Source organism: Polypterus senegalus, chromosome 1, assembly GCF_016835505.1.
Source record: "Polypterus senegalus isolate Bchr_013 chromosome 1, ASM1683550v1, whole genome shotgun sequence".
NCBI lineage: Eukaryota > Metazoa > Chordata > Cladistia > Polypteriformes > Polypteridae > Polypterus > Polypterus senegalus.
In genome coordinates this window covers 81,264,988-81,382,295 of record NC_053154.1, presented here as the reverse complement: position 1 = coordinate 81,382,295, position 117,308 = coordinate 81,264,988, and the positions used below count along the sequence as shown (strand labels likewise).

General features: G+C 38.2%; 2 protein-coding genes across 6 annotated transcripts; both read left to right on the top strand.

Moving 5' to 3' along the window:
* Positions 1-16,777: 16,777 nt before the first annotated feature.
* Positions 16,778-36,596, top strand: pygo2 (pygopus homolog 2 (Drosophila)). 2 transcript variants are annotated; one of them, XM_039752061.1, is made up of 3 exons: positions 16,778-17,233; positions 25,888-25,937; positions 33,899-36,596. In XM_039752061.1, the coding sequence occupies exons 1-3, from the start codon at positions 17,173-17,175 to the stop codon at positions 35,243-35,245; spliced, it is 1,458 nt and encodes a 485-aa protein (XP_039607995.1). In that variant the 5' UTR covers positions 16,778-17,172; the 3' UTR covers positions 35,246-36,596. The 2 variants fall into 2 exon arrangements, with proteins under 2 accessions (XP_039607995.1, XP_039608002.1); XM_039752068.1 differs by having other exon boundaries at positions 17,140-17,286.
* Positions 36,597-42,910: 6,314 nt separating this feature from the next.
* On the top strand, positions 42,911-106,803 carry LOC120528046 (pre-B-cell leukemia transcription factor-interacting protein 1-like). Of its 4 annotated transcripts, none has more exons than XM_039752026.1 (12): positions 42,911-43,000; positions 59,569-59,668; positions 59,747-59,816; positions 65,569-65,651; positions 71,323-71,503; positions 73,356-73,442; positions 76,552-76,773; positions 77,606-77,629; positions 79,052-79,104; positions 80,939-81,064; positions 97,043-98,382; positions 105,030-106,803. In XM_039752026.1, the coding sequence occupies exons 2-12, from the start codon at positions 59,609-59,611 to the stop codon at positions 105,220-105,222; spliced, it is 2,439 nt and encodes an 812-aa protein (XP_039607960.1). In that variant the 5' UTR covers positions 42,911-43,000; positions 59,569-59,608; the 3' UTR covers positions 105,223-106,803. The 4 variants fall into 4 exon arrangements, with proteins under 4 accessions (XP_039607960.1, XP_039607985.1, XP_039607978.1 ...); XM_039752051.1 differs by having other exon boundaries at positions 105,008-105,089; XM_039752044.1 differs by lacking the exon at positions 73,356-73,442.
* The last annotated feature ends 10,505 nt before the right edge of the window (positions 106,804-117,308 follow it).

The window sequence follows — 117,308 nt, the reverse complement described above, 5'->3', positions numbered from 1 at the left end:
TGTAAGATTATCACCCCATTACTTTTTTTGGTATTTTATGCAGTGGAAGTCCTGGTGCAAAAAATAAATAGGATAGCTTCTTCTTGACATTACACTTCAAAAAAAGCTGCACTGAGGTCAACTCCCTTTTTCTTGTTTTCTCTGGAATACAGACCATTCTCCTTTAGTAGGTGAAAGGACACTTCAGGGACTGTGTATTTAACCTGATTAATAGTAACATTATCATGTTTGCATGCTTTGTCCACTCTGGTATTCAACTCACTCATGACTCTCATGCTTTTGTCTTATTTCTTATTATCACAGAGTGTGGCGCAAAGTTAGAAGACACTTGGGCATCTGTTTCATTTGGCACTTATAAGCACCAGTTTCATGAGAATGCTCTTTACTTTGGCTATCAGAGCCTCAGCACTCTTGGAGAAGTTTTTGAAGGCTAAGGCCTCGATACTTTCTAAATGCTATGAACCATGTAGTGCCAATCCACCACTCCCCTTCTGTTTTCAGCTTTGGTGAACTTGTAACACATAAATATATAGAATTCCACTATAATATACTGTCCCACTCCACTATCGATTTCACTTGTTCCATATCTCCCTATTCAACTCATGCTTGTCATCTGTAAAGCAGTCTATAGGCCTTTACTATTCTGTTTGGAAGTGTGATTCCCATATCCTCCCCTTTATCCAAAAACTAGCATGATTTAAATGTGTACATTGCCTGTACTTTACACCTTAAAAGCATTATCCCATGAGTCTAGCTACTAACGCCTTTGTCTGCTTCTGTTCGTTGAATGTCCTTGACCCACTCTTCTACACATTTCATCTGTCCTCCTGTTTCATCATTCTCTGGCTTTCTTCCAGTGATCATCTCTATTAATACTCCTCTCTCACCTCATATCTTTGTCCTGCTAGACCTCTGTACTCTCCTTCTCAGCTCCATACAGTGGACGCTTTTCAGTTTGGGCACTGTTGCTGCCAAGTTGGCATTGGCCTCTTAATTGAAATCCCCGGCTCACTCTGTTCTAGTTCCTGGAATCCTTTTCTACTACCTGGGCTTTCTCAAACTCTCAGTGTCATGGATTAGTAGATCCTCCAGTTACAATTTCAGTATGTGACTTTCTGCTTCTTGTCTGGTTGAGAACTGGATGGTCTGGGATTGATGGCATAGGATCTTTTTAGTCTGTGTATATCCTCCTTTCAGATTTTTTATTTTTTTTTTTAATTATCTGCTGCATCATGGTTGTTGCTGCCCCATCTCATTGCTGTCCTTACATCTCGCTTATTTTTCCTTTTTTGTTCACCTGTCCTCAAAAGGTTCAGCCTGGGCCGGGAGCTGCTGCTGGGGTAGGGATTCTGTTTTATCCTTTTGTAATTGTAATCATTTCATCTCTTATAAATAACCAAAAAACAAATACAGACCTTAATGAGATGGTGCACCATGTCCTTTTGGTTCTGCAAAAAATGTACAGTTCTATAGTACTAAACTTCCTACTGAACAAATTTGTCAAGAACACTAATAAATGCTCTTGGTTCTAATTTGGTGTATTCAACAAATGCATTCTGTCCAAATGTAATAACGTTTCAGAAGACATTTTGTTCAATGTGGTTCCATACAGAAATTATTTTATTTTTTTCTGCAGCCGCACAACAGAACAGTGGGTAGTGCTCTCATTTTACAGATGCAGCGTCTTCATTTCAGATATCATGGCTGGTCACTTTCTGTGCAGGCTTTATTCCAGATTCCTTTGTTTTCCTCCCCAGTAACCAAAGACGCACAGACCATTCCTAAATCAGCTCTATGTGGTGTCTGCATGAGTGACCACCACAATGACCTGTTAAGAACTTTTTCCTGCCTTGTGACCAGTGCTACTGGCAATTTTCAGGCACTCTGGAACCCTGAATTGCATAAGTGAGTTTAATAATGTTAAGTTATCTATACAAGTTACTACAAACCGGATTCCAAAAAAGTTGGGACACTATACAAATCGTGAATAAAAACTGAATGCAATGATGTGGAGGTGCCAACTTCTAATATTTTATTCAGAATAGAACATAAATCACAGAACAAAAGTTTAAACTGATAAAATGTATCATTTTAAGGGAAAAATATGTTGATTCAGAATTTCATGGTGTCAACACATCCCAAAAAAGTTGGGACAAGGCCATTTTCACCACTGTGTGGCATCTCCCCTTCTTCTTACAACACTCAACAGATGTCTGGGGACTGAGGAGACCAGTTTCTCAAGTTTAGAAATAGGAATGCTCTCCCATTCTTGTCTAATACAGGCCTCTAACTGTTCAATCGTCTTGGGCCTTCTTTGTCGCACCTTCCTCTTTATGATGCGCCAAATGTTCTCTATAGGTGAAAGATCTGGACTGCAGACTGGCCATTTCAGTACCCGGATCCTTCTCCTACGCAGCTATGATGTTGTGATTGATGCAGAATGTGGTCTGGCATTATCTTGTTGAAAAATGCAGGCTCTTCCCTGAAAGAGATGACGTCTGGATGGGAGCATATGTTGTTCTAGAACCTGAATATATTGTTCTGCATTGATGGTGCCTTTCCAGACATGCAAGCTGCCCATGCCACACGCACTCATGCAACCCCATACCATCAGAGATGCAGGCTTCTGAACTGAGCGTTGATAACAACTTGGGTTGTCCTTGTCCTCTTTGGTCCAGATGACATGGCGTCCCAGATTTCCAAAAAGAACTTCGAATCGTGACTCATCTGACCACAGAACAGTCTTCCATTTTGCCACACTCCATTTTAAATGATCCCTGGCCCAGTAAAAACGCCTGAGCTTGTGGATCTTGTTTAGAAATGGCTTCTTCTTTGCACTGTAGAGTTTCAGCTGGCAACAGCGGATGGCACAGTGGATTGTGTTCACTGACAATGGTTTCTGGAAGTATTCCTGAGCCCATTCTGTGATTTCCTTTACAGTAGCATTCCTGTTTGTGGTGCAGTGTCGTTTAAGGGCCCGGAGATCACGGGCATCCAGTATGGTTTTACAAATAAAATATTGACATTTGCCATCTCCACATCATTGCATTCAGTTTTTATTCACAATTTGTTTAGTGTCCCAACTTTTTTGGAATCCGGTTTGTAATTCAGATAATAAGATTAGCTATCCCAGAATTGTCCTCAAAAATAAGTAATTTCTTTTGTAGACTTTTTGCCCCTACTCTCATATTTCAGTAGTTTTCTGTATAATTTGATTCAGTTGCCGACTTGATTTAAGGGGGAAATAAAGCATAAACTGTTAAGTAAAATTGAAGATAGGAGATAAAAACATAGCATCAAATTAAATAAAGAAGTGAAGTACCTTAAATAGAGGTTATACTTGATCTCTGATTAATAAAGTGTTTTGTCATGGTGGGGTCATAGGGTGACCCTGTATCCCTTAAATGAATGCCCCAAATCCCATACCACACTTGTCAGGGTAACTGCTGTTGGATTAGATTAGATGAACTTTATTAATCCAAAATGGAAATCTAGATCAGTACGGCAGCAGAAACATAAAAACAAGTATTCAGAATTACAGAACAAATAACATAATTAATGGATAGATAAATGAATGAATACATTTATTATATAAAATAGTCTTGGGATGAGATGAGACTATTTAGCCTGGGATGAGATGTGACTGCTGCCAAGAGATTTAACCATGCCCAGGGCCGGAAATAAAAGACAAAGAGTAGATGACAAAGTAGAATGTTGTAAAGAATTCAAAAGCATTGGCGCGGTAGAAATGCAGGTTAGAGGTAAAGGAAGTACGAAAATTTGGAAGGCTCCAAAAAATTATAGTAAAGATTGCATTAGCGCAAACAAACGGAAATTATTACTCAGTGAAATAACAGAACAGCGAAATGAGATTGAATATATTGTTCGGATTTAAACTTTAAGTCAGAGACTTGTAGATCGTCTAATTTGTGTTGCCATCAGGGAAAAATAGTGTTTCTTCCCAATGAAGAGGTGTATCCACGAGAATTAAAAGATTTGTTGTTTGGTGAAAGTGAAATCCACATACGCTGTCACGCTTGGGTCACAGAGTTGCACAGATACACAGGAGATTTTAGAGACAGAAACGTTACTCAACACTTCAAACAAGCATAAGTCTCTTTCAGGAGTGAGTCAAGCTCTGTGTGTAGTCGGAGGGGACAGTTCCATCTCTCAATTAAAAGAACAGAAAATCTTCCTCTTCATAAGGGCACACTTTGGGAGCGGGACCCCCCAACATGAGCAGAGGATGTCTGGGGGAGAAGAGAGACAAGGTAGTGAGACAAAAGAAGAGTTGCTGTAAAGGCTTTTAAATGTTCAAAGCGCCGCAGCAGCAGCGGCAAATCGAGCAAAGAGGGGGTAAAAAAACCTATTTGTTTCCCATTGTATCCCCATTTAAGAGGGGATTTCGAAGGAGTGACTGCATCCTTGAGGTGTATTCAGCCCCCTTCTTCACAACGTGAGCGGCAGAGACGTGAAGTGGCTGGTGTGTAGTGCAAGCTGGGGGTGGGGTTGGTGAGTGAAGCCCCCTTGTATTAAATAAATTGATTGTGCAGAAGTAGCAAAATTAATTTAAAGAGTGTAAGTATTTGGTCTTGGACTTCGGGAGGAGGCATTGAATTGCCTGATAGCAGTGTGCAGGAAAGATCCCTAGAGGTTCTTTGTAGCACACTGTGGCAGAATAAGCCTGTGGCTAAAAGTGGCCACTGAGAGCACCTTCTGGAGCTGATTGAGGGGATATTTCATAATGGCATCTAGTTTTGCCACCATTCTCTTTTCCATGGTGCAAGCTTTCCTGATAAGTTTGTTCAGGCATTGTGTGACTTTTGAACTCAAGTTGCTTCCCTGGGAGATCTAAGCCTCGATCAATACACTGGTGACTACAGACTGGTAAAATATCTCCAGCAGTTTTCTGCACACATCAAAAGACCCGAGTCTCCTCAGGAAGTACAGTCTTCTCTGGCCCTTCTTGTACAGCACCACTGTGTTGTCAGACCAGTCTAGTTTGCCCCCAGGTACTTGTAGCTCTGTGCCACTTCCACATCCTACCATTGAATGGTGATTGGTCACAGAGGATCATCAGCTTGCTGGAAGACCACCACCATCTCTTTTGTCTTGCTGATGTTGAGCTGCAGATGGTTCCGCCTACACCAGAAGATGAAGTCCTCCACAAGCCTTCTGTCCTCTGATTCATCTCCATTATTAATGGAGCCGATGATTGAGGAGTCATCTGAGAATTTCAGTAAATGGTAAATGCTGGTATTATACTGGAGGTCTGTTGTGTAGAGGGTAAGCAGGAAGGGAGACGGGACAATTCCCTAAGGTGATGCAGAATTACACTCTACCATTTCAAACACACTGTTCTGGAGCCCCTCAAACTGCTGTGTGTTGGTCAGGTAGTCCATGACCTAGGAGATTGTACAGGCATCAAGATATATAGTCTTAGACTTTTTCCCCACTCAATAAGACAAAATGGTGTGAAGGGTACTAGAAAAAAATCCAAGTATGTTATGCTATAGGAGTAGATTTTGTGGAGCATATAGTTCAGAGCATCCTCCACACCTACAGTCATGGCCGAAATTATTGGCACCCCTGGAATTTTCCCAGAAAATTGTTGCAATTACAAATGTTTTGGTATACACTTGTTTATTTCCTTTATGTGCATTGAAACAACACAAAAAAACAGAAAAAAAGCCAAATCTGACATCATTTCACACAAAACTCAAACACCGGGCTGTACAAAATTATTGGCACCATCAACTTAATATTTGGTTGCACGCCCTTTGGAAAAAATAACTGAAATCAAGCGCTTCCTATAACCATCAACAAGCTTTTTACACCTCTCGACTGGAATTTCCGACCAATCTTGTTTTGCAAACTGCTCAAGGTCTCTCAGATTTGAAGGGCGCCTTTTCCCAACAGCAATTTTGAGATCTCTCCATAAGTGTTCAATCTGATTTAGATCCGGAATCATTGCTGGCCACTTCATAATTCTCCAGTGCTTTGTCTTCAACCATTTCTGGATGCTTTTAGAGGTATGTTTGGGGTCATTGTCCTGCTGGAACACCCATGACCTCTGACGCAGACCTAGCTTTCTGACACTAGACCCTACATTGCGCCCCAATATCTTTTGGTAGTCTTCAGATTTCATGATGCCTTGCACACAGTCAAGGCATCCAGTGCCAGAGGCAGCAAAACATCTTAGAACCTCCACCATGTTTGACTGTAGGTACTGTGTTCTTTTCTTCATAGGCCTCATTCCGTTTTCTGTAAACAGTAGAATGATGAGCTTTACCAAAACACTCTACCTTGGTCTCATCTTTCCACAACATGTTCGCCCAGAAGGATTTTGTCTTCCTCAAGTACATTTTGGCAAACTCCAGTCTGGCTTTTTTGTGTTTCTGTGTCAGCAGTGGGGTCCTCCTGGCTCTCCTGCCATAGCGTTTCATTTCGTTCAGATGTTGACGAATAGTTCAAGCTGCCACTGTTGCACCCAGACTCTGCAGAACAGTTTGTATATGTTTTGAAGTTGATTGAGGCTGTTTATCCACCATTCGAACTATCCTTTGTTGCAGTCTTTTATCAATTTTTCTCTTCAGTCCACGTCCAGGGAGATTAGCTACAGTGCCATGTGTTGTGGACTTCTTGATTATGTTACGCACAGTGGACAAAGGAACATGAAGATCTCTGGAGATGGATTTGTAGCCTTGAGATTGTTGATATTTTTCCACAATTTTTGTTCTCAAGTCCTCAGACAATTCTCTGCTCTACTTCCTGTTCTCCATGCTTAGTGTGGCACACACAGACACACAACAGAAAGGTTGAATCAACTTTTCTCCATTTTAACTGGCTTCAGGTATTATTCAGGTATATTGCCAGCAACTGTTTCTTGCCTCAGGTGAATTCAAACGAGCATCATATGCTTGAAATAAACCGATTTACCCACAATTTTGAAAAGGTGCCAACAATTTTGTCCGACCCATTTTTGGAGTTCTGTGTGACATGATGTCAGATTTGGCTTTTTTTTTTGTTTTTTTGTTGTTCCAACGCACATAAAGCAAATAAACGTGTATACCAAAACATTTGTAATTGCAACAATTTTCTGGGAGAAATGGTGCATTTTCTGGGAAAATTCCAGGGGTGCCAATAATTTCGCCCATGACTGTATGCCTAATGGGCAATCTTCAGAGGATCAAAATGTTGTAAAACCAGGGGGTGAAGCTGTTTCCGGATCATTCTCTCAAAAGTCTTAATGATGTATGAAGTAAGAGCAAATGATCTGAAGTGTTTGGGTTGTCGATCCATACTTCATTACTTTCCCCTTTCTATAACCCCAAACAATTAAGAGTACCAGAAAAGGCAGGAGGAGAAGTTATAAATTTATGCATGTTGTGACCACCAGGGGCCACACAGCTCCCCAAACTACTTACTCGACAGGCACCAGTGCAGCACAACATATTCTTCATTTAAAGGGGAAATGCTTTTCCTTTGTCCCTCCCCCCAAAGCACAGTACACAAGCACAAAGCACACAATACAGTACTTTCTTTTGAATTCTTTCTCTCAGTCCTTCCACCTTCTCTCCTCCTGGCAAGCTTTGTCCTCTTCCTCCTGACTAGAGTAGTGGTAACTGGCTTCTTTTATAGGGCACCCAAAAGTGTTCTAGGTGTCTGGTAGTCTTCTAGGAGCATTTCCGGGTGTGGCTGTCATCTAGCTAAGGAGGGCTCAGCCATTCCCCTTGCACCCTCTGGCAGTGGCCATGGGCCCTGGCAATGTTGAGCTTCCATACTCCAACCCATGGCATCATAGCAAGCAAGGAAGCTGCCCTCTTTCATCCCTGGGAAGACATTGCTCCGTGTAAGCTCCTTCTCCTGTCCTTCCCTTAAGGACACTCATCTGTCCATCTCAGTGTATTTTAGATAATATGCCCAACATATGTGAAAGCAGATTACAAATATTAGTGAAATAATAATATGAACTAGTTCTTTCTAGGAAACCAACATGCTTAGATTACCAGGTAGCTCTCAGTCTTAATCTTTGTCTGGCACGGGCCTTCATCTTTCATGCCATCAGCAGAGGTTAGCAATAACGGCCCTTCCTCAGGATGGAAAATAGCAAAGAGAGAGAAAATGCTTTTGCAGGCCTCATTCATCCAATTCTAATGGTCCTTTACACACCTCTTGCAAGAATGGACTGCGTATTTCCCAGTGATTTAGATCAGGCAAATTCAACCCTCATTCCAGCCCATGCCTTCCTCCTGGAGTAAGAAGAGGTATAATGTTTTTACCCTAACCCTTCCATTAAAGTTTGTGCTGCCCTGTTAATGGCCTTTAATCTCAGCCCACCAGTCTAGCTGACCAGTCGGAGATTTTATCTATACTAGTTTTAGCCAGTACTAATTGCAACACTTGGTAAATACTAAAAGTATTTTTTCCTAAGTACAATTAAGACAGGATTCTTGACCAATGAATGTTGGTGAGATGCAGATCTTCAATTCAAAGGCACAGTATTATGGGAATGTTTTTCCTGGATATATTATATGCTTATTTTTCCAGATGTAACTATTAATAATGTTTTAGCAAAACAAATGTATGTGTTTTGCACAATTTGGACATACAACTGGATAACAGATACAGTATGTGGACTATGCAACAAAATAACATGGCTTTTTTTTCATTTTTCCATGAATATTTTTCACATCATTTGCCATTGTACAGCACTGGGCACCTGCTATATAATAACCTTTTTTCTTTGGCTCTGCATGAAAACAAGATTTTTAAATATTCTTGGCCATCACTACAAACTACATAGGGTAAGGACCGTAACATTTTTGGTGGAAGTATCTGACCCCAGGATTGTTAGTTCAGATTCCAGTGTAATTTACTGTGTGGCCCTGAGCAACTCATTTAACCTGCCAGTGCTCCAGTTGTTTAAAAAATAAAAAACCTGCAAACAGTTGCAATATTTAAACCTTTAAGCTGCATTGGATAATGATGGCAGACAAATTTAAAGTAATAACTTAATATCATATTCTAGTAGAGAAGTTAGCTGTGGAGTCCATCAAGATGTATGCTTTGCTACATTATTTTAGGCCATTAGCTAACCCTGGATGGTTTGCAAGCCCATTGCAGGGCACATACAGTATACTCACTTCAGGCCAGTTTAAAGCCATCATGTAGATAAAAATGTTATGCAATCAAGAAGCAATGGCACAGTGATGAAAATACTGCTGCATATCTTCAGGGTCCTGGGTTCCAATACCGACAGTATTCTGTGCAGTGTTTCGTCCTTCACCCCTTGGTCTTTCTTGTGTGCTTCCATTTTCCTCCCACTTCACACATAGTTGAGTACTAGGTGAACATGTGGCTGAAAAATGCCATTCAACTACAAGGAAATTGTAGGTGTGTGGGTCCTGCAGTGGACTGACATCTTATTCTATACTTCCTTAGAAGGCTGGCATCCTTCAACATCTGCAATAAGATGCTGCAGATGTTCTATCAGACGGTTATGGCGAGTGCCCTCTTCTACACGGTGGTGTGCTGGGGAGGCAGTATAAAGAAGAAGGACGCCTCACGCCTGGACAAACTGGTGAGGAAGGCAGGCTCTATTGTAGACACGGAGCTGGACAGTTTGACATCCGTGGTGGAGCAACGGGCACTGAGCAGTCTCCTGTCAATCATAGAGAATCCACTGCATCCACAGAACAGGATCATCTCCAGACAGAGGAGCAGCTTCAGCGACAGACTGCTGTCACTGTCCTACTCCACTGACAGACTGAGGAGATCGTTCCTCCCCCACACTGCGACTCTTCAATTCCACCTGGGGGGTAAACGTTAACACTACACAAGATTATAGACTGTTATTATGTAATATCATCTACTGTTCAATTCTGCTCCGTACTTCTAACATTTTTATTTTTATGCTGTATTGAGGAATTATTCTGTTCTGTGTATTGTATTGTATTGTATTGTATTGACCCCCTTCTTTTGACACCCACTGCACACCCAGCCTACCTGGAAAGGGGTCTCTCTTTGAACTGCCTTTCCCAAGGTTTCTTCCATTTTTCCCTACAAGGTTTTTTTGTGAGTTTTTTTCTTGTCTTCTCAGAGAGTCAAGGCTGGGGGGCTGTCAAGAGGCAGGGCCTGTTAAAGCCCATTGCAGCACTTCTTGTGTGATTTTGGGCTATACAAAAATAAACTGTATTGTATTCTATTATACCTGCCTCGCACTTTCCATCTTGCATTTTTTTAACTTGCACTGCATTTTTATTTCATTAATATTGTTTTTATCAGTATACTCCTGCTGGAGTATGTGAATTTCCCCTTGGGGATTAATAAAGTATCTATCTATCCATCTATCCATCCATCCAAGGCTGATTCATGCCTTGTACTGACTGTATACCTAAAGGTTCAATTGCTACTCTAAACAAAACTACAATAGGTAGAGAGAATGGCGCAGGCACTTTATAAACATGAAGACACAGGCTACCTTTACTGTTCAGAAGTGTATATTCTGCCATTTCCTTTTATTATGATTGAGCGACACAATTCACACTTAAAATGTAGTGAGTTAGTTACATACTGTACTATAAGAAGATGTTGAGGTCTGTGATGCAGTTTGCATATTTAGATCTAGAAATCCACAAAGAAGAAAATTAATCACATGTCTTAAAATAGTGTTTTATTCCTGAACATTCGACACCTATCAGGTGTCATCAACAGAGGAAAATGATTAAATATGCCGGAATCAAAGGCAACATATAGCAAATGAGAAAGGGGGGATAGGTGGGTGTAAGAGGGTTAGATTAATAAGGTGGAGTTCAGAGGGTGTTTGTCTTGAAGTCTTTTTTTATTGTTTGGATGTTCTAATATTTATGCGGTGGGCTGGCGCCCTGCCCAGGGATTTGTTCTTGTCTTGCGCCCTGTGTTGGCTGGGATTGGCTCCAGCAGACCCCCATGACCCTGTGTTAGGATATAGCGGGTTGGAGAATGACTGACCAACTGTTCTTCTATTTAAGCCTGTACATGCTTGGGTTCATGCCCAAGTGTCAGTTAATGGTGTTTTCATTTGATAGCCACAATTCAGCCAGCTCTCTGGCGCTTTTAGTATTTGTCCTGAATCTTACTTGCTCCTTGTCCCAGTTAAATGTGTGTCTGGTTAAACTGGTATGTGGACTATAAGTAAAACATAAGAAATCATAATGACTTAATTTTAGGCTAGTCCATAAAAAAATACCAATGGTATTGTAATCAGTCCAGAGCTGAGTCTCTACTGCAGTGGTTCTCAACCTGTGGGGCAGGCCCCCCTAGGGGGGCGAAGATGTGAAAAAAAGAAAACAAGAATCAAAAATATGAAAAAAAATCTGTTGAAACCAAAACAAATTAACTTAAACTACATTCTGATACTAGAACAATAAATATAGAGTTAGATAAATGTCGATAAAAGTTAAGTAGGTATAATAAAATATGCACCTACATTTCAAAAAAATTTTAGGAGGGGCGCGATTAAAACTGTTATGAAAACTTGGGTCGCAAATACTTAAAGGTTGAGAAACGCTGTTCTACTGTAATTCGCACTGATTGCAATGCATGATGGTACTGGAGAAATAATTACTTCTGTGTCAGCATAATTTAAATTTTTGAGTTCTGTTATTCCATTCAGACTATAAGATACAGTATGACGTCAGTTTTTGAAGCCAAGTGTGCACATTTATCTACAACCTTGGTTGCTTTTTTTTTTGCCCATAAATCAGATGACCTTCGAGAAGCTCTTCTGTCCTTCAACATTTAACTGACGGATATGTTACTTGTACCATTTCTGCCTTATAATGATTCAAACCACAAAGGAAACTTCTGGTATGGCCAAACCAACATTTTCATGCTAAAAACATTGTCCTAGCAGTGCAAAAGAAAGACTGAACATTATTTGTCGCCAAAGAGAAGTTTAGCATTTTACAGAAGCTGTTTATAAATAGATAAATGCAAATATATCTGTTGTCACACACGTGCACATGGGGGACAGTTTACAGGTTCAAATACTGATATTTGTCAGCCAGACCAGTCTGGTACTCTCACTTAATCCTCAATCTTATTTTTTTCCTCTACAGTTCACCCAAAGACCCGGCTTCCTGATGACATCATATCCGGTCCACCCACTGTTGAAGTCACTTCCGGCCAACACTGATAACGTCATTTTCTATGCCGAGAATCCATCATACCACCACATCAGTTCCTATTCCAGCCTCCCTGACTCCACCTCTTCCTTCTTTTCACCATATTTAAGCTCAGCTGATAATTTGTTAGCCAGTTCCATTTTGAACTCCACCTGCAAAGACGTGTTTTCTTTATTTTTGCATATTTTTGCAGTATGGCAATCCCCAAACATTTTTTGGTCTGTTGACTGCTTTTTACCACTATACAGTGCATCTGGAAAGTATTCACAGCGCATCACTTTTTCCACATTTTGTTATGTTACAGCCTTATTCCAAAATGGATTAAATTCATTTTTTCCTCAAAATTCTACACACAATACCCCATAATGACAACGTGAAAAAAAGTTTACTTGAGATTTTTGCAAATTTATTAAAAATAAAAAAATTGAGAAATGTACATAAGTATTCACAGTCTTTGCCATGAAGCTCAAAATTGAGCTCAGGAGCATCATGTTTCCCCTGATCATCCTTGAGATGTTTCTGCTGCTTAATTGGAGTCCACCTGTGGTAAATCCAGTTGATTAGACATGATTTGGAAAGGCACACACCTGTCTATATAAGGTCCCACAGTTGACAGTTCATGTCAGAGCACAAACCAAGCATGAAGTCAAAGGAATTGTCTCGAGGCACAAATCTGGGGAAGGTTACAGAAAAACTTCTGCTGTTTTGAAGGTCCCAAAGAGCACAGTGGCCTCCATCATCCATAAGTGGAAGAAGTTCAGAACCACCAGGACTCTTCCTAGAGCTGGCCGGCCATCTAAACTGAGCGATCGGGGGAGAAGGGCCTTAGTCAGGGAGGTGACCAAGAACCCAATGGTCACTGTGTCAGAGCTCCAGAGGTCCTCTGTGGATACAGGAGAACCTTCCAGAAGGACAACCATCTCTGCAGCAATCCACCAATCAGGCCTGTGTGGTAGAGTGGCCAGACGGAAGCCACTCCTTAGTAAAAGGCACATGGCAGCCCACCTGGAGTTTGCCAAAAGGCACCTGAAGGACTCTCAGACCATGAGAAACAAAATTCTCTGGTCTGATGAGACAAACATTGAACTCTTTGGTGTGAATGCCAGGCTTTATGTTTGGAGGAAACCAGGCACCGCTCATCACCAGGCCAATACCATCCCTACAGTGAAGCATGGTGGTGGCAGCATCATGCTGTGGGGATGTTTTTCAGCGGCAGGAACTGGGAGACTAGTCAGGATAAAGGGAAAGATGACTGCAGCAATGTACAGAGACATCCTGGATGAAAACCTGCTCCAGAGCGCTCTTGACCTCAGACTGGGGCGACCGTTCATCTTTCAGCAGGAGAACGACACTAAGCACACAGCCAAGATATCAAAGGAGTGGCTTCAGGACAACTCTGTGAATGTCTTTGAGTGGCCCAGCCAGCTCCCAGACTTGAATCTGATTGAACATCTCTGGAGAGATCTTAAAATGGCTGAGCATCGACGCTTCCCATCCAACCTGATGGAGCTTGAGAGGTGCTGCAAAGAGGAATGGGCGAAATTGGACAAGGATAGGTGTGCCAAGCTTGTGGCATCATATTTAAAAAGACTTGAGGCTGTAATTGCTGCCAAAGGTGCATCGACAAAGTATTGAGCAAAGGCTGTGAATACTTATATACATGTGATTTCTCAGTTCTTTTATTTTTAATAAATTTGCAAAAACCTCAAGTGAACTTTTTTCACGTCGTCATTATGGGGTGTTGTGTGTAGAATTCTGAGGGAAAAAATGAATTTAAGCAATTTTGGAATAAGGCTGTAACAATAAAATGTGGACAAAGTGATGCGCTGTGAATACTTTCCGGATGCACTGTATGAATGTGTGTGTATATATAAATACGGTCCTCTAGCATCGAGAAACGAGGAAGTCAAACGAATTATCGCCAAAAATGATGATCAATTGCACAGCAAATTGGTAAAATGTGAATCAATAGACTATGCTCAAACAGTTGTTGGTGATCGTATGGAAGATGAAAGCAACAACTTACAATATCACAAAGAATATCTATAGCCGTTAACAACGTCCGGTCTTCCACCACAAATTACTGGAAAGAGAAGGATGTATCCAAAGAAAGGTAATGTAGTAAATCGCAGATAACATTACACAACACAGGAGATCTTGATATGCCATTCGTATTAAAACATTAACGGTTTCCTGTTAGAATAGCTTTTGCAAAGACAATTAACAAATCTCAGAGCCAAACATTCGAAAAAGTCATTTTATTTAAAAGAGAGGAAGAAACGAAATTCAATTACGGGCAGTTATATGTTGCGTTGATGCATATGTAAAAATTCCCATGAAAATAAAAATCTGTTTAAATTATACATCCGCATCCCCATACGCGAGCGGCAGAACCACAAAGCAGCTAGCGCGTAGCACAGGTCCAGGGGGTTGGAAAGGGAAGCGAGCAGGGGGCAATATATACAGTATACAATATGGTCTTAACACACACTAAAATAACTAAAGATGAAGAAACTTTAAAAAGCAAGAAAATGTCTGACTTGGCTGTCACAGTCGCAGTGAGCATTAGGCAGGCATTTTTCTATTGGTATAAAGGAGCCCCAGTAGTGTGTTTTTGGCTGAAAGTCCTTGGTGTTTAATGTGTCAGAGAGAGGATATGCAGCTTTGTTTATAATGGCACTCAGCCATTGGGGTGATACGTGGTGACACTGGTCTGTAGTCATTAAGTGAAGAGTCGTCTGCCTTCTTTGGAACAGGAACAATGCAGGATGTGTTCCACAGCAGTGGCACTTTCTGATGCCTTAGGGACAGACTGAACAGGTGACAGAGGACACCACAAAGTTGGCCAGCACAGACCTTAAGAATTCAAGGACTGACTCCATCTTGTCCCACAGCTATTCCTTTGTGTAGCTTCCTCATGTGTCTCCTTTCTTGGGGTGAAAAAATCGTCAAAGCATTGAATCCAAGTTCACTAGTTTTTGGCAGGAATTCTGTGGAAGTTCATATTTGGTGAGGGCTGAAATGGTCCAATTTTCTTTTTAGTTAATTCACAAGAAAACTTGTTGAGCAATCTTTATTTCAGGCTCTTTTAACAAAATACATTAAACCTCATCATATTCCTCGGTGGCTAGTCTGTGCAGTCATTACATTAAAAATGTAAAATAGAAAAAGAAGACGTCAATGTATTGTTTTTATTGTGGGTTCAAATGACTCAGCAACATTTGTTTGGAAAAGAGTAACTCTTTCCTTGAACCATTTTAGACCTGCCATGTACAACATCTCCTGCAAAAACTCTACTACCACTTCCAGTATGTAAATTAATTCAGACATCACAATTAGCTCTCAAGTTCACACATCAGCATCATCTGTCATCCCAGGCGACACAGTGGTACAGTGGCACTTTTATTGTCTCCTCTTGCAGTCTCGGTTGTGATTCCTCCCACTCAGAGGGTCACCAAAACGACAATCTTTTAAGTTCGCTGCAGTCTCTTCACCAGATCCCACTGGCTGTCCCTGTGCTTTCCCATCCTCTGCCTGTTTTGCTGCCCGCTGATTGGACTCCCTTCTCCTCCAAATGTCAACAACCTTCTCAGTGTTTGGTAGGCTTGTTCCACTTGCATTCTTGTATATCTCTTCAGGGTCACAAAGGGGAATACTCCGAATGGAATTCAGGCAAAGATGGAACATACAGTCAGGCAATGTACTGTACAAATTACATGATTATGTTTTTAAGGCTACAGGTAATTTTCCATATAAAATATTGCATAAACTAATCAGTTAGTGGCAGATGATACGCAAAAACAAACTTTCTGTAGAAAAATGCATACTTTCACGACATTTGCATTGAAGGCATAGGTGGATGTGTTACTACACTTTGGTTGTGCATTAAGAAAGAAGTAGGGTTCAGTCTCCTTGTTGCTGGTTGGATGGATGGGTAGATACTGGACGTGTGCATGGTTGTTAAGATATTTTGCCAGAGGCTTTCCTGATTGGCTAGTATAGTTTTTTTTAATAAAAACAACGACGTTTATGATCTCGAAAGCCTTATTTTAAAGATGTTTTTGTCTTGCGTGACTTGCGAATGTTCTTTTAAGGCCCACGAACTCTCCGCCAACGGACAATGCTTCTTGTGCTCATAGATTACGCAAAAAACTACACATCCCATCATGCTTAGCACATGAGTGTGCGCTACAAATGTATAGAGAGACGAAGGATAGAATGTTATAAGTACGTATTGCAGATGATTTTAATTTACTTAAACTGTCATTCTGCAATTATAGCATTGGGAACGGAAATAGTATTACAAGATGCACCTAAACGGGTTATAAACTTTAATATAAGCTTTATGTTTCTGTCTGCTGCTTAAATGAGACATTCCAGGAAGTACCATTACGTGTAGATAATAAGGGGGATTGTGTGGAAATTTTAATCAATTGCTTTACTAAAGCGAGATATATATATAAATATACATAAATGTACCTAAAATATGTAATATTTTATACATTTTATAAATATCTTCTTCGTGGTTAGTTTTAATTTGAGCAATCGACGCTTAAAGGAAATATGTACTCCCCTTATTTTCATCAAAATGCTAGCACCCTAAGTGCGGCGGTGTTGCTGCCTCTCATTGTTCCGGCGCGGAGCTTTGCATTAGACTTAGTATTGGCGTTTAATTTAAAATAAATAGTGCCTATATACCAAGAGGAGCAGAGGACACCTTTGTCGTCGATTGTGCACGCTCTCTTCGCCTCGCTTTGCTATCTGGTTATCAACGATTGTCCAGGAGCGGGAGCCTGGTGTCCTGTACACTGCTGCCCAGCGCTGAAGCCGGTGGTTCCCGCAGTGATTTCACCCAGATCCCGGGCCCGAGAAGAGGACGCGTAGCAGTGTTCGACAAGATATTCTGTGGGGCTGCAGCGGGGCGACCCTATCCGCTCTGGTCAACTGGAACATTTTCCCTCATTTTCCTAAGTGAGAAGATGCCCGCTCCGAGCCAGGCCCATTGATGGCTGCCTATCTAGGGAAGTTGCAAGCGCCACTGGGTCACAGCAAGAGAGCCAAAGCAGGTACAGGCATTCGGTGTTGAGCCCCGTCCCCACTTTGTGGAACGATTGCAGAGGTAGGCAAGCGATAGCTAACTATTAGGAGTACTGTAAGGCAGTGGGCAGGATCTGACTTGCTGTCATACCACCTCCGATCCCTGTCACTTGGGAGGCCCATAGAAGGGACGAATAGTCCAGTTCACGGCCAGTCTTGGTTCGCTTTCTGTCACTTCAGTTCTATAACAATGTTAGCACAATCTGAGCCTTTATTAATCTCACTTCTACTAAGATAAACTGGTTTTAACTAAATAAGCAGCTGTAGAGTTACTAAACCAGATATACTAAATGAAAACCTTGTATTCTTGGGGTCTTAATTCGGTATTTCCAGTGTTTTACAGATTCAGTGACTTTCTTACTGTTTTAGTTTAAGATGAGGTTTTGATCGAAACACATTAAATCAGTTCGTATTTTACGTTGTGCCTGTCATGGTGAGCATTATTACACAAACGTAAATTCATCGAAATAGGTTTAAACAACGCAACCCGTTCTTGTTCATGGAATTGTATTGAGATGACGGTGTACGCATACATAGTCTCTCTCTTTCACGCATGCAAAGCTGATCCCATGTTTGTGTTATACTCTGACACATAATCTTGCTAAATTTATGAGTTTGATTGGTGTCAAGTAAACTCGCCTTATGTATTTGTAATATTAAGTGAATTACTCAAAGCTTTGAAAATGCAAGCTGTATTTTCAGTTTTAGTGGATGACCTCTGCGTGATTTGTTAGTTTATGCTTATGCATTGCGATGTACTGGCGCCCCGTCCAGGGTCTGTTCCTGTTTTGCCTCAACTACAACTATTTCCAGGAAAGACACCAACTCGGAACATTGATACTCTAACTAATGATTCTGTTTTTGGAGCAGATTTCATTGTATGGCAAACTGAGAGAGAAGTCGAATCTCAGCCCTTTATAATTCAGACTCCGTTGTAGAAAATTGGTGAGATTGAATTGTGAAAAAAATACAAGTTAATTTAGTAACGCAACAGTTGTAACATATTCCTTTGGAAAGATCACTTTTAAAAATTTAGGCAGAGTTAATTTTTTTTTTCTGTTGTAGAAATGGAAGACCACAACTTTAAGCAAATAAATGCAGTTCAGCATTTTTGACTTTTTTAAATTATTTTTTGTATTTGTTACATATTGTTCACTTTAATGTGTGTGCGTTGACACGCAAGGGCTGTGCATAAAAAGCTGAAGAGAATCTGTTATCATTACTCTATTTGGCTGAAGCCTTTATTCAAGGCGAATTACAGCATTTGAGAGATACAGCTGGTTAAATTTCTTTTATTTTTCCAACTGGAGCACAGTCCAGAGAAGTAACGTGCTTATGGGCACACAATGTCTGAAGCAGGGTTTGAACCCACAACCTTGGAGTTTGAAGTCCAAAGTCATAATCCACATTTTCTGCCATGTTTTGTGCTCTTTTAGTTTAAAAGGCATTATTGCAGATGTGTTGTGGTAGCTGGACTACTGAGGCTTGATGATCCAGTAAAAATGTAAATGACATCATTTAGTCAGGGGCTTGATGTAAGTTCTCACTGTGACTTACTACACATATAACTTGCCAATGTTAACTTTTTGTGTATGGCAGAATGGTGAAACGCAGATTATTGCTTTGGAAATCTCGGGTCAATTTCCGGTCTGGTTACTGTCTGTGAGAAGTTTGCACAGGGGACTCCGATTTACTCTTGGAGTCTAAAGGCCTGCAATTAGCCTGACAGGCAAGTTTTAATAGATCTAGAGTGAGTGGGTGTGTGACACGTGACTGAGCAGAATTCTGTCAAAAAGGAGCTTTTGTCACTGAGCCAGCGCTGCAGGGAGCGGCTCCTGCCCCTCACAGCATGCTCTGAAAATGAATGGATATTTCTATGGGACTGAAAAGTGTTTTAGAAATCGATACATTTTTTTTTTAAATTATATGCTTTCTGGTAATGAAAATACCTGTTTAAATTGAGCAGAATAATAATATTAGTAGTTTAATTTATGTGTTAAATGATTTGGTTGAGGAGACCCTGGAGAGGTGGAGATAGGCTCTAGAGAGGAGAGGAATGAAGGTCATGAGGAACTAGACAGAATACATGTGTGTAAATGAGAGGGAGGTCAGTGGAATGGTGAGGATGCAGGGAGTAGAGTTGGCGAAGGTGGATGAGTTTAAATACTTGGGATCAACAGTAACGGGGATTGTGAAAGAGAGGTGAAGAAGAGAGTGCAGGCAGGGTAGAATGGGTGGAGAAGAGTGTCAGGAGTAATTTGTGAAAGATGGGTATCAGCAGGAGTGAAAGGGAAGGTCTTCAGGATGGTAGTGAGACCAGCTATGGTATATGGGTTGGAGACGGTGGCACTGACCAGAAAGCAGGAGACAGAGCTGGAGGTGGCAGAGATAAAGATGCTAAGATTTGCATTGGGTGTGACGAGGATGGATAGGATTAGAAATGAGTACATTAGAGGGTCAGCTCAAGTTGAACAGTTGGGAGACAAAGTCAGAGAGGCGAGATTGTGTTGGTTTGGACATGTGCAGAGGAGAGATGCTGATTATATTGGGAAAAGGATGCTAAGGACAGAGCTGCGAGGGAAGATGAAAAGAGGAAGGCCTAAGAGAAGGTTTATGGATGTGGTGAGAGAGAACATGCAGGTGATGGGTGTAACAGAATAAGATTCAGAGGACAGAAAGATATGGAAGAAGATGATCCGCTGTGGCGACCCCTAGCGGGAGCTGCTAAAAGAAGAAAAAGAACAAGAAGACTTTGAAAGAGAGATTCATTCTTTCATTTAATTTATAATTAGCCATGGTACCTGTTACAGACAGGTAATAGAATAATTAAAAATTATTTGCTGCCTCTCCCTATGTGTACTTTAGGCGCCTTTCCTTCATATTTGCGTCTGTGAATGCCTCCTCACCGGTGTTTCCTCGCTCAAGTGTGTTCCTGTAAAGCCTGTGTCTCATACTCCTTCATTATTTGTTAGGCACCTTTCTTACACCCTGTCTTGTTTTATACTTGCTACCTTTGAAGGCAACTCCCTCAGTGTGCTTCATATGTCTTTACTCCTCCTTGTGCGCCCGACACCTCCCTTTTGATAGCATCACCAAAGTCAAAATGACCAGTCGTACCAAAATGAAACTAATCAAGAGACTGGACACACAGACCTTAGTGTTTTATTGTATAGTAGACTAGGGGGCTCTGCACTCTGCTTGCTTTGATTGTCAACCCCTGGGTGGGCGCTACACAGTAGCCACTTCGTGGCTCAGCTGCTTGTGTATGGGAACAGATTGTTATTTTCATGGGAATTGTTACATATGCATAATAGACCTAATTAACATTATGGTGAGTAATTAACCATGGTAAAAAATAGTAAAGCATAATAAAGTGAAATAAAATTATGTTTCATGTTGCGTTCTACGTTTTTGTTTTGTTTGGCTTTGAAATTACGCAAATACTTTTTAAATTTATACTTTTACTGCAAAACTTCAGTAAAAACAATATTTGGAATTAACTTTTCTTCAGTATTGCATTGGATTTTGATTCGGTGTTTGGCCTTCCATCGTGACAATGCAACATATATATGCGGCCGTGAGTGAATATCATTTCTTTCTCTCTAATAAATTAACCGAATTTTTCAAATGTTTGTCTCTGTAATTTGTTAATTGTCATAGCAAGAGCTATTCTAATGGGAAACTGTAAATGTTTTAATACGAATGGCATATCACAATCTCCTTTTGGTGTCTAATGTTATCCGCGGAATATGTACTACATTACCTTTCTTGTGGCCTGTTAAAATTTTACATGTCAGAATTGTTTGACCAATTTTCAATGCAACTAATCTTGTCCAATTGCATAGGCCATCACTCAGACATAAATTCCGCAATAACATTAAGAGACATCCTTCTTTTAACAGTAATTCAGCTGGTGGAAGACCAGACGGTGTTAACGGTTGTAGATGTTCTGTGGGATATTGTAAGTTGGTGTTTTCGTCTTCCACACTATCACCACCAACTTTTTCAGCATAGTCTATTGATACACCTTTAACCAATTTGCCGTGTAACTGATCGACAATTTTCGCATTAATTCGTTTGTCTTCATCGTTTCTCTGTGGTAGGATTGCCCGTGTACTCATTTCTTCTGTTGATAACCCTTGGCGATAAAATTCTTCAATAAGATTTGGACGTAATAAGTTGGGAATTTTAAAGTGAGGAAAACATAAAAATTTATAAGAGCTGAAAGCACAAGAACTGTGTGTAACAAAACCATTCACATGAATGAGACGTGAGAGGACTATGGCCGTGGACCATTAACTGGAAATGGTTGAGAGGAGATTGGGACCCCCTCTACCAACTTGAAAAATATCTCTTGGCAATAGTCTTGTCTCGTCTCAAGATTTTCTTTTATAATAGAGAGATAATGTGCACAGCTACAGTAGGAGGTCATTTTGTCATGCAGTATCTCACCAGTATATGATAGGTCACATCTACCTGTACATACTTTCACTCACAAAGGTCAGATTTAGATTACAGTGATCAATGCAAATTGTACAACTTTGAGATATTGAAAGCAGACCTGAATATTTAGAGGAGTCCAAGCAGACTCGGAGCAGGTGCTAAATTTGCACAGTGTCACTGGGCTGGGATTCAGTGTGTGTTTCTGGAGCTGTGAGGCAGTATTGGTAGTTATTATCAATACCATGTGCTTCTCAGTCAATCCATGCATTTATCAGAGCCCATGTGCTCTGTCTGTTTTCAGGAAACCACATTTATCTCAGCAGCAATGGGTGAAAATGCCAAATAGGCTTTCCACCACACCTCATTTTGGCCAGGCAGGGTATTCCTTGTAAATTTCTTCTTTCATTAATGTAGTATTCAGTTAGAAATATCCAGTGTTCGCTTCTACAAATTGCATGTGTTGCAGTGAGCTGAAGCAGTCACACATTGTTTACAGTACATAGCAATAAAGAATCCACATTTTTGTTTTAACAGAGAAAAAAACAAGAAGTGTGCAAGTGCTGTCCAGTTGTAGCCCATATAGAGGTACATCTCCCACCTATTAGGTCCTTTTCAAGTATTGTGACTATTAGTTAGGCCTGGTGACTGTAATTAAACAATGAATTTACATTGTGTTGAATGAGTGAATGCTGCTGAAAGTAAACTGTCTACATGACAGAGTCCACTACCAGTACACAGTCTCACAACTGGATCACTTTTACCACACTTTTCCAGTGCTGGATAAAAACAAAAGAGCTGATGTTCACTTGTTGTTTGCACGTTGGCAGGCTGCCCTTATCACTGCAGTCAGTTCAGCCCCTGCTGAGCTTGGCACAAGCTGTAAACAATCAGTTATCATCATTTAATATTTTAATTAAGGATCTTAATTAGTAGGGTAATTAAGAGTGGAGATGCAGAAAAGGTCAAAAGATGTTCTATCACACCACAGGAAAAGGCTGTCTGTTCTCTGATCAGAAAATTATGGACCAGAGTAAGGGAATATTTGTCCATCCATTTTCTGAATCTTCCTCTAATCCCTCTAGTACTGGGCACAAAGCATGAACAAACCCTTAATAATGCTTATTTAACTTAACCAGCACATCTTGGGATTTGAGAGGAACAAATCCAGCTACACTCAGAAGATGTAGAAGTTTGTTGCAGAGCATGAATATGAATCCAGGTCTCTGTAAGCTTGTGGTGGGAGCACTAATTGTTTCTCCACTTTACAGCCCCGAACATCTCCTTATGTAAAGTATAATAAAACCAAAAAAAGCTGTAAACCTCATTTTGGAACATAATCCATCATCCCCTTTATTTCTTACCCTCCTTTTTTTATTTATTTATTTTTGTTAATAGATACTTCAGGATAACTTAGGTGAAGCAAAGTGAGCTTGGGTTTAGGTATTTTTATTTTGGAAGAGAGCAAGTACTCCATCTTTACCTTGTTTAGGTGGCTTGAAGTTTCTCTGTTATAGCTGATCACTCTCGGAGAAGGACTCTTATCTGGTGTCATTGTAAAGTCTTGTTTTTAATACACCACCTAATGGTAGTACCATAAAGGATATGATGAAGGCTTTAAATTAATTGAACACAACATTTCATTATGTAGCATTTCATCTCCATTTTTATTTTGGGTTGCACATAGAGGAAAATGTTTTTACACTTGTACCAAAGTGACAATTTATGAAAAAATCAGTATGGCATACCGTTGGCTACATGGTTGAGGAGAAGTCTTAATATATCTGTCTGTCCAGCACCATCACAGTGTTGTGAAGTTCCTTCCTGACAGCAATGGCTACAAGACTTCATTTCATTCACATGCACAGCCTCACAGACCTTGGATTTGATTCCCTGGTTCACCTAACAAGTTTGGGGGGTGGCCTTTCCGTTAATTTTGTATTCTAAACAAGGCATTGGAGTCAGTTTTTTTTTATTATTTAGAGTTAATTAGTGTTACATTTTATTCACTTTAATTCATAAGTAAGGATGGTATGCAGGTGTCTTATACTCCAATATCAATTTATTTATATAGCATATTTAAAACAACATAGGAATGCTGTGGCCAAAGTGCTTTACAATAAAAGAAGAAAAAAAAAAACTGACAACATAAATAACAAAAATAGAAATAAAAGAATACAAATAAAATACTGTAAATAATAAATAGAAGTAAGATTACATAATCACAATGAGGAAACCATCAGAATTACTGTAGGTCACAGAAAGCAAGTGAATAGAAATGAGTCTTTAATCTTGTTTTGAACAGTTCAATTGTAGACGACTCCTTTATGTAATGAGGTAAAGAGTTCCACAGGCGAGGTGCAGCAGCTGCAAAAGCCCTGTCCCCCTTAGTTTTACACTTGGTACGAGGGACAACAAGAGCCAACTGACCAGAAGATCTAAGCACTCTAGATGGCTGGTGTAAAGGACACAATTTACATAAATCGGCAGGAGCAAGCCCATATAAAGATTTAAAAACTAGCAACAAGATTTTAAAATCATTTCGAAAACTGACAGGCAGCCAGTGTAAAGAACCTCATACTGGAGAAACAGAATCAGACTTTCTTGCCCCAGCCAGAAAGCGAGCGGCAGCATTCTGGACCAACTGTAACCTGTGTATCAGGGATTTGTTAATCCCAGAATACAGCGAGTTGCAGTAATCAAGGTGAGAAAAGATAAAAGCATGAGTAGCTTTCTCAAGATCCTTAGAAGATAAAAAAAGGCTTGATCTTACCTAATAGACAAAGCTGGAAAAAGCAACTCTTAACTACAGAATTACACTGCGCTCGTATGACTAAAAATGCGTGAGCTTAGTCAGTGGCCATCTATCCTAACATAAAGAGAGCAAAGAGCAAAAGTAAAATCTGGTGTGAAGCAAGCTCAGAATATTTACTGTTATTTGTCTTTGAACACTCCCTGCTTCCCGCTTTCTTGTGATAGTCCTGTCCATGTTTATCTTTCCCGATGACTCACTAATACAGCATTCATGATGGAGAAACCTACAGGCCAGACTGTCACTTTCTCCTAAGTATTTTAGGTTTCCATTCTAAAGACAAGGTAATTGCCCAGGTATGGTTTTGCTCTGCTGATCTAATACTAAAATTAGTATTTGATTGGGTTTCCAGTATAATTGTTTATAATTTTTACTACATTTTCTGACCAAGAAATAACTTGTTGCAAATGAATGGAGGTTTTAACTCTGTGCCAGTGTTTTTGAACATATTACTTACCGGCTAGGAAAGTGCTGAAGGTAGCTAGTTTTTAACATTTTTAAATTTAATCTTAGCAATAATACATTTATTTTCAGAGCGCCCTTCCTCTGCTTAAAGGGCTTCACAAATATAAAAGCAACAGACATGCTCAATAAGTAATACTTGAATGAAAATAGTATCAAAGCATTAAATCTCATATAAAAGGTAAGAATTTGAAACATGAAGTTCTGGGATAGAATAAGAAACAGTTCCACTTATGAGCTAAGAGCTAAATAACATTTTATCATTTTGTTAATTTACTGTAAGATTTGTTTGCAGGCTAGTATGATAGTATGTAGAGAAAATGATTAGCAATATTTTGCAATTGCGTTTTAAAGTGGACAGATCTGTGGTACCATAACATATTTCATTGTTTGTCTTTGACATCCCACATTATTGTTCTACTTTGAAATTAGCTATAAAAATGCAAAACTGATTCACAATGCAATAATTGTGGCCTCAGTCCTGTGCCTGCATTTTATGGCACATTAGCCCATAGCTCTATTGGTTTTGACACAGACATTTCTATGGGTGTTTGCTTTAATGTTACTTAGTAAATATTTTAAAAAATAGACATAGAAAGATGGAACCATTTATCGGTTCTGTTTTGTCATGTAATTGAATGTTTGGCTGTTATGCAGTTAGTGTATTTATGAAATAGGGTGGGTGGGTGTCTGTTTATTTGTTCCTTTTTTTTCTTCACTTTTTGACTGTAAAAATGAAAGTTCAGCTATGTATATTAACCCTTTAAGTGGTCCTTTAGTAGAGCGCCTGCTGGCCCACAAGTCAGAATATCTCTACTCCGTTTGTGTGCATCACTGACAATATTCATATAACAACTCTATAGCTGATTAATTCTGGCTCATTAAGTGACATATTCATTATTTCCACAGGAGTAAATATGAAGAGCCCAGAAAAGAAGAAAAGAAAGTCAAGTGCTCAGGTAAATAACATGCATTGTAATGTCTTTTGGTAATAGGGAAGTGATTGTTAATTCAATTTCTTTTCTTTTTTTTCTTGTTTTCGCTTTTTTTGGACAAGTCATTTATAATTAGAGCTACATTTTTGCTGGAATGCTGGTTGGAAACATTACACAACTAAATCACAGTGACATTTGAAAGACCAACTTACACCATTATAAATTACAAATGTTCCTTTTATACTCTATTTGAAACATAATTAGAGTTAAACTGTTTAAAGAACTGCTGTGTAGACCTTAATCTGCCCTTTCTGTTCTCTCTTGACCCGCTTCTGTTAAATGTCAAAGAGAGAGAGACAGTATCCCATCTAAAACACATTGTAAAGTTGAAATACTGTTGAAAAGAAATGCTTGTATACTCAAGGCATTAATACACTTTTATAGAAGGCTTGAAAACATAACTTGTTTGTATTTATTTTTTAAATGTTAATTTATTATCTCTGAAGCTGATGCTCAATTGTGGACTGTATTACTGCTATAAAACGTAACAGAAAAGGCCAACATTATGACTCCTTTATAGGTAAAACAAAATCAATTTTTATTTACCTTGCATTTAAAACTAACCTCCCTGTTTGACTGTTTTATACTACATGTTAAAAATTTGTAGTGATTAATTTTTCAAAATATGATTCTAAAACTGCCAAATGTGAGCTCCTTACTACTATCTCCTCCACTCGCTGATATCACAGCAGTATTTGTAGGAAGTGCTCTTCAGTGACAGTTTCTGCTGCTTTGTTTGGATAAGGAAAACCAATCAGTTAGCAGACTGGCACTATTATAGTTGTGTCATGAGCCTTGCTTGGAGTGTTCCTGGCTATGTAATTAGTTCAAGATCAAATTTATGGTCATGTCCACATAATATGACAAACTTTTTACTTGTATGCTTCCCACAGACTAATAACAGTAGTATAATACCAACAGACAGACAATTAATTCAGCACCACCATTTCATTTATACAGCATGTTTTCATACAATATGTTCTCGGAGCACATTACAAGAAGTTATTAAAAATGCAAAGAAAAAATATAATAAATAACTGAAGTAAATACAAATCTACAAAATACATGTAAATAAGTAACAGAAATGGAAGAGTCCTTGCGCATGGCTTATATTACTGTTAAGCAAACATTGTCTTTTTAAATCTGTAATAGTAACAGTGGACAATCTGATACCAGGATTAGTGAGCCAGAGAGGAGATGAAAATAAAAACTTAAGCTGGCGAGATGGTGGAGAAAATAAACATCTGGTGGTTTCAAGGCCAAAGGACTGTCCATCACCCACAGAGAGTTCCACCAAATTTAAATATGCCAAAGTAGTTCATTATTGATCTGATACACCATAGCAGGAGATTAGATGCAGTGGGTACTGTCAAAGTTGTAGCATCCACATTACTCCAAAAGGGTTGTGATCAGATGACCGTGGCGCAAGATGGCACTACAGAACACTGGAAAAGCATAAGAGGTTGACAACATTTGAAAATCTTTAAAGTATATGTTATTATAATGGATTTTATAATTTATTAGAACTTGCACACAAAAAAAGTATGAAAAGGCAGAATAACAAAGTTATTATTTATTCATAATATATTTATTATTAATATAATAATAATATTAATAATATATTTATTATTATCAATAAAGCATTCTAGATTTTGGTGCATAACAATAAAAGGTTGCCTTTACCATTCTTTGCTATTAGAATAATTAGCAACTAATATTGAGGATCTAAGATTGTGACTGAGAATATAATGGGATTATAAGACGGAGCAAGATTATTGAGATCTTAATACACGATAGAGTATATTAAAATTAGTTCTAAAAGGACACTGGTAACCAATGTAGTAATCATTTTAGTACATTTTATTTAAATAGCATCTTTCACATGCTCCCAACAAGTGGAAAAAGTAGAAGAAAAAAATTCAAATACATAACATTTGATACAAGTTAATATAAGCATAACACACTAAATGTAAGATAAATAGAAGACTAAGTTCTAATAAGAGACAATAAACCAAAATAAAAATACTAAATATTACAAGAAAACCCTGAAAAAATAAAATAATTTGTGATACAAGCACATTTCTTGAGCAGCTGGAGAGTGAAGGTAGACTGAGAGAAAGGGCAGAATCTCGGTGTAAGTTAAATGCCTTCATGTGTTATAAGTTGTGTTTTTTTTTTTTTTGAAGAATGAATCAAGCCAGCTGATCTTATTCATTTAGGGAGGTTGTGCTTCCAGACTTTGGGTGCGAAGGCTCTGTCATCTATTGTGCACAGGTTCGTTGGAGCACAACGTCATTACAATAATCAGTGGACGTTAGTGCGAGAACTGGAACATAGTGATGGAGGAGATTACTGAATTAGTCCAGTTCAAGGGCATTTAACGTTGTATTGATTAGTAATAGAATTTTATATTCAATCATGCAAGAGAATAAAGGTGGAGCAGGATGGGTGTTACATGCTCACTGTTGTAGGCCTGTGTTAGGACTCTTACTGCAGAGTCTTGAACCAACTGGAGCTGTGGTAACAGTTTAAAAGGGACCCCTGCCACCATTGAGTTACATTAGTCATTCTGGGATATAACATGGACAACTTTCACAGTATCAGAAAAGGAGAAAAATGAGTGAACTTGGGATATATTGTGAAAGTAAGAAAGTTTCTTTATGGGATTTTTTTTTGTGGATACAGTAAGAAAGGGAGGAATTTAAAAAATACACAATTTCTTCCAAAAGAAAAGTCTACAATGATATCGTCACTAAAAAGAATTGAAAAGGATCAAATTTTGTTTAGTATCAATTCGCGTAACATTTGAAATGTTGCAGTTTATTTTATAAGAGTTACGCTCCATCCAGGTTTTAATTTCACTGAGTTAAGTTGTAAGCGGAGAAAAATCTGAGGAAGGTTTTTTTTTTTGTTTTTTAACAGTGCGATAGATCAGAGTATTACCTGCATAAAAACTGATTACCCAGTCCAGAGATATAAATAATATAGTCAAGGCGAAGCATGTAGATGCAGAACAGCAGAGGGTCGAGGACAGAGCCTTGAGGAACTCCTTGTTTTACTGGTGCTAAGCTGGACCTGCTGTTGCCAAGACTAACAAGCTCTTGCCTGTAGTCATTTAGAACTAAAACCACTGGAGGGCAGTGCCAGAGATACTTGAATGTTCTCCATTCTTCCATTCTGGACTGTAGAGTGCCATGCTTGGCAGAATCAAGTGCTGCACTAAGATTTAAAAGAATTAATATGCTGATTTGTCCTGAGTCTGCTACCATAAGCAAATTGTTAGTTTCTCGAAGCAGAGCAGCTTCATAGCTGAGCTGTGTTCTGAAAATAGGCTGACAGGCTTTCATCAGCTTATTACAAATTAAGAAACTAGTGATGTAGTAGGCCACAACATGATCAAGAACTTTAAATAGAAAGGGGGAAGTGAGGGAGAGGTCAAAATTGTTCAAATTGTTAGCATTAAGACTAGACTTTTTCTAACACTGGGGTTACAGAAGTGATTTTCAGAGTAATGGTACAGAGTCAGTGTCAAGGGATGTACAGTGCATCCGGAAAGTATTCACAGCGCATCACTTTTTCCACATTTTGTTATGTTACAGCCTTATTCCAAAATGGATTAAATTCATTTTTTCCTCAGAATTCTACACACAACACCGCATAATGACAATGTGAAAAAAGTTGACTTGAGGTTTTTGCAAATTTATTAAAAATAAAAAAATCACATGTACTTAAGTATTCATAGCCTTTGCTCGATACTTTGTCGATGCACCTTTGGCAGCAATTACAGCTTCAAGCGACTCTATAAAAAAACTGGGCTCGTGGTTCACAAAGATATGTATTTCCACCATCTTGCACATTACAGGGATTGTATTAATCAAACTAAATCTGCCTACTATTCTAATATAATCAGCATGAATGAAGGTAATACTAAATCATTGTTTTCACTCCTCAAACGTGTCACACAACCCCCTGATTTGTGGCCATCACATTTTTACTCTTATGCCTTTTGTAATTCCCTGATGTCATTTTTTATGAACAAAATTGAGAGTATCCACCACTACCTTGCTTTGCAATCCACTGACACTATTCATTCTGAATTCTTCCCATCTACTCACCCATTTTCTTTCTTTCAATTTCCCTCCACCTTAGAAATATCAGATATAATTCTTCATTCTAAATCATCCACCTGTCTGCTTGACCCCTTACCTACATCATTTGTTAAAGCCTGTCTTCCATCTTTACTCCATATTATATCTGTTATTATCCATTCTTCTCTTTCAACTGGAATTGTTCCTACTTCACTCAAAACTGCTATAATAACCCCAATCTTAAAAAAAATCGGTGCCGATCCTGCTAATTTTAACAACTTGCGTCCGATCTCTAACCTACCTTTCTTATCCAAAATTCTAGAAAAAGTGGTAGCCAAACAGCTCCACTCTCACTTATCTCTGAACAACCTGTATGAACAATTCCAGTCTGGTTTCCGCCCCCTCCATAGTACTGAAACTGCATTAATCAAAATAACTAATGATCTTCTAATGGCAGCAGACTGCGGCTTACTCTCTATTCTCATTTTACTTGATTTGAGTGCGGCTTTTGACTCCATTTCTCATTCCATTCTTCTCAATGGACTATCTTCCATTGGTGTCACCCATAATGTCTATAATTGGTTTGTATCCTACCTTTCTGGCCGCTCTCAATTCATACAGCTCAAATCATTTTCATCTCACTCTGTATCTGTTACTACAGGCGTGCCTCAAGGCTCTGTCCTGGGCCCCCTTCTGTTCACTATCTATCTCCTTCCTCTGGGCAATATCTTCAGGAAATATAATATTCATTTTCACTGTTATGCAGATGACACCCAGCTTTACTTTTCAACTTCACCTACAATTACCCTCCCACCTACCGCCCTTACTGACTTGTTTGGCCGAAATCAAAAACTGGTTTACATTTAATTTTCTTAAACTCAACACTGATAAAACAGAGATCCTTCTCATTGGTACAAAATCCACATTATCCAAATTCCACAACTTCCCCTTTATAATTGATAACTGTACGCTATCTCCATCCTCTCAGGCCAAAAGTCTTGGTGTCATCTTGGATAATAATCTCCTTTCTTTCACACATCAATACTATTACACGATCTGCTTACTTCCACCTACGCAATATCAACCGTCTCCGTTCCTCTCTCACCCCACACTCTGCTGCAGTTCTTGTTCATAGCCTTGTCACCTCTCGCTTGGACTATTGTAACTCTCTTCTTTTTGGTCTCCCTCAAAAAACTCTTCACAAACTTCAACTAGTCCAGAACTCAGCTGCCCGTATTATTACACGATCTCCTTCCACTCACCACATCACTCCTGTTCTGCATCAACTTCACTGGCTTCCTGTCAAGTTCCGCATTGAGTTTAAAATCCTTCTGCTAACCTTTAAAGCTATTCATGATTTAGCCCCTCCATATCTGTCTGACCTTCTCCACATTGTCACCCCTTCCCGTACTCTTAGATCATCATCCTCAATTAAATTGACTGTTCCTTCTGCTCGTCTTTCTACAATGGGGAACAGAGCTTTCAGTCGTTCTGCCCCCCGACTTTGGAATGCACTGCCTCCTGAGATTAGAAACATTAATTCACTTTCTCTGTTTAAGTCTTCAGTTAAAACTCATCTTTTAATCATGCCTTCTCTATGTAAACATTGTACTGTATTGTTTGTCGGTTGCTGTGTATAATGTACGGTGTCCTTGAGTGTTTGAAAGGCGCCTATAAATAAAATGTATTATTATTATTATTAAGTCTTTTTGAATATGATGCCATAAGCTTGGCACACCTATCCTTGGCCAGTTTCGCCCATTCCTCTTTGCAGCACCTCTCAGGCTCCATCAGGTTGGATGGGAAGCGTCGGTGCACAGCCATTTTAAGATCTCTCCAGAGATGTTCAATCGGATTCAAGTACAACAGATTCTTCCGTGGTTTAATAATGTGGTGGTCAGATATTTACATAATGCTTTGCCAGAAACTGAAAAAAAACCTTAATATAAATTATTATGTGTGTGTTTGGAGTGATTCTGAATACATTAGCCAAATTCTGAGTTTACTTAATTTATTGGAAACTGTTGTGATTTTAAGTATATATTGTGTACGCATGTTTATTGCACTTCCAGAGCCAGAAGTGGTACTGTTTTGTTTCTATATTTTCAATGTCTTCTTATGTTAATGTAGTATAAAAAAATATATTTTGCTTAAAATATCTACAAGTGTTCAAATCAGTTTATTTGGTGAAAAGTTCCACTTCATGCACCTTGTGTTTTAATTTGAAATGATTTTTTAAAAATCCAAATAATCGATTAATCAACAAAATAATTGCCAGATTAATCAACAATGGTTTTCAGTGTAAATAACATGGTGGTATTTATCCACAATAATGAGATCTGAGACTCCTGCAGTTTTTTACAGTGTAAAATATTTCCAATGACATTAAGTGCTGTAGTAAGCAGGGGGTTTTAGCAAAATGGACAGCAGTTTTTTCTGCTGCTATGTTTGGATATACAGTAATATCAGTTAACATGTGTTGTACATTAGTTAGTTTATGCATTTTCTAAACCTGCTTATTCCAGTTTGGGACACAGGCATCCTGAACATCAGTATAGTGTATAATGCAATCCAAGACCAGGTGCCACTCCATCATAGATTAGACTTGCTCACATGCCCACACATGTGCCACATTGCTTATCAATTAAACCTGCACGTTAATGTATAGAGAACCTCTGATTCAAAAGAAAAAAAATACCATTTATATTTGTACTGTAGTAAGCCTAATCTGAAAGTATTTAGCATTGTGAAGAAAAATATATGGATTTGTTTGTTTGATGAATTAGACACCATTGTAAAATTGCTTGAAAAACCATATAATACAGTTATCCTGCCACAGTTCTTTAACATTATGTCTGGTGCCCCTTACAGGGTTAGTTTCTACTTTTGTTTTTGAGATATAATCCAGTTCTCTGTGACGTTTAAGTAGATGTAGAAAATGGATAGCTTTTATTGTTTACTGCTTTGTTGTGTTTTCTTTCAAATCTGTTTACTGAAATTTCAGCCTGTGGCTCTGGATGTCTTTAGGTACTAGCTAAAATCATATTTTTAACTACATTTAAAATGTACAGTATATTGTTTTGCTATGAACACCTTTAGTATAAACAGATAAATAAATAAAAATATAGCCTTAAAAGAATATTCCACGTAGAAACTGTTTTTTTAGATGTTCCTTACCCTGTGTACTCTGTAGTGGTGAGCAAGAAAAATTTGTAACCTCCTGTTTTCATGCATAATGTATAGAATAAATTTATGATATAACCGAAGGCATTATTGAGCAGTGCTATACTATGGCAAACAGTGCGATAAACATCCATGCAAAAACAATAGATGTATCCATGTAATCCATATAATCCATGTCTGCTATCGTTCGCTTTTTGACTTGAAAACTTGCCTTTCCCTGTCATTCGTTGGTTAGGAGTCCTGTCTTCAATTGAAAATGTGCTTCCTGTGAGTGTTTAGGTACCAGACATGTGGATTATGCATCATGAGTGTGATTTATTTATTTATTTTTATTTTTTTATTTTTCAATGGGCATATTTTTAACATTGTTTGCCATTGTATAGAACTGGTCATTATTGGCTTCTGTTATGTCAAACTTCTTTTCCTTTCTACATGAAAATATAACATTAAACATTTTCTTGGCCACCACTACAAAGTAAGTAGATTAAGTAACATTAAGAAAATATTTGGAGCATGCTCCTTAAAAGCTAAACAGGCAATTGATGATTTTCAAGTTTGTAAATATAATTATTTCTAAAAGAAGTGACAAGATGTTAACTGTTCATGGTTTTTGTCTGCTTACTCACTGCCTTTTTCTTCTATCCTCTTATACAGGGCGCTGCTTTCTCTCACTTATCAGAATTTGCTCCACCTCCCACACCAATGGTGGACCACCTTGTAGCTTCTAACCCTTTTGAAGATGACTTTGGACCACCCTCTCGAGGTGCTGGTCCTCCACCTGGGCCACCTCCCACTGGGGGGCCTTTCTTACACAGTCCTGGTTCTGCAGGTCCAGGAGGATATGGAGGCGGTGGTGGTCTCAGGATGCCTGGTCCAGGGGTGCCTTATGGGGGAGCTGGTCAGTCTCTTCGTAGGCCTCCTTTCCCCTCCCCTGGACATCACCAGATGGGACCAGGAGGATTTGGTTTGCCTGGTTTTGGACAGCATGGTGGTGGAAACCTTGGTGGAGGATTTCCTCCTGGTCCACAGTTCAACATTCCTCAAAATTTTAGCCCACCAGGACCAATGCACCCTGGGGCAGGGTTTAATCCCATGCTTTCTCCTGGAGCACTGAGTGGAGGTGGAGGTGGTCCACCATCTCACCCACGGTTTGGACAGCAACAGCAGCAACAGCAGCAGCAAGGTGGTCATCCATTCAGCAGCCTTTCTGGCCCTAGACCTTTTCCAAATGCGATAAACAATATGTCTAACATGAATAATAGCCTTAATAATATGAACAACCTCAACAGCCTCCAGTCAGGACCTTACCCTAGCCCAGACGGCCACTTCACTAGCCCTAGCACTCCAGGAATTGGTGGTGATGATTCTAAAGCTTTCCACCCCCATCAGCAGCCATCTGCCCCTCCACCTCCTCCTTCTAACCCACCACAGTCTGGCCCTGGTGCCTTTCCAAATCATCCCTCTCACCCAAATCATCCAGAACCCCCGGCCCCTAATACCTCTCCTCCAGGTCCTGGCTCAGGGCCTATCGCAGGGCCTGTGAATGGGGGGCAGCCACAGCAAGCTGCACCCAATAACCAACCAAAACAACAGCTGCCACCGGGTTCTTTTCACCCGAATAACTGTGCTGGTAATGGGAGTGGTGGTGGTAATGGAGGACCATTACCAGGTGGACCTGGTCAGGTTTCAGCTCCTACTCCCCCACCACAGATCAACAGTTCCAAAGCACCTGGTACAGCAGGTACTGGCAGTGGCCTGGTTTTTCCCTGTGGATTTTGCCTGTCTGAAGTACATGATGACCAGGATGCCATTCTGTGTGAGGCTTCATGTCAGAAGTGGTTTCATCGTGAATGCACCGGGATGACTGAAACAGCATACAGCCTTCTGACAAGGGAAAGCTCAGCTGTGTGGGCCTGCGACTTCTGTCTCAAGAGCAAAGAGATTCAGTCGGTGTATGTTCGTGAAGGTTTGGGGCAGCTTGTAGCTGCAAACGAGGGTTGATCTGGTCAGATTATCGTGTTTGGAAGCTTGCCTGACTAGCGCCTCCTTTTGGATGCTACAGTGAGTTCACAGCTGCTTAGAATTCTTTACATAATATAAGCACAAAAGAAAAGATTAACTACTTTTATAAGTCTCTTTGAAAAGTTAGTTGAAATTGGACTTAACTGTCCCATTTATAAACTCTGGTGATCCAAGTCAAACAAAGAGCTAGCTTACAAAGAAAACCTCACTTTGGGTTTCATTCTGAGCTTGCTGCTTAACTGAAGAAGCACTTGGCAGTGAGTGAATTCCACTGTTTACCAAAGGAAGCAAACGCAGCCTCTGTTCCAGATACGAGCAAATCATTTGGATTCTTGGTTTCTGCCAGGAAGGATAAAGAGTTAGTAGCATGACGACATGATGCTGTATTGTTGAGTGTTCAGAGTTTGTAGGTGCACAGATTTACAGCATTGGGGGAGGGAATGGGTGGGCCTCAGGATAGCAATGCTACCATTGCATGTTATTCTGAATAAACCTTTGGCTTTTAGATAAAATTATTTGATTCACAGAAAGAGATGCTTGAACGTCCGCGGTATGTATTGTATATAAGAGCAGGATGGTGTAACCATAATAACATATATTCTCCTTCCAAATCGGTTGTCTTCCCTGCACTTGGAATCTGCAAAACAAAGAAGGATATTGATTTAAACTAAACATTTACTTCTTGTAACTACTTAGGATCCCTAAGCAATTCTCTTGATTTTTCATTCGTTTGCTTTCTGGCTCTACTGCATTTTTATCCTGTTACTCATTTTTTTTTCATGTGGGTTCGGTTGCTTCTTAACTCACTAGACATTGTTCTGGTCTTGTGTTGGACTCTAGAGCTGGGTTGATCCAAAAGTTTCAAAATCTACACTGACGCCACCTTACCACAATCCAGTTCACACTGTATCAGGAGTTCTGGTTTCTCCTGTCGCCTTGATTGTGAGGGCTGAAATATGAAATGTTGGACACAATTGGCATTTAAAATCGGGATAGAATTTTAATAGTTTAAATTTAATTTTTATAAAAATATATAGAGTTTAACTTGGATGTATCAAATGAATTACTATTGTATGCATCATAAAGTCATAACTGGTGAGGCAAGTCTTTTCTGTGCCTGTCAGACTGAGGATTGTGCTACAACGGCAGTGTTTTTTGTTAATGTTCTTCACCCCAAGGATGCAAAAGCATTAAAACAGAATATGACTGTGTTCACTAGACATGGGAGGTGTGATCCACAGTCCTTCCTGGGTGTTGTATAACTTTTTATTTTAGATGCCATATATATGTTAAGGCCAGTACTTGTCTAGTCGCACCGTGTTTTTTTTTAATTATTTCTAGGAGCTTAACTGCGGTAGCTGATTCAGTAGCCAGTAGTTCTCTAAAGTAGCTTTGATATGCTTGATTAACTGCCTGCCCGCTGTGTATTAAACAGTGTTATCCTAGTCTAATGTGTCAGGTTGGACATTTCTTTCTGGTGGTCCTGTTGGCTTTCAGCACTATGTTTCATGGTAGGTAGGGCCAGGAAAAGGTGAATCTGATTTTTGACCTTTATTACGAAAAAAAACAGTATTCAGATAATAGTATTTAAAAATTGTTGATTTGCTCGAGTAATTCCTTCTGAACATATCCAAAATCTCAAATTTGAAAAACTACTAGGCTGTCTTTGAACTGTAAAGTATTCCAACCTGCCTGACTGGTTGTGGTTAGCAAGCAGGCGTGTCTTAACAGTGTTTCCTCATTTGACAAATTGGTTCAGCCGAGGTACAGATATGAGTAGATTATCCTTCTGCAGCTCTTAGTGTGGGAACAGTGTAGTGGAAATGGACAGGGATCAGGAAAAAGTGGCAATGCAGGTGCAGCAATCTACCACTAGATAAAGCATTCTCTACGCATGTTTATTTCTCATTTAGTGCGATTTCATATTCTTATTTGTTGGCAACAAGGCAAAACCAGTTGCGGTTAGAGATATTTGTATAGTGTGCACATGTCTTATGAAAAATAGATTCAATATTGTGAAGGCTTCTGCAGTGCACAGTGGTTCGTGATGCTCGAGGAAGAAACAAAAAAACATCTGGTCAATTAAAAGGTATTAATTGTGTTCATAACAGATGGTTTGCTTTAAAAATTTCCTTCACAAAGGAAAAACACATCTCCATACAGATCCTGTGTGTTCCAGATGCTGGTGCCACTGTGTAAACTTGTTTACACCCTTCATTTTGGGCAGTAATACTCATTCATGCACTGTGTTTCCTGACGGTTTTGTTTTTTGTACTGATGTATTAAAATGTTTCTTACAAACTCCTCCAACTATTGAGGGGTATGCTGGTGTATACATTTACTGTTTCAAGTAAAAGAGGATTTTTGTACTCTAAGATCTGCTGTTTCCTTTTCATTGTTGCACAGTACATGACTGAACTCTTTTATAACAATTATTCAGGCTGCAGGGTTAGGCTCCAGCCATTTGTCCCTGACTTGGATTAAGTGGGTATATTAATGGAAGTAAATATAATCAGGAGTGCAGACTGTCTGGCCTTCCAGAAAGGACTAACTCAATAGGAGGATTTGTGCCAAGCAATTTGATTACATATAACCTAGCAACATGTTCACCCAACCCAGAAGAATTGCCTTAAGCAGTTTTTATCCAGCCCTGACCACTTTTTTTTTTTTTTATTATTTAAAGTTGGTCTACTATTTTTTTAGTGGCCTGTCTGCTTTATGCCATTATTGCCTGACATTGTTCTATCAGAGTCCTGTCATCCATCTGATCTGTAAACCTCCAGAACCATCCTTTTGTGGTGAATCAAACTGCTTGGCTATCAACATCCACTTGCCTAAAATGGGTTGGTATTTTTATAAGACCCTCCGCTCTTTTTTTTTTAAATTTTTTTTTTTTATTTTTAACCTCATTTTTTCAGTTGTTCATACTCTAGAAAAAATGTTGCCTTTCTTCAGTGAGGTTTCTGTACAGTGCTGTTTGCTATATTCCATTGCTTATTTGGGTATCCTTGTTTTGATGGGGATGACCAATATACTGTACAGTATATAATTTGTTTTCAGCAAATGGGATGGCATTACAGCATTGATCTAGTGCAGTTATAAAGCAGAACACAGAAAAGAAAGTCACAGGTTTTGATGGTCTTCACTGACTGATCATTCCTTCTCTTTGGTCCAGTATTATATTTAATTAAGAGTGCTCACTCCAGGGACATATCACAAGAGGAAATTCTAAATGTATTCAACACATTTTGTGCTGAAGTTCTGCCATACTTTCAGTATCTGTGTACTTTGTGTATAGTTTTTAAGTCTGAGATTTGACACTTGGGGTGACAAAGTGATTTGCACTGCTGTCTCTGGATGCCAGGGAGAACTGGGTTTGAATCCTGACTCCATCACTGCACCTTATGCTATTTGCATGGTCTCCCCATGTCTTGCATGCTAAAATTGTGCTTGTTAGTTTAACTGGTGGTCCTGTGTGAAAGGTTGTGGGTGTGCCCTGAGATGGAATGGTGCCTCTCCATTGCGGTCAGTGCTGTTGGGATGGCTTCCTACCACCCTAGCTTGGATAAGGAGCTACAACAAATATATGGTTGCATGGCTTGACATGTAAGGAGACTTGGAACAAAACATGGTACACTAAATCAGAGAGAAAATAAAGTCTTCAACTCTAAATGATCTTATCAAAAGTGACTATCAAGTATTTTAAGGCAGGAGTTTTCACATATGTCTCGCCCAAGAAGCATTAGGCTAATGTTTCAACCAATTTCATCTTTAATTTCACTCCTTAATTAATTACAAATGCTGTTATTTCCAAGCTTGTATGTTTTTTTTTGTATCAGTCAAGAAGTTACTTACTTGGTGAAGTATGCATTTATGTGAGCTAGACTGGGATGCATTCATTTTTTATCTTATACATTGTTCTTTTTCAGTGTTCAGGTTATTTAAGTCATTATTTGCTATTAAGCACACAAGCCACTCTCAAATTCAGTGTCATTTGCATCTGTGTCCGTTCCACTCATTGTCAAATGAACTGAACAGAAAATAAAGCAGAGTTAGGCTGTTATAGCTATGACAAAAAAAATTTACAAATGTAAATCTCACTCTCTCATTTCTAAATGCAAAATAATCAAAGGAAAAAAAGATCATGTTAAAGGTAAAAATGACTATGAAGCTGGTTAGGATGAAAACTTGCAGCTACAGCTTTTGGCATTGATCATGTTCATTGATAAACTTATATTTTAAATCTGTTCCCAGTCCTCCTGCTTTGTGACCAGTACTGCTTTCTAAACTGTGGCTATAAGTAAACCTGAATTGGATTAAGTGGGTTTGCTATCTAATGGTCAGACTGTTCATCCATCTTCCTAACCTGCTTATCCAGAAGAGTCGCAGGGCAGCTGGAGCCAATTCTAGCAATCATTGATCGCCCTGTGATGGACTGGTGCACTAACACACACATTAGTGACAGTAGGACTGCTAACTAGATTGCAGTTTGTAGGGCAATACTTGAGTCTATAACACTGCATTGAATAAGCATGTGATCTACAACAGGAATAGCCTTGGCATCTACTGATGTCATTCACACTTCACATCACACCAGCGCTGCCTGCATGATTATGAGTCCCTCAAATCAAAAAGTACTCAGTTTAATTTCTCAGGCAGTGTGTGTTTCACATGAACAACTGCATTAATGACACTAGATTTGTATTTTCTGTTTAGCAAATTCTTTATTATGTTGTATTCCGTGTACATGTTACTCTAATGTATTGTTGCTTAACTATTGTTGTTGTCATGGTGATTGTTGTTATCTTTTTGCTGCTTTATTTTAAGAATCTAAGTATGAGCAAAAACTGCACTAGTGGCAAATAACAACAAAGCTGAACTTCATTGTCCTTCACAAGATTCCTAAAAAAACAAGAATAGAGCCTAAAGTAAAAAAAAAAAACACCTAAAATACATGACAGTTTAAAAGGAAACAAACTGTGAAGTTTCTATTAGAATGAAAAAAACAATAGTATAAGCTGACAACAGAATATAATAAGGGTCAGTACAACCAACAGATTCAATTTACAGAATATTCTTAATACGTACTGCCAAATACAATGCAAGGAAAAAATGTATTTTTGAATGTAATTTGAGTGTTATGAAGCTATATGGACTGCCCTAAGGGCAGATTTATTATAGAATAGCCACCACAAACCTAAATGAATATACAAATCTTAGTGAACAAAGGACAGATTATCGCAGGTGTGAGGCATGTTGGTTCAAGGAAGCCAGGGTGGTTGAGGCAGCTAAATAGTGAATTACAGTACTGTAATTATGGGGTGATGAAGATGATATGGATTATTTTTACATCAGTTATAGAAAAGAAAGGATTTGCAGGCAAGATCTTTTTGAAAGTGTTGTTTGGTACAGTGCTGGCAAGTAGAAGAAGTATGTAGGAATAATTATCTTGTGCTGAGGAGACAGGCTTTTTCTTTAGGATAAAGGCCCTACAAGAACGAATACAGTTAGTTTAAAGTAGTATGACATACCGGTACCTGTTTACTTTTCCCCAAGCATCAAATGAAGAAATCAAGGTGGATGCCACAGGTTGTCTGATTCACACAATGTGACAGCTTACTGTGTGACCTGGGGAAAGTGTCCTCTTATACTGGCACTCCTTGAGCTTCTTTTTATAAGCTTGCTGTTCCCTCTACATACTCACATGATGTGTACACCTTCCTTGGCATAATTCATACATGATTCCATCTCAGGACAAGATTAAACTCACTCCTCCTGTGCTAATTAGAAATATTTGTAAAGCAAATATACATTTTTCATGGAAACAAAGAATCTGGACTGTATCTGGGCGCAAGCATGAACCTGAATTTAAAAAAGTACTAACCATTGTGCCACCAAGTCACCTAACATAAAATATGCTATATAAATCAGGGTTTTTGTTTTGACCGTTCTGATACTATATCACAAGGACAAGAAGAACCTGGAAAGCAAAAAAAAAAAAAAATCTTTTGAAATTGCTTAGATTTAAAGCACTTTTCTGGCAGGTATATTTGGTAAATATTATATCTACGCTCTGAGCGCCGCTTCGTATGCACAGATCACCACTGCCTGCGGGGCCCTTTCTCCCCTGATAAGAGGACCGAAGTTGGGAGCCCGTTTGGGGATCGCGAACTTCCTCAATTCAGGAGCTCCACTGGAGCCTTTTGTTTTTGCACGTTTGTGCTGCTTTGTTTACTTGAGTTAGATAACTGCAGCCATAGCTCTAATCTTAACTAGTGTAACCTGGCGTATCGCGTAACGTCATTGAAGTATAATATAAAGCGAGAACTTTCCCAGCGGAGTTGAGCTCTGCAGCTAGACTCTATTGGAGGGTATTGTTGTTTCAAGAATCGTCGAATTAACGTCTTCGACGGTCGCCTGTTGTGCTAATTTTCTTAAAGAGAGAAACACCACGCAAGCAACTTTGACATACAAAATGAGCAACTAGGTCAGAGTAACTTCAATTGTTGGTTCATATTATTGGCAGCTAACATTGCTGATTCAGTTAATTCCGTATGCTTATCTGCTGTCATTGGAAGGACAAAATGAAATTTAGATGAATTCATAAGTGTACGTGATATATTCACATGATCATTTTTAAGAAATATTGTTTCATTTTGACCATGTTTACTGCATTAAATAAGTTTATGTACATTCAGTAATAGTAGGCTTTGCTTTATTATTGTTAGAAGTAGTATTTGATGCATTATTATTATTAATTGTTGTTTATATTATTATTATTATTAGTAGTAGTATTAAAATTGTTTTTGTTGTATCACATCGTAAGTGATACTGTTGGATATATCGGGTAACAGCACACTAATATCCTTGACCATTATTATTATTATTATTAGTAGTAGTAGTAGTAATAGTATTAATAATAGTACTGTTATGTGAAAATGTCCAGTAAGTACGAATATATTTTCATGTTCGTACGAAATAAGGGGTATCCCATATTTTTTTTTATTGTGCGGTTCAGAGCTTCCGTAATATGTTCTCAACCAAAGGGAAAAAAGCACGATCATGTCGATAACTGCACAAATTCCCGCAGAATTCCCCACTTAACATTCGCTACGCTGGGCATGATTCCATCTAGGCTAGCGTCCAGTCCAGGTCTGGTTTCTGTCTAAATGTTATTGAAATAGACTCATTTGACAGGGCCAACAACCAGTTTCCCGTAACGCTGACTGGATAGCATAGCAATTACTACTTTAACACAGACGGATTAAAATCTGTTTAGAGTTACTTTAAAATGCCTTTACATACATACATACATAAGCTTTGACGTTATTATGAAAATAGACAGGGTATATATACTGTGCGTACGTATAATACAAACATGTTATTTAGAAATCTTTTGTTGTTAAAGACGAAATTAAAAGAAAAACACTTAAAACAAATTGCATGCCTTGTGACCATGCTATATAATGATTTTGCATAAAACTAACATCACCCTTTTCTTCTCATCTTTCACTGTGTCATTTCACAGCAGCTGAGCCACCATCTGTCTCTGTCACTCAGCCCGCCCGCCTGAGCGTGACTCTGCAGTCGATTCGTTTTCCCGTATCGCTGATTGGCCAATGCTTAGTCTCTTGGTAAGTAATTGGTAGGCCTGCCTGTCCGTCAAACTCAATCCGGAATTCTCAGTTTAAAGAGAAACTTCGTGAAAGAGACGTGAGGAGATTCGAAAACGCAGTGAGTAACTACTATAACTCATATTTAAGTACATTTCGAGGAACTTTCGTTAAAATAAAGTAACTGTTCTAAACATCTTCATGTTTGCTCAATATAGTGTTATATATTATGCCGCTGTTTTTCGAGCGACGCAACAATGTTAAACTGTATAAGAACGCGAATTGTTTCTGTTCGAGTTTCTTTACAATCCAGTAAAGCAAAAAATATACAATAATATTAAAGAGATTGCGTTGCAAACTCGTCTATTCTTATGTGCCGTTTTTTCCGGTGTGTTCTTCTGGAAATGCACCTTTTGTCCCGAAATCAACTATACATCTTCGACGTTCACAAGTGGCTTTGGGGCGTTCTTGTGTTCTGGTTCAGCTCTGAAGTTACCTTCTTTTAGTGTAGTTAATCTGAAGGGCTACACTGTTGGCTCTGTAGACTGATAGACCCTTCCAACCTGAGCACTTGCTATCATTAGACGAATCCGTCATCTCTTATAGAAAAGGTGTCAGTTAAGAGAATCCTTCCTTGCTGTTATCGAGCCGTTACCTTCCTATCATCACGCTTGTTTGGTGGTGCTCTAGAACAGAGTTGTCTTAAACCTTACGCGGCTGACTTTAGTTTTCATCATTTTTGTAATCAGGTGAATATTCCATCTTTAAACTCGGTAGTGGTCTTGGTAACATGTCTGGTCTCTTGTGATCCGTGAAGAAAGCTGTACAAGTAAATCTTAAATCTTTCATGTTTCTATACATATATTATTGTGATCCGTGAAGAAAGCTGTACAAGTAAAGCTTACATCTTTAATGTTTCTATACATATTTTATTGTAAAATACCAAAATGCTCGTCTGAAGCATTGTACCTATAAATCTCCGGATTAAAATGCATACAATGTAAATAAGTAAATTCCCTTTTCCTTTGCCATAATATTTTCTTAAGTTCGCGATACCTTGTTATTGCTGAGTTTCTAGTGGTCTGCTCTATGCCGTTGACAATTAATTTGCTGCTCATTTCCTTACAGTTTTGCATAAGGTCACATGCGAATATTTTTACCAGAGTTCGTTCACAAAGCGAGGGTGAGCACTCTGTACCACTAAAGCAACTCTTTAAGAAACACGTTTAATAGCACTCTTTACGGAAAAAAAATCCTGGTTTTTAGGAGGATGGGTAAGAGTGACATTCTGATACAGTAGTGCTTGCGGTATGTGTTTTTTTTTTTTGGTTTTAGAGACATAAGGTTTGTGACTGGTGTGATTAATGCCAACATTTACCCGAGCAGTCACATGCAGAGTGGCCTACTGCTCTGCTAAATATTGTCTTAAAATAACAGAGCCACTCCACGTTCTTAGCAGCTGCTGCTCTGTTCCTGGTACAATTATCACGTTTCTTTACGGCTGTCATAATTTGCCACTGCAGGAAATGCTAAAATTAATCATCCGGTTGTGGTTGGACCAAGAAACTAAGTCTCTGTGTTTGATCACAAATGCTGTTTACAGAGTGTTAAGAATTTTGGACAATAGATTAGCTACATTTTTAAAGGGGTGACTGCCCTTGCCAGTGTGTTTTATTTAATGTTAGTTTGCATTCCATGTAAAACCGTCTACAAACATTCCTATACATTTAGGGTGCTCCACTACTTTCTTTTAGGTCTCTAGTGGCAGGTAGCTATTAGTTTGTTAAATTATTGTAATTTTTGCTGTTATTTGAACTTTTGTAATCAACTCTCTCTGCTCTCTTGGAATGAATAAATAGGACACTTTTTTTTCTTGTCATTGAAATTTAAAAAGATGCCTCATGCTGCAGTTATGTAAAGCAAAAGATTGTCATTATTCCTGATATTTCTTCTTATTTTTATTTCACTTGCTATTATTCCTTTTTACGTTGGTTGGACAAGCAAGTAAGAATTTCGTTGTACTCTTTATGTTTGACTATACTGCACCCACTAGTGTTACCCAAGACCTTGGCTTTATACAGTTGTTTGTCTAAAAACCTGCCTGCTGAGATCATTTGAGAGAATGGAATTTTTGTGTTCTGTAAAAATTATTTAACAAAGCGTGTCTTACCTGATTCCATTTGTCTCCTTTATTTTCTATAAATTAGATAGCAGATGCAATCAATTCAGAAAAAGGGATTGAATACAGTAAAACCAAGGGAAGGCAGTTCTCTAAAAGGGACTGAATCTTCCTGGCTCAAACATATATAAAAGAGGGCTTTTGTGCCAGTTTAGTTTGGGGTCATGCCGAGTACAGTCTGTTAGCGCAAAACACTCTTCTGCTTTTTTTCCTATACAGTACTTACACATGCTGATTTTTGGGTAACATACATAATCTTTAGTCTTTCTATTGTAGCAATACTTAATACTGTTTCAGCTGCATGATGCATAATTGAGTTTATTGAGTCAGTCCTTACTAAATTATATTTTATCACCTTTTTCAGTGGGTACACAATCATTTTTGTGCATTGCTTAAGTGTTAACAATCAAAGAATGGTTCTTTTTTTTTTTTAAACTGTACAGCAATAATAGATCTGTTTATACTACCATTCTCTTTGTGCCGTCTTAATCTACGTTTGTGATCTTAAGTTTACACTCTGCCGGAATTTGTGTAATATTGGCCATTTTTCGGAAAATATAAGTAATCATGCAGAAAGCTTTCCTTTTAATTACGGAGTATGTGTAGGCAAAGCAATTTATTATCACATAATTGTGTGTGCCCTTTTAAAATCATAATGGTAACTGAAATCACCCAAGTGGTCCTGATCAAAAGTTTACATACCCTTGTTTGTTGGGGCTGAAAATATACACACAAGTTGACTCACACAGGTTCATATTAAGGGTTATCAAGGGACAGTGTCCACATCTGTAACTTCTTTAAAGTCTTTAATCTATCTGTGTTTGTGTATAATAGTCAGTTTAAATTCATGCAGAACTACACTGACTTTGCTGGATACAGAACCATAGTGAAAGCAAAAGAACTGTCAAAGGACCTGTAAGAAAAGATTGTGGAATTTTGTAAATCAGGAAAATGATATAAAAAGATATCTGAAGGTCTGGAAATGCCTTTCAGAGTTCAAGCTATGGTTGAAAACCAAAAAAGTGGAAATTTAGGGGTTTTGCTGTTACCAATTCACGGTCAAGTAGACCAACCAAGATTTCAGTCACAACGGTGAGGATCATTTGTCGAAATGCCAAGAAAAACCCACAAACCACTTCAGCTGAAATGCAGGCTTCTCTGCAAACAAGTGGTGTTGCTGTTTCAAGATGCACAATAAAGAGGTACTAGAACAAAAATGGGCTACACGGTCGAGTTGCAAGAAAAAAGTCTTTACTGTAAAATGGGCTACACGGTCGAGTTGCAAGAAAAAAGTCTTTACTGTGCCAACACCACAAAACAGCCCATTTTAAAAAATATGCAAAACTGCATCTAGACAAGCCTCAAGACTTCTGGAACAAAGTCCTTTGGAGTGATGAGACCAAAATTAAACTTTATGGTCAAAACCATAAATGCTGTGTTTGGAGAGGAAACAATGAGGCAAATGACAAAGAGGACACCAGCCCTACTGTTTGGCATGGAGGTGGATCTCTGATGTTCTGGGGGTGTGGGAGCTATAGTGGAACAGGTAACTTTTATGTTGCCAGAAAATACTGGAGGCAACTTGCATTCATCAGTCTGAAAGCTGCACATGGGACACGCTTGGATCTTCCAACATGACAGTAATCCAAAATACAAGGCCAAGCCAACCCTTCAGTGGCTACAGCAGAAAAAAGTGAACTTTTTTGCCAAAAAGATTAGGCAGCTCTGCCACATGAGAAATTAAAGGGCCTCATCCACAACTATCACAAAACACTAAATGCCATCATTGATGCTAAAGGGGGCAATGCATAGTATTAAGGACTAAGGGTATGCAAACCTTTGAACAGGAACCATCTCATTATTTTCCTTATAGCCTTAATGCCTTTATAGTTTAGTTTGAACTCCATTAAAAGTAATTAATGTGTTTTGTCTGATCAGTCATCTTTTCTTTAAAGTATGGTACATATCTTAAAAATTCAGCCAGGGTATGTAAACTTGTGAGCACAACTGTACCTGCAATATTAGTTTCTGTTTGCTAGATATTACTTCACAAAGTTAACCTGGAGACTAATTGTTTACTATATCAGTTTTCTGCTTTTCCAGAATTAATGAAAACAGGAACATACATTTTATATTAAGTTTGGAATCATCAAGTTATTTGATTTGTGGTTTGAATGTGCTACTTGCCACTCTTTGCTCATTAGGGAGTTTTTTTTCATTGAAATATATCTCGAGCATCATGAAGTGAATAAACTAAATGCATTTTTAACAAACAACATATAAAAGAAGGAGTAGATGGAATACCCCAGGTAGAAGTACACGCCCGTTCTGAGTTATGATTAAAAAAAAAAAAAATGAAAGCGAATCGGATGGGCTTCATTCCATCAAACCATTCAAGGGTAACAATTTAGTTTAGGCACTGCAAAAATGTTATGTATTACTCTTACCAAAGGTTTTTTGTGGTCTTCATAACACTTGTAAAGCATCAGTAGTAGGTCTGGGTAAAAATAATGATTTTTCTGATTAATCGTTATTTTTCATTTAAATGATTCAGTTTCATTTCTCAGAGTCTGAAGGTCAGTATTGTGAATCTGTAGCCTGCTTAGTAACTGTATGTAGATTTTTGGTTATCTACGTTTTTAGTGTCCGATAACAGTAGATGTTACTAATGTACTTTTTGAGGCTTTCTACGTAAAAAGCATTTCACTATCTAATTGGCACCTTTGACACTTTAAATTGGACGTGTAGGTTTTTTTATGGATTCAAGGGATTTCTCTGTAAAGAACAACATAGTCATGTGTAAGCTGTGCAAGTCAGAAGTTAAGTATTGTTGTAATACAACAAATTTGGGAAATCATATATCCTGATATCATCCATATGTGACAGTCACATGTCACTACATTAAAAATTGACTCTGTTGCAGATATGCTTGCGCACGACAGTCACCGCTAGAGCAACCTCATTGCCTATAAAGTATGCAGAGCTGCTCAGATTACTGGCTGTTCTTCCGAAAACCTTTCTAGCATTTCCAATAAATGTTTCATTGTGTGACCACATCAATAATCCGTTTGTGTGTTGGCATGTCCAATAAATGTTGCTTCTCTTTAATCACGTGGCTAGCTGTACTGCAACAGTGGAAAAAGTTTGCAACACGCCTCATCTGGCCAAACAAGCTTGTAATTTTTAGTATTTTCAGAGTAGCCTGCGATACCAAAGTGAACTTGTGCACAAAGCAGCCAACGTGAATATCTCCATAAGCTGCACTGTAAGGAACCTATTAATGGCGTTGCCAGCCATGAGAGCTAATTCTTTTTCTTTTACGTTCAATTCATCCAATGCTGCTATCAACAAGCATCAGCTCTAGATGCTCATTTTAAAATCCTTCCTGTTTGTCTAACGAGGAAGTGTAAAGACATATTTTCGAAAACTGGTCAATGTGGCTATTACATGTGAGCAAGAGAAGATATGTTTAACTTACAGAATTATAGAAGACACAAGTCTTCCTGCTGTGTCTTTCATTTCAAATAATTTAAGATTATTTTAAATAGCCAAATGTATTCACCCATTGGACAACAGTTTAGTTGAAGGGTATCTACATGGAGATTCACAAACACACAAATTGCTTATTGAATAACATACTTATTTAAAAAGCAATTTTTTGTTTATTTTATAAAAATGTTTGCCAGATGATATAGATGTTTTATAAATTATATGCCATTGTAATGTATTAAAACATTATATGTGTGGACTCTGATGTGGCAATACACATGTTAGTTAAATTATGGAGAATTTTGAATGAGTGTAGTACTGTGAATTTTTTTATTTAATAGCAGTGATATTAATGTGTGGAAAGTTATTTCCACCTCTTCCAAATAACTGATCATTAATAATCAAGTATTTATTCTTAAATATTAGTCCATGTTTATGTATATGTTTTTTTCACTATGTAGACACCCTTCAAATAAAGTGTTACTGAAATTTGTCACCTTATTTTAATGTGTTCTATGCATAGTTAAGTAATCTCTAAAAAAAGCCTCTGCTTCAAATATATTTAGTGCATACTAATTCAATTAAGATAAAATCGATATCAAATCGGGACATTGTGAATTGAAATAAATCAGGACATCGGTGCCAGTATCCAGCCCTAATCAGTAGATAGAGTATTCATTTAAGTGCAGTGTGGCATAATAACATAATAAAATGACCTTTTAATATGAAGGATTCAAAGGTCTAATACTGAATATGTAATATAATGAGACATGTGCCTCAGTTAAGCCACCTCGTAACACTCCAAAGAAAAATTTTACTGAGCTTTATGAAGACCCATAGAAGTGTTTACTAAGGTCTTGTTACATAAGAGCAATTGGGTAATAGATGCATTTTTATGGTGCCTAAACTAAAGTGTTACCTATTGAATCCCTGGGCTTAGTAAGAGTTTACCAGTAATGTTGAAATAAATTAAAGATATTATTTATAAACTTTTTACTAAGCATGCTATGGCAGTCGTGCCCATTGGAGAAATGGCTGATGAATTGAAGCATGCTAATTTAACTCCAAGAGATTGACCCAAGACCGTCTCACGATGACGTAGAACATGAGATTCTTGCAAGACACGCCCTACTTACAACCAATATCAAATAAGACCACGGGCAGCAAACATTCAGTCGTGTGAAGGATTTGAGCACACACAGATCCAGGGTCTCCACGCATATAAAGCGTATAAGGACAATACGTTATAAATGAAATGTCGACGACTAAGCGAAGAAGAAAGCAGCGTGGAGAAAAGAGACTCAAAAGCGTTGGAGAGAAAAAGGAGTGAAAAAGAATAGGTGCAAATTCAGAAAATTAGGAAAGTAATTATCAGCCTGAAACATTGGTGCGATACATATGTGGAGAAAGTTAAAGAATATGAAAGTATAAAAAAAAAAAGAAAGTAAAGATCACAGTAGCGCAAACAAATGGAAATTATTACTCAAAAAAAGGAAAATAATTGCCACGGATCAGGTGTCATTGGGGGCGAAAAAAAAAGCAGGACAAAGCGAGGTTAGAAATAAAAAAAGAGTACGAAACAAAGTAAAACGTCATAAAGTGATTAAAAAACAAGGGGGCCAAACACATGCAGAGCAGGTTACAGATAATAAAAACTGGAATTCAAAAGACTCAAAAAAAAAACAAAACGTAGGCACGAAACACATGCAGAGCAAGATACAGAATATGAAAGCAGAAAAAAACGACAGTGTCAAAACAAAGAAAGTAAACATTGCATTAGTGCAAAAAAAGAGAAACTCAGAGAAATAACGAAAAGGCATAGCGAGCGAATATATGGACATAGGTGATATGTCAGAAGTACGTAAATATTGTAAGGCTTTGAAGTTTGTCAGAATTTCAAAAACATGGTTTACCTCACATGCATTTATTGGTTACTTTGCAAAAAAAAAAATGATTAACTGTTGATGTACAGTAGATCGTTTTGTCTGTGCTAAAATTCCAAACAGAGAAACCTATCCTGAATTATGTTAGTCATTAAACACGTCTCACTGACCTCATTTAAAAGATTCAGCATATTGGGACTCCAAAGATTCCAAATATTGTTTTTACAGAAGTTCTGAAATAAAAGTGAAACTAATGAAATAGCAACAAGTCAAAGAAAACAAAATCTTAAAATTATGTATCCAGAAAACCAAACATGGGGGTTGGCGAGCGAGGCCCCTTAGTATATTATAAAATTACCAGGTGACACTAAAACTGAAGGTACAGCCAATACATACAGTTCAAAAACACCTAAACATTCTTCAGAATCAGTGAACATGTAGTTTAATTTACAGAAGTACAAATTGTTACTTGCATTGGGGAGGATGATTAATAAATACATTTATCCATGATGCTAATGTAAAATAAGTTCTGCTTTTCACACTGCAAAAAAGATAGCATCACCTATAAGACATGCAGAGAAGAGAAACCAGGTGCATCATAGGAGTGATGGATTGGTTGAGGAAAGTAAATCTCTTTCGCCTTGAGCAGAAAAGGTGGCTTAACTCAGATCTTTAGAGGTCTTAAAGGCATAAAGTGGATCCATCAGACTTTTTTTTAATTAAACACTGACGCTCATACTCGGGTTTACTGTCAGAAACAAAGATGTATGTTTAAGGAAAGGGAGACCGGGAAAAGATTTCATCACAAAAAAGAAGTAGAAACCTTGACAACTTTGAAGAATACAGCTATTACCTACTATACAAAAAAAAAAAAAACAGTTTGGTGAACCAAATAGTTTTCTTTCGATTGGGTAACTTTTTGTGTTCTTATTTGCATCTTAAATGTTGATATGTTTTCAATTCTGACTAAGATTAATAACTAATTTTACAAAGCATGAGAACTTTTATATCTTTCTGTTCAACAGGAAATATTACTGGTAAGCTAGCTACTGTATCTTTTCCTTTATTCTGTTGGGCAACCAGTATGACAGATACCAGGGTATTTTTTTATTCTTTCTCAAATCTGGTGACAGTGTTTTTAAACTGTATATATCTGTGAAGCACAGTCTAGGTTTGTTCTTTATTCACAGCTTTGGTTTTTACGCCACAGACTTAAAATCTGGCACATAAGTTCTTCCTTTGAAGTTAGTGTAGTCTCTCACTGTAACACTTTGGATTGCAACCTGCTTAACACTGTTTCTGTATCATATTTGAAATGGCATAATTCAGGTTTTTGATGTATAACTTTTATACTCCTCTGTCACCTCTAACCACCTCCTCCCCATGCAGTGTTATAAATAATTGGGGTGCAGGGAGGGCAGGGAAGGACAAAAATGTCCAATGTTAAAACAGTTTTTTTTTCCCTCATAACACAAGGGCAGGGCAAAAATTACCTTAAAAAATACACATACTCTTAGTGGTAATCTAAAAGGCATCTCAATAGCTGTAAAATTTGGCTCTCTGGTTACATCTGATATTTTGCTTTTCCCTTATACTGCTTTTGTATGCATGCTAACTCCTTCAACACACTCTTTCACAGTAGCCATTGTACGATCAGATACATTTTGTTGAAATAAAAATGTGTGCTTGCTAACATAATGTCTTACTAGGGTTGCTTAGTTTTCCATCATAGTATTAAGCACAAGACTTCATGAATGGTAACAAAATATAACGGACTGGCTAATGCTAACCAAAACATTATGTTGGCAGACCAGGCCAGAAATGTATATATATCGGTGGTTCTCATAATGTTGTCCACAAGTGTTAGTCATCTGAAATACAATACATATCATATCCGAGGAAAGTGACACATTTTTATTTAGGTATTTATTTGAGACATGTCGGGCAGCTCTCCGACATCTGTGATATTAAATGAACTGCAGTCCACAAGGAATGACTATGGGTAGGCAGTACATTGTAGGTGGCTCTAAAGATGGACATAGTTCTGTTTCCTTCCATTTATAAAATGCTGTTCCATTCTGAGTTTCTGATGCTTTCCCATCTTGTCCATTGACCTTGAATAGCCTGTGTCTCGATCCACTGTACTAATTCTTTTCAAACCTAACATTTTTACTTCATACTGTACATGTAATACTTTACATTTACTTACATTAAATTTCATCTGCTACAAATCTGCTCAAGCCTGTATGTTGCCTAAGTCCCTCTTTAATGATTCAGTGGATTCTAGATTATCTGTGAATCCATCTAGATTGGTATCCTCTGTAAATTTAACCAGCTTGTTACTTATATTCCTATCCAAATCATTTACATATGATTTATGACGTACTTCTGCTATTGCAAACTTTCTCAGTGATTGTGTTATTTATCTTAGTTTTTGTACCTCCTGAAGTCAATTTTGTCACTATTTTCTCACCTTTACTTTTATTTCTCTGTTTCTAATTCTTAGTTTTATTTCCTTTAGTTTTATTTCTCTTTGTTTCTAATTCTTAGTTTTCTTTTCGTGTTGTCATTGTGCCACATTTTGTGTTGTAAGATTTCAGGGGTCAGAAAAACTAAGATTTACATGTGAAAATGTAAGTACAGTTTGAGTGAAGATCAGATCTTGATATGTATCTATAGTCAAAGTTGGTATAACAAACATCATGCCACATTTACATGTTGTTTTCCATTGTATAATTTTAATAAACATACTGTAAATGCAAATTCCAGATCTGTAAAAAGTAAGCACACTCCTCTCCTAAATTTATCACTACCTGAATTAGAATCGGGTTCAACAGGTAAGGTGCCAATGATTAGAATGTCATTAGGCTGGGTTTATACTTGACACTCAGATGGTTAATGTGCATCATGGCTGCCACACATTTCTAATGCTCTTTTGACACACTCTCTGATCACGTTTCCAGAGGTGTGCACAAGTTACAGTACCAGTAAAAAATTGAATGGTGTGTGTGTGTTCATGTTTTGGTACATGGTGTAAGCGTCATTGTTAACTATCAACATCTCCATAGTGACAAGACATGCCTGTCAAAACCGTGCTCTTTGAAAGTGGGTGTATAAAAGTGCAAGATGAAATGGAAGCCAATTTGAGACAGATCTGTCCATGCAAAGCAGAAAATGTCTGAGAAATGGATTGGGGATTCGCCCGTTGCAAGATAACAACACAGCGTGATGGCAAGCCTCATTGCAGCTGCAACAAGGTCAATGTGCATGCTTTGATATTTAATGAATGGTTTGATGCGGTGAAGCAAATCGTCAAACTTAAATGCTGACATAACAAAAGTATTCTTGGTGCTTCTTCCATTTCTGGCATAGGCAAAACAAGCGTTGCATATTCCCCATTGTAATGAAGTCATACATATAAAGGTCTCACATACCACCTTCTGTGTCTGCTGTCTTTATTTGCACCTTTGCAACATCTTCAGAATGCAAAGAAGTTTTATCTTCAACATCTTTCTTCCCTCAATTACAACACATTGAAACTGGACATTATTTTCTCACAAGTGATGATGTCTTGCACTGCCACCTGGTGGAATCCTCCAGATTCACAAAAAAATGTGTGCAAGTACTGTATAGACAGTACACTGCTTATGTAGCAGCTGCATATATGTCACATAGTGTTAAATATCCCAACCCTTTTGGTTTGTTGTTTAAATGTGTTCAGTGTATCACCATGCCTAGATCAAAAGAGCTAGCCTTCAGAAGGCAGGGTATAGTTGTGTATTAGTCTGGGGTATTTAAAAAGTATCTCCAAACAACTGGAAAGAAACCATTGCACTGTCTGGAATATCATACACAAGTGGAGAAGATTTGAAATAACTGTTGTAAATATAAGAAACAAAGATGGAAGAGTTGGGGCATCTAGTGGCAAATCCCATTTAATTGGTGGAGAAACTGGCATCCATTCAGCTGAAGAGCTGTTATAGTGCCGGTATATTTAAGGCCTTCTCTGTGGAAAAAGAGGGCCCAAGTTGCCAGAGCAGAAAGTGATGTCATTGTTCCACATGCTGTAGACTTTCAGGCCTGCAGATAGGACAGTTAGGAAAGTACTGAACCATAGCTGTGGGTGGAATTACTGGCAAATGAGCCCTGAAGTTGCTACACAAATAGGCCCAGACCTCATTTTTTGGGCTGCCCAAATCAAGAGATCATGAACATGACAGAGAGAGAGAGAGCGAGAGAGTTTTGACATGTGGGGAACCCTGGCAGTGTATGACCTTAAACTCAAACATCCGGATGTCCAAGAGCCATCTACTGATTTGTGATTTGACTCTTTGTGCAAGGCCAACCACTGAAGAGGGGCATGGTCTATGACTAAAGTGAGTTTGTGGCCTAGAATGTAATACCTTATCTGTTGTATAGCCATCTTGATCACAAGAACTTCCTGTTCAAATGCTGCATACCTTGACTCCTGGTCCAGTAATTTCCGGCACATATGCATCATAGGGTGATGAGCACAGTATATTCCTTTAGATTTATCCAGAGACCTGCTTCACATAGTGCTTTAAGAATGGTGAGAACATGCTACTTATGTTCTGAAATAGATGTCAGTGTCATCCAGGTAGGTGGCACTATACTGTATGTATTGTGGGGATGTAGGACTTTATCCACCAGATGTTGGAATGTGGCCAATGCCCCATGCAAAGCAAAAGGTAGGGCATGATATTGCCAGTGTCCATTGGGGTTGATAAATTCGGTCTTTGGAGGGTTCTTTGTCAAGTGTGGTCAGGTACTGAGCCTTTCTAAGTTGCCCTAGGTGTTCGTCCACTTGTGGCATCATATCGTCGTCAAAATGGAAGATTCGATTAAGCCTACAGAAGTCGCTGTAAAAGCACCAACTACCATCTGAATTTGGTACCTATACAATAGGGCTAGACCAGACTCTAAAACCATCCTCAGGAACACCAAGGTCTAGTACTTGTTTGACCTCTAGCTGCACTTCTGCTGTTTTTCCTCTAGGAGTTAGTATGGGTGTTCTCTAAAAATCACTTCAGCTCTGTAATGTTGTGAAGTAAGGAAAGTTCATCTAGCTTTTCCACCTCCTGTTGCTGATTGGGAGTCAATTAGGGACCTAATTTTAAGTTATTATAAGGAAAGTAAGAGTATGGCTTACCAGAGGAGTTTTCGGGTTCCTGTTCCTTCCACGGTTTTAGTAGGTTAACCTGATATATCTTTTCATCTGGCCAACAATTTGGTTGTTTGTTTAATCATTTCTGTCTTTCCTTTCTTTAATTTGTTGGGTCTTTGTCAGTGAGCTAACAGTTTGGAGTGAGCGATGAGAATTTAAACCGTGACTTGATCACCTGGAATGAAGTAACAGAATGCCGTGCCATGCTATATGTTTAGAATTGGCTTGTTGTAATGGAAAAGTATCTGGGTATGGGTATTGAGTAGCATAATCTACAAGGACCAGATTATTGTTACATCCCAAGGCAGAGGGTTCAAGTGACCCGACTATATCAATCCCAATATGTTCAAATGAACTGTTAGGGGCAAGGGAACAAGAGGAGATTCCAGATAGGAAGTATAAAACTGGCGGGCCTCCTCATTGATTCTCAGCCAAGTGCAAAAAAGTACAAAATGAAGACAAAAGGCAGCTACTGCTGGGTAGTAATGTCCTTACAGACCTAAGTCCGTAGCCTGACAAGCTGTTATGATAGCAGTCTATTTAAGGTCACCTTGGTGAAAGAGGCGGGTCCAAGTCACCGTTATGGGAAGTGATGCTATTGTTCCTCACGCCATTGATTTTTCTGGGGTGAAATTACCAGCAAATAAGCCATGAAATTGTCTCCTAAATGTGTGCGCGTGAAACTGCCAACTTGTCCAGCTGCTGTGGTTGCTAACGTGGACCAAACAGTTCGATTATATTACCCCTCAACTATCTTCTAATATTTCTGTACAGGAAGAAATTATATTGAAAACTATCCTATTGAGTTTAAACTTTGTAAACTCCCAACATATGCCATGATTGCTTAAACCATAAACATTTGCAAAATGTGTTTTATATTTTCTTCATCTGGAATGCCAAGTTAAGGGACAAAATGGGGAACTGTCATGTTTCATGAACAAATGCAAATTGCAAATGATTTATTACTACAGGGGAATGAAAGCATATATATAAATTTAAATTGTTGTGCCCATGCTTGTATACTGAGAAGCTATTTTGCATACCTTTTGAAAGCTAAAAGATACAATTGAAGTTAATGTGCAAAGTCATGAAAAAACATATTCTATTCAACAACTGAAAGCAACCTTGCATGTCTCTAAAATGATGTAGGAATGTCTTATTGATTAATGCTGATGCGAAACTAACAACGAAAGGTACATGTTTTCCAGTATTTTGTGAATTCATTGAAAATGTATGGAACCTTCACTATTTGCCAAAAACAAAGCTCAAAGAGCCTTTGAAACAGTATCAGGTAACAATAATATTATACAGACAAGCTTTTTCCAGCTTCATCTATTAGGTAAGATGAAGCCTTTTTTTATCTTCTAGGGATCTTGAGAAAGCTACTCATGCTTTTATTTTTTCTCACCTTGATTACTGCAACTCGCTGTATTCTGGGATTAACAAATCCCTGATACGCAGGTTACAGTTGGTCCAGAATGCTGCCGCTCACTTTCTGGTTGGGGCAAGAAAGTCTGATTCTGTTTCTCCAGTATGAGGTTCTTTACACTGGCTGCCTGTCAGTTTTCGAAATGATTTTAAAATCTTGTTGCTAGTTTTTAAATCTTTATATGGGCTTGCTCCTGCCCATTTATGTGAATTGTGTGCTTTACACCAGCCATCTAGAGTGCTTAGATCTCCTGGTCAGTTGTCTCTTGTTGTCCCTCATACCAAGTGTAAAACTAAGAGAGACAGGGCTTTTGTAGCTGCTGTTCCTCGCTTGTGGAACTCTTTACCTCATTACATAAAGCAGTTGTCTACAATTGAACTGTTCAAAACAAGATTAAAGACTTATTTCTATTCACTTGCATTCTGTGACCTTCAGTAATACTGATGGTTTCCTCATTGTGATTATGTAATATTACAGTGGAACCTCGGTTCACGACTATAATTCGTTCCAAAACTCTGGTTGTAACCCGAAGCCATTTCCCCCATAGGATTGTATGTAAATACAATTAATCTGTTTCAGACCATACAAACTGTATGTAAATAAATATATTTTTTTAGTTTTTAAGCACAAATATAGTTAATGATATCATATAATGCACAGCGTAATAGAAAACTAAATGTAAAAACATTGAATAACACTGAGAAAACCTTGAACAACAGAGAAAACTAACACTGCAATAGTTCGCGCTATAGCGCTAAAAACAGTTTTTTTTTTTAATCCGTTTTAAGCACAGGGAAAAAAAAATGAACATTTGAAAAATCCGTAATTTAATAAACCACCAAGAAAAGTAACATTGCAACAATGCACACTACGAATAGATCGCTGTAAACAGAAATGAAAACAAAAACAAGCCCAGTGCATTCTTTAACTGCCTTCTCTACCTTATGCGTCCAGCTGTCTCTCTCGTGTGTGCGTGTCTCTCTCTCGCGCGCCTGTGTGTGCGTGTCTCTCTCTCGCGCGCCTGTGTGTGTGTGTTTGTGTGTTGCACTCTCTCTCGCTGCACAGGAAATGTACATTGAGAGACTGAACATGTACAAACCGAAAGGGAAACTGGCTTGTTCGTATACCGAGTGTGTGGTCGTGAACAGAGGCAAAAGTTTGGCAAACTTTTTGGACGTGAACCGAGACATTTGTCAACCGAGGTTCTGCTGTACTTTTATTTATTCTTTATTCTATTTGTTAATTTATTTTATTTCAATTTGTTGTTCATGTTAATTGTATGTTTTTCTTTATTCTATTATTGAAAAGCACTTTGGCCACAGCATTCCTATATCTTTTAAATGTGCTATATAAATACATTTGACATTGACATATGTCAATAGTGAATATTCGAGAATAATTTAACTTAGGGCACAAGCTAAAGTGGCAGCTTCCAGTACTAATGTCATGCTCATCATTTTTGCAATCAGCGTTCTGTTCAATAATTTTTTAGCAAATGGGGGAAAAAAATCATTGCACATTAACTGATTCATTTACTGCTTGAAATTGAATTAGCTGCAGTAAAGAAATATTAAAAATATGTACGACAAATAGTGCTCGTTGTACAGTTACAAGTTGCATATCATATACAGCATTTTTACATTGTGATCAGATTTGTTTAGTTTTTTATGTGCCTTTGAATGCCACTAATATAAAAAATAAATGGCCTGTGTACCATGATACAGTTGTAAATTATTGAGGTCCAGGGCCTTCAGTGCATGGTCCCCAAAATGTATGTATTTACTTGATCAGTTAGGTAGTGCTATGTTAGGAACACAGCACAAAAAAAAAACTTTTTATTTCATAATCCCAGTTGAATGGTGCTAGGTTGGTTTTTGGCATGCACCTGACTTTACCATGAAGTGAGTTTGAGGAAATGAAGTGAGTTTGAGGATATTTTATTTTCATAGTGTTCAATATCTTGTAGCATATCATATGTGGACCAAAATCAGATTAAGTAACTTGCTCAGACTCTGTGTGAGCTGCTTTCAAAAATAAAGTTGATAGCCTATGCGTCTCTGTCCAGCTTGAAACCACAGTATCTGCTATCACCCAGCAGGCAAAAATACTGGATTTTTATGGCCTGCATTTAAAGCAGTCATAGGATTAGATACAGTATAGTTCAGGATAGAAAGGCATCTGTAATGTGACTTTTAATAAAGAAAGAAGCTTCAACAAATTTTATAAAAGACCATAGAAGTGTAAAGGGAAACATTGCTGAAAAGTCAAAATGACTACATCGACTATAAGTAGTTTGATCTGTACTACTTTCCGAGGTTTCTTAAAAAGGCAGAACTTGTTGAATAAAGTTCATAGAAAGATTTTAAAATGGGCAACGTAAAAGACGAAAAATATTTGTGTTGCCCTGTTGGATTCATCTGCTATGTTTTCTCCATATTAGAGTATAATCATTAAATTATCTTGTTTGATTAGCTGGGGAATTTGTGCAAATGATTTTTTTTCTCTTTCTTATACAATTTTGCAGATTTCCAGGACATTTCCCAGTCACATGGTCTCAGTCAACAATGTCAGAAAACTCAAACAGTAATGGATCCAACTCTAGTTGGACCATGGTTAGCCCAGAGGTAAAAAGAAATACTTCATTTATTTTTGTTCTTTTTTTCCTTATGCCTGGCAAACTAACTGTTGTTTTCTTTTTTTAGGATTCTGCAGCAGAAACTGAGAGCTCTGGAGACAATGGCATAGAAAGTCTTTCTGCTGAAACAGTAGCAGGTAAGAAATATTACTGAAATTATTTTGCTGGAAGATACACTTCTCAACTGACTGTCATTTCAAAATGTATATATTAAAAAAGAAGAAGAATTTAAAAAGTATAAAAATGAAATAATGTCTAAACACTTAAATAAAATAACGTGAAAATAAGGGTATTGTCACGTGTGCAGGACAGGTTGGGAAACCTACACCGTGTTGCTGCACCCAGCACATGACAAAACAGCTCTGGATCCGGGTCACCAACCCCCCAGGCAGATCTGCGGTCCAGTCCCACCCTCCAGAAATGACCATCTGTCTGCCATGGCCTGGCCTAGCTGCTTGGGTCCTTAAAAATGAGGATCCTGTGAGCCAGACACCCTCGGGGAATCCCACCACATGGCTATAGTGCCATAACTGACGCTCCCTCACAAAGTGGGTAATGTGCCTCATTAGGGACTTCGTGAACAACCACTCATTCGCCACAAAGTCAAACCGAATGTCAAGTCTTTGTCTCAGGTCACTGGCTAGCGTCCATATAGCAAAACAGGAAGCACCAGGACTCTAAGTTTTGGACCTTCGTCCTTTTGCAGAGATGCTGGGAGTACCACACACCTCTTTCCAGTGACCTCATGACCCCCCACCCCCCCAATGCACTCAGAATTCATCTACTGACTTCATAGGAAGTGTCACCAGAGACACGAATGTCGCTGCTGAGGTAAGTAACCTCTCAATAAGCTAAACACCCTGACCAAAAGGTTAATAAAGGCCTGGATCTTGGTTTTTATCCAGCACACTCGCAAGCCCAGACACTCGGACTTCTCGCTTAGTCTCTGTCTACTAGAAATCATGTGGCTTGGCAACTACAATATGACATTCCACTTAATGTTAAACTTAATGGAGTTCCTGTTTAACTCATTTTTTGCTGAGTTTTGGATAAGTAAATGTGGAGCCCCATTTTTCGCTATTATATTACAGGGCATGCACCCTTCTGGGAAACAAGAGAAACCACACAAGTTCTGTAGTCTGAAGTGCTCAAAATTACAAGGCATTTTGTTTATAAACTGTGGAAGATGTTAACTGAGTAATAATTCCATGAAGCTCAGTGTTCACTGCATTAAGGTTCAGCTAGGTTGAGGTGTGTGTGGTATATATAACATCTTTTTTACTTTCTCTGAAAAGAATGCTTGAAAGCCTCACATCCATCAACAGCTGAGTGCAAAAGACAGTGGTTGAAAATAGGATTCTTGGATTTCTTGCACTATTGTTTATTTTGGAGAAATGGGACCATCCCTAAGCTTGAACTAAGATATATTTGTTATGTTAGTATTTCATTGTGGATTGTTATTATGGAATGCTCCTTTATCACACCTCAAAATCTTAACTCTAATATCTAGATAGTTTTTTGCATAATAAAGTTTTTGTCTCAGTGGCGATTGCTTTAGAGACCAGGGGCTGTACATAGACTTGACACTCTAACATGGCATATGGACAAAAGTGGAAATGTGTTTACGCACAAAAAAATTCAGATGCATAAATCTGCGCGAACGCCAACTTCCACGTTCTTCCACTACATAAATCCCAGTCAGCATGAAAGCAACACACGTGCACGTGCCTGCTGCTCCACCCCAACTCTTCCCAGAATTACGCCTCTTTTAATATGCAAATCAATATAAATAACCCTTAAGATCAGCCTTCTATGAAAAGACAATGGCAAAAGCACGGGGGAAATATAGAAGAATTTCAGCAAATACCAAGTGGAAGCAAGGAAAAATGTACTATTTGTTGGTCTAAACAGTGGTATAAACAACAAAACGAAGTTGATTGAGTGACATAGAGTGTCGGAGAAACTCGAAAGCTCAAGTTCACAAAGTCGCACAGTGCCCAAAATAAACAAAAGTTGTCAGATATCAAAGTTGCCGTGAAAAGGTGAGTCATAGCCCACCGTCTGAGTGTCATATGAAAGCTTATTAGGGTACAGAGAAAAGAAAGAAAAAAAAGAGAGTGAGAAAAAAGCTTGAAATGTCAAATTTAATCTCAAAATTTCCACTTTTATCACATAGTTTATTTTGTCATTAAAGTATAGTGTGGTCCAGATCTAATTATGCAATTTTCATTACGCTATGACTTAAGTTTATTACATAGAAAATCACCCAAAAAATCCCGGACCATCGAGAAGTGTGCGAACTGACGACATCATCTTCGTGCCGAACTGGAATTGTTCCAGCATAAATCAAAATCATCCAGATGATCTGGATCTGCATAACTAGATGTGGACCACCCTGTAGAACAGGGGTGTCCACACTTTTTCGGCTTGCGATCTACTTTTAAAATGACCAGGTCAAAATGATCAACCTACATGAATGCAGTGTATATATACAGAGTATATATACAGTGTGTGTGTATATGTGTGTGTGTGTATATATGTGTGTGTATATATATATAGATATATACACACACACACACACTAGGCTCACCCGCCTTTTAAGGCGACCAACTTTTAAGTTGACCACTTCTTAAGGCAATTCAATATGTAGATCAATTTGATATTTTATACAAACTCATTAATTTGGTTATATTGCATTTGAGCGGCATTACTTTAATACTCGTAGTTTGTTATTTTTGTGATGAAATTAAAACTTTTTTCTATATTGAGGTCGCCCTTTTGAACCCCCCTGATATTTACTACGTGGTGAGGCATTTGTACTCCATCAACATTAATTATAGACATAATTTTGTCTATTTTTCCAGCGCATTGCGCACAAAAGCAAGGGAACGATGGGAGCACCAGGACTCTGCTCACATCATGTCGCTTCGTACCGCAAGCTGCAAGTAGTAAGTCTGTGATAAGCGGAATACCGCTAGGCTTTCCACTCACGGGATCGAAGGACAATCCCGACCGCTTTTTACATGGAAAACGAAACTACAAATCCCATCGTGCATTGCAAAATGAACGGGGCGCGTGTGAAACTCCGCACCTGCATAGCACTCACGGGACGGAAGGACAATCCCGACCGCTTTTATATAGAAGGATATATACTGAGAGTACTTTATGCATAAAATATATGTTGTCGTACCTTGTATAACTGAATAACCTTTAAGGCACAATAACAATTCAATACATTTATGGTCACTATAGTATTTGGATTTAATAATCTTCATGTGGGGAAAAGGCTGACTTGCATAAATAAGTAGAGCCGAATAATGCAATCAAGGAACATTTGAATTCAGCCGAGTGAAAAATTCCGGCTGTCCGATTAACTGCGATTTTAGTTCCCTCTCCTTTCTCTTTCTCAGATTGCTTTTCGGAAGGAAGTTTCGTAGTTTTTATGAACAATTCAAAAGTGCCTTTCCAAATTTTCCTTCTTTGGAATAGCAATGATAGATTGACCGATCAGACAAACGCACTTCAATTGTGACATTGTGAGAAAAAAATCCTCTTCCATTTCCACATCCAGCCCATACCCTCCCCAAACATTTTTTTTTAAATCCTTTCTTTAGTCGATATAAATTGAAAGGCTAACTAGATCACAGCCGGAGTTTTGCAGTAGCTTGCGCGTTTGATCATGCGTGCGGGGATGAGCAGTGTATTAGAAGAAAGGAGATCTCAGACTGGCCACCCTGTATGTCAATGAAGTGGCAAATGCCATAGGGAAGATATATGATAGATTACATTTAAAAAAAATTTTTTTTGATTGCAACGCTATCTACCTGCACTACCTTTGCGATCTACCAGTCGATTGCAGTCAATGCATTGGGCACCCCTGCTGTAGAACATAATAAACTTCATCTTAAAATCGTTTAATTTACTAGTTTCTCAAATCCCATCGTAACTAAAGTAGCACGATAAATGCTTTGTTTTGTATTTGATCTTCTATGTACTATATGTGTGTGAATCACTATGTGCTTCCAGGCTTTCTCTTCCTCCGACAGGACACAGAATCCATTACATTCGTATTATTACATCCATCCACCCATTATCCAACCCACTATATCCTAACTACAGGGTCACTGGGGTCTGCTGGAGCCAATCCCAGCCAACACAGGGCGCAAGGCAGGAAACAAACCACGGGCAGGGCGCCAGCCCACCACAACTTAATATTACAGCTCTCTGAATAATTAAAATACTGAGATGTATACTTGATATAATTTTCATGATGATAGGAGTTAAAGCATGTTGTTAAACATGGGAACACAGTGGCGCAATGATTGTGCGCGACCTTCGATGAAATAATTTATTGCAGCAGTACTGTCTCTTTCAAACGTACTAACCCCCAATTCCTGTCCTTCCTTTTCTTTCTCCAAATACCCAATTGGCACACAATCAGCTCTGTAATAGATGTTAAGCCATCAGTAAGCTTAGAACACCGATTCTTCAAAACTTTTAAGGAACATTGAAATATCTTCGTAGTACGTGTTTAATTATTCTATCCATCCAGTGTCACGCCAGTCCCAGCAAGCGTATAGTACGAAGCAGGAACAATCCGTGAACGGAGTGGCAGATCCTTGCTAGTGCAGCGACACCGTGTCCTCATATGTTTAATTATTAACAGTATAAATTATTCAAATGAAGTTCGTTTTATCTGTATAATAAGCATTTTGCTGCATTTCATCTTAAAAATATCATCCTATATAAATACACGCTTTATAAAGTGGCTCAGTGTGTGCAATATTATAACTGTAGTACAAGTTTAGTGAGGTGATTGTACTAGTAAGTACAAACATTTCTACAAGGAGCACTTGATGGACTGAATTAGTACGTTTATAGTTCTTGGAATGAAACTGTTTCTGAACCGCGAGGAAAGGCTCTGAAACGTTTGCCATATGAGAGCAGTTCAATAGATAGCATGGCTGAGGCAGCATGTGCTTGATGCTGTATACCGATAATTCTATTTCCGATCAGCTGCTGTACAGCTGTGATTCCCCACTCGGATACAGTGATATAAATACTCTGAGTGGTACAATGAGAGTAATATGGAAAGAAGATGATCCGCTGTGGCAACCCCTAACGGGAGCAGCTGAAAGAAGAAGAATGTGCAGTTAAGAGTAACAACGCTAAAGCAGCTATTGTATTTAGAATTGTTTGACCATTCCGTGAACCATTATATTGCTACTGGTTAATTACAATCAGATGCATTAATCTAAAAAACAACATGCGGTTAATTTCAGTGTATTTATAAAGCCGCGTCAGGAATGTGGATCTAAACAAGAAAGGGAAACCACACTGGAACAGTAGCACTGTTTTGACGCTGGGTGCTGCCAGTCTGCAAAACAGTGGAGAACTTGCGCACGCCAGGGTATGAGCTACCATGGAAATGTGCGTGGCTTTATGCCAGGTTTAGGTTTTATACATCACTATTTGAGCGTGGAAACGTTCGTATGTAACAACTTTGTGCGTACGCACCATTTATACATGAGACCCCAGGTTATGAAAAAGACAAATGTCCGTTCTTTTTACTTGCTTAATCCAGTGGTGCCAGGATGTAAGGCAAGAAGCAGTTTTAGTTCATACAGTGGTCTATTGCATCACAAGACCACTCAATTTTTTTAAACAATGAGAGGAAACCAGACTTCCATAAGGTAACCATATGAACAGGTAATGTTAACTGCATTTTCTTTCAGCATATGTTTTTTCTTTCTAGCATAATGCATTAATTCTCCAGTATATCCGTTTTATTATTAAGTATGGTTAGTATTAGTATTTTGAAAATGAAAACCATATGTAAAAGACTTTCAGATATATGAAGAGTAAGCTTGCATATTTGTCTCTTTACAGAATTTCCAACTAGTTCCGAACTGGAGTCATTGCTCCCACATACAGAACAGCTATCATCATTTGAAGATCAGCCGGTGAAGAAGGTACGCTGCTGGTGTCATAAGTTTAATGTGTAAGCTTTACAAAATCCTGATGCCTCGAATAGACTTGCAAAGTCTAAGAACTTAAAACAAACCAAATATTACTATGTACATTATATAAATTGTGAAGTGTTCCTCTGAGAGTTGCCATAATTACATCATGGAAGATAAAAGTATTTGTGTAATTGACAATACGAAAGAGTGAAACTACACTATTTGGGGAAAGAAGCAAGAATTACTTTACATATAAGCTTCCACTAATTTTTTTTTTTTCAAGAGTCATTTGAATACCTTAAACTATTTTAACATTTCCCTTAGCACAATATATAAGGTATATATATAAGTTCATGAAGTTGCCACTGTGCACTTCCATTGGTAGCACTGTACAAGCATCTTGGTAAGGTTTCATAACTTTGGTATATCCGTGTCTCACAGCTGCGTTCGTGTCGATGTGTGGCAGTGTCTTGCTGAGTGGCGCTCATTAGAGCAACGAACAAACATTAAATTTCTTGTTAAACTTGTCAAGAGTGGAAGTGAAATCGGGGACATGTTAGTCTAAGTTTATGGGGATAATGCCATGAAGAAAACAGCAGTGTACAAATTAATTAAACGTTTTTCTGAGGGTGGAGAAAGTGCAACTAATGAAGAGAGGTCAGGGTGGCCAGTAATGAGCAGAACTGACGAAAACATTGCAAAAATTTGTCAGCTGACTGTGAGAAGCATAGCAGACCAAGTAAACATCGATAGAGAAATAGGAAAATCTTAACTCAAAATCTTGGCATGAAAAAGATGTGTTCAATAATGGTCCTGAAGGAGATCACCAATAAACAAAAGCAAAGGAGAGTCGAAGTTTGCCAAGACCTTTTGGAGAGGCAAGACGATGTTTTGGGCCGTGTTATCACTGGTGATGAAACATGAATGTACCAATATGACCCTGAAACAAAGCGTTTTAAATTGCACAGTGGAAGTCAGCCAGTTTTCAACGACCAAAAAAGTTCTGTCAGTCCAAAGCATGAGTCAAAACGATGTTACTAACCTTTTTTGATATCAATGGGATTATTCATTATGAGTTTGTACCAACTGGACAAACAGTTTACCAAGTTTTACTATTTGGAAGTTCTGAAAAGGCTGCGTGAAACATCAAAAACAACCTGAACCTTTCACCAACAGCTCATGGCTCTTGCATCATGACAGTACACCAGCTCACACAGCACTGTCTGTGAGGGAGTTTTTAGCTAGTAAACAAATAACACCCTTCTTACTCACCTGATCGGGCCTCCAATGACTTTTTTCTTTACTCGAAGATAAAGGAAATATTGAAAGGAAGACATTTTGATGACATTCAGGACATCAGGTGTAATACGATGATAGCTCTGATGGCCATTCCAGAAAAAGATTTCCAGAATTGCTTTGAAGGGAGGACTATGCACTGTCATCGTTGCATAGCTTCTCAAGGGGAGTACAGGTAATCCCCAAGTTACGGACATCCGACCTACGGCTTGCGAACAGGGCCACAGCTGTGACGCATCGCCCCAGTAACTGCCTCTCCGTGATCTTTGGCCTGGGGACGCTGCAAGCGGTGGCTGGATGGAGGCTGGAGAGGGGCGATTTCACTGCTCACGCACTGTAGTGTCCCTCAGGCGGCTCCCAGTGCCAAGCGGTGACCCCGGTCCATAGTCACCGGGGCCACAGCTACTGCTCCTGACTGGACGTGGGCTGGATGGAGCAGAGGGGGGCGTTTCACTGCCCACCCACCACACATGGCTGCCCCGTTCGTTCTCGATGGGTGGCTGGTGATGCTGCAAGCAGTGACCCAGTTGTGGCTGAAAGGAGGCCATTGAGGGTGAACGGGGCAGCGGGAGGTAGCATTGTAGTTTGCCTCGGGTGGCTGCCTGTTGAATTGATTCACTACCCGCCTTTGGCCATATCGTGTTCATTCTCAGTGGGCTGACGCTGCAGGCAGCATACTGTATTGGATGTGACTGTGTGGTCTTCGAGTGGTGAACCCCCCTCGCCGCCTCAATTCATTTTCAATAGCAAGCCTGCTTGTAATGTTACGCACATAGCAGGAAGTTGTCTATTGTCAGTACATTAGACGTTTTGACGACTGGTGCCTTCCTGCTGTGTTAGCGTGTACAGTGCTGTGCAGAAGAGCTCATCTTAACCTTTTGTCTTCACCCTTCAAGAATGTCTCTGAAACACAAATCTGATGCAAGTGCTGGTGATACAGTAAAGAAGAGAAAAACCATCACCATTGAAAATAAAGTAGAAATAGTAAAAAGGTCAGATAGAGGTGAAACTCCATCATTCATTGGCAGAACAGTTGTTTACTGTCGATCAACAACAGCATTTATTAACATAATGTACCTGTTCCAACTTACATACAAATTCAACTTAAGTACAAACCTTCAGTTCTTATCTCGTACGTAACCCGGGGACTGCCTATACTTTGAAGCTGACTGTAGTGATTTTCAGCAATGAGGTATGTAGCAGTTCTTTTTAAGATGAGTTTGAGAACTTAATTGTCAGACCACATAGTTGAACCTTGGTCTTCTGTAATATCATTTGGAACATGTTAATGCGCTGCTGACCTTGACTCGGGACGTTGTGGGTCGGTGGGGGGAGCACTTCGAAGACCTCCTCAATCCCACTAACATGCATTCCAATGAGGAAGCAGAGCCTGGGGACTCGGAAGTGGGCTCCCCCATCTCTGGGACTGAGGTCACCGAGGTGGTCAAAAAAACTCCTTGGTGGCAGGGCCCGAGGGTGGATGAGAGATACGCCTGGAGTTCCTCATGGCTCTGGATGTTGTAGGACTGTCTTGGTTGATACGTCTCTGCAACATCGCATGGACATCGGGTGTCAGTGCCTCTGGATTGGCAGACTGGGATGGTGGTCCCCCTCTTTAAGAAGGGGGACCGGAGGGTGTGTTCCAGCTACAGAGGGATCACACTCCTCAGCCTCCCTGGAAAAGTCTATTCGGGGGTTCTGGAGAGGAGGGTCCGTCGCATCATCGAACCTTGGATTCAGGAGTAACAGTGTGGTTTTCATCCTGGTCGCGAAACAGTGAACCAGCTCTACACCCTTGGCAGGGTCCTGGAGGGTACATGGGAGTTTGCCCAACCAGTCTACATGTGTTTTGTGGACTTGGAAAAGGCGTTCAACCGTGTCCCTCGGGGAATCCTGTGGGGGTGCTCCGGGAGTATGGGGTACAGAACCCCCTGATAAGGGTTATTCGGTCCCTGTACAACCGGTGTCAGAGCTTGGTCCGCATTGCTGGCAGTAAGTCAAGCCTGTTTCCAGTGAGAGTTGGACTCCGCTAGGGCTGCCCTTTGTCACCGATTCTGTTCATAACTTTTATGGACAGAATTTCTAGGCGCAGCCAGGGTGTTGAGGGGGTCCGGTTTGGGTCACTGCTTTTTGCAGATGATGTTGTCCTGTTTGCTTCATCAGGCTGTGATCTTCAACTCTCTCTTAATCCATTCACAGCTGATTGTGAAGTGGCTGGGATGGCAATCAGCACCTCCAAATCCGAGAGCATGGTCTTCAGCCGGAAAAGGGTGGAGTGCCCTCTCGGAGTTGGGAGCGAGATCTTGCCCCAAGTGGAGGAGTTCAAGTATCTTGGGGTCTTGTTCACGAGTGAGGGTAGAATGGAGCGTGAAATCGACAGGCAGATCGGTGCAGCGTTCTCAGTGTGGTGAAAAAGGAGCTGAGCCGTAAGGCAAAGCTCTCAATTTACCAGTCGATCTACGTTTCTACCCTCACCTATAGTCATGAGCTATGGGTAGTGACCGAAAGAATGAGATCCCGAATACAAGCGGCTGAAATGAGTTTCCTCTGCAGGGTGTCTGGGCTTTCCCTTAAAGATAGGGTGAGAAGCTCAGTCATCCAGGAGGCGCTCAGAGTAGAGCTGCTGCTCCTCCACATCGAGAGGAGTCAGATGAGGTGGCTCGGGCATCTTTATCAGGATGCCTCCTGGACGCCTCCCTGGTGAGGTATTCCGGGCACGTCCAACCGGGAGGAGGCCCCGGAGAAGACCCAGGAAAGGCTGGAGGGACTATGTCTCCCGGCTGGCCTGGCAATGCCTCGTGATTCTCCCAGAAGAGTTAGAAGTAATGGCCAGGGAGAGGGAAGTCTGGGCATCTCTGCTGAAGCTGCTGCTCCCGCTACCTGACCTCAGATAAGCGGAAGAGGATGGATGGATGGACATGTTAAGGAAACAATGCAATAGCAGAAATAGTAATTATAATATAATTTGTGTCATTTCATTGTACATCTTATAACAATGTATAGCACCAGCACTCAAATTTGGGTTTAGATCTAGTATGTACAGTTCAGTGTTTTTTACTAGTTTTAAGATATTTTTGAATATTAGAATGAAAAACTAAATAAAATCTACTATTTTCTAGTTTTCATTTTTTTTTTTGTATTTTATTTTTTTTACCTGTTTTTAGTTTTCAGCAAATTTTCAGTTTTTTTTCACATTTGGCTGAAACTGTGTACATGGCCACTGTTTTGCATGTCTAAAAACGCAATATTCTGTATAGTTGTCAAATTACATATTGTCCTGTTATATACTGGTCAGACAGTTGTACAATCTGGTACAGAGTTCACATGTCTCATGATAATGTGATAATTCAAGACTTCTAGTATAATCAAAAAACATGATTGACTAGGTGTTCTGATGCCATTTATTACTTTGACCTCCAATAAGTTTAAACAACTAGTTATTTAATTTCAAAAACACTTCAGTTTGTATTTCTGTGATTCTCCTTCTGACTAATTGGAACATCGCACACATACCCTATACTCTTATATTTTTTTTGATGCTGACAATACGTCATCTACTGCTTTCCCAACTTTTAAAGTGAAAATTTACTTTCGTTATTTTTTTTAGAGTACCTTTTGAAACCATTATTTGAACAATGTTTAACAGCAGAAATATAGATGAAACTTTGTACATGCATAAAGTACATTTCTTCAAGCATTTTTACATCAAATAATGAACATTTGTTATAGTAACATCTGAGATCATTCACTCAATAAGGGACATGCAAAACCTGCATGCTTTTAGTTCCTTTTCCTTGAAGTTTGTTAGAAGTGCCAACTCATCTGTGACTGACCGTCAGTTATGGTCAATAAAATCTACAGCACAAGTCATTGGCAAGTGAGAAGGCTTTGGTATTTGCTCTTAGTTTTAGAAGGGGAAACTGAGTGATAGCTGAAAAAGTCAAATAAAATCCTGTGAGATTTGGATGCCTGCAGGGAGGGATACTATGCTTGTGCACAAACCTCATAACCACAAGGCTTTAATGAATATACCAGCAACTAAATGTGCTCACATGCATAGTATACATAAAGACCAGTGAGCTGATGACCAAAATTACAAAAGCCAAATAACGAGAAAATAAAAATGGAAACAAAACTAGTTTCAATTTTATTTTGGTTTTAGTTTATTAAATGATTATTTTTTTGTTAGTGACATTTTATTTTAATTTTCATTAACAAGAAAACCAGATATATAATTCTGGACTTAGTTTCCAAATCGTGATGAGAATTATACCACAGATTTGTACCTGGTGCAATAAGACCTAATTAAATGATGGAAAGATTGTGTTCGGATTTGAAGTATATTGTTTTCCATTGCTGATACACATTTTTGCATTGATTCAAGGTCTTGCTGGAAAAAGGAGGTGCAGAAAGTGAAACATTTGAAAAAAAACTTACTCAGGAAGAATCAAATGTTGTTAACATCCCTCAGTCTATTGGCTGTCTTGAGGAAGATGAAGAGGAGGGGGAGATTGGCCAAAAGTCTGGCGCAGCACACAAAATGGCTAACATTGGCAAACAAGCAGGTAGGGCAAGAAGGCTATTGAGTTGAAATATTTTCAGTTTATAATAGGTGCAGAAAGGCTGTGCAAAACATGAGATTATTGGAGCAGTCCTGCACCTTGAAAGAAGACAAATTAAATACTTTACATTTTCATCAAATTTGCCTAAGGCTGTTCTTGTAGGAAAAACAGCATCCTAATTTTGTTGTGCAGAGTCTTCTCATTTATTCTTGCTAGAAGAAGAAAAATATTAAATACCTGTATGACTGCATGAGTATGTAATTAGAAAATGTTTTTTAAACCTGAAGGGATCTGTCTGTAATGTAGAATGTTTAGACGAATGTCTGTCTCAGTGTGAGTTCTTGTATTGTAATTATTGCAATGGTTTTCAGTCTCAGTCCTGGGAGACTATCTTGGCTGCAGGGTTTTGTTCCAGTCAGTTTCACAACTGGGGGTTAATTTTATCTTAGAGCGATCTTATAATTTAAATAGTAATTAGATACTTCTAGATACCAAAACCTGCAGCCACAGAGTTCTCCCAGGACTTAAGATTGAGTACCACCTGTCTAGTGCAAACTGGAATCCATATTTTAGTAACTTAATTTACTTGAGAAAAAGTATGCGTTGTTGACATATGCTGGAGATCTTATTTTATTCCTCTTTAACTTATGATTTTTCTTACTTTCCTTTCTGCATAGCTTTAAAATGGGTACCAAATTCTACATTGACTTACACATGGTGAGAAACACAGATAAGCAACTTACTTTAGCTTTGCTGTAGATTTTACAGAAACACTGCAGCACTGTACTATACTATTTGTCACTGTGCAAAATAAAGTAAATAATTACAGCGACTTCCCAGTCTGTGAACTACAGTACCAGGTGAAACATATCTAAGCACGGAATAAAAGCAGTAGAATATCTAAGGTGGGGGTGTCCAAGTCAAGTCCTGGTGGGCCACAGTGGCCACAGGTTTTCATTCTAACCCTCTTCTTAATTAGTGAGCCGTTTTTGCTGCCGATTAACTCCTTTTCCCTTAATTTTAAAAGCCATTTTTTTAAGGATTCGTTCTCTGAATTGATTTGTTTCTTCATTTAAATGGCAGCCAAACATAAATGAGATGCGAAATGAGCCAACAGATGACCAGCTAAATTGGAACTTCAAACTCCAGCCAATTTCACTCCAACCAGTTTCTTAATGAGATGCCAATTCTTGCTGTTAATTAAAGCCATTATTGAATTTCATGACTTGTTGCTGCTTCAAAACATCTTGACAGTTGTCTTAGAAAAAGCAGAAAGTCAACAGTCTGCTGTGGGAGAATGAGAGCAGCAACAAGTCATGATATTCAGTAACGGTTTTAATTAATGGCAAGAATTGGCTTCTCATTAAGAAACTGGTTGGAGTTTGACTTTCCAATGTTTGGCTGTCATTTAAATGAAGAAGCAAATCCTTAAAAGCAGGGCTATTAAAATTAAGGGAAAAGGAGTTAATTAGCAGTGAAAACTGCTCGCTGATTAGGAAAAGGGTTAGAATGAAAACCTGCAACCACTGTTGTAGTCCAGGACTGGAGTTGAACACCCCTGTTCTAGGGCATTTGTTTTGGCCTGGGATCAGTCACTGTTAGGACAATTAAAACAAAAAATGAAATGTATTTTAATTGTACCTAATATTCTCCCAAATATATATATATATATATATATATATATATATATATATATATATATATATATATATATATATATATATATATATATATATATATATATACACTGTATATATACTGTATATTTTTTATTGTACCAGTTGTACTTTTTAAATTAGTTTGTAATACTTATTATGCAGAAGTAAGTAAGGTTCAGTGTGATTTATGTTTGAAGTGCGGTTGGTGATCCCATTGGTACAGACTGTGTCTTTGGATGGCATCTGCAGATGGGGGAAGCGGCTGATTGGACACAAAGCTGCCGGTATGAGAACAGCATGCTTACAGGAGGAGAAGCATGTGCCGAGCTGAATATTTGGGCAACAGCATTTTAGATGATATTGCTATTTCCGTCACTGGTGTCTGCTTAATGGTGGATGGAGGCCACGGACAGACTGGAATGTCCTTATAACTAAGACCAAATATCACAGTCTGATTGAATGTTTAAATTTGCATGGTAAAAACATGACAGTGTTAATTGGGTATTTTTCTTATCTGGGAACCCATGCTTTAAAACCTGATGTTTCAGGTACATAAAAATCTTTTGTGCAGATTGTAAGTATAAAGTCAACTACTGCAAAAATGTTTTTTAAATAATTATTTGCATGTGGTAAGTTTTTTACAAGGTATTTACAGTTTTGCCTTCTTATACTAGTTTTTATTTCTGTATTATTTCTGATATTAGAAATGAAGATTAATTTTAGTTAGTCTTATTATATTTTAGTAATTTAGTGTTCATGCTACGCAAAAAAAAAATTCTAATTTTTTAAAATATTTTAGGTTTAGTAATTCTGTATGTTCAAAGAGGTATTATATAGTTAGTTTTGTGTCACAACCTGACAGAACTGTTGATTTAATGGTTTTGGTAATATTTGTTTAATGTCAGTGGAATCCTAGAGGTTATGTCCCATTATAAACAAGTAGAAACAAAACCAGGCACTGAATATAAACAATTTTATGAGATTCCTATTTTTTTTTAATCACTTGTTCTAAAAAAAATGCAGTTTTGCATGCAAAACATTAATCGAAATTTAACTGGAATAGAGCTAACAACAAACAGCTGAAATAGCCTTATACTGCAAAAATGTAAAAGAAAATACTTCTTTCTACATTACACAATACAGTATACTTTTTCTACATTCTCACCATAAAATGTTCTCATGCAGCACACAGGTTGTTTAATTTGAGGTTGAGAGAAGTAGCACGTTTTCTAAACCACAGCAAGTTGCATAGTCTTGTAGTCCTGGCAGCTTCAATGAACAAATGAATTTGGGTTTCTTTCTGTGTTTTGTGTTCAACCGAGTTTGTGCCCCCCAGCCGCTGCCCTTTGCAAACATGATGTGACTGGTCATTGTCTTGCATTATGTGGCCATGGACTTGCATGAGCGCTCTGCTTGCTGGCACTTTTCAACTTTTCTTTTTCTTTGCCCCGAAGTATGTCATGGGCCAATTTGTGATGACTCTGTTGGTGAATTTTAAGATTTGTGGGGTTTGTATTCATAATCTGTAAAGCACAGAACATAACCTGCTCCAAGACAATGTGCTTACTTACCAGTGTCACTTTTGATATTATATTCATAAACTCAAGGCTTTGTCTTTTTTTATCACCCATGTTGATCTCTAAAGCTTGTTTTTCCTATCTAGGGGGTTTAATTATTTTATTTCAATATGTAAAAAAATTATGAATCATTTTTGGCTGCTTTGTCATTTACAACAATAATGTTTTTCTAGTATTGTTTTGCTACTTTATAAAATCCATAATAGCATATTTATCTGATGTTACATTATACCTATAACTTTTGGGAGTTTTGGGGGATGATGTTTGACATCAAAAAACAAAGTGCAGAACAGTCCTTGAGCCAATACTTGTCCTTGATTAAACCATTTTGTAATGTAACAGACTTGTGTGACACCCTTTGTGATTTGCTCTTCTAGATTTAGATCTAAGAAGGCTAGCTTGAGGCTCTGGGCCTCTTCTGAAATGCTCATCTCAGTTAGCTTTTGTCCTTCACAGAGCATACATGCGTGGTAATATTGGAAAATAATGCTATATCTCAAATAATAAAAATGGCTTGTAATTACAACACTATTGACAATAGAGTGGGAGAGAGAAATGACTGAATATCTATAAACCCTTCATTCAGGCTGCTAGCATTTATATTTATTTCAACAAGACTTGAATTAACTTTTTATTTAAAGTGTCGTCTTATTCTGTCACATATTTAAATTCTTTCCATATGTCATTTTATCATTTAAGCCAAAATAATCTTCAGATAGTTGGTTAGTTATCCAACATTGATATTGTTGCAGTGTTGCAGCACCATTATCCTCTGAAAAGTGTGACTGTAGATTCTCTTAAGGAGGTTTTCTTTACCACAGCAGAGTAGTCACTTAGCTGTTCACACCAGTGTAAGACTGCAGATTTAGTGTAGGAGGAGACCGACCTGAGAATAGCACAGCCACTCTAAGCACCTCGTCATATTTTTGAGGAGATTTTCGAAATGTTCAGGAGGCAGCATGATGTACAAATATTTCAGTATTGAAAATAAAGCAATAAGAAAAATCCATTATGAATGACGGGAGTGGTCGCTTCTTTGTGTCATTTTTCCATCTTTGTTTTTAAGGAGCATGTTCCCAAGTATACTTTTGCCATAAACATATTGTTACTTTTTCACCCCACTACACTGCAACATGTGTTAGCTTTCCTAGAGACCCTGTTAGTGTGTTCTTATTTTCTCTTTGTGGATATTCAGTAATGGTTATAAATGTAGCATCAACTTTACATAAAATGGTCAAGTGGTGCTCCAGATGGCATCTTTTATATCACGTTGTGCTTTAAACAATTGTTTTGAATTTCTGGAATGTAGTGCACTTAAGCTTTCTGTATATAGGCTGTACAAAAGCCCACGTTCCCAAGTTGGTTTAAAACATTACACTTCTTTCCAACCATTATTACACACGTTTCCTTCTCTTTCCAGTCTGCTGCATGATTTAATTCCAGTGGATTATTTGCCACATCTGAATTTCTTTGGCTTATTGTGTGGGGTTTTCCCCCAGTGCTGCTCATTCAAAAATGTTTTTACAGAGTGTGTTGTTACAGTGTGTGGTTGATATTAATAAAGTAAATAGATGCTCCTACAGTGCATGAATTTTGCTTGGAATGGATTCATCTCTTTTTTGTGTTTTTAAGTTATTTGAATGTTTTTATTGCATAATTTCCAAAAGTATAATGTAGCTGCATCCATGACTCTTTACTTTAGTACACGTTTTGTATATGTATGAATCCAACATAAATACTCCAGAAATGTATCTAAACGAATCCTTAAGAGTGTTGACTATTTTTAGAATGTTTTTCAATTCTAATTTTATTTTAGGAGAAGATTTGGATGAGTTGAGCTCAAGTAGTGAGGAGAGTGGAAACACCGTACGGAAGAGACGTGGTACTGAAGTGAAGTCCCCAACTGGGGCCGACTTCATTGAGAGAGGCCAGCATGAAGTACGTGTGGATCAGGAGCAGTGGTGGGATGGACTTACTCTGAACAAGTGTATCATTGGTGCGTTAGTTCTTCTTGGTTTGGGAGTAGTTTTGTTTTCAGGTGAGTACATCGTCACGTAAACCATTACGCTAACTACAAATGTGTTATAACCATATGAAACTTAAACCAAAAATGAAACCTTTAAATTCAGAGTTTTTAATAAAAGAAAAGCAGTAGCCTAAATATAAAAAAATAATAATAAAATGGCCATGAAAGAAAAAAAAAAGAATCTAATGATCATATTTTTATAAAATGTAAAAATGTTATTGAGTTTATTTTCTAATGAACACTGTAGACAATGAACAAACCTGGATCATTATTTATATTTTCATATTTTTACAGTGTTCATCACTAATACTTTTAGAAATTGTGAATTCACAAATCAGCACTATTACAGGCTGCTGAAACACAATACACATTAATAAAGCCATGCAGTATTTTATTGCTTTTATGTATTTTGCTTCAAATAGGTCAACAAGACCTAACAATTAGCAGCCAGAAATATAGATTTACTATTAAAAGAAAGAAGTACATCTCTGCAATGCAGACTTAAACTTAAGAAAAATGCAGTTATCAAGGGGAAACCAATTAGATGAATGAAGTTTAATGAATCGCAATATGAGAAATGAGAATTGTATAAGTGCAGTATTTTTCTGGAAAAGGGTACTACTGATTTTAATTATATAAAATTCACATTTTTGTACATTCTGTATTTGTTAAACTGTGAAATATGAACATTTTTACATTAATTGACATGTTCCTTTTTCAGTATTGGTAAATTAAATTGCGTACAGTATATTCCCACTAAAGGCAGAATCAGATTTTGCTCCATATTAGTGTATACTTTGCCCCTTCTTGCTTTTGTGTCTATCTGAACTCTGTTTATTTGCAGGTTCCTATACTGAAATTGAGGATGGTGAGTATTTGTGGTATATCTTGGGGTGTCTGATTTGTTTACTAATTATGAGCCACATAGCTAAAAACAGCTGTTTGCTTACTTTTGTGCTCATTCTTGCTTCCATTTATGTCAAATTCTGATTCTGCTTGTGGGGAGTTCTGTGTCAGTTAGCTTTGGGCATTGGGTAGCGCATTATTTGAGCTCTGATTGGATGATGGAAAAAGTATGCCTGACAAACGATCTAATAATTATTCAACTACTTTAATAGTTGTATGATACAGGACTATATTTTAAAAAAAAGATTACAAAATAATATACCACATGGATGATTATTTAGGAATAACTTAATAGTAACCGACCAATTAAGTAAACCATAGTAAATGCTTTACAAACTAAAGTAAACATATTGTAATATAATGTGAGAAAATTACAAGTGTGGACTATCAGGGCTTGTCTTGATATCGGTCACTTTGGAATGGGAGCTGTCTCTCTCACAGGAGTCGGCTCTGTATCTAATTTCTACTTCCTGCTTGGAGCATATTTAAATATTGGTAGGTGGGACTTCTGGGTTTGGACAGGAAGTGATGTCAAATGTCTACTGGCCATTCTTTGTCAGGTCTACAGGCAGATAGAGATAAGGAGTTAACGAGTGTGCCCTCTATGGGCCGGGAGTACGCATAACAATGTCAGCCCTAAAGATATTCCCTAATCAAGTTTGACAATGGTCATGCAGTCGCCAAAGAAAAAGGAAAACCTTGATCGTTTGAATTGATAGAAGACGGCATCATAAAAGACATCTTGTGTATATTACTCAGGATAAGTCTGCTTTAGCACTTTATTCCACTATCAGTTTTTAACATAATGTGAATAAAAATGATTGTATTGTCTAATGTGTACCTTAGGGAAGTCCTGTTCAATGCTGTTAAAAGGTATTCCTCTTTGACAAATTGTTTTTTTTTAAATCTTTACTCTGAGTTTCAAATCTGTCCTTTTAATTATTAAGTTGCCATAGTTCTGTGGTTCTGAGTTGTTGCATGGTTCATGGTGCATAATGAAGCACAACAGTGTTGGCCTTCATGTATGCCCTGGTTAATTTGTAATAATATGCACAAGATATTGAAGATGCCTTTTTTTTTTCCTCTAAAACTCGTTCGTGGCATAACATTCCCAAACCTGCTTAAATCATTTCAGTTGTGTAAAATTACTGTAGTAGCAGAATATTCAGAAAATCTTTCTTCAGTGTCAAACACATCTGCGCTCTAGGCACCAGTTAGGGCAAACTTAGAATGAATGCAGTTGCAAAGTTGCTTTTAAGTAGCTTTCTCTCTTGATTTGGCCTTTGTATGTCAGCCCCCCAATATGCCAGTTGTTTTTGTGCTTGCTTATGCCATGTTTGATCCACTTTAAGATAAATTCCAAAAAACAATATATTTTTTTCAGATGAGGGGCTGGAGACAGAGGAACTGAAACAGGAGGCGTTATCCCAGACTCTGGTGAGATGGAATGATGTATAATATTTCATGTAGAGAGTCAATAACAAATTTTGTATATGTAAATAGAAACTGGCAATTGAATGAGTGAGTTTTTGCACATTTTTATGCTGCAGCTTTGTGCTAAAATCATTTATTTTTTTCCAAATCAATCAACAACACTCAATACCCCAGCATTACAAAGTGAAAACAGGATTTTAGAATTGCTTGAAAATGTATTAAAAATAAAAACTGAAATATCACATTGACACACATTTTCATGCCTGTTACTTAGTAATTAGTTGAAGCCCCTTTGGCAGTAATTACAGGCTGGAGTCTTCTTGGACATGACACAACAAGAGCTGCACGCCTGGATTTGGAGATGTTCAGTCTTCTCTGCAGATCCTCTTAAGCTCTATCAGGTTGGATGGAGACCATCTTTGGATAACTGTCAGGTCTTAACAGGGATGTTCAATTAGATTTAAACCTGGCTGGGCAACTCAAGGACATTCCTAGAGTTATCCCTAAGCCTCTCCTCTGTGATATTTGTTTTGTGCTTAGTGTCATGTTTCCTGTTGGAAGGTGAACTAGAGTGCTCTGAAGCCGGTTTTTAAGGACATCTCTCTTCTGTGCTCTGTTCAGCTTTCTCTTAACTCTGTCTAGTCTCCCAATTGAAAGCAACACCACAGCATTAAGCTGCAACAACCATGCCTCACCAATGGGATGGTATTGCATTGCAAAGACTTGAGTTTCCTCCAGACATGATGCTGAAATTGGTTTCATCAGACTAGAGACTTTTTTTTCACAGTCCTTTAGGTGACTTTTTGGCGAGACTTCTGTCTAACCACTCTGTTAACCACATAAAGCCCAGATCAGTGGAGTTCTACAGTGATGGTTGTCCTTCTGGAAGTTTCTCCCATCTCCATACAGGTTCTGTGGAACTTAGCTAGAGTTACCATTGGGATCTTATCTCGATCACCTCTCTTGCCATGACCCTTCTCCCATGATTGCTGGTGAAGTCTAGGAAAATTGGTAGTTTTTCCATATTTATTCCATTTAAGAATTATGAAGGCAGATGTGCTTTTGGGTGCCTTCAGTGATGCAGAATTTTTTTGTAGCCTTACCCATATCTGTGCCTCAAACAATCTGATCTCTAAGCTTCCTTTGACGTAATGGCTTGATTTTTGCTCTGATACACGTTTTCAACTGTGGGACCTTCTATAGACAGGTGTGCATGTTTCCTAATCATATTCAGTCAGTTGAGGATTCCAAACAAGGTGTAGAAATATCTCGGCCAAGGTCAATAGATTGGGAGGCACCCAATCAACTGATGTTTATTTTGTTTTGTCATTCTGGGGTTACTGAGTGCTGCTTGACTGTTTTTTGGAGTTAGAATGATATGAAATGATTTTAGCACAAACCTGCAAAATGTGAAAAAATGAAGAGGTCTGAATGTAACTCTGTATTCAATGACTTAAAAAAGTATTAATCACTGTCAAGGCAGATTTTATTTTTATTTGCACTTTGTGTTTTAAATATTACCAAATTGGTGAATTTCATTTTTTGAGAAAAAAAATTAATTCAATCATTTTGCTTGATAAATAGATAGATAATGGACATTTTATTCAGTATTTGTTTTTGGAGGTTATCTGTTGATTTAAAATAATTTTTTCTAAAATTAGTTACTATAATTTATGTTTAGAAGGAAAGGAACTGGCTGATGTTGAGATGTTTATTGGGAGAATGTACCTACATATGGATTTTGTCTAAAAGTGATCCTTTGCCTTGCTTAGTCATAATGAATAAATAGTATGCCACAATCATAAAATTTAAACTATTCATAAATGCTTATCTTTAGGATTGGCAAAACATAAATATGGAACAACTTCAAGAAGACCCACAGGCACTGCAGACATTGACAAAATTGTTGGACAAATTGGCTAAAGAAAACCAGCAGATACGTCTCATGCAGGCACAGCTCCAAGTGAGTGCAACATCTGTTTATTCACCTTTTGTGTCTGATTTGTTCTTGTTGCTTTGTTTGGTTTTCACTGGTTTGAGCAGTTATCTCTCTGAAAGCATTTGAACAGATTATTTTCAAATCTACTGTTAATAAATAGTGTCCATAGTAAATTCCTAAAGGTGTAAAAATCATTTTGCTAGTTTCATATGTTTGCCTTGTCTTGCCAAATAAAGTTCTCTTTTAATTTTTGGCATCTGTGAAAGACGGCTACGTCCAATGTTTATTGGCACTTGTTATCTATAACATTTGTTTTCTAGGGTAGAGAGATGTAAAAATGTATGAGCTGTTAATAGAGGTGTTGTGCCTACCAAACTCTCATTGTTTTTCTGCAATTATTATCACAAGAATTTCATTATTTTTGACCATTTAATTAGATTGTCCATTTCAGTTTAATCATGTTGTGTTGCTGCACTAAAATGGACACATTTAATAATGTAAATTACATAGGTAAAGCTCTATAACTATTTTACAGGGGGTGATAGTTTCCAGGGACCGTATAATATACACGGGTCACAACACAATATCTCTGCTTTTTTGTGTTTGTAAGTATTAACTATTGCAATTCATTAATGCAGAGTATTGTATTATATTACCCCTTTTTTATTTGGTAAACTAGAATTTTGTCACTGTAGATAGCAAATGTGTTAACTCTGTTAAATTGAGTGAAGCGGTTCTGGTAATAGGTGTATCATACTAAATTTTCTTTTTTAATTTTAGAAGTGGAATTCAGGTATTTCACGCAGCATCTTTGTATTAAGAGTGGCAGTATTTCCTTGCAATGCCTCACACATACACATACATACATTGTAAAATTTTACCTCTTGGTAAGTTCTTAAGGAGTGAGCTTTTAGGTTTCTGGTGGAGTCAGCCAGTATTAGAGATGAATTTATTTTGTATTTAAACTACAGGTATACATCGAAAATTCTTGAGGCTTCATAAAGGCTCATTTGTATGTTTATCTTTTCTACAAAAACATACATTATTGAAACTGCTTAACAGTATATATAATATGGAAACAACAATCCGAGAAAATTACTAACTGTAAGAATGTACATGAAGTATATATTTATACAGCTCTGTTGCTTAAAATGATACCATAAATTGTTTTCTTTGTATACACTTGTTACTCTTCAACTAAGTGTAATGGTATAGTGGAGAGACTGGGGTTCTTGGTCGCTGAAAGTTTTTTTTTTTTTTTTTGTTTTGTATTGGTTTTTCTTTTTTGTTTTTGACTATAAAATACTAAAGTATTATGGTACCCCTCTTACAGAACGAATGAGGACAGCCATCTTTGCATCATTATTAACATTAATTCAGTGCATTTCTTTTTTTTTTTTTGCGGAATACATAAACATAGTTTGCTGCTCTGTACATTTCTGATCAGATTGTGCATGGCTCTCACACCACATTTGGAGTTGGTCAGAAATGAACAGTGACCATATTAAATACAATTGTGAGTGAAAATGTGTTTTCTGTCATTATAGAACAGTTAAGTAAGCCAAATGAGGTGGTAGCAGCAGATGGGAAAGCCATGTTAGAGCAGCAGCTGTGCATACAGAGTGGATGAGAGCTTAGAAAATGAGTGGAGGTAGTGACATGCATGATGTCACACTACCCACTCTCCTTCATAACTCTGTTAAATCTTTGGTGCTGCATTAAAACACTAGAAAGTTCTTCATGGCAATTTGGTGTGTCACTTTTCATTTTTTTTTGTGTTGGGTCTTTAACACACAGACGGTTCCCATTCCAGCTTCAGGCTAGAGAGCTGAGGGTGTGTTGTGCTGTTCTGATTAAATATGAGTGACCACAAAACCCCCAGGTCTTGCACAGTGTTGTGCATCTGATGTTTACCCAGACACAATGTGGACATGCATTTTAATGGCAGGTGTAAATGGAATTCAGTTCAATTATATATATATATATATATATATATATATATATATATATATATATATATATATATATATATATATATATATATATATATATATATATATATATATGGATACAATTTAGATATGAAGTGTCTATTAATTTGAGGTGTCAATCATCATCAGGAACTTGATGTTTCTTAACGGCTTTCAGACTAGTCCCTCATGTAAAATATAAGTAAAGCAAGTGTCTTTCAAAAAAAAAAAAAAAGATCACTTAATAAATATTTATTATTGTTCTACTGTATTTGTATTTTCACCTATCTCTTGTTCTTTATTGTTCTGCAGTAGTCTTATTATTATTCTAATATTATTAATATACAGTAGTGTTATTGTGTGTTTTACCTCCATTTGTATCACTCTTTAATTTTTTTTCCCAAAAAAATATAGGCTCACGACACAAAAAAGAGAAAAGTCCAACCTTGTAATTGAAGTACATTTATTCATTGGGGAAAAAAATCCCACATTAAGAAATATATATATATATTTTTTTTTTTACATGAAATCATGTGTGTCACAATTATTGGCACCCCTAACAATTCCTATAAAATGTAATTGAAGCGTTTTTGTAATTTCTAGTTTAGTTTTTAAAGTTGATCAGAGTAAATTGGAACCTTTAATTAGTAATTAATGACTTCCTGTGTCTTTGTCTATAAATATGATGTGACAGAGCCCTGTTGCTCTTAGCCACTCTTCAGCATGGGAAAGAAAAGAGAACATGCCGTTCAAGTAAGGCAGATGTGTCTCGACCTTCATAAGTTGGGTAATGGCTACAAGAAAACAGCTACTCACCTAAATCTGCCTGTATCTACACTCGGAGGAATAATAAAGTGGTGTAAAACAAGAGGAATAGTGACAAACAAGGCTGAATGAGGACCCAAGTTTACCTTGCCACCATGCACAGTGAGGAGGGTGGTAAAAGAAGTAAATTCTGGAAAGCTCACCGTTGGAGATCTGCACCAAAGGGTGGTATCTTGGGGTCACAAAGTCTCCATGACAACCTTAAGATGCTATCTCCATGCTGACAAGCTTTTGGGAGACATGCAAGGAAAAAGATTTTTCTCACCTACAATCACAAACATACATGTCTGGAGTTTGTAAGTGGTACTGGGGCTTCAACTGGGACCATGTGCTTTGGTCAGATGAGACTAAAATTGAGCTTTGTGGCAACAAACATTCTAAGTGGGTCTGGCGTGAATCCAAGAATTAGCATGCAGAAAAGCACCTCATGCCCACTGTAAATAATGGTGGAGGATCATCGTACTTTAATTAAAGGTTGGATTTTTCTCTTTTTTTGGGAAAAAAAAGAATTTATTAGAAGCCTAAGAGCATATCTTAACCAGGGGTGCCAATAATTGTGGAGGGCGCTGTATCTAGCTATCTATCTAGTCCTCAAAGGCAACAACCAGACAGGAAATTTGGGGGTACTTCATAAGAACACAGATAACATTTGAAAATGGCATTTTCATTTCAAGACTTTTCAGAAAACTAGCATTTTTCAGACTATTTTCTAAAAGTTCATCATTGCCTCTGAAATGCCAAAAATGGGTAAATCTTTCTTATTGACTTGATTTAACAGCCAAGAGCATAGTTTGTTTATGAAACAAATGTGGAGTAATTTAAAATGCCAAAAGCACATGTTAAATAACAGATAACTTCTTTTTGTGAACAAGCAAGTATAACTGCTTGTAAAGGTTACAAACAAATAGATGGTTGCCAAAGTCAACTGATGCCAAGAGGTTAGGAATTGACCATACAGTGAATGTAGCATAACAGTCCGCATAGTCAGTGTCTGATCCTATGAAAACATGCATCAGCATTACTGAAAAGCAGCATTATCAAAACTCTCCATTTTCCCCATTCACACTACTGTGTAAATCCAGACCTTTTCAAATGCATAAAATTTCTGAAGATTCCATAATGATTGATTTTTTTTAATGTTCAAAAAAACTCAAGTTAGTGTCTGCGATAAGGGCACAGCCTTATGATTTGGGGTTTCTTTATAAGGCTGTGCTGAAAAAGTGAAAGCATTATGATTGCTAGATGGCTTTATATTTTTATTAAACATAGCAGATTATAAATGTATTTATAAATACAGTACACTTCTTGTAATGCATCATACTAAAATTGCACTACATAGTTGCACTGTATGTAATTTGTATGTGAATAATAAAATGTTAATTTTATTTTAATTTGATTAGAAAGCCAAATTCAATGGCAAGTCTTCTGGTGGACTCCAGTCACTTTCTAAACCCATCTCAAGGATAATTGAAGCAAACAGGACGCACCTGACCACAATTTGAAATGCCACAGCAAACAATCGGAGTACTTCTATAAATAAGACCTTTTCAGTGTTTTAATTTGTAATAAATTGGCAATTTTTTCTGAAAATGTTTTCGCTTTGTCACTATGGTTTATTGAGTGTCGATCAATGAGCAACAATGGCAAATTTATCCATTTAAAATTAAAAATGCAATACAAAGTGTGCAGAAAGTTAAGGCTTCTGAATACTTTCTGGATCGATTGTTTACACTTTAAATGAAAAATAACTGTAAACATTAAATAAACCTCAGCCATATAAATATTGTAGAGACTGAGACTTGAAGTAGATTAAATTTACATCATTGCAATTCCTTTTGAAACAGTGACTTTGGGTAAGTTTTCCTTTAAGAAGTCTTTTATTTAGTGTAACTTTTACCTGTTTTCCTCACTTCTCAGTTGCCATATATTTCAGTCCCTTCAATCACATGTGGACTAGTATTTTAGAATGATTTAACCTTCCCAATATTGGTGTGTGCGTGTGTGTGGTCTGCAGTGAGCCTGCCCACCATCTGGATGTAATTTCTCCTGTGCTCCCAGTTAAGCTGGGATAGGCTTGCCCACCTCAGACTTGATTAGATTAACATCTCCAAGACTATTGGACAGATGGGACTCCCATTCACTTGCGTAGTATTCACTGATGCAGAAATTGAATGTAATAATTCAAAGGGATCTTCGTGCAGCATAAAATCAATAAATGAAATTAACATACTGAATTAGCAGTTCTAGAACAAGGCAATGCTAGTCTCTATCAAATGTCAATGAAAAAAAAGACCTGTAGAGTAACAACTTCTAGACTTTCCCCTTTTTTTGCAAAACCAAAATAAGGACCTTAACCTAAACAAAACTTTCAGAAAAGGTGTTTACAATTATTTGTAGGTTTCTGCTTGTTGTTTATGCAGCAGTCCTCATTCAAAACTGCATGCCCCATGATCCTGTGCTGGAAGCCTGTTGTTTCACTATTTCAGTAGACTGCTGCCCAGTCCAGAGATGTTGCTTACCTTGTGTCCAATGCTGCTCACTCGCTCATCCATTATGTATATCCATTGTAAGTTCAGCACAAGACTGTCGAGTGTAAAGCAGGTTCCATTCTATTCCTGGGCATAATTACACTATCACCCTTATTCAGCCACACAAACCTGACTTTAACTGAAACCACAATAAAGCTCATGTGTGGAAAATAATTTTTGTTCTAAAACAAACATTCACACTAATAATCTGTGGATGACTAGCGCTAATAATCCTTTAATTCAGTATATGAATTATAAATGTCCTTGTAGATGTGGAAGGAAAACCTATTTAGACACCCACAGAACAAGTACAATGGTTAACAATGGACAACAGTTGTGGTCATTGTTCAAACACAATAGCACTGACTTTTCAATTTACATTTGTACTGTATAACTGATTTGCTGCTGTGCACTGTAAAAAGCAAAAGAGAATTATTTGACCTGTCTTTCAACCACCTGGCCAAACCATGCTATAGTATTTTAGTTTATAGCAGTTACCTCTATGAAGACAGTAGAAGTTCTTAAGAAAGGAAAAAAAGAAGTCCGTGTTCCCAGAGCAACCACTTGTGATATATTTTAGCTGCTTAGATGCGCAATTTCATATTAGTATTACTATCAAGAAGTCTTAAATCTCATGTGCTTTTTTCTTTTAGAGAAAGAAAGGATCAACCATTGTACTTTCATGAAGTACAGAAAGTAGACTTTAATATAGGAGTAAGCATATTAAAATTATCTACTGTACCGTAACTTAATAGGTTAAAGACTCATGCATATTTTGTTTACATGTTCATAGAAGATTTAACCAGAGTTACTACCTTTTGTTGTTACAGTAAGCATTTATGGTTATACTTTGAACGTCTTGAAAGGCACAATAAAAAAATAACAGCTGCAGTTTTTATTTTCTATTATACAAATATACTTAGATTTTTTTTTCTGTGTGGATGTAAGTGTCTCATGGATGTAGTACTGTTGTGTGTGTTTTCGTACAGTATTTAGTTATTGTGTTACAACCATCTTGACTGGGATTCCAGTGTGAGCTTTACTCTGATAGAAGTACAGATGTGCCATGCCCCATTTCAAGTGTCCACTGCACCATCTGGTGGTCTTTTTAAGGTAGTGCAGTCACTTTATTGCAAGGTTCTGCCATCTTGTACCATAACATAATCATAACACAATATTCCTTTCACATTTGGAATGACTGCAATTGTATCAGTCAGTAGAAGACATTAAAAAGGCTAATGATAGCCTTAAGACTCTACAATCCTAGTGATTATACACAAATATGTTTTCCCAAACAAAACTCTTGTCATTTTTTTTTCAGTAAGGGCCATGGTATAAACAGGCTAAACAAGGCTGACCAGATTTATAGAGAATTTACAGGTGCAGAAAGTGCTCTGTGCCCACTGCCTCACTATGGATGGTGCCCACTGGGCATTCTTAATAGATGCTGAAATCATCAAGTTGAATTTTCTATAGATCAAAGGAGCTAAACATCTGCTATAAAGACCTTCTGGATGGCTGAGCTCCTCACCCACTTTTGGAGAGTGTATTCAGCATCCTTGATATAATTGGTCAATTGTAGTTCTGATTTTATTTACATAGGAGGTTGAGAGCACGAACTGGTAGCGCATTGTCGCACCCACCACACAACGAAGTAACAAGTGACACCTCAGCAAGACCCTGGAACAGTGTGAGGTTTTTTTTATGGTGGATGGAGTGCCAATCCTGCCACCAACCCCCAAGTTTTCCCGGCATGTTGGAGGATCTGCTTGCAGGGCTGGATTCAGGTTAATGTCTTACCCAGGATGCAGCAATTGCAGGTTAAGGGCTTTGCTCAAGGGCTAGTGGAGTAGAGTCACTTCTGCCTCAGCCACCGCTGTGTCCTTACTTACTCAGTCAGAACTATAAATCTTGTGGGGGAAAAAAAAGGATGAGAAAATACATATTGACTGGTTATTTCAGAGCCTTGCCTGGGTATTTAGCTCACACTAATCATCACAGTCCTGTCCATTACATCTTAACTGTACTAACCGCTTATTTAAGCTCATATTCTTAAACTGCCCAACCAGAGTCCGTTGATGTCTCTTTATGTAAAATTAATGGTTGAGTTTCAGTCTGTTTTAAAAACTGGATTTACAGCTTCTTGTTTGCCTGCCATTGTGTTCTGGTTGAAGGCTCCACTATCCCCTCATGTGTATTAATGAGTTACCTTAGAGTGGCAAAATACATTTTTTGTAGCATAAACATTATTTTATGCACTAGTTGGCATCAGAATACTATGCTGAGAGTTCTTTGGGCTTTACACTGTAAATCCCTGACTCTTGCTTATCCATTACATAGAGTTCTGAACTGAGTCATACTGGGAGGTGAACACCAAGCAGGTCATTCTAGAATAGTTGTCTGAGTGGGCTATGCAGAGATTTTGTTTTATATTTTTAAGCACTCTTGAGTCCATAATGATAATAATTCATTACATTTATATAGTGCTTTACTCAAAGCACTACCACACAAGGAGGACCCAGGACACAAACCCATGATCTTCTTACTAATTACTTTGAGGCAGTAGCGCTACCACTGGGCCACCTGTGTGGTGCAAATCGGAAGACTGCAGCTTTGTTGCTGACCATCTATTGTCCCATTTTCGACATTCTAATATAAGGTCTTGAGTATTCTTATTACACCAAATTATAGACATATAAGTTACTGTTCTTTTAATTGTAATTGTTGTACTCAAAACCTCTTTCAAAGTTGCATAAATATCTGTTGTTACCTGGTCTGTTATTTTCTACAATTATGTTTACATTTCTCAAAATATCTACAAATTTTGATGCATAGTTACAATCTAGATTTTGTATCATCCTTGTTGTTTTTAATTTGCAAGTTTACTGGTTAAGGGCAAAGCCAAATCAAGCCTAATTCAGTAGTGATCAGAAATAACTTTTATTTAATGGACTAAAATTTTAAATTTGAATGTCAGTTCTGTAGTTAGTAATTAGATCTATTGTGTAGTTCTGGCTATGAGTCAGGTCTTTCACAATCTAGCAAAAGTCTACTGAGTTTAGCAAATAAGTAAAACACTTGCTAAAAGTGCCAGTTTCCACATCAATGTGTATGTTAAAAAACATTAATCACTATATGATCATAATTTATGGCTAAATCTGTCTAATACAGATAAAAGGCTGCCAAATTCAGTCATGTGGTCTATAGACTAGTAAAACAGTTGTACATATACTGGAATCTGTTTTAATATCTAATACGAATGCTAGGAAAGATGTAAATTTCACCTCAGTTTTTAGAAGCAGTGTGCAGTTCATCACAGAATTAACCCAAGGCCACCTCCTTGACCTGTTTCTGTTAATATATGAAGGAGTGTATAACTGTTTAGTGATGTCTTGGCTAAGGGAGTATTGTCAAAATTACTAAGACAGGATTCAATGAGAAGAGAACAATCAGATTTGTACTTAAAGCTGCTTTGCTCAATGATACTATTTACTAAGAAGCATTTTAAACTGCAAAGACATGTCTGTACTGTTGTTATATTTTTTGTTTTAATGTGAATGAAGTTACTAATACCAGCACCCCTTGTGGAGGATCTGATTTTAACTCTTTATTCTTTGGTTATCAAGTGATTTAGATTTTGCTTCAGTAATGGTGACATTTTTTAAAAGTGACATTTATATTATAGTACAATAGATTTTGGGTTGAACCACATCTTGTATTAAGTTTGTAAGTTCTGCTTCTGATTGTGTTGGTGCTTTATCTTAGCCCACATCTTTATACAATACAATACAATACAGTTTATTTTTGTATACCCCAAAATCACACAGGAAGTGGCACAATGGGCTTTAACAGGCCCTGCCTCTTGACAGCCCCCCAGCCTTGACTCTCTAAGAAGACAAGGAAAAACTCCCAAAAACCCTTGCAGGGAATATGGAAAAAACCTTGGGAAAGGCAGTTCAAAGAGGGACCCCTTTCCAGGTAGGCTGGGTGTGCAGTGGGTGTCAAAAGAAGGGGGTCAATACAATACAATACAATACAGAACAGAACAAATCCTCAATACAGCATAAAAATAAAAATTTTAGAAGTACGGAGCAGAATTTACCAGTATCATATAATAAGATTAGGATTAGGATATTTTTAGAGTCCTGGAGACCTCATCCATCAAGCTCCTTCCCCCATTTGGCCATTCCATGGCTAAAAACAGTGCTCGGCCAGCCAATCTGATGAAAGGACCCTCTTTCCCATGATTCCTGTGATCCTCCATCAGGGATGACTTTACCATAGGCAGGCAAACAACTTGGCAGGTGGGCCGTGGCACCAAGTGCCACATTTGAGTACCGAGAAGAGAAACAGAATAGGTGAGGGTTAGTATCAAATTATGACTATCATGTTACTTATGTTTTAGTGCTAATGACTAACAACAGAGATGCAATATGTACATTAATCAGCAGCTCTAATCAGGATTTGCTAAACTGAAGTAGTGAGTTTTCAGCCGGGATTTAAAGGCTGAGACCGAAGGGGCATCTCTTATTGTAGCAGGCATACCATTCCACAGTTTAGGGGCCCTGTAACTAAAAGCTCGACCTCCCACTGTTATTTTATTAATCCTTGGAATCATAAGCAGACCGGCATCTTGAGATCTTAATGTGCTCTGGTTTGTAAGTCATGATAAGTTCAGACAAGTAAGCGGACCTTGGCCATTTAATGCTTTATATGTTAAAAGGAGGATTTTGAAATCTGCCCTAAACTTAACTGGGAGCCAGTGTAAGGATTTAAGAACTGGAGTTATGTGTTCATATTTTCTTGTTCTTGTAATAATTCTTGCAGCGCATTTTGGATTAACTGGAGGCTGTATAGAGAACAGTTTGAACAGCCAGTGAACACCGCATTGCAGTAGTCAATCCTACTAGAGATAAATGCATTAATTAATTTCTCAGAATCCTGTTTATTTAGAAAGCGCCTTAATTTCCTAACATTTTTAAGATGGAAGAAACATGTTTTGGACAATTTTGTAATATGCTTTAAATGACATGCTAGAGTCAAAGATAACTCCTAGATTGCGGGCTGATTCAGTAAAATTAATTGGGATTCCAACTGAGTTAAATGATGACAAAATATTGCTGTGATCAGCGTCATTCCCTCCAACAATTAACATCTCTGTTTTATCTGTATTTAAAGACAAGTAGTTCTCATTCATCCACTCCTTTAATTCACTAACACAACTAATTAAAGACAACATCGGAGAAACTTCATTTGATTTAAATGAAAGGTATAACTGGGTGTCATCTGCATACAGTGAAAATTAACATTATGTTTCCTAATGAGAGATCCCAGTGGAAGCATGTAAAGTGAAAACAGTAAAGGTCCCAGTACTGAGCCCTGGGACACCATATTGAACTTCTGTGTATAATGATGGAGTACTGTCAGCACATTTCTGTACATATTGGAATGGATTTGATAAATAAGAACTAAACCAAGCGAGCACGGGGCCTGTAAGCCCAACATCATTTTCTAGCCTGTGTAGTAAAATAGAAAGGTCAATGGTGTCAAATGCTGCACTTAAGTCCAACAACATAATTACAGTGGAGTTTCCTTCATCGGCCGTTTCTGTACTATGACCAGTGCGAAAACCAGACTGGAATTTCTCAAATAAATTGTAATGCATAAGGTGTGACTGAAGCTGACTGGCGACTACTTTTTCTAGTATTTTAGAGAGAAATGGTAAATTTGAAATAGGCCTATAATTATTTAGTATGTGTGGGTCTAGGTCTGACTTTTTAAGTAATGGTTTAATGACTGACACTTTTAGTGCATCAGGTACTGTGCCATGCAATAATGAACTATTGATAATGTTTAGAATAGGCTGCAAGAACATCCATTGCACTTTTTACTAGTTTTGTTGGCACTGGATCTAGGGAACAAGTAGTGGGCTTCATTTTAGAAATTAAAGTTAAGACTTCCTGCTCAGTTACAGGATTAAAATTATTAAAGTGCTGAATGCAATGTGAGACAGGGTCTGCTAAGCTAGTATTTGGTTTGTACTGTGATGCTGAGATCTGGGATCTTATATTTTAAATTTTCTCATTGAAGAAGTTCATAAAGTCTGTACTGCTAATATCTGTTGATATTTTGCACTGTTGATCTGAATTCCCATTTGTTAATTTAGCCACTGTTCTAAATGTAGAATAGTATTCTGAGCGAGCTTTAAACAGGGCTTTTTTATATTTATTAACACTCTCTGTCCATGCAATTTGAAAGACATATAGCTTTGTTGTTCTCCATCTGCGCTCCAGTTTTCGACACTCTAATTTAAGAGCTTGAGTGTTTTCATTAAACCAGGGAGAGTTTCTATGTGCTTTGATCACTTTTGTTTTAAGGGGAGCCACTGTGTCCAGAGCATCTCTCAAGGTCACATTATAATGTGATATTAGCTGATCTAAATTGTTTTCCACGTTTACATTTGATGTTAACTGATCTAAATGGTTTTCCACAATTACACTCGACTTACTCAAGGTATCTATAAATTTTGAAGCAGTATTGCAATGTGGATGTCGCACTGTTTTTGTTTTAATCTGTGAGTGCTTGGCAAGGGCAGGACTAAATCAAATGTAATTAAGAAGTGATCGGAAATAACTACATTTAATGGAGTAATATTTAAATTTTGAATTTCAACTTTGTAAGTTATAATTAAATCTAATGTGTGGTTATGATTATGAGTTGGACCTTTGACAATCTGACAAAATCCTACTGAATTTAACAAATAAGTAAAACATTTGCTAAAAGTGTCAGTTTCCACATCAATGTGTACATTAAAATCCCCCATCAGAACTACGTGATCATAATTTATAGCCAAATCAGATAGAAGGTTGCTAAATTCAGTCATGAACAATGAATATGGCCCTGGTGGTCTGTAGACTAGCACTATAATTGTGTTGGAATCTGTTTTAATATTTAAAATGAATGCCTCAAAGGATGTAAAGTTGCCTAAATTTTTAGAGTGATTTGCATTTTGTTACAATGAATTATTCCAAGGCCTCCTCCTCGACCAGAATCTCTAGACTTATGAAGGACAGAGTATCCATCTGGTGACGCCTCAGCTAGGGAACAGTGTCACATTTACTAAGCCAGGTTTCAGTAAGAAGACACAGATCAGATTTTGTACTTAATATAATATCATTTACCAAAACAGCTTTAGTGCCAAGAGAGTGAATGTTCAATAAACAGCATTTAAAACTGCATGTTTTTTTCTGAACTGCTGATATATTTTTTGTTTTAATTTGAAGTAAATTTCTATTACAGATGCCCCTGGTGGAGGGTCTGGTTTTATCCCTTGGTCTAATTATACACCTTATTTTTGGTTATCAATTAATTTAGGTTTGTATCAAGACTAAATTTACTGGATTCCCCACTACAGGGATTTTGGGTAACAGCTTTATGAAAATAACAGGTGGGATAAACCATAGCCTGTGATTTAAGACCACATGACTGCGGCCTGGATGGTGCTCAAATCAGTCAACCAGGCAGTTTTGCTGCCATATTTTGGTATAATACATAAGATCACATCCAGTTAGGATGAAGACCATCTCTTCTGAAAAATCCAGGCCTTTCCCAAAAATCATCCCAATTGTTCACAAAAGGTTTCTAGCCAGCAGTGAAGGGAATGCAATCTGCTATAAACCACATCCCCTCTATATAATCTTGGTAAGGGGCCAGATACAATTAAATTCCAACATTTTCTTTTAGCTTTGGTGCATAGAGAGATGAAGTTCCGCTTTAATACCTCAGATTGCTGTAAATAAATATCATTAGTGCCGACATGCAGCAATAAGGTAGATACTTCATCGTCGGCGACATAGTCCAATGTGGCCTCTATGCCAAAAATCTTGGCCCCTGCGAGGCACATACAGGTAGTTTGGAATTCTAACATTCCGCACTATGGAATCGCCAATTATGAGCACTTTATTATTTTCAGTTTCCACAGGCGCGCTGCGGAGTGCTGAGAATGCTTTATAAAGGCATATTGCTAATTTGATGGACAGTATTGTTACTGTGTGCATGTATTTGGAGTATTTGGACAGATGAGTGCCGTTAAGTAAAAGCAGGCTGATTTTTCTGAGGAGTGGCTGTATGAACTTTATTGTTTATAATTGTACATGATTGTCTAATTTTGTAAAAATCTGCCTTTTAAAACACTAACATTTGGAGTCATGTACAAATTAAGTACATACCATGAAATGTTTTTTCTTTAACATATCTGGCTATGTCAAGATGTGATCTTCATTTAAATAGTTTCTTTAAGTAGAGGTTAGGTAACAAAAATAATAAAATTTAAAAGGAACAGATATTCCATTTCTCTTTGTGGCAAATGTAAGTGCACCCCTGACTCTAATAGCTGGTATTTACCCCATTTGGCAGAAAGAACCGAGTAGGCATATTTCTGTAACTTGTCCAGCAGTCTTTGACATTCACTGGGAGAAAGCTTTTCCTACTTCTTCTTGCAGGATGCTTTCAACTGTGAGATGTTTGTGGGGTGTGTTGGGTGCACAGCCTGTTTCAAATCTCCACCTAGCATCTTGATGAAAATTAGATCTTGGCTTTGACCTTGCAATTCAAGAACAGTCCATTTTTTCTTTCCAGCCATTCATTGGCGGATTTACTGATGTGTTTAGGGCCGTTTTTATGTTGTAAAGTCTGCTTTCATTCAAGTTTTAGTCTTTAGTCATATGGTTTCACGTTATCTTCAAGTAGCCTCTGGTAAAATGAAGAATTTAAAGTGGATTCTGTGATAAGCTGCCCAGTCCCTGATACAGCAAAGCAAGCCCAAATCATAACATTCCACTACCATGCAATAGAGTTCATATTAATTTATTCTGGTCAGATGCTGTCTTTGGTTTTCACAAAACCTGCCTTCTGGTACTGTGGCCAAGTATCTCTTATCTTTGCTTCATCTGTCCAGAGCACACTGCTCCAGGAGTCCTGGTCTTTGTTTTTGTGTTCATAGGCAAAACATTCTTTTTGGACAGCAAAGGTTTTCTTCTGGCACATCTCTCATGTAGATCTAATTTTTTCCACTTTTTTTTAATAGTAGGCTCCTGCACATTGACATCAGTGGTGGCAAGAGCTACCAGTGGGCCCTGCGATGAAATCTTGGGGTTCTTAAAGGCTTCTTTCAGCATCTTTTGTTCTGCTCTCGAGCAGAACTTGCTGGGGTGTCTTGGCCGGGACAGGTTGGCAGTTATTTGAAATCTCCGTCCCTTATAGATAATCTCCTGGAGAGTAGAATTGAGGTCTTTTAAAATCCATTCTTAAAGTAATAGGCATCTATAACTTTCTTTGTTACGGACACAAAGACGCTCTTGCGTTCTAGGCAAGGTAATAACGCACACTTCAGCAACTAAGAACAAACCAAACTAAATGCCTGATGTTTAAATGAGACCATCTCTTCCAAGATCCTCGCTAATGATCTTGTTCTAATCATTTGCGCCTGATTCTAATTTTAGGCATTTTTAGGTAGAGATACACGTAGAGGGTGTGCAATTTATACATTTTGATTTATGTTTATTTAAATTATACCACATAATGTTTGTCATATTTATCTCCTTTATCAATTGATACTTTTTAAATGAAGAGCAAATTTTGATATGTCCACATTTATACGAGTCCTCCCTTCTGATTATTTCAATATACATTAAAATTCATTAAAATGTATGTAAATTTACAGATCTTGTTTGAAAAATCTGTTTTGACTATAAAAAGTCCATAGAAACATAATAAATATTACTCCAAATAAAACTAACAGGTTTGATTGGACATTTATTTATCATATATTTAACTGATTTCTAGATTATTAATTTTAATTTTAACTAAAATTTTTAAGTGTGAACTTTTTATTTATTTATTTTTTTGACAGTATATATGGTATTAGCCTTTATTAATATTAATTATTATTATTCATTATTATACTTTCTACACAGTGTTTTGAACAGTTTACAGTAGAAACATCAGATTTAATAAATATGAATTTTTCAAGCCAACAAATGCAAAGCTTTTTATGTTTTTTCAAGAAAAAATGTAATGCTAAGGATGTTAATAAAAACGTGAATCTCTACCACTCAACTATACATTTTTTTCTGTATAAACTCTTTTTTAATACACCATTCAGTTGACATTCTCATATTCACCTACTGTCATAACATCTAAGTATGAAATGAGTAATAACCAAAATAATTGATTAAGAATTATGAGACTTGTTCTCGGGTAATGATTTTTTTTTATTTTTATTAATTTTATTACAATCCATACAAAGCAATCAAGTTTTTACAAAAAGAAGAATTGAGTTAAGAACAGATCAATCCCCACCCCTGAGAGAGAGAGCAAGCCAAACGGCGTACAACTTAAGGCTTGTAAACATACCTAAATTAATAAATTCTCTGTGCTTTATAAACTTATTTTAAAATATTACTGATTAGATCCTGCCATGTTTTGAAAAAAGTCTGTACGGATCCTCTAACTGAGTATTTGATTTTTTCCAATTTCAAATAATATAACACATCGGTTTCCCACTGGCTTAAAAGAGGAGAGTTTGGGTTCTTCCAGTTTTAGTTTTTAGTTTTTAAGTGTGAACTTTTTAAACTTCAGAATAGCATAAATACCTGATATGCTGGCTTCTTTTTTATCAGACGGAGAAAGAAGAACTACAAACTGTGCTGGAGAAAACTGAAGCCACCATGCAATGCCCTGAACTTGTTCAGAAGAACACTCAGCTCATGCAGAAAGTGCAGTTGTTGCCTGCCCTCCAGGAAGAGGTAGAGATTCTACGACAGAAGGTGACTGAATTTAATGTCACAGGTAGTACTTCTTCCCTGTTAAACATAACCCTGGAGTCTGAGAACCGAAGACTGGCAGAGGAACTAAAGATTGAAAAGGAAAAAACCTCTGCATTGCTGAATCAGAAGGAGACCTTAGTGGCCGAGACACTGATGTTAAGACAAGAGCTTGATAAACAAAGAAAGCTTCTAGAGAGCATGAGAACAGAGTTGGAAGGCCTGGTTGGAAATTCAAATGCCACTTACACAGAAGGAGAAAGAACGGTTAGAGGAACACGAATTAGAGAGAGCTTAGTGGAACTGGAGAAGAGACTGGCTTTGGAGCTTCAACATTCTGAAAAACTGAAGGATAAAAAATATAGCCCTCACACACAGTTGCATCATGATCAGAAAAAAGAGATGAAAAATAAGATTGAGATGGCTGGGGCAGGTAAAGTACATGAATGGAAGGAAATGGGAGACAAGAACGATTTTAGAAAGAAAGAAGGGCACGTAGAAGGCCTGCTGAATGAAAAAGAGAACAAGTGGAAGACTAAGAAGGAAGATGAATGGAAAATGAGGAAAGAAGGGGAGTGGAAGACAAGGAAAGAAAGGAATATAAAGAGAGAAGATGAGGAAACTTGGAAAGATAGAAAGGAATATAATTTGCACAAAACTGAGCATAAACATGTACATTCACAATGGAATAAAGAAAACAAACCACGGGGAGAGGACAAGGGTGACATGCATAAAGTTAAAAGGCACTGGGAAACTCCTGGAGAAGGAGCAGCCAGACCTGATCATCGTCATCATGAGCATAACAAGTTCTGGAAAAATGATGGAGAGCGTAAGAAGCATTATCGAGCACCAGAAGGCTGCACAGGCATTGAGGAATGTGCTCTCAAGGAAGGCATGGAGCACTTCAAGACCTCACTGAAGCCTGTCCAACAACAAGACTTCGGGAAAATACTTGGTACCTATCTTGAGAAGGTGAAAGATCAAATCAGCAGACAAGAGCTGGAGAAGTTCTCGGATGGATTCTTTGAGAATGGTGTCTTTGTTCATGATCGGATGTTTTTCCGAGATTTTGTTGAAGACGTTGAGGAAATGCTTGAAGATATAATCGAGAGACAGGGAGGAAAAGATGATGAGATTGAAGAATTTGACGAGGAGGTCTTACACCATTTCCTCGGTGTTGAACGTGGCAAAAACAGGTGGGTGGAGACCAGGGGTATATGGTAAATGTTAAGATACTGTACGTAGATATATAGTTTTAAAGTGTATGTTGCATGTGAATCCTAGAACATGTCTGATTATATTTGTTTTCAATCATGGTGCCACATGTTTTTTTTAACAGCTTTTGTTTCTTTATATGAAATAATAAAATACACTTTATTATACAATAATAGTTAATTTTAGAATATTCAGTAATGACTCAAATTGTTATCAAAAGAATGGGAGGCGACCTGCCATTTGTGCCACACACATTGTATTAAGCAGTTTCTCAGTGTCCTGACTGCTGGCAGCATTCAAGTAGACCAGTAAACCGAGGACTGTCCGAGATCTGTCAACACTCCAGAGAAGTATCGACGCATCACATCGGACTGGTCCATCTAAGGGGTGCATAATTATTGCCTGCCATGTAATTTAATCCCTTCAAGACAGCCCACTTGACCTGCCTTCGTTTCTAACCTTAACCTTGTAGAGGACCTTTAGGATGCCCAGAATTGCAACATCCATAGACATGACACTCTGCCTCCTAATGGCCAGCATCCCACAGCTGCAGATTCAGAGGCTCATTGGGTCAGTGCGTCACATGTGTCAAACATGGGAGCTGCACAAGGCAGTTAAACAAGATCGTGAAGGACTGTAAGACCATGGTTGTTTAGGTTCACAGTTAATATTTGGTCCTGTTGTTTTTCATACTGTACTGTTTTCCTAACTGTACTCTGCTTTTTAGATTTATTCCAGTAATGAAAGTAGATATTTCAGTCCAGCAATGAGTGTGAATTTCTAATTCCTTTCAGTATTATCCACTCATAGACGCACAATGGGCTGAAGGGTTGTTGGCACCTGTTATAAGAGACGAGTTGTGTATTAATGAAAATATAATGAGCAATATTGTGTCTTTATAAAAGAAGAAAGCTGTAAGCTGCAATTTTAAAGCATATGTGTTCTTGGCTGATCCAGCGTGTGAGTGCAAGTGTGTACACGAGTTTACCCTGCAAAAAAAACTGACCCTCAGCAGCTTAGATCAGAGCAGAAGGTGCTAGTACAGTGGGTACGGAAAGTATTCAGGCCCCCTTCAATTTTTCACTCTTTGTTATATTGCAGCCATTTGCTAAAATCATTTAATTTTTTTCCTCATTAATGTACACACAGCACCCCATATTGACAGACAAAAAAATAATTTTTGAAATTGTTGCAGATTTATTTATTTATTTTTATTTTATTTTTATTAATTTTATTACAATCCATACAAGGCAATCAAGTTTTTACAAAAAGAAAAGCTGAATTAAGAACAGATCGATCCCCACCCCTGAGAGAGAGAGAGAGCAAGCCGAACGGCGTTAAATTTAAGGCCTGTAAACATACCTAAATTAATAAGTTCTCTGTGCTTTATGAACTTATTTTAAAATACAGTAATCCCTCCTTGATCGCGGGGGTTGCATTCCAGAACCCCCCGCGATAGATGAAAATCCGCGAAGTAGAAACCATATGTTTGTGTAGTTATTTTTATATATTTTAAGCCCTTATAAACTCTCCCATTATTAGAGCATTAGAACATTATTAGAGCCCTCTAGACATGAAATAACACCCTTTAGTCAAAAGTTTAAACTGTGCTCCATGACAAGACAGAGATGACAGTTCTTTCTCACACTTAAAAGAATGCAAATAGATCTTCTTCTCTTCAGGAGTAGAGAATTTCAGAGAGAGAGAGCGCGAGAGAGAGCGCTCGCAAAGAAAAGTAAACAATCAAAAAATCAATACGTGTGCTTTTAAGTTTGCCGTGGCATTTTTTAGAGGAGCGTCAGTATCCACTAGGTGAGAGAGAGCGAGATTAATGCAAACCATCAAAAAAATCAATAAGTGTTCTTTTGGAAGCACCGCAATAAAGCGGCATTTCTTAGAGGTGCGTCCGTATCCACTGTGCAAACAGCACCTCTGCTCACAGCCCCTCCGTCAGGCGGAGAGAATGTCAGAGAATGTGAGATAGAGGCAGAGACAAGCAAACAATCAAGCTCCGCGCGGGATGCATATCTTATAGCATTGAGGAGTTTTAATTAATATGTAATACATGCTCTGATTGGGTAGCTTCTAAGCCATCCGCCAATAGCGTCCCTTGTATGAAATCAACTGGGCAAACAAACTGAGGAAGCGTGTATCATAAATTAATAGACCCATTGTCCGCAGAAAGCCGCGAAACAGTGAAAAATCCGTGATATATATTTAGATGTGCTTACATTTAAAATCCGCGATAGAGTGAAACCGCGAAAGTCGAAGTGCGATATAGCGAGGGATTACTGTATTATCCTGCCATGTTTTGAAAAAAGTCTCTACGGATCCTCTAACTGAGTATTTGATTTTTTCCAATTTCAAATAATATAACACATCAGTTTCCCAATGACTTAAAAGAGGAGAGTTTGGGTTCTTCCAGTTTATGAGAATAAGTCTGTGTGCCAAAAGTGTAGTGAATGCAATCACAATTTGTTTGTCCTTCTCCACTTTAAACCCCTCTGGAAGAACCCCAAACACAGCTGTTAATGGGTTAGGAGGGATTGTGAGTCCAAGGCTGTCTGAAAGGTAATTAAAAATATTTGTCCAGAATAATGTTAATTTGGTGCAGGCCCAAAACATGTGACCCAGTGACGCTGGGACTTGGTTGCAACGTTTGCAGGTTGGATCATGCCCTGGAAACATTTTGGAGAGTTTTAGTCGAGACAGATGTGCTCGATATACTGTATAATTTTAAGTTTTAAGTATAGTGGAGCTCGAGTGAATTCCCTGCATTGCTACTTTCCACTCCTTTTCTGATATATTAATTGAGATATCTTTTTCCCAGTGTCCTCTTGGATCTTTGAAAGGGAGGGATTGTAAAATGATTTTATATATTGTAGAGATGGAGTCTAAGTCCTTGAGATTGAGCAATATTTTTCCAGCATGGATGAGGGTGCAAGATGAGGAAAATCTGGGAGGTTCTGTTTAACAAAGTTCCTGATTTGAAGATAGTGAAAGAAATGTGTAGCTGGAATGTTAAATTTGGAATGTAATTGTTCATAGGATGCAAAGACGTTGTCTATATAAAGATCTCTAAGCAAGTTACCAAATTTTTTCCAGATATTAAAAACTGCATATGTTTGTGAAGGTTGAAAGAGGTGGTTCTCTTGCAGAGGTGCCACAGATAAAAGCTTCTCTGTCTTAAAGTGCTTTCTACATTGGTTCCAGATTCTAAGTGAGTGGAGCACAATTGGGTTATTAGTATATTACCGATAACGTGTGCTTATTGGAACACAGAGCAAGGAATACAAAGAAGTACTGCAGGATTTTACTTCTATTGCGGTCCATGCCTGTGTATGTTCTTCTATTTGTGTCCAGGTTCTTATAGCCTGTATATTTGCTGCCCAGTAATAAAACTGGAAGTTAGGTAGAGCCATGCCACCTTCTGCCTTTTGTCTTTGTAGGGTCGCTCTTTTGATGCGTGGATGTTTTGAATTACAAATAAATTAGGTTATTGTTGAATCTACTTGCCTAAAGAATGATTTATTAATGTATATTGGGATGTTTCGAAATAAAAAAGGAGCTTAGGAAGAATATTCAATTTAACAGTGTTAATTCTTCCAGCTAGTGTGAGATAAAGGGTTGACCATCAGCCCTTTCAGATTTATTAAAAAAGAAAATCTGAAATATCACATGGTCCTAAGTATTCAGACGCTTTGCTGTGACACTCATATATTTAACTCGGGTGCTTTCCATTTCTTCTGATCATCCTTGAGATCACCTTCATTTGAGTCCAGCTGTGTTTGATTATACTGATTGGACTTGATTAGGAAAGCCACACACCTGTCTATATAAGACCTTACAGCTCACAATGCATGTCAGAGCAAATGAGAATCATGAGGTCAAAGGAACTGCCTGAAGAACTCAGAGACAGAATTGTGGCAAGGCACAGATCTGGCCAAGGTTACAAACAAATTTCTGCTGCACTTAAGGTTCCCAAGAGCACAGTAGCCTCCATAATCCTTAAATGGAAGATGTATGGGGCGACCAGAACCCTTCCTAGAGCTGGCCGTCTGGCCAAGCTGAGCTACCGGGGGAGAAGAGCCTTGGTGAGAGAGGTAAAGAAGAACCCAAAGATCACTTTGGCTGAGCTCCAGAAATGCAGTCAGAAGATGGGAGAAAGTTGTAGAAAGTCAACCATCACTGCAGCCCTCCACCAGTCAGGGCTTTATGGCAGAGTGGCCTGTCGGAAGCCTCTCCTCAGTGCAAGACACATGACAGCCCGCATGGAGTTTGCTAAAAGATACCTGAAGGACTCTGAGATGGTGATAAATAAGATTCTCTGGTCTGATGAGACCAAGATAGAACTTTTTGGCCTTAATTCTAAGCGGTATGTGTGGAGACAACCAAGCACTGCTCATCACTTGTCCAATACAATCCCCACAGTGAAGCATGGCGGTGGCAGCATTATGCTGTGGGGGTGTTTTTCAGCTGCAGGGACAGGACGACTGGTTGCAATCGAGGGAAAGATGAATGTGGCCAAGTACAGGGATATCCTGGACAAAAACCTTCTCCAGAGTGCTAAGGACCTCATACTGGGCCGAAGGTTTACCTTCCAACAAGACAATGACCCTAAGCACACAGCTAAAATAACGAAGGAGTGGCTTCACAACAACTCTGTGACTGTTCTTGAATGGCCCAGCCAGAGCCCTGACTTAAACCCAATTGAGCATCTGTGGAGAGACCTAAAAATGGCTGTCCACCAACGTTTACCATCCAACCTGACAGAACTGGAGAGGATCTGCAAGGAGGAATGGCAGAGGATCCCCAAATCCAGGTATGAAAAACTTGTTGCATCTTTCCCAAGAAGACTCATGGCTGTATTAGCTCAAAAGGGTGATTCTACTAAATACTGAGCAAAGGGTCTTAATACTTAGGACCATGTGATATTTCAGTTTTTCTTTTTAATAAATCTGCAACAATTTCAAAAATTCTTTTTTTGTTTGTCAATATGGAGTGCTGTGTGTACATTAATGAGGAAACAAAATAATTTAAATGATTTTAGCAAATGGCTGCAATATAAAAAAGAGTGAAAAATTGAAGGGGGTCTGAATACTTTCCGTACCCACTGTATGTGATGATGAAGTCACTTTACTTATTGAGAGCCATAGTTAAAGAGAAATATAATGGATTGATTGACTTTAGGAGATGCTAGATTTTGAAATGTTTGACATAAACGGACTTGCAAGTTGTATTTGCCTGAATGTGTGTCCACACCAGTACTTACATTTTGTAATCTTATTGAAAGGGTTACCCAGTTAAAACAGGCTCTGAGAGGTTGTACAAGTTGACTAGGTAGTTGCATTTTAGGCCATGATCTTACTGCATATTCATTCCAAGCTAGTGCATCTTTTCATTTTATTGTACAGTGGAATTCTTACTTGCATATCTGAAAACTTCACATCACCGCTCTCCAGCGTCCTGGTCATCATGTAATACAAATCAAACATGGACCTTACCTTAAAATATCCTGGTGTGCCCATACGTTAGTGATGAAGCACCCCAAACCTGCACATGTCATTCATTGCATGTAATTGTTGCTTTCATTTTTGATACTCAGTCTTGGATTTCACTTTTATTGGAAGGAAAATCATTTGGTTCTTAAAACAGCATGTTTATGTTTAACAGGCATGAAAAGATTTTTTTCCTTCTGTTGAAGAGTACATATTATATTTATATTGTACTTATTGTGATCCTGTTTGGAGGGAAAAAAAAAAACCTGTAACAAGTGAAAAGTAAAAGAATCTGTACATTGGCCTACCTCCAGAGGGTGCAGATTTGATATCATTCACAAAGTTAGTTCAGAGATGCCAAAGCATGCGCTTCCTTTTCACGTTATTGAAAGCAAAAGAGTGTGAAAATCATCCTAGCAGTCGGCTTCACTGACTGTTATTGATAGGAATCATGTAAACAACTAAAGGTGATGTCACATTACACAACTTGCAGTCCAGGATTATGTCAGATTTTTCCAACAGCAGTTGCAGACTTTCTTCCGGACCACGTCAGTGTAAACAACTGAAAATTGCTGACCATGTCACATTGACCAATTATGTGCCAAGTTCCCAGCACAATTGTGGACACAACTTTTTTGTGACAGCCAATAGTATGCTGCCTGATGGCGTTATCGCTGTGCAAAGGGTTAACAGCTACAGTGAGTTCAGCCCTTTTCTTTTTTCCTTTCTGTCATGGTATGTCAAACACGAGAAAGTAGATGAACTTCTGCTCTGTTTGTGAGGGTCCAAACCCCAGATGTTCCTTATTCCTCATTGCTGCATTCATTTGTTGTCGGTTCTCATGCACACAGAGCTCACCCCTACAACTAAAGACCAACTCAAATATGGCTGATTTTGTTGGAGTGAGTTGCCAGGCAGATGAGTGGCTTCATGGTGCTGTGCTGGCATCTGCAGCCAACTCTCTAAAAGTATGTAGATGAAGGCAGCAACTGAAAATCACTGGAAAAGTGATGTAACGTGACCTAACCTTTAGTTTTGTCATAGAGGTCTCTAGTGTTGGTAGATACTAAACATAAAAAATCACTCAGAACTTACTAACATGCAACAGGTCTTAAATTTTTTTCTTTTAGGCACAACATGAAGGTAAAGATGAAGAAACCGTGGCAGCAGCAGCATCACAACAAACCACACAAAAAACAGAAAGATGGGATGAAGAAGCACTTCTATAAAGATAAGCGAGAGAAATACCAAGAGGACTGGCCTCACAAGAGGAAGCGCTGGGAGTGGCATGGGGCCTCAGTGAGCCACCATCCAAGACATTAAAAACAAAAAAACAATCTAAATAAATATATATAATAATAATAAGGAGGCCCGTCAATACAAATGTGACGTCCTGCTGCTGTTACCTGCTGCATCTTGAGGGTATTTATTATGTGGGAGTGTTGTGTATGAGTGAGAACATTTGTAAATCACAGCAAAACAAAAGAAATGATTATTAAGTAGTGCCAAATTTTTCAAAGAAGTGAAAACTAATTTCATATCCTACTGTATAGAATTAAAGTTTGGTTTGTATTAATTACAAAGCACTTTTTCCAGTGACGACTATTGTGAATATGTTTTTTAGAGAGTGTACTTGAATGGAATATTCTCACAAGTGAGATGTGAAATTTTACGTCTCGAGTTCTGACCAGTCACTGCTAATGTTGGAAAAGGCCGCAGGTGAAGTTCTGAAGAAACAGAAATAGAGATGTATATTTACAGTGCTTTGGGTAGTTAAAATGCTACAGCGTACACTTTATTTTCAGTCTTGAGTTAAACTAAATGTTAGATGCCTTTTTTGTGTTGTTTTTTCAGGATGAACGGAAAGCAAAATGCTGTTTCGAGTTAATTTGATGACTTATGAAAAGCATCCATACAATGTATTTATATTTTTATTTTGGTTCTGATGATAAAGGGTGGGGTAAGAAAGAATGTTTATGAAATTCCCAAATGGCTCAAATGTGTGGTATTTTTATTTTGGCTTTGATGGAGGGCAAAACAATGCCATTTAATTTTCTCTGCTTTATTTTCATTTGTGTTAGAATAGATGAATCAGCAAAGAACCAAATTAATCAGATCTTGGGCCTAAAAGTGTGAAACTGTTGAAGTGGTTTCCCCTGAAAACCCCTCGACTAAAAGTGACCACAGTCTCGGTCCTCAAAACTCTGCACATTCACAGATTTGTCAGAAATGGTAAATTACTTCTGGCAGCTTTTCATATTCCAGCAGGTGAGACTTGTATGCTTTGTCCCAGCTTCAATATTCAGTTTCAAGTTATATTTTTGTATTGTGTTTTTTGGTAGTACTTTGCTTTTCTAAGTTTTCAGTAGTATGCCAGCCTGCTCACTAGTTGTAGGCTTAGGTTTATAAGCCAGTGGGAAATGGCAGTCAAATTAAAAGGGGGCACAGTGGCATGGACTGAACATATCACATATTCTCCAATTTCCAGTTTTATTGAAATAGCCATTTAAAATTTTCAACAATCTACCAGTCACTTTAGTTAAGTCTAAGAAGCTGACCGTACCATCTGGTTAAGTTCTCCGCTTCATTCCCAGTTGAGCTGTGCCCTGTGCATGTTGCTGTCAGGGTTGGGTTCTTCCCTTTCAAGAACCATATGCTGTAGATATTTCTGATGTGTAATTTCCTGCTCTGGGAACATATTAAAATGCTTTGTTGTACTGAATTGAATATTAACTTGTTGACAAGACACATTTGTTTTTATTTGCTATTTCAAATTATACTTTCTTCACTCTAATAAGTCATTTCTTTCCATGTTGCATTTTGAAATCTTATTTATTTTTTTCCTTCTCAACTCTGCCTATTTTTGTTAAGCAACACTGAAAATAAAGGTTTGGGGAAAAATGAGCTTGAGTGAGGCATTTTAGTGTCAATGCTGTCCAGTTTTCACTTTTATAAACAGAATGGTAGGCATGCAAATTTAATTCTTATAATCACACAATGCAAGGGTATTAAACTGGTTTACTCAACCACTAGGGCATACTGCATGTCTTAAGTTCTGTTTTACCAATGTCAGATATTTCAGGTATATGCATTTGACAATCCATCTTTGTAACAGAAGAGTTCTTGTATGAAGGTAAGTGGAACATTCTGATTTGGTCAGAGATATGACATCTGAAATACAAAACGGCAGGTTTCAAAAAGTAAAACCTTAAATGAGCTTGCAGGAGTGTCTGGACAGCTGCAGGGCAGGGCAGGGCAGGGCTGACTCCTCTGTTAAAGCTGGTGAGAGGAGTGACTCGCACTGGCAACCACAGAACACCTCTGCATGCCAGTGCACTACAGTGGGTGTTGTTTTTCAGGGTCTGTCAACAGAATGCCCCCTAACACAGCATGTGATACTCCAGGGGGCATGACAACATCACGAACATAGCCAGGGCTACGCCTGCTTTACCCTCTATGTTAAGTAGGCTGCTTCTGTAGCCACGATCAGGTAGACCAGGGTTCTTATTTATGGACCAAACTACCTGCAGAAACATTAATTCATTTTCATATTAAGAAAACAGTTATGAGAAACCGTGTGTATGTATGTATATATAGATGGCACTGCCCATGGAGAAAAAGATTCTTAGTGCTCTATAAAATTAATTAACTTGTAAAGCAGTCTTCATGTGGGGCATTCAGCTGAGACCGCTCTGCTGACCATTGTCCGTACGCTATGGCTGACGAGCGATGGGTTTCAATTCTCATTTATGGAGGCCCTCAGTGGCTGCAGGGTTTTGTCCTACCTCACTTATTTTATTCTCTTAATTAGACTCGTACCTTAATTAAGCAAGCTGTTCTTTACCAGTTTGGTTTGTTTTTTGTTTTTTTTACAACCACCTGGAAATCAAATCTGGAAAACAAACTGGATATGCTATACTTTTACTGAACTAAGCAGTAATATGTGTGTAGTTGAGCAGTAAGAATTATTTTCCTTTATTTTTATTTATTAACTTTTTGGTTATCAAGTGGGTAGCGCAGAAGTAGCTGCTCCGTTCAGAGTCATTTGTGTTCGTGTCTGCTCTGCTCAGCATTAATTGTCTGTAGTCAGCTACAATTAAGAAAGCAAACTTTGCTTCTGTAAAGATACAGAAAAAATACAAATCTGTCTTGTTGTCATAATTGTACATCACTACTCATTTCTGGCACTGCTCTTAGATGGGTCAAGTCCTACCTCTTGGGTAGATCCTGGTGGGTGTCATGGATAAGATGGTGTCAGCACAGGGATGCCGCAGAGATCGGTCCTGGGCGCGCTCTTCTCAACTCTACTCTGCTCCGCTCCTTGTACTCGTCCTCATTGGGTCCCAATGAGTCACAGATTCTCATATCACTATGATAAGGCCAGTGCTATTCCTCTGTGCCTGTCATTATCTCCTAAGAACAACATGTCCTTGGCTAAAAGTTAAGCACGTTTCAATGACAGAATTAGTGAACCCAAATATACTGTACATATGGCTTTTTAAGATAGTGATGAGAAGGGCCAGAGGAAGGAATCCAGACTTCAAACCCATAACGATCAGAACTTGCATTTGTCTGCACATGATCACTGAATCTACACCTAGACTTTTTCCAGTTCTTGTAATTAACCAACTATTGATTCTTTTTACCTGCTATTCCCAGCATCGAAGTGTAATCCTTGATGAGAATGCTGTATTCTAAAGTGGCCAGCCCTGTTAAAAAAAATTCTGTTTCTGTAATTAATATACTGTACATGTCTCCTCCTTCTCCAAGGATATGAGGCAGTATGCATCCGAATCTACTTGGAGGGACAAAAGATGCCATGCAGCTAAGCATTCAAAAAGCCAACATCGGCTTCATCATGACATAGAGGTTAAGAAAAGCGCTGAAAAGAGTTCTGCAGTTGACTCGCACTCCACATCCCAAAGCTGCTGTGGCCTGTCATGTCCCTGAAGTGTGGGAATTTCTCTCCCAAATGTGAGAGATGCCATACTGTGTATATGCTCAATAATTTCACCTGCCAAGACGGCCTTCTCCCTCCTGTTAACACAACTGTTACTGTCCATTTCTTACAGTTGTATTTATTACTTTGTTCCTTTTTATGGCCATTCCTAGGTGGCAGGGGCTTAGGGGATGATGTGCTGCATATGCCAGCAGCAGTTTTGCCAAGTCTTTTGCAGTGAATGTTTGTGCAGGTTTGCACATCTTGGAAAGGGTGGTGGGGAGTGTACTCAGTTGCTGTAATTCAAATTTCATAATGCAGAGTGTGCTGGATTATACTGTATATGGCAGAAAAATACTGTACATCTAGTATTTGTACAGGAAAGCAAGTTACTAGATGATAATGTGGCCAGCTTGTTGTTATGGGTCTGCTGCAAAGTCACTAAAGCTTCAACCAAGCGATTCTGCTGCTATACTTGCCACAATCAAAGATGAGTCCCATCTCCTCACTGGAAATACAGCTGACATGAATGAATAAATGCTTTATCTGCTCTTCACAGATTACACCACTGCCTTTCGTTCTGATATGATGGCATTTTTCGGCGAGCTGGCTCTGGCTCTTTGATAAAAAAGCTGCTATGTTAGATGACCTGATCTCCTCCTGTCTCTCTGGCACGTGCGGCTGAAGGTGCCCTGAGGTTTACGAGATTAAGGAGAGCCTCAGACCCCCCACAGTGAACAGCTGCTCAGATGTTTATCTATACTCTTGAATTCATGATCTTTTAATGTACATATTCCTTGAAGGTATTGGTGTGGGTTCAATTGGATATGCTTTATTTCATTGTAATTTATTCAATTTCTGGGTTATGATGACTGGAGTCCCATCGTGTAGCACACACTTACATAAGGGGCCAGTTTAGAGTGACCATTAACATGATTTGTTTTAACTGGGAAATAAAAAAAAACACAGACTCTACCCAGGTGATTTTAGACACCCTTATTCACTCTTAAAATAAAGCAACCAGTGTGGTTCTTCAGCGCCATATTGGAGCCATGTTGGGTTCTTAAAAGACCCATCATCCACTTGAACGTTCCTTTGTTTGTTTAGATCCATAATGGGCTCCATACAGCAGATAACCATGAATACCTGGGAACTGATCTGTGAAATACCCTTGGGTTCCTGATTTTAGAAGGACTCTCGCTGCATACAGTAACACAGGCTCTGGATTTCTTAATCTGCTACTGTCCTGCTAAGGTTGCCTACCATACATTAAAGATTTATAAAGTGATCGTTCTGCAAAGAACCAAACAATCCAGTTAAGAACACAACATGTTATTAAAAAAGCAGTATTTTTAAGAATGGAGGAGAAACGCCTCCCGGAGGGCAGCAGTGCTTGCAGATTTTCATTCAAGCCACTTTCTAGATTCGTAACCAGTTGCTGCAACTAATAGAGCAAACTTCCTTTGTCCAAATTTGAATTGATTTTCCTTAATCAGCAGCCAAAGTGGAATGAAATACAAAGCAAGCCAAAAGCTGACCAGCTAACCGGATTCCATATTTCATATTTTGGAAGAAAATGAAGAGATGATAAAAATCGATCTGTTCTGGTCTACAGAAAAAACATTTTAAAAAATCAATTTCAAAAACAAATGTCCAGCATACCAGAATTAGGCCACTAACAAATTATACAATTCAATAAGTTTAATTTGCATCTAATTAGGAAGATGGCTTGAGCGAAAATGTTGGTCTTCCAGAAACCTTGAGATACAGTAGCTGGTCATCAGTTGATTTGCTTTGAATCTCGTTTTTATCGCGCTGTTGGTTAAGGATAAAGGAAACAAAGGGTTAAAATCTAAAAAATTCAAGCCATTTAAAATGAAGGCAAAAGAAGTCCATTCCATTGGCAGCGGGAATTGATTACCAATCCCAAAAGTGGCCTTCCAGGGTCAGAGGAAGTATTGGGCTGGTGCCCCTGTCCCCACAAGTGATTACAGACCTTGGCCAGCCAGTTACCCTCTTGGCAGGCAGGCTTGGAGCCTCCTCAAGACTAAGCAGTCATGGAGTCTCATGGATTATATCCATTTTTAACGGACCTCCATCCACATTATTGTTTTCACAATAAGCACAAACCGGTCAGAAAACAATTCGAATCTGCAGTTTCACAAATGTATGTTTTCACCCATCCACTCTGCAGTGCCAACCTGGCATTTTCAAAAGAAATGCCAGAGTAGTGTGGATGGATGTGTGCAAAAACATTGTAAATTCAGAAGGAAACTTCCAGTAGCTGGTGAACATGGATGAGCAATAGTCAATACACCAAGTGACGGGACCTCTATGACTAAGAATTAAACAGGAAAAACAATGAGATGGGACTTGTTCTGACCATTATTGCATGTCGTTAGCATACAGTTGCATGTTTCAGAGACAGACAGCACTTTGTGTGTCACCAGGGAAACATTTAGCTTTTTACAGAAGCTCCGTAAATAAATAAATAAATAAATATAATATCAAACAACAACCCTCCTCTGAAATGCACCAAAAAGGCAAACACTTCTGACTTGGCTAAAGACAAACGGAGCAATCAAAGAGCATATGGTGCTAAATGAATATTCAAATGAAAGTACCAGAATACAAGAACATCAATCTGAAATAAAGAGCGACTGTGGCCCACTTCCAGTGATGACTTTCATTGGCCTTTAACAGAAAGCAAACAATATTTAGAGTGGAGCTCGATGGCCCTTAATGGCAGGGCCAGGTTTCAGTGACAGTCCATCAGCACTGACGGCAGCCCGCTCCCTGCTCAGAGTGCCTGGTGGTGTCTGCTGGAGCGAGGAGATGTTTAGCCAAATCTGTCTGTAGGCTGATTATAGCATTTTGAGGAAAGGCTTTGTGTGCTTCATAAGCAGTAATAAGCAATAACCCCCTCCACAGGCTCTGTAATTTTAGGCAAACGCTGAGCTGCAATTATGTACTGCGTGGATAATGAAAGACTTGGAGAGAAAAACGAGCCGTTGTCTTAATGAATCAACGCTCTGTCATGTGAAGGTTTGATTCTGCTTTATTTTATTACGCATTTCCCCCATAGTTTCTTCTACACTGAGCTCTCTGATTCATGGGTTTGAGCTTCTGTCTGAAGAAGCACCAGAATGAACCAGAATAGCTAAAAAGAAAGATTACATCTTGCCTGAAGAAGGGGCCAGAGTTGCCTCAGAAGCTTGCATATTGTAATCTTTTTAGTTTGCCAATAAAAGGTGTCATTTTGCTTGAATTCTCACTACTGTACATTCATAATGGCTAATACGGTACAACACCCTTGTACTACTTTGCCAGATGTTTTACAATGAAAAAATATGTGCCTTAGATTGGCAACTCAATTTGAGCTAAATGTGCCCTGCAAGTAGTGTGGTCAAGAGTGGCCCTTTGGGGACCTTCAGCTCTCAACTTGATGTTATTTTAGACAAGTCGGGTGATTAGGACTGGCAGGCTTGTTGGGCTAAAGGCCTGTTCTTATCACAGTTATTGGAATGTTCTGACCTGACGCCCCATCCTCTAGCAGTTCCTATCTGGAGTCTGATGCTCCTAACAGAAAATGGATTTTACCCAATGGTGCCAGGGCTGAATAACCAGAAACAAAGCTGTTGTACATTTGAAGAAGAGGGGTGTGTGTGGGGAAGAAGCTTAAGCAATGTCAAGGTACGCATTGAAGTGGTGGGTCCTAAAAATTTGAAAACTGAGAGCACCTTCAGTGGTCATGGGATGCTTTGTCCATAGACTGGAGCAAGAGATAGGTAACTGTGTAAAATGTAAGGGAGAAACAGTGTGGTCTGAAATTGTTTTCTTTTAAAATTGCACTTTTTAAAATGAAAATGTAGTAGTTTAGATGTAGCCTAAGTGTCTCAGATCACCATAATTAGATTAATTCAGAGCAATCAAACTTCTTGATCTAATCATCTTTACCGGAAATGAGAAAATATCAACAAAAAGAACAAATGGCAGTATACTAAGAATTAAGGACATATTATCAAACTAACAGTAAAATAAATAAGTAAATGGCTTGATTAAAAGGCAGACGAGTCGACTGCACAAAGTGAGAACGATCCTCAAGCAAAGCCACTAGCTGCTGCTCCCCTTTTTGTTCTGTAAGCCCCGCCCACTAGGGGAGTGAATTATAATTAGCAGAGCCAATTAGAACCAAATCTGAAGAGGAAGCCAAAGCAGCTTTAAGGAACCGCACTTAATTCATTCAAATTCACAAACCATACTGGTGAGCTGCAGGCTGGATTCAGACCCAAGGAGCCACAGGATCTGATTAAAATCTTTTAAGAGTCTTTACATAAAACATATGACATTTTCTGTAGGATGCACTATGGCTGCCTCTTTGTATCATCTCATGATTATCTGTGAAGTACTTAAGCTCCTCCACTTTTCAGATGGTTAAGTATAAATGTGAACATGTACAAATATGATTATTGTCTCAATAATATGTAGTTTAAAATAAAAAGCTCAGAAAAGATGAAGGATTGGGGGTCCCAGTTGGTTAAAACCCTGTTTAATGCAAACAACTACATTTCTGGTGAAGACAAACTCCCCTTTACCAGCGATCTCATTGTGGAGCAGACATGACTCCGTCATCCAGATCAGTGAGTAGATTTATATGCTGCCAGGATAGGAAGAGGATGGACGTTATGGGGGGACAGAGTAGAACTAGTTGTGTTCTTCAGGGTCTAGGACGGGGATCCGCAAGTCAGTCCTGATGTGCCGTAGTGATGGCAGGTTTTTATTCCAGCCCAATTGCTTCATTAGTAGCAAATCTTATTTTAGTTTGATGGCTTGTTAGCGTTCTCTAGAGACACACAAATGGTGGTACAGTAATCCCTCCTCGATCGCGGGGGTTGCGTTCCAGAAACCCCGCGATAGATGAAAATCCGCGAAGTAGAAACCATATGGTTGTATGGTTATTTTTATATATTTTAAGCACTTATAAACTCTCCCACACTGTAACATTATTAGAGCTCTCTAGACATGAAATAACACCCTTTAGTCAAACGTTTAAACTGTGCTTCATTACAAGACAGAGATGGCAGTTCTTTCTCACAATTAAAAGAATGCAAACATATCTTCTCTTCAAAGGAGCGCAATGTCAGAGAGAGAATGTCAGAGAGAGAGAGAGAGCGAGATAAAAGCAAACAATCAAAAAATCAATACGTGCTTTTGAGCTTTTAAGTATGCCGAAGCACCGCAATAAAGAGGAATTTTTTAGAGGAGCGTCAGTATCCTTTGTGTACAGGGAGTGCAGAATTATTAGGCAAGTTGTATTTTTGAGGATTAATTTTAATATGGAACAAACACAGTGCTATCAGTCAATCCAAAATGTTAATAAACCTGAAACCTGAATGTTTCACAACGGAAATGTGAGTGTGAACATCATCAGGGGAATACATATGTGCGCACAATTATTAGGCAACTATTAGTGTGCAGATTTATTATGCAACTAAAGGAAAAATGAAAATTTTCCCATCTCACTTGTTTATTTTCATCTGTTATAGTGAGAATAATAAACAAACACCTCAAAATTTACAAATAAACATCTCTGACATTTCAAAAAAAAATCAATCAATCAATCAATGACCAATATAGCCACCCTTCTTTCCAATAACAGTCATAAGCCTTTCCATTCATGGAGTCTGTCAGTTTCTTGATCTGTTGACGATCAGCTTTTTGTGGAGCAGTGACTACAGCCTCCCAGACACTCTTCAGAGAGGTGTATTGTTTTTCTCCCCCGTAAATCTAGCGTTTAAGAAGTGCCCACAAGTTCTCGATAGGGTTTAGGTCAGATGAGGAAGGGGGCCATGTCATTATTCCTTCATCTTTAAGGCCTTTACTGGCTGGCCACGCAGTGGAGAACTTCGATGCAAGTGATGGAGCATTGGCCTGCATAAAAATCATGGTCTTTTTCCTGTATCACTGTTTGAAGAAAGTGTCTTGAAAAACTGGCAGTAGGTTTGGGAGTTGATTTTGAGTTCATCTTCAATGCAAAAGGTCCAACTAGCTCATCTTTAAAAATACCAGCTCATACCAGTACCCCACCTCCACGTTGGAGTGGAGCTCTGTGCCCATTACTGATCCACAGGTCCATCCATCTGGTCCATCAAGAGTCACTCTCATCTCATCGGTCCATAAAACCTTTGAAAAAAATCTGTCTTCAGATATTTCTTGGCCCAGTTTTGACGTTTCAACTTATGTTTCTTGTTCAGTGGTGGTTGGGTTTCAGCCCTCCTTACCTTGGCCATGTCTTTGAGCACTGAACACCTTGTACTTCTGGGCACTCCAGGTAGGTTGCAGCTCTGGAATATGAAAGTACTGGAGGATAATGGGTTCCTGGTAGCTTCACGTTTGATTCTTCTCAAATCTTTGGCAGCTAATTTGCGTCTTTTGTTCTCAACACGTTTCTTGCGACCCTGTTGACTATTTGCAACAAAATGTTTGATGGTTCTGTGATCACACACCAATATCTTAGCAATTCCAAAAGTGCTGCATCCCTCTGAAAGACTTTTTACAATTTTGGACTTTTCAGAGTCAGTTAAATCTCTTTTTTGGCCCATTTTGCCCGAGGAAAACTAGCTGCCTAATAATTCTGCACACCTTGATATAGGGTGTTGATCTCCTTAGGCCACACCCTCCCTCATTACACAAATACACATCACCTGACGTGCTTAAATCCAATAAGCATTCAAGTTAATACAGCTTGGAGTTGGAATATACGCATAAAAATGATGATATGGTCAAAATACTCACTTGCCTAATAATTGTGCACACAGTGTAAACAGCCCTTCTGCTCACAACCCCTCCGTCAGGCGCAGAGAATGTCAAAGAAAGAATGAGAAAAGCAAACAATCAAGCACCGCGCAGGAAGAACATCATATAGCATTGAGGAGTTTTAGTTAATATGTAATACGTGCTCTGATTGGGTAGCTTCTAAGCCACCCGCCAATAGCGTCCCTTGTATGAAATCAACTGGGCAAACAAACTGAGGAAGCATGTACCATAAATTAAAAGACCCATTGTCAGCAGAAATCCGCAAACCAGCGAAAAATCTGTGATATATATTTAGACATGCTTACATTTAAAATACGCGATAGAGTGAAGCCGCGAAAGTCGAAGTGCGATATGGCGAGGGATTACTGTACTCTTAAGTGACTCAAAAAATATCAAAACTATTAAAGCAGGCCTCAATTCACAAAACTGAAAACAAAAGTGATTCCTGATCTAGAAAACCCCCCATAGCAAGAGTAAAAACAGCCAATTAGTGTGTTACTAAAAGGTAATGAATTTACTGAAAAACATATTCCTAAGTTTTTTACCTGGCAAAGAATTAAACCAAGAAAATAAACGGTTGCCAAATTAACTAAACCAAAACTCAAAATTGAAAAATATGCCCTGAAATGATTTGGATTACTAACTGTACACACAAAGGTTTTGTTTTCAGAATCCAAATCTGGCAGCCACAGTCTCACCCACCGGCCACTTTATTAGGTACACCTGTTCCACTGCTTGTTAATTTGAATATCTAATCAGCCAATCAGATATCAGCAAGTCAATGCATTTGGACCTGAAGACGTTGTCAAGACAACAAGCCAAAGTTTCACCCAAACATCAGAATATCAAAGAAAGGTAATTTAAGAGGCTTTGAACGTGGCATGGGAGTTGAGTCCAGTAGGGCTAATCTCCTGGGATTTTCACACGTGACCATGTCTAAGGTTTACAGAAAATGGTCTGGAAAATGGAAAATATATCTTCTTGAACATGACAATGAGTTCACTGAACTCAAATGGTCTCCACAGTCACCAGATCTCAACCCAATAGAGCACATTTGTGGTGGAACGGGAGATTCGCATCATGGATGTGCAGCCAACAAATCTGCATTAAATGTGTGCTGCTGTCATGTCAATGTGGGCCTAAATCCCTGAGGAATGTTTCCAGCACCCTGTTGAATTGGCGCAGTTCTGAAGGCAAAAGGGTGTCTAGCAAGGTGTACCTAATAAAGGGCTGGTGAGTGCAAGTAAAATAATGAAAATAGAATTATCATAGTCCCGGATATTAAACATACAAAACACATGTAAGACCATACTTTAGATGTTTTAAAACCCCAGAAACACATTGGCTTGTGTTTGACGTTGGTGAGTTTAGCGTCCTGCCTCCCCAGAACCTCCTCCTCAAATTAGATGCACAATTTCTGAGAATGTTCAGTTGTGTTCTGTTCTATTTTATTGTTACTTCATTTTCCTGGGGTAAAAACGACGAGCACAACCCTACCATGGTGTCTGCACTGCGGCCCAGTTAGTCTGCACGTCCATGCTGGGGGTCCTTCACTGTTAATGTGAGTGTGCCTGTGCAAATGGACTGGCAATCTGCCCAGACTGGCTTCTGCTTTGCAGGTCTCACTTTTGATATCCCCTGCTTACACCTTGTG

Bases quoted from the DNA above. Each gene is read 5' to 3' on its own strand.
- pygo2 (XM_039752061.1), top strand. From the start codon at position 17,173: ATGGCTGCCTATCTAGGGAAGTTGCAAGCGCCACTGGGTCACAGCAAG. The intron at 17,234-25,887 runs GTACAGGCATTC...TTATTTCCACAG, and splicing joins CAGCAAGAGAGCCAAAGCAG to GAGTAAATATGAAGAGCCCA. The intron at 25,938-33,898 runs GTAAATAACATG...CCTCTTATACAG, and splicing joins AAAGAAAGTCAAGTGCTCAG to GGCGCTGCTTTCTCTCACTT.
- LOC120528046 (XM_039752026.1), top strand. From the start codon at position 59,609: ATGTCAGAAAACTCAAACAGTAATGGATCCAACTCTAGTTGGACCATG. The intron at 59,817-65,568 runs GTAAGAAATATT...GTCTCTTTACAG, and splicing joins TTCTGCTGAAACAGTAGCAG to AATTTCCAACTAGTTCCGAA. The intron at 71,504-73,355 runs GTAGGGCAAGAA...TTATGTTTGAAG, and splicing joins TAACATTGGCAAACAAGCAG to TGCGGTTGGTGATCCCATTG.